The 121,896-nt window shown below is 41.7% G+C and overlaps 2 protein-coding genes across 4 annotated transcripts; one reads left to right on the forward strand and one right to left on the reverse strand.

Annotated features, from left to right (window-relative positions):
• The first annotated feature begins 38,001 nt into the window (after positions 1-38,001).
• LOC117593740 lies at positions 38,002-40,925 on the forward strand. The gene is made up of 2 exons (XM_034289840.1): positions 38,002-38,301; positions 38,920-40,925. The coding sequence occupies exon 2, from the start codon at positions 38,971-38,973 to the stop codon at positions 40,012-40,014; it is 1,044 nt and encodes a 347-aa protein (XP_034145731.1). The 5' UTR covers positions 38,002-38,301; positions 38,920-38,970; the 3' UTR covers positions 40,015-40,925.
• Positions 40,926-55,755: 14,830 nt separating this feature from the next.
• nlgn4xa (neuroligin 4 X-linked a) lies at positions 55,756-119,105 on the reverse strand. 3 transcript variants are annotated; one of them, XM_020042062.2, is made up of 7 exons: positions 118,748-119,105; positions 109,451-110,271; positions 103,443-103,502; positions 96,880-97,032; positions 65,037-65,222; positions 61,341-62,130; positions 55,756-58,171 (listed from the first exon to the last, which is right to left on the reverse strand). In XM_020042062.2, the coding sequence occupies exons 2-7, from the start codon at positions 109,965-109,967 to the stop codon at positions 57,283-57,285; spliced, it is 2,595 nt and encodes an 864-aa protein (XP_019897621.1). In that variant the 5' UTR covers positions 109,968-110,271; positions 118,748-119,105; the 3' UTR covers positions 55,756-57,282. The 3 variants fall into 3 exon arrangements, with proteins under 3 accessions (XP_019897621.1, XP_010889285.1, XP_010889288.1); XM_010890983.3 differs by lacking the exon at positions 103,443-103,502; XM_010890986.3 differs by lacking the exons at positions 103,443-103,502; positions 109,451-110,271; positions 118,748-119,105 and adding an exon at positions 98,786-99,046.
• Between the last annotated feature and the right edge of the window lie 2,791 nt (positions 119,106-121,896).

The following is a 121,896-nucleotide window of genomic DNA, read 5'->3' on the forward strand; positions in this document are numbered from 1 at the left end:
GTTACATGTCACGTTCATATTTTAGGTGTTTGCCTTGGGTAGTACATTTTAATAAAAAATATATGCCAAAAGAAGTCTACATACATACATATAAATATGTCTTATGACAGTATAATGACATATTATAACATGTTATGACAAGCTATGACAGCAGTAATTACAACACTTTGTATGGCGTATCCATCAGCAGGTCCTGAAGAAATTAGGCATTTGGCTGATGATATTATGGCCTTGCCTTCTCACCACATATCCACCGCAGGTGCCCACGTTTGAGACATGTGTCCTCCTTCAAATGGAAATGTGACCCAGCCACTCTGCTTCCTCAAACAGGGGTTTTCGGGGGCACACACATGCAGTCGCTGGAGCAAGACAAGCCGGCCATGTCTGACATCTACCCCCCAGGGTGCTGCCCTCTGCTGAAAAGTCTCTCTGGGCCCACAATCCCACATAGCACATATGTTGTGCATCTGAGACCCAAGCTGGGATGCACGGATTTAGTTGATCCAGTCAGTTATCTTAACTGCCTATCTAGACTTGCGGCAAGAAACTTCACAGACAGTTATGCTTCTGTATGAAAACTTGGTGGTTACTCAATTACACTCAATTATACTCACCTGGGATGGTAAAAACTGGTCAAGTTAGCATTTGATACTACTGCCTGGTGACGGATTTTTGCTGCGCCCGCTGAGAAGGAGAAGTCACCGGGAGCACCACAGCACGAAACACTGCACTCTTATTTCCCAGCCACTTGGCATTTTAAGTTAACTAATTGGCATACGTTAACTAATTGGCATACGTTAACTAATTGGCATGTCACTGATAGTGACATCCAGACGGTGACCTATGCTACAATATGAACTAAGCATTATTCCTCCCTCGGCTATTGAAATAAATACCACCTACTTTTACAAGTTTTAATTATCTGCTGATGCCAGCTAGACAACATGTGGAGGTTTTGGGAAGGGCTAATCCAGACGACTGAGCTGTGGTCATGATCTTTACTTATTCTCCCTGTGTTTCTTCTCCTGCATTACACCCAGCTTCATTGCTTTCTGTAAAGTACAATTATTATGTTATGTAATTCATACTAATCTATCTTTAAGATTGTTATATGTCTTCATTTAGTCAAATTCTCCCACTGAGGCCAGACTCAATTACATTTTAGTTCATCCTTCTAGCTAGCCAGCTAGCTGATTTACCCTGCATTCACGCAATGGGACTGAGGAACAATCTATTTCAGATGAATGACTAGGAGAGTTTAAGCAGAAATGTTACAACAGTATTGCTAGCTAATTTGCTTGCCCTCCTTGCAATACCATGTAGCTTTAGTTAACATTAGCCACCTTTCATTTTGCACCACTCTAACAAACACCAGCATGGGAAGACATGACCACAATCAAATTGTAGAGTTCCATAAAGTATATTTAGTCTGTTCTTTCATATATACTCTTTGAAAGGCCCCCTCGTCAAACAGTGGCTTCACAGCACAACTGAGTCACGGTAGACTGGGGTCAATAAATCAACCCAAGCTTTCCTAGTTGTAATTCTGTAACAAATGTTTAAAGTTAGGACATCTGATCTCTCTCAAAAACCTCATCAAGCAACAGAAATCACCAAAATATTTTCAGATGCTTTATTTTGGCTTCTCCTATCAGGTAACCTGTAAAACCTATTTCTTAGGCCTATGCTAAAAGACACAGCTAATTGATTCCAATTACACATTTATAACTTGGATTTGATCCAACACTTTTCCATCGAAGCATCCATAACAAAACCAAGGAGTCTGCAGGGATGCTGAGTTTCCATTGAGACGCTTTGAATGGTGTATTAATTTGTTCAGACAGTATAATCTCTGTTAAGTAGCTATTTCATTTGATTCTTGTTTTTTTTCCTAAAGCACTTCATTATGATAAGAAACAAAAAGGTTATTAACTTTCATTAGGCTTTTATAAGTCAAATACTAAAATTGTTGAATTAGACTACCTTAATTAATTAACTGCAGCCAACATGTTGATATTTAGGTTAAGATTGTTGCTCATTTTGTTTACTGCCCTGTGATACATTGAATTTACGTATGTAAAAACAGAATCCCACATTACTATATGTAATTGTCTGCTGGAGCCTGAGTTTCTGAAAGTATTATTTAAAAGTAAAAAAATATTTAATGGAGACTGCACTATTGGTCAATCCATTCCGAATGTTGGTTTGTTTGTCATATAGACAAGTAGGCTACAACATTTCACTCATTGGCGTATTTTAAACCTTTCCCTAAAAAATGTCTAAACCATAAAAAATCTCCCCCCCAAATAATCTCTCATTCTGTCAGTTCAGTGCTGTATACCACCTGGCTCTGATTGCAACATTGGCAAGCTGTTTCACAAGGTCATAAGGTTTGATAGGTTCTTATAGGTCAATCTCCGTTATACAGTAAAACCGTGCAGGTGTGTGTGTGTGTGTGTGTGTGTACAACAAGGCAAAAACTCCTTTCAGTCTGTGTCGTGGGTGGAGTTTGTGTTGTACAGAGCGGGTGATGAACGCGCTTCTAAGAAGGGAAATCTGAGGGGAACAGGGGAACATAATAAGCGTACCTGGATCACGATTCCGCTAGTTCAGAGAGGCAGGCGTGAAAAGAGCTCAGTGTTCTGAGCGTTGATCAATGCTGAGAATGAAATAATGAAGTGTGAGCAAACTATAATAAAAGGCGAGTAAACGCCAGGAAAAGGTGAGAAAGGCGAGATTGCTTGCATTGGCACACAGAGACACAGTTTAGCATTGTGTGGTGGTAGAAACTCCAATGGTCACAGGTAGGTGTGTGTGGTGTGTGTGTGTTTATGTGTGTGTGTGTGTGTGTCCTTGTGCACGTAATAAAGAGACCGATTTACAGGCAAAGATTTCGAGTCACTATTTGTGATTCTATTTTTGCAGTCAAAATGTACCATCTACAATATGGGCTAACAACAGGGGTCATAGGGGAATCAGAGGCTGTGGATGATAGCCATTTCCTGGGTCAAACTGCCCCTTCTTGCTCCTCCTTTGAAGGTTGCTTCACCACACAAACTGCCAGTGAACACCAGACCAGAAAGTGGCATGTGAATTCCGGCGCTTGTGTATATTTGTGCATGTGTGTATTTGTCTGTATGTCTGCCTCCCTGTGTGTTTGTGTTTGTGTATCAGGCTGTGTTGATGTTAAACAACACATAATAACAGGATCCATTACTGGGGCCATCGGCTGTTCTATCTGTGTCCAATGATCCGCAGCGCCTCTTTCGTCCTCAACACATTTGCAGTGAATTGTTTGGTGTGAACTGGTGCTCCCAGTCCAACGAACAGGTCTGGAATGATGAGAAAAGGGGAGAAAGGAGTTTCTGTGGTTTTTGCCATTTGAATATAATCGCAATTTCGACTCTAAAAATAAGTCTTAACTTCGGTTTTTATATGATGATTTGAATTGTAAATGTAATTATCTGAAATATTTTGTTAAAATAATTGATAATTATTATATATGTGTATAAACGCTGGTTTATGAATAGGTCTTCCCTGGACAAACATTTCATATGTATAATTAATGCTCCTGAAACTGAAGCCTAACGCAGATTGTTGACCACCACTTAATTTCAAATCAGCACAATCAGCCATGTAAATAAAAATACTTGATATTTTGCTTTTTCAAGCAAGTAGTGATGAATTTAGATGTGCACAGGCTACTCACAGGAACTCATCAGCTAGCCTAAGCCACATTTAACATACAAAAGGTCAGTGTCCACAGCATGTTATGACAATACCACAGAACAGATTAACCAGAATTGTATTTAGTCACACAGGTAAGTGTGACCAAAAGAATTGGTCTGCTAATCCACTCCTAATATTTACAATGTTATATTTTAGCCATTTAGCAGACCTGATATACATGATCAATTACAATTGCCAGATAGATAGGAACTATCTTGCTCAAAGACAGAACAATATATTTAACCCCTTACCAGCTCTGGGATGTAGTCAATGTGGTCAAAGGCTGGTCAGATCCTCTAGCCTAAGTCACATCATCGCATCTGACCCACTTTCGGTCAGATCTCAATAAACCCACCACATCAATAACCCAGACGTAAAAAGAAAAAAAGTATTTGAGTGTACCCCGCCATTTAATTTAACAGAGGTGACTTATATTGTACAGGCTATGCGCAAAAGAGATTGCTTTTATATTCAGGCAGTCAGCAATCAAATGGGCGTTCCCCACCGGATGATTGACAGGGAACGAGGATATGGGCAGCATTGCAACGATGACACGAACTCAGCCGTGCTTTGACTGACTTGTCTTCTGAAAACCTGATTTGTTTACCGAACAGGGGAATTGGATAAAGGGGCGCGTAATTATTTTCGATCCTATTAACGCTGTTCCACAGCTAACGTGTTGTCGGCCTATAAAGTTGTAGAGCTAATCTAACAATGCAATGAAAGGCAGGCTCCATGGTGTGCAATTATATAAATACACGTCTCACAGTCATTCACTTTGGATCGCAAGCTGACATGGGTTCAGATATATACAAAGTAGGTTTTTCTGCTTCTATTTTCTATCGTGGCTTTGATCGCATGTGGATGCTGAATATAAAAACCTGCCTCATCGTGATGTGAAGCTAAAGTAAAGCCAGGTCTCTAACGGGGAGCAACACAAGGGCCTGGCAACCTTGGACCACCTTGTCCATGGACCAACTCTTCCCCTGCCAGCAATAAATGGAAACAGGAGCTGTTCCTGCAGTCCAAATGGTGCCTCCCCCCCCCTCCCCCGCCACACACACTTTTGATAAGCTCCTGGTGAAAAGTAGGGCTCTGTGTGGGGAACAGGACGCAGTTTGGGACGCAGCCCCGAGCATTGCTGTCAGAAACCAAATGCACTGCAGTTTGTGAAGATAATAACCGGCTAACATAATGAATCTTGTTGCAGAACATCCCATGGGTTTGATCAGCAGGAACACTCTGCCTGCATCCAAAATACCTGTTACTGATTTAGTGCCCTTCCCTTGAGCAGGACCCATCCTGAGGAGGAAGAGCTAAAGTCAGATCGGTATTTCTATATGAGTGAGGTGTGAGTATTATTGCGCACTGCTGCTTTGTGCATGCCTCTGGCTAGAAGAAATTTCTACAATCCAATCTTCATTTGGTGTTGGTTTGGACTGTTTCGCCCAATCATTAATCTCCATTTTGGCAGTTGGAATTTCTGGTGATGGTCCTTTCTGTTTTGTCCTCTCTTTTTTTCCTCACTTTTATTCTCTTTCTAAAAGACAGCAACAACACGGAGCAAGCCGGCTGTAAACTAAATACTACATCAAAAACTCGGAGCCGAGAGCTAGTCGTATTAAAGGCATGAAACATCAGAGGCCAAGAACTCCAAAGGGTTTGGCTCTCTAAATAAAAAAAAAATGGATGAGGCACATATTCCCCATACTTGGTGAGGTTACTGCTCCTCACAGATATTATCCTGCGTTCCCCTGTAGATTTATAGATAATTGCAGGCCCAGTGGACACTCAGAGAACGTAAATGAGAGTGTGGTTGCTTGAGAAAATAGACCAAAACGGAAGCAGCCTTGAAAGAGAATACTTAAAGTCTCACCTACAAAATGGGAAATGGAGACAGATAGTCTATAACAAAAACTGGTTATTAGCTATTACATTATTTTCTTTTTTTTACCACCACTTAAGGAATTCTCTCTTCAACCCCCGTATGTTTTTCTTTCTCTTTAGCTGTTAAATATGCAATTGCCAGCCTTCTGTACAGAATATTAGCCGCAATTAAATGTGCGTTGTTTAAATAACTGTGTTCAGGTGTGTGTTCTAAGGCTGCCCATCAATTCATATGATGACGTTTCAGAGTCAAGCCTGTCTCCTGTCCGACAGCATCGAGCTGGGTTGACCTGGGCTGGGACGCCAAATTGAGTCATCATTACTTTAAAGTGTCTGAGAGGCCTTTTGAACGATGCTGCTCCTCGCGGGCATCAATAATTCAAGTGTCTGACACAATGAGGCATAAACAACTACTGTATTGATGGACATGTCTCGTGGGGTTACGCCAAATGCCAAACGAATAGTCCTTGCAATGCGAGCGGGCTGAAGACTCCGGTGACGCGCCTCGTGACTCGAGGGCTATGAAGCTCTTCAGTATATATAACTACTGTGTACAACAAGCTTTATAATCTCGCCGTCTGACGCGAAGCAACCAGAGGATGACGGGCCGCGGGGGGGAGCGAGCGACTCCCCCTGCGCCCTGCTCACTCCGTCTGTCCTCTCTGTTCTCGCCAGACCCGTTTTCCGTTTTGTCTTCTCCTTCTCTCTTCTTGGGTGTCTCTTCACTCACTCTCTCTCTCTCTCTCTCTCTCTCTCTCTCTCTCTCTCTCTCTCTCCTTCTCTCCGCTTGCTCTCTGTCAGGCCAACCACACGTTCACAACACAGGTGCCAGACGCCACAGCTGTCATGTACTGTCCCACAGCATCTCGTCCCCCCACCGTACCCCCCCCCTCCCCCCCGCCCTGCTCTAGATACAATAGCCCCGTGAGCCCAGTGCAAAGAGAAGCGTGGCGGAGGCTACACCCTCTCTGTGATGCGTTTTAATTTGGCCCCACTTCAACATCACCTAACCCAAAAGAGCTGCCAGTGATACCGAGCCAGCGTCATGCAGAATCACAATGTAAGAGCTTAATATTGATGCAGACATGGTGAATGGGATGGCGGAGGGAGGAGGTTGTATGGAGGTGGAGGGGTGTGAGGGATTTGCCCAATGGAGGCTGAAGGTAGGGCAACCGTGGTACCAAAATTAACAAAGACAACAGCAAAGCTGGAGCACAAAGAGACAGTGGGAGAACACACGGAAAGCTTTGTCAGTGATGTAATTTAGCTAGTAACCCCAATGCAATATTTCTAGTGAAATTACAGCCCGGACTGGGTGATATGATGGCCTACCGCCCACCCCCTTACCCAGATGAACAGTCATTAGTATGTTACAATCAGATCAAAATTGTGGCATCAGAATGTAGGTCAAAGTTCCTAGTCAGGTGACCAGACTGAAAATCCAGAAATTTCATTTCAAACAGCTCTTACGCAGAATTATGTCCCCAAGTTCATTGTTATTTTGTCCCAATTTTTTACTGGACTTGGCTTTTTACTGTGGTGTCTTGGCCATATTCCGCAACCCCCTGATGTCCCTAATTGCTATTATAAAGTAAACAAGTCAGTTTGGGCCGTACCATTGAATGGGGCCCAAGGAGGTACACAGCCAGGACTGTACACCACTGCTAAAGGTTCTCTGGCACAATGCAACGCAAACCCCTGAGGCGACTTATTGCTATTATAACTTACTTACCAATGGAAAGACTGGTATACTGCTGCTTTTGGACAATCAGCAATCACGGCTACAAACATTCGCTTCATACGGTCTGATTCTTTTTAACAGTCATCCAATCAGCATCCAGGACCCAAGCCACATAGTTAAATTAAGTATTAAGGCACAAGGGGGTGTGGTATAGGGCCAAGACGGCTAAGAGCTTTGGCACAATAATTTGGGGAGTGCCTGGACACAGTATCTAGATCTGGTGTGTTGGCAATATACGACAGATCCCAGAGTTGCCATATAACTATTTTAAACCTGTTAACAATGCAATTGGAGAAAATATATGTCTTGCAAATACAAACCCGATTCCAAAAAAGTTGGGACACTGTACAAATTGTGAGTAAAAAAGGAATGGAATAATTTATAAAATCTCATAAAATATTTAATTCACAGTAGAATAAAGATAACATATATGTTGAAAGTGAGACATTTTGTAATGTCATGCCAAATATTGGCTCATTTTGGATTTCACGAGAGCTACACATTCCAAAAAAGTTGGGACAGGTAGCAATAAGAAGCCAGAAAATTTAAATGTACAGATAAGGAACAGCTGGAGGACCAATTTGCAACTTATTATGTCAATTGGCAACATGATTTGGTATAAAAAGAGCCTCTCAGAGTGGCAGTGTCTCTCAGAAGTCAAGATGGGCAGAGGATCACAAATTCCCCCAATGCTGCGGCGAAAAATAGTGGAGCAATATCAGAAAGGAGTTTCTCAGAGAAATATTGCAAAGAGTTTGAAGTTATCATCATCCACAATGCATAATATCATCCAAAGATTCAGAGAATCTGGAACAATCTCTGTGCGTAAGGGTCAAGGCCGGAAAACCATACTGGATGCCCGTGATCTACAGGCCCTCAGACGGCACAGCATCACATACAGGAATGATACTGTACGCCATGTCATCCGGACTAAAGAGGACAAGGACAACTCAAGTTGTTATCAGCGCTCAGATCAGAAGCCTGCATCTCTGATGGTATGGGGTTGCATGAATGCGTGTGGCATGGGCAGCCTACACATCTGGAAAGGCACCATCAATGCTGACAGTTATATCCAAGTTCTAGTAACACATATGCTCCCATCCAGACGTCGTCTCTTTCAAGGAAGACCTTGCATTTTCCAACATGACAATGCCAGACCACATACTGCATCAATTACAATGTCATGGCTGCATAGAAGAAGGATCCGGGTACTGAAATGGCCAGCCTGCAGTCCAGATCTTTCACCCATAGAAAACATTTGGCGCATCATAAAGAGGAAGGTACGACAAAGAAGACCTAAGACAGTTGAGCAACTAGAAGCCTGTATTAGACAAGAATGGGATAACATTCCTATTCATAAACTTGAGCAACTTGTGTCCTCAGTCCCCAGATGTTTGCAGTCTGTTATAAAAAGAAGAGGGGATGCCACACAGTGGTAAACATGGCCTTGTCCCGACTTTTTTGAGATTTGTTGATGCAATGAAATTTAAACTTCAACTTATTTTCCCCTTAAAGTGATACATTCTCTCAGTTTAAACATTTGATATGTCATCTATGTTGTATTCTGAATAAAATATTGAAATTTGAAACATCCACATCATTGCATTCTGTTTTTATTCACAATTGTACAGTGTCCCAACTTTTTTGAAATCGAAATGTTGTACTTTATCAGCATTATGTATTCAATCCAGCCATAATATAATTAGGTATGTGCACATCAGTTTGAGGAAACGTGTCAAAGAGACATAATCAACAATAAAAAAAAGCTGTACAGGGATTTATTAACTTTATTTTTTGTTCAGGTGTGTGTGTTCAATATGTTGTGATTAACATAGTATTTTCTGATTTGTAGTTTACCAGCATGCATTTGATTAAAACTGTGATAAAACCATGAGTAGAACTTGCCCCAAATGGCACCCAGGTAATGGATAAGGCATTCATTTTTCTATTGAAGTCACAAGTTACTTAGTTACTTTTCAGATAAGTAAAGTTTTAGGCTTCTGTTACTTTTAAAACTGATTCTTTTTTTCAACAAAATTTACTAGACTACATTGTTGTGGTTCTCGCACTATATACCAACGCTCCAGAGGCCCGCTGCATGGTGGCTGGAGCAAAAAGCTAGGGAGATGGCATTGGAAAGACAAAGGCTTTTATTGTGGATGTGTTTACATTACACTAAATGTTTTTTTAGAAAAACAGCTGTTACCCTGCGAATCTTGACTGCCTGGATACCTGCAGACATCAAATGCTGACTCAGTATGGTTTAGGCAAATAGCCCATCTGGTAAGCAAACAAAGCCTTTAGATGCGTTCCAAAGCTACTGTGCTTCGTTCAGAAAATCCACAAACAATAGCATGTTTCAGACTGTGCATAGTCTAAGGGATGTATTTATTCATTTGTATCTCCAACTGTTCATTGTATTCTGTGATGAGACCATTTTTGGAAAGAAAAGATGTGGGCAGTTTTGGAGTTAATGGACAGGTATTTGTGCACAGCCTGGGTGCTAACCTGAACTTAAGCCCAATCCTAAACCTAAACCATATTGACAACACTAAAGCATGTAACTGCCAGCGCCTTGACTCCCATTGGTCACAATCACAACACAGAGTACACGAAAAGCCTGAGCAAGAAGGAGCAACAATTTTGCCAAATGTTTGGCCGAGCTATTAGCACATGCAACAAGTAGAACCACTGCAGCTGAAAATCATTTTGAAGGACAGATCGCTGACAAAATACCTGCCTAAATCACCATGATGCAAAAGGTTTGACTTGTCTGTTTCAGTTGACGACACAAACCCATCAATGAGGAGGAGTGTTAATGCACATTTTGACAAGGAAAGCTGAGGTGACTCATGTAGCCATCTGGTATCTTGATAAAAGAGTGTTTCGGCAAAACTGCTAGATTAAATATTTAATACAGTTTGCCTCTGTGATACCCTCTGGAAGAAGTCCTAAAAATAAACAAAAACATATTGTATAATAATAATAACCTATAATAGGGGTTTGGCAGTATTTAGCTTTTGTTGTGCTCTGCTGCACAGAGCTAATCAATCAACTATACCTACCGCTTATGTTTGGTCCAAATTTGCAGCATTTATTCAATATTTTGTGCTCAGTTGTTTAGTTCAGGTAATTCACAGCACAAAATCTCCAGACGACCGTGGCGGATAAGAAAAGCAATCCCCTTATTCCCTGTACATAATATAATAATGTGTTAGGGTTTTGTTTATTATACAGTTCTGTGTTCACACTATAATTAACTTGATCTGATTTCAGTTTAATCTGTTGACCCCTTCAGTAGTGAGTATGCTTTATTTCCCATGTCATTACTACACTTTACATACAAAAACGATGTTCCTACACAGCATGTTCACTCTTTATTGTGGCCTGTAGTTTCATGTATCTTCGGTTTGTTTGTTTGTATGTTTGCTTGCGTGAACATACTTATTGGTTATTTGAGTCTGAATTAGTTAATTACCACCTGTTTATGTGCAATCATCCAATATGCCCTTGAGATACATGCTAATGTGCTCCTGTGAATAACCCTCTTGGTTATAATGCATAAACAACGCTTCATAATATTCATATTTGTTCTCAGGGCCTTTAGTCTTTCATGTTTCATCTCCCCCAAAATTAAACTGGAGAGACATGTGCATCCCGAGTCACACACTTGTGTCCATTGTAGTGCTTCACTTTTGATGAGAGCCATTTGGGCCCAATTTTAAGGCACTATGTGGAAAAAAAGGGTGCCATTTGGACCGTCACCCTGGACAGATAGCACTGCGGAAAGATTTTGCTTGTTTATACTTCTAACTACTTTTCCCTTTCCACTATAGAGTAAACATTTATAAAACCTCAGACCGCTGGATCAGTCCACTTGGCTGTCCCTCGCTGTATTTCTCTGAAGCAAATACCCTAGGACCGGGCTGAGAGAGCGAGTGAGAGAGAACCTATTACAAAATGACCTCAAGGGGGTTTCTTCTCTATCTGACATCTTTGTCCATTAGGTCACAAGGGGCCTCATCGTAATGTGAAGCATTGGCTCTTCTGAGCATGAGCCTGATTTCTCTCTGATCTCTACTTGTTATTTCACTATAACACTGGCATGCTCTCTCTTTGCACCCTTTGAAGTAGCTTTGTCTTGTTCTTCAGAAAAATTGCGCAATAAAGCATAAATATCTCAAGTGAAAAATCTTCAAAGTTGAAATTCATGTGCCTATTCCCAAGGTTGCCCAGTGCCTCCCTTCCATAATGGAATAACCCTTAGTGGCTTAATGAAACGCCAGAGTGAGGATACACTGGCTTTTCTTGTTGAGGCTGAAGAAATGTTTTGGTCCTCTCAATAGTTACAAATTGCTCTTTCTCTCCCTCACTGCTGAGATATCTAAGTAATTATTCATCAGCAGAATTGCGGCCGACCTACGCTTCACCCTGCTCCACCTCTCCACTTGTACAGGACGATATTACATTTGGCCGTTACCAAGGTGAGTTCAGACTTTCATGCATTCTCTCTTTTGGAGGAAGAGAATGAGGAGGAAAAGACGATACTAGTTTGGAATACTCATCGACAGAGTCGAATCGATATCTAATTACCAGACCGAACATTATGGTACTTCAGCATCAAGCCTTTCTTTACCTCCCAGTCCCAGTCCCCGCACCCCAACCCCACTTTGCTTTCTAAACCCAGGACTCAATAACACCTTGTAGATTATTTCTTCACCCGTCATTTGCATGCTGTCCCCGTAGCGGCCCTCTGCTTTGAGAATCTATTACCATTTTTCGCCTTAAAGTCAGCACTTTTCAGGGGGGATAGAGATCCGTCTTGCTCTGCTCCATCACTCTGCTTTAAGCTGCCTTCGATTTACACTGGGAAAGGGATAACAACAACAAATAAGCTGCAAGGCATGTTTGTCTTGAAGAAATTAAAACTGTACTGTTTTAGGGGAAGCTCTTTAAAAAGGAGAGGTTCCTATAAATGTTCTATCTAACTTAGAAACACAGGTCTTACCTTCCTAATACCTTTTATTCCCTACGGTATTTTATCCTTATTTCATAAGTCCTATCTGACAGTATGATAATTGTGTATCTTACCATGTGCATCCGGCAAAAAATAGGGAAAAGTGGAGTGAAGAAGTGCTAGGTTTAAGGCTATAGAAAAAGATGGATTTCCTCAAGATTCGTCAGGCTAAAGAAAATGAACATGTCAAAAAACTGGAATAAATCATATTCATCTTGGCTGGGCGAATCCATCTGGTAAATGGTGCCTTTTAATTGGGTAAAAGCTGATGTCAATGCTTTTGGGATGGCCACATCTGTCCTCTCATTGGGCGGTAGCTGGTGTCATTCAGGGGATAGGTTTATCACATCTGGTGCCTTAATTAAAGTGATGCTCCAGAGCTTTTGTATAATTTCAGATAGTAGTATTCCCAAGTTAAAATGGGTCCCAGTTTTTAATGTACTACATAATCCATTTCAAATGATATATTTCTTCCTGAAAATTATTTATATTTTGTATATTGTATACGTTTTTATATATATATATATTTGGCCACAAGGGTCTTATGGGTCACCACAAAGATAGAGCATTGGGGACTCGGGCATCCTAAAAAAAAGCCATAGCAGAAGATGAGATATACAGTACAGTATGCATGACAACTGACCAAGCCAGACGGAAACCTGGGTTGGTGGAATACACACTACCCAATCAAATGTATTATATCAAGCCATTTCACATCAGCAGTTGTCACAAAGTGCTTTAACACTTCCCACTCCTCCCTCTACAGAGTGTGTATTGTTTGAATAGTATAATTCAATCACGTCTCATTTCAACATTAATTATAATTATGACAGTGGCGATAACAGTGAGTGACTATCATTAACAATCCAGATTGTAGCTACATTCTAATGTTCCTGTTTTTGAAGAGTGTGTGTGTGTGTGTTTATGTGTGTGTGTGTGTGCGCACAAGCGAGCGAGTGTGCGCGCGCGTGTGTGCATGAGCGTGTGTGCACGTGTATGTGAAAGCCATATGCCTCTTTATCGTCTACACAGTCACAGGGACACAGCTATACATGTGGAAGGTGGGCGGACAAAGGCAGAGCTTTTAGCCTCTGGTATCTAATTAAGGGAATGACAGCACAGCAAGAATGACAAGAAATCCCATTTAAACCCACTGACTGTCGGCACCACATACACAAACACACACTAATAAAATATCCTCCATTTCCCTGATGAGCAGGAATCATGGCTACAAAAAAACAGCATTTCAAATCATTTTTACTTCCGAGACATCAGTTAAGTAATAAACTGTCACTCAAGGGATCTCATTCCATGCTCTGGAGATACACGTGAAGTAGAGTAAAGCTATTTCCAACAAGCATTAGTATCCAATCAGATGATTTGACAGATTTGCAGTGGTTCATTGCCAAATTAGTGGACACTTAATTAGCAATTTACTGCAATTTTTCTACAATGACATAACCTGATTTAACTTATTTTGACAGTATACAAAAAAAAACTATGCAATCATTTATCAGTTTCTAAGTTTGTTCTCTTCAGTGGAATGTAACAAGATAGTGCCCATTTTAAAGAATGTCCTGACGGTTGCTCAAAACCATTATAAACATGACAAAATAATGACAAAATCATGACAAAATAATTGTAGTCGCACAGGCATTTGAACTGGTGTTTAAGCCGCACATCTAGAAATCCGTTACACTCGAAAGAAGCCCAGGAACGCCCCCGCAAAACCCATTCTGTTTAGCACAGGGAGAAGAGGCAGCCAACAGGACACAAATACATTGAGACATTTTCAATAAGTCACCCTCGTCAATTGAAAGGCACATAAAGTTCATATACACTCTTCGCACAGGATAAAGAAGGGTACCATCATATTTGGAAGGGTCTATCTATCAAGCAGTAAAAATGGACCAAATATGCATTGGGTTATCCCTCTACTTGTCACACAATAAGAGTAGTGAACCTCGTGTATAAATCTTCACCCCTTTTTGCCACTGGGAATTAGCTTAGATCTTGAGATGATTCTGAGGTAATACGCCCCCCCCCCAACAACTGTCATCTTCTTTTCCCCCAGAGTTTATAAATAAATAATTGTATGCATTATCATCTGTTTATAGAATGTCAATAGTGGGTTCGCCTAAGCTCAACTTTGCCTCAACGCCAAACATTTAGACGATGATGTTGCATGTATTCTGAGCTATGCTGCCAGTTTCTTTGCGTTCAGTGGTGTGCTTGTAGATGGTACACACAGAGTATAAATACCATGTAAATCTGTTGGATGGGTACAGTACAACCACACCTATGCAAACATGTTTGCCTGCATCTGAAATAAAAAAAAAGAGACTAGCCCCGTCGCAAGGGGAACGTGGAGAGGGCAAGCCGGATGATTACATGGGAATGATGGCGAGTTGTGCCTGTCTTGACATATTCCGATTAGTTTCTCCTCATCAGACGTGGATTTCATTTCACATTTAATCTACACTATAATGGCAGCCCCGGTAACAGGGATTAGTAATTCCCCTTTATTAATGGCATGTAGCAGCGGCCAGTGGCAGATACTTTTCAGTTGTGGCTGACACTCTTAAAAACATATCGTGTATCTGCAAAATGCATTTACATTTTCATCCTTTTCTGGGTGGTGAAACATTTTCATTGTAGACTTAAAGGACTGAAACCATAACAAAATAATGGAGCTGTTTTTAACGGCTAACTGTTTAGACAGACAACTACGGTGCTAGCAGGAGTCCTCAGGTGAGCACATTTTTTCCATTAGTGTCTTGGAGGAAGCTCAGCCGCTGGATGTGTGAAGACGTCTTTGTGTGGATTGAATGTTGCCTGTGAGGCAGCCTGGGTGCCAAAAGCACTCGACAAATCGACACAATACTGCTTGTTGCGAAAGCAAGAAGTAGCATGGACAATACAATGAATGGTGACCGTCTTCACACTCTTTGAACATCACTTTGTGTTATGGTAACCACTTGATGGCAAATGTTAACCCTGCTGCTTCTTTAATAAATAATGTGTGTTAAATATGTATGTCTTTACACCCCCATGTCCATTGTCCATTTTATTTTTGTATTTTTTATTTGCTCACGCTCATGAAATATTTCCTGAGCAGCGTTGGGGGTTCCTAAGGGACTGGATTCCTCAGGGAAAACGAATATTTCGCATGTTGTCTGATCACCAGGCCAATCTCAAATTACTCAGATTATATGGATCACAACCAATACACGTCTACCGGGCTATTTGGCATGACATCGTTCGAGATGAAAAATCGTAATAGAGACCAACCAATTCTTCCCCAGTTTCCAACACCCTCCACCCTATTACTAGGTAGCACTCCAGTGCCCATTATACTGGTAGTTATTTTACAGAGAGGGTGGCACCTAAACAGGGCCCTGCCAAATTGTTTTGCCTGCTTTGTTAATAGACAGAACCCAGGTTTCAGGAGAAACCAGGAAAATACATCCTTTTCAACATCAATATCTTTGCTTTATTTGAGAACTCATTAAGGTTCTAAACTGCAAGGAAGGCCGTCTATTGGTGAATACTATGATTACTGTGTACAGTAGAAATCTCAAATTGTATTGTGTGTTTACCACTGTGAACAGTACTCTCTTTCAATGAGAACATGTAGGAAATATAATAACCTGAACAATAACCAATTTTCCTGGTTATGCAATGGATTTCACCATCAGTAATGGAACAGTGTTCAATTTCCCAAGGAAAGGGAACCTTACTGAGATGCTGGTGAGACCAAGGTGAGACCAAGGAATGTTTCAGCCAGTCGGAACGAAACTCAGAACATATCCCAGCTTTCACCTTTCATTTAGAATTAAACAAATGTATGAATGCTGAGTGCGAAAACTGTGCCCTCACCAACCAATAATCTTCTGTTTCTCAGATGTGAACATAGAAAGTGACTTCAGAGCGACATTGCCCTTGATCTCAAGGATTAGGAACTTGGTGACTTACAGAATACAATTAACATTTAATCAGTGCCTTGCTGATCTCGCTTCTATCTCAGTTTGGGATGAAGATATTAGCTATAAAAAAGAATTTAAACAAACTGCACCAAACACCAAACCAAAAACAAGCTACTATAGATTTCACATTGAAACAAGCATTGTTTGTTTTTTTCTACTCCTAATTCTATTTGGTGTGAGCCTGTTAAATTGTTCCCTTTCATAGTCCATAAGTGCAGATCATGGTGTTGTAGTAGCTTCAACAGAAACTGGAGTGAGCGGTGAAATAGGGAGACATGGTAGAACTTTGGAAGATTGAATACCAGGGTGTTGTCTAGGGTCAAGCCAAGGCTTTTTGCACTCAAAGAAATGGGCACAGCAGAGTTGTGAACCCACGATGGACAGGTCTTGGAGCGGACAGGGCCTCTTATCGAGAAAGAGCAGCTATGTCTTGTCAAGGTTAAGCTTGACAAGGTGGGCCGACATCCAAGCAACAGAGGTGTAAGAAGAACAGAGTAAATGTACTTGGCTGTGTTCACCAGCTGAAGGAAGTTCAAATGGTACATAGGGGGACCAATTGCTAAAAATATTTTTACAAAGGGACAGACCAGAACAAAAACTTTTGTCCTTGTTTCTTGTTCATATCAGGTTTTCTTTTCTTTCTTTTGTTACAGTATGTTGAGCACAGTTGAGGAATGTATGTACAACAATGAAGAAAGTATTCAAAAAAGCATGAAGTCTGCTATAGAATGTACTGGGGTTTTCACTGTAATGGGGAGTAACACCCCATTAACTTTAGTTTTAGCACAAAAAGTTCCACAAAAAAAAAAACTGAAAAATGGGTAACTGAAAATAATATGCTTTAAATAGGCGCTTCCGTAACTGGCAGTCAGGGGGGCCTGCTGTAAACAACTGTCCACAACAAATGTGTAATGCATGACATTAACTCAATAAACACAATAACACCCAGTGTAGGATAAAGCAGCCACAAATGTCTTCTGGAGGTAAAAAGTTTCCGTCTCCTCCTGCTCGCCTAGGTAACTTCAACCAGTTGAGGTTTCTGTCTTCTTATTACCTAAAGGCCTCTTTGACTGAACCCACCACTTAGCCTGGCCTGGTTTTCAGGGTGCAAAAACAAGCTAAATTAACAATAGCAGGTATTTGCAATTATTCTTCGAGGTTTATCACAGCCAAGCATGTGTTGTCCAAAAAATCTTAAAGGCACCAAGCAGCCCATATGTTCCCAGACCAAAATTACTTGTTGAAGGGAGTTCATAACTAACTAGTGACCTTAACTGATCAATTAAATAAAACAGAAAGTGTTTCAGAGTACTTTTTCTTACACCGCACATACATTTAAGTGCACTTTTCGTTTTTATGTTATAGATCAACAGCTGATTTCCCACATGGTTTTATCTCCCCGCTCCACTGGACAGGGGAACATTCAATTTCCAGCTTAGTGGTTAGGTTTAGGAACTAACATACAACTGGCCATAGTGTTAGAAGTTGGCTTACTTTTAGATTTAGGCATTACTATTAAGGTTCAGGTTTAGGCAGTAAGGCTTGGTTACATTTAGTTCATGTTTGGTTCAGGTTAGGGTAAGGGTTAGCATATTACATGGCGTATCGCTGCCATGAAAAACATAAACAACAAAAATAGGCAAAATATGGTATTTGTATGAATGGTGTAATTGATGGGCTCTTACAAATGGTTATTTGGCTCCACTCTTATACTACGAGTAGCAATCCAAAAGTAAAAGCTGGTTACATACTCCGATTGCTACTGGTAGAAAAAGCGGAGAGACAAATAAAAAAAAATCATAACCCATCAATTCCACTATTGATACAAATGCCAAATGGCTTCTTTCATTATATCATTCAATTTGCAAGAACAAAATTACCTGGATTACTTGAAAAATTTTGTTGAAGGCGATTCCTTTGTCTCTGTGGCTCTCCATGGGGGCCTTGAATTTGAAGATAATTCCTGGTTGTTATTTGATTAACCACGTATCCTGCTTGGATGCATTTAAGGTGCATTATTTTGTACCCAAGAAGCATAGCTGAGTAAATCGCAAAGGATTAATGCTGTGTCAAAGAGATCTCAAAATATTTTTGAAGAACTATGAAGAAATATCTATATTGTACAGCTGCACATCCACTGAATGAACGGCCTTGTTGATTTTATTTTTTTCATGGCAGCAATACACCACCATACATTTTGTCTATCAGCTCCATAAAGAAATGTGAAGAATACCGGGCATTAAAACACAAATAAATATCAGAGACCTCAAAACCCTCTTTGTTAACGTTGTCACTGCTAAAAGAAACCCTTGGGGAAACATTGTGGATATACTTATAATGTGATAGTCACTGTAAAATAAATTTAGTTTCTCACAAGTACAGTAAATCAAGTACAGACACAGAAAAACACACACACAAAACATAAAAACAAGCAATGCAGTAGAGACAGAAAATAGTCAATTGATTGATTGCATCTGCTACAAATACATACATTCACTAAAGTTAAAAAATACGAGCGGAATAAAAAAGCGACAACGACATGTATATTACTACAGGACATTATTTCCTGTATGTGCGTATATTGATTTACTCAAGGGTTTGAGGGGACTCACTTAAAATCGAGCCTATTAAGTTGATGAGCAGCCATACAGTAGTATTTACTTCATGAGCACCCTTACAGTAATTCACAGCTGAAGGGCAGTCATACACTAATATTGAATTAATCAGCACCTTTACAGTAATATTGATGTAATAAACACCCTTAGAGAAATATTAACTTAATAAGTGCCCTTTGCAGTAATTCAGCTGATATGCAGTCATACACTAATATACAGTAGTATTTACTTCATGAGCACCCTTACAGTAATTTACTGCTGATGTGCAGTCATACAGTAGTATTGACTTGATAAGCACCCTTACAGTAGTATTCAGCTGATGGGCAGTCATCAATTAATATTGACTTAATATAGCACCCTTACAGTAATACACTGCTGAGGGGCAGTCATTCAGGTATATTGACTTAATAAGCACCTTTACAGTAATATTCAGCTGATGGGCAGTCACACAGTAATATTGACTTAATAAGCACCCATACAGTAACATTCTGCTGATGGGCAGTCATATAGTAATACTGAATAAGCACCCTTACAGTAATATTCTGCTGTTGGGCAGTCACACAGTAATATAGACTTAATAAGGACCTTTACAGAAATATTAGCTGAGGGGCATTCGTACAGTAGTATTACGTTATTTAGCAGTTAATGAGCTGACTTACAGTAATGTGCTGTCAATTAGCAGCCTTACAGTAGTTTTCTCTTCATGAGCAGCCGTACAGTAAACACTGACCTTAACAGAATGGAAAAACATCCATCACCGCCACCTTTACTGAAACGCCGGCCCTTTTCACTGATATGTTTAGCTCCACTGAGTAGCTTGGTCGCAAATGGCAGCCTAATCCCTACAAAGTGCACCACTTTTGACCAGAGCCCTATTGGCTCCCTCGTCAAAAGTAGTACACACTGGGGAATAGGTGTTAATTTCAGGACGCACACATGTAATGAGCCCAGCATCCAGTGACTTGACTCCACGGTCAGAAAGGTGCACAGGCCCTAGCATGATTGACCTTGTTAGGATCTGCCTGTAAGCAGCGCCCATAGAGAGACCCGGGGAGACCAGGCTTGTTGTTCTGGTCAGCACTTTACATCCCCTGTAATCCATCCACATCTCCCTAAAGAGGCTACGTGTCACAACCAATAATCAGCACACACAAGATGAATGTGAAAAGAGGTTTTGGTATTTCTTATTTATTTATTTTCTTTAGATTTGTTTCATTATTTTTTCCCTTCCCTTCTCTCTTCCCCTCACTGGTTTCCTTTGAGCTTTGCAACACAGCTTCAGGACTCAGGCGAAGAGGAAAGAATGTGGGCTGGATAAGAAGTTAAAAAAGGGAATAAAAAGAAAAGAATAAACAAAGCATTCTGGCAATCTTCACTGGAGGAATTCATCACAAAAGCCTTGGGCATGAATTTTCTCATTTGCAGCAATTAAATGCACATCTTTTAAACATGGCAAGATCTTTAAAGAGTGCAATAACAGTAATAATTCTATCTAAAGGACCATGGAGAATTGTGTTCCTTAAGATGGCCTGCAATATTGTTCCAGCCTTATGAATGTGTTGTTCTTGTAATTGACTGATTGTGATGGCTTAGTTTGCTATATTGGTTATTTGTTGCTTGTTGTATGATCTGAGAGTTTCTCTTAATATATTGTTTGCACATTGCTTTTTTGAATTCACATTTGAAGGGTCTTTAATTAGATTACGTATGTAAAGCAGTGTTTTTCAAAGTTCCTGTCCAGACCAACAGGTGAGTCGCGGGCAGTGTTGGGGAACGTTACTTTTCAAAGGAACTAATTACAGCTACAGATTCCACAAGGTAAGTAGTTACGTTACTTGGTTGCTTGCTGTAGAAAGTAAGGTGTTAAGTTACTTAGTTACTTTAAGATAAGTGCTTTGATTCTATATTCATGTGTTGGTCACTTATGCCCAGAAGGCAGAAATTGAATGGGACTTTTTATAATAATGTAGTCAGGTATTGTGTAGTCAGTGTCACTCAACAGCATATCCTATTAATCATTATACAACAAGAGTGACCAATCCTATTATGTCATGTAATCAAATTCCATTATGCCAAATAATATTTGCCTTTAGTCTTTTAATCAAGAATCTCTTAAATCAATCAATTATTTTGTATTGCAAGTGGATCCACATTTTCAGGCCAGGCTTATTATACGTATACATATATGTTCAGACTTCAATAATAGATATATCTATTGTTGTGAACAAAAATAACAGCTGTAGCATTGTACACTGATAAACATAACTTCTCAAGAAGAAAACGGTAATTTGAAATCTCTTTTCAATAATTTGCATTATCCATTAATGTTCCATGACTATTCAGAGGGCAATAATTACTAAATCTGTTTTAGAAATGATTCCGAAAAATCGCGTTTAGAAACAGAACATGTATTTAGATGTTAATTTACTCTACATTATAGTTGACAAAAGAAAATGTCTCTCTGCTTGTATAAACGACCACTATAAACCACTATTAACACCTCCCATATACAAATACAATGTTTGCTACATAACGTTTACTAACGGAATGAAAGCGTACTCTTGTGAATCCCAAACAAGTATCCCTGCCCTATTACTTTTAATAGGTGCTTTAATAAGTGCTCTCCTTAATAATTTGTTGTTATATAGCTCTGAAGTGGCAGCTACTTGTTCATTCGGATTAAACAAACGTTTGACTGGAAATAATGGAGGACGATTTGGGAACAACTTTGGTTGTCCAACAGAGGATGATTTCAGATCGAACTTTGGTTGTCAAACAGGTAAGTTCCCATCACAACATAACAGCAACCGCGGCGATTGGTTAAATGCGAGGATAATAATGATGGAGTCGACATCGTTAACTGTTTTCCAAGCCAGAATCATGAAGCTAACCCGAGCTCAGCCTTCCGCTGCACAAATCGTTAGTAGACTGATCATGACCTGTATCTGGGAGAGCTGGTGCTGCCATTTTGCTACGTAAAGCTACGTATGTTGCACTGAGGGGAAATAATGCCGCCACCCAATCCCTAAACCAGTCATTACCCTTCCATAGAATTCATGCCCCGCCGATTTGATTTCATAAAGTGCTACGTTGTTAACCTATTCTCCACATTTGGGCGGACGTTTCTGGAAATGTGCTTGCTGCATAATTATTGTACTTGAAGTAAAGTTATAGCCTACACAATTTTGCGCGCCACAAAAACAAGTGCATTGGTTGTCCGTGCTTGAGCTCAGCGGTGAATGCTAGCTAGAAACACTGGAAAATAATAAATACGTAGGACTTAAGTAGCCATTTATTGATAAATGTTCTAACTAAATGTGTATATTATGATATGTAAAAAATTCTAAGAAAATAATAGGCCATAATGAAAAAAGCATGAAAGGAAACTTGTTTCACAAAGTCATGGGCCGCGCAGCTACGGTTGCAACCTGGTCTCATTGGAATATGTAAACTATTTTACGAAAATCTTTGACAGCTGAATTCGTAAGATATATTATGTTAGGTGAAGTAACCTTAGAGTAATAATCCAGAAAAAATATAGTAATTGGCAGACAGGATTTCAAACGTGCATCCTTCAGCTCCGCAGACAGATGCACCACTGCTCCAAATAATCATAACCCAAACCATAACCCTAACCTTAACTCCAGTGCTGTGATACCTAACCTTAACCCAAACCTTAACCCAGGTGCTGTCATACCTAACCTCAATCTAAACCTTAACCCCAGTGCTGTCATACTTAACCTCAATCCAAACCTTAACCCCAGTGCTGTCATACCTAACCTTAATCCAAACCTTAACCCAAATGTAACATATCATATAAAATTGATAGCCATAGATTTATGTATAATAGTTGACGTATTCCAAAGAAAGGTTTACTCATCCGATGCAGGTTACTTGATGTGCGTTCCCCTCTTTGTAAAGACAGCTTTGGGAAAAAAACATGCAAGCTCATCTGTATGTATTTTAAGAAAACAAAGGTGTAATGTAACAGATTATAATAAATACTATGAATTAGTTCTGTTAATACTGTGACTAATACTAATCATTTTATTAGTGTAATTTGGGTCGTGATGGTTTGTCATTTTGAAAAAGTTTTAAAACCCCATGCTAGACAGCACCTTAACTTTGAGCCTGAAAGGAAAATCAATATCTGGTAATATAGGTTTAAATTAAGAATATGCATGGCTGTTAAAATGGCATATTACAAGAATGCCGATCAGTGTTAATAAAAATCAGCATCAGAGTGCAATGGCGTAGGAATTACTCTGATATTGGGGGGACACATTTGACTACCGTGTGAATGTTAATGTATTCACCAAAATGTCCATTTAAGCTCTGTGTTTTTCCACTTCTAGTTTTGATTCTCTTTGTCCATGACTACATTAGAAATAGACATGCTCTGATTAAAAACAGGCGATGGCATTACTGACCAACGAAGTGCGAATGGGGGGGGTACACCTCAAAGGCCACGCCCTGCATTGCAAAAATTTAGCTAGGCCTATAAAAAAATAAAAAAGCAAAACACTTTGAGGTTGTGAAATCTCCACTCGTTGGGAGTCCCTGACTTTCGACTGCCAGGTGAAGGAAGCCTGTGAAGTGTAGGCTACATAAACAGATCTTGCTCCCCCTTCCAGACGAAATTTGTCAAAAAATCCCTGAATCTGGCAACAATGGCCTTTGTGTATCTTACATGCATCACGCCATTACGCCACTTTCAAAACTGCTAATAATTACGTTTTGACAGACGATGATAGACATGAGTAAATAAAAATGCAAACGGCGCTCAAAGGTGCAGCAAAGTGGTTGTCTGAGCAATCTGGCATAAAACACCCAAAGATGACGTGCTTATTGAGACAAGCCAGAGAGGAAGCCATCATCAGCAGCTCCACAGACGAAACACTGGCTCCCATGTACCTGTCTGAGTGGCAACATCTGCAGAACAATTCCAAAATGGACTCACTAACATGCGGCTCTTGGTTTCCTGGCTGAACACAATTCCATACATATGCCTAGTTGTTGTTTCATTCAGGTCATCCGGTTATCACGCCCATCAGACTAAACCTCTGTCCGTGCGTTTGGTAGGATTCCCAATCACACTGACTGACTCTCAGACTTAACAGTGTTTCACATTGGACAGGAGACCAGAGCTGGAAGCGTCCTTCCTCCACATGCAGTGGTCAGGCACAATCCTGGAAAAAAAAGCACTGTTCAATCTCTCCCACTAAATTACCTTGGCAGATATCAAACAGAGCCCTTCACTCCTGCTGAATGATAATTGTAGCAGGCTGCCAGGACCAATACACTAGGGGTCATCTGTGGCTGGCGGAGAAAGAGAGAGAGACAGAGGGAGAGAGAGAGAGAGAAGGGCCTGACTGATGCTGCAAAGAAGTGAAGGAATTACACTCTCTTTATCTACACACTCTTTCTCTCTTTCTGTCCGGCTATCTTCTCCCTCTCTTAAATTCTCTTCTCTCTCTATCTCCCCCTCTATCAAACTCTCTCTCTCTCTCTCTGCAATTTTTCTTTATCTACCTTTCTCTCTCTTCTCGCTCATTGTTTAGTAGTTTGCAGTGAAGGAAGAGGACAAATATTCCATTGCGTCAGGATGCTGAAGTGATGCAGTGATTTGAAGGACCAATTTTGCAAATGAGGTAACTTTGCATAATGAACTAAAATAACTTACTGCCTGATAGGTTGCCTAATACGTTGTAATTCTAACAATTGAGGACTTAATCGAAGCATATCATATTCAACATCAAATTAAGCCATTGGATTTTACACACTCAAAGCTATTCCAGGGAGTTGGCGGTCATATAAAGAACAGCACGTTGAAGTCTATTCAGAATGTACAGTACTTGGTGATATTGGTGATATTCAGCAAAAGGTTTTCCAACTGAAAAATATGGCATTACCTCAGATTACACCTTCCATCCTTGCAATCTGTCTTTATTTGTATTCTACTCTTGAGGAATCAGTTTTTAGATTTCACTTTCACCATATTTAGCTAACTTTAAACCATCCTGACAGAATGAAAAGGCACTCTCATTTCAACAATATAATACGAAGAGACCCTGGCTAAATGGCAAAATGAATCTGCGATCGACCGGCGCCACATTAGCGCTCACAAATTCACTCCTGTAACCAAGCCTGAAACCAAATGTCCATAGCTGTTACAGATCCAATTTATACACATCAGTTGTTTGCCCGAGTAGGTCAATAGAAAGCTTTGGATCACCTTGCGACATGCAAATGAGCCTTTCTTTCTCTCTTTGCTCCAAAAGGCACACAGCCGGCCTGGGTGAGGTACATAATTACTTTTTAGTATCCACCAACACCTTATCCTCCCTTATAAACAAACATTAGGGTCTGGCCCTATTGAGAACTCATTTCAGGTGTTTCTAACCTTCCACTGATGCCTTATTGAATGGATTGATGCTGGGAAACATGTCCAGATCCTGTCTGTCTTTCACTCTTCCTGTCTGTCTGTTTTCCTGTCTGCATGTGCCCACTTGCTCAGTTTGTTAGCTTGCAATCCACCTGTCTGCCTTTCTGTCACTCAATCCAGAACGCCTCACGCTTTATCTAGAAACAGGCAATTGCAGAGAATGATCATCGGCCATTTTTTTTTTTTACCACCTTGCAGTCTGTCAGGGCTGTATCATTTTCCAATATTATTTGCAATTCAAAAATCTCCCATGGTGCAACTGTGTGATGACTCCTACCAGCATGGGGTTATCTCGCGATGTGTGGTAAATAATGGAAACCCTTTTTTTTTTTTTTATAGACAGGGAAGCATACACTATTGCTTAGGGAAATGTCGCCTTGTGGACCATGTGCAGTGGACAAAAAAATACCCACTGAAATATTGAGAAATATAGCCTGATTACTGCCTCCGGGTTTACCTCCTAATACTGCTGGTCTAACATATTTTACATTCAGTGAGTGTCTGTCTCTGCCAGTCTGTACCATCACCATGGGTTCCACCTGTTTGGCTGTGGTCTTGTCTAAGGGAACAGATAATACTGTACATCAAGCTCATTGTGGGTAGGTTTTTCATAATCCTAATGACTGCTGCTTGCTAATAACGCCAAATCCTTATATAATGCATTTACATTTATTTTCTAATTATTATTTGAATACATTGAAGTGACATTTTCTGTCAGAACAGATTTTTTTTAAATGAACAATGGATGGGATTCTTAACCTACCATAGGGACAGCATATTTTGGAGCGCAGCGTTTTTCTCAGCTTGCCTGTGGAATTATGAGCATAGTGAAACGGGTCACTTGGAAAGTTTTTTCCGAAGCTAACAGACAGCGCTCATTAAGTGACCGATCAATGAAATGCTGTCAAGAGGAAAGAGGAAGAGAGATGGAGAAAGATAGACAGAGAGAATGAAAAGTCCCATTCCTCTGATGTTATGCTCATGTGTTTAATGCAGCCGGTGGGTTCTAAAAGCCTGGTTAAAAGCACTTGTGGCTTGATTTTGTAGCTCTCCAAAGATCTAAAATGGCTAATACATCAAATCAATGCAGTTCAGTGCATCTGACATTTGGAAACATTGGAGATGAAAAGCAAAAAGCCGATGGAAAACATAATATTCTATATTATGCCTCACTACTAGGTCTGGTGTTCGGTTTAATAATAGTAGTTACTGTTTAGTTTGTAGTTATATCTAGTAATTGTTTAGTTTGTGTGACAGAATTTATTCTCCAAGGCACCATAAGATCCTATGTTCAGCTGAGATAGATATATATGAAAATAAATTGACAGTTTTTTGGTAATCTGTTATTCCCCAACTCTGTATATATATATATATATATATATATATATATATATATATATATATATATATATATATATATATATATATATATATATATGTACACTGCGTAGTACACAGTTTAAGCAGAAAAACCTTCATGTTTCACTGGAGTTGTGCCAAATGTGTTTTACCTCATTTGTCCATCCTGAGGATGGACCGGGCCTTATTGAAGGGTATGCTGTAAGGCGCACTCCACAAAGGGTTGGCACGAGGTAACATCCATTATGTCCAATGGACTAAGTGATGGAAATTGGAATGATAACTCAATTGAACTGGTCCATAAATAACCAGGGTCTAAGTGAAGCAAACACAGATACTCAGTAGGTGACAGCAACTATGATTACAGCACAAATGGCACCTTATGAACTCTATTGCGCACTGCTTTCCCCTTGCCCCCGGCTGCTGTGGAAAAAGAGGCTCCAGGATGAGTAGGAGGATTAGGTCATATTCATTTTAATTTATACTCCTGGATCAATACTTTGATGGTGGCTCCGTGTCAGCCAGCTGCTACATTTAAATCTGCAACAGCAAAATGTCGTCAGAAGCAATATTTCCAGTAATTGTTTTTTTTTAAATATTTTACGGTTCACAAAGATAACAAAAGGATGCTAACCACAGATATAACACCACAATAGACAAACAGGTGTGGAGTCATTTTTCCCCCACATAATCTTGTGACCCATATTAGACTATGCAAATGTATTCACAAGGTCCAATAATTGGTATCTACCTCCACAATGGATCTGGAGGAGTGTCGGACACAAGCAACATGAATCATGATAATGAGAAAATGGAATGGATTTACTTTTACATTGTACATGCATGCTCACATTACAGATCTCACAGCTTAAATGACAATATATTAATATATTACCAATATATTAAATATATTGGTATTAACATTAACGAGCATCATTCTAAACATGAAAGGAGGGGGGAGATAGGTGGACATTATGGCCAAAATAATAAAGAGGAATGTCATACCACCTCAGGGAGGAACTAGGAGCACAATTAAGAATGAACCCAAGCCCTGCTATGCAGTTATATATATATATTAATTGACCTGTTTATTTAGAATGGATCATTGACCAATCCACAGACCAGAACAGAAGACAAATATCCAATCCAAGAACTCACTCGTGCGGCGTGAACGTGCCTAGCCTGCAATCAACTTTGCATCAATGCCCCCAAGAGAAGGGCCTGGCAGGTTCCAGAAACTTGTGGAGGCAGCCAGCAGGACCAACCAATCCGCTGGCCAGCTTGCTCACCTAGAGACCTTGTCAGGCAGGTAAGCCTTCAGGGTTGATTCTCGGGGCCGAGGTCACGACAGCACGAGATGCTGAAGAAGATGCAGAGGACGCCAAGATAACAAGAGTTAGGTCATACTTCTTTGCCCCTTACTGCTGGCCGGGGCCAGTGACGTGGGGGCCAAGCGGGGACAAAGACAGCCAAGACACCAGGGATGTAGAGGCCATCCAGGTTTTGACCACAGCATCCATACCTCCGAAACCACCACAGAGATATTGTCACCCAAATGCACCTCCTCACATTGCCCCCTTTTCTGTTTTTGTTTGTAAAATGGCCTCCAGGGCTCCGAACACTTGTGTCTGTTCCCCACGTCTTTCCCCATTGAACCAGCTACTCACATCAACCTGTGAGGAGGACTCAGAGCGCTCGTTTACATTACGATTGAGAGATTTAAAACAAATAGGTGTATTTTGATTTGCATAATAATTTCTGTAACTTTCGAATATACAGCATGTGTATACAACATGTTCGACATGCACCATGCAGGATTGTGGCTGTCAGTCAAGGAAATATGGAGGGATATATGTTTGCCCCCTTGCTAGAAACTTTATACAGTTCCGACACAATTGTCTTCACGCGTACAAAACTCCAGTGGGGGGGGGGCTCTGTCGAAAAATGCGGTGCATGTTACCTCTGAAGGTGGCATCTTGAGCTATTGACACCTGTAAGTTTGCACAAAAAAATGACCAAGCTTTTCGAGTCGGCGTCGATATATCTTGGAAAATGTAGTGTAAGGTAAACAAGATCTAAAGCTGATGAAACCTTTCCATATAGTTTAACCTGAAGAAATACAAATGACCATAGAGATTATACAAATGTTGTACGTACATTTGAAGCAAAATGAGAGAAAACATTTGGCACTGAGACCCAGGTACACATTCCTATTTTCCTGATGGCTTTAAGTAGTTAAGTGGTCTGGTACTGTATGCCAGAGAGATATCCTATCCTTCAAAACTGAAAATGTCCTCTTCTTGCCACGTGGCTGCTGAGGAGCCCACATAACTTCTACAGATAGGTCTTCAGATACACAATGTAAACTGTGAACATGGGACATTGATCTAGCATACAGCCTTGACAGATGCTTGAAAGAAGTAAAAAATGCAAAAGACATTGATGATTGAACATGGAAACAGGGCAAACTCTAAATTAACAAACACCCAACCAGGCAAGTCTGTTTACATAAAATAACAGGGAAAGAACCTGGTCTTTATTCCAATCGAAGTATTTACCATCAAGTTTTAAAGCATACGTTTCAATCTCTACATAATTACTCTTTATATTTACACGTTTTGATTTTGTCATATTTTTGATATTGCATGTATTTAAAACCAAATCTTATATAAAGGTAACCTGAGGAAACAAATAACGCAACATATGATACTAATTTCTTGAATGAACAAAGCTATGCTACAGTATCAAACGCTTCATGAGGTTGTTGATGATTCTCTTGCATCGCTCTGGAAGTTTGGCAGCCTCTTTAATAGAGAACAGATTTAAATCAGTAACATTTTTATGTTTTGTACATGAACTACTAAACCCAATTGGGTTCAGGTCGGGATATTAACAAGGCCATTCTAAAACTTAAAATGTTAAAATGTCAAGCCATACTTCCCTAATTCGAATCCCTGGGTCGTGAAGCATAAGATAAAGATCACACAAGCAAGGCTATATTAAAATGTATTAAAAGCAGCCCATTTAACATTTTCAGAATTTCTTTAACCCAATAAACATGTTTTGGCATTGGCAGGACCTGAATGATACAGTCGCTGCTTAGAAGCCGGCATTTGAATTAAAGCAGTTCTGCGTGTAAGAGTTAGACAAAATTCTTCCAAAAGGTAAATAAGAGACTGATTATGAAGTTCTTGCTAGTAGTTGTTACAGCTCAACATCAGATGACCAGTTACCGAGTGAAAGGGGGCAATTACTTTTGCACATATGGGCAGTGGATTATTTGTTTCATCAAATTATATTTATTCCAATTATATTTCTTTATTACTTGGTTTGATAAAATTGAGTGTTAGCAATATGCAAAACATATTCAATACCTTCACAGCACTGAAAAAGCTGATTCTTCAGTGAGCAAATTATTTAAAAATATTTGTTAGAGTTGATGCTCTACCCCATCTGGTCATTAAATTTCAGCTCATTTTGTCTGTGAAAACATGCTGCAACAGAGACTCAAATGAATAGTAAAGGCCATTGTACAGATGCCGTTAGTGTTAGTGTATTTGGAATAATTCCAAAGCTCTGGTCAAAAGTACTATTCCTCCTTCCTACTGAACTAGAAAGAGTGAAGTGGCTGGAGAAGATCCCAAAAAAAAAGCTTAGATTAGTCATTCAAAGTTATGGATTTTCAATGTATTTTTCTGAAGAAACTTGCTGAAAAGATTGCCTAATTTGTGGGGGAAAATTGCCCTACCTGTCCTTCAAAATCAGAGTATTTGCCTTTCATCCATACTTTCACACCATTTCCCCAAGGGTTCCACTTTCCTCCCTTTCCCCACCTGCATGCACCTAAAATATTGATCTTTAAATATTTACCTCACAAACGTCCACAACACATGGCCGTTACTCCCCCTATATGTGAAAGAATCCCGTCCTAAATAATTGATGGTGGCATCCTTGTTTCATCCTTGTTTTCTGCAGATGAGGGAGCCTCCGCCGGGCTTGGAGAAAGAGAGAGAGACGCAGGGAAAGAGGGTGTGGGAGAGAGAGTGTGTTTGTTCTGCATTTTTTACGGGAGAATCAAGCTTTCTGAGAATCGGCTGTTTCTCGTCAGCCAAAAAGCAGCGGCTTTGTTTTAATTGGGCCCTGAACTGAGGGGCTGAAAAGTGAGGGAGAGGAAGAAAGAAAGAACGAGGAGCATGGTGTCGGAGATACTAGCAATTCCAGGCACTCACACAGACGGGCAATACTGTGAACATCAGAGGTTACGTTTCTGACCTCTGAGACATTGATGGGTTTTCGGTTGGTAGAGTGTTTTGGTAATGACCACGGAGCGGAACAACAAAGGGGCGATCGAGGAAAAGAACAAGGGCCGCCATTATGCGATGCCTTGTGACCTGTGTGTTTCTGGGCTCCCAGGTGAAGGAGTATTGATCTGTTAGCTGCATCCCACACATGGTAACGCTGTACAGACACAGGATTCAGCAGTTATTGTTGAGACAAATCCTTACTAAGCCCTCAGACTTATTGGAGCCGTGTTGCTACCTTGGCATAAGATTAAAGTAATTTGCTCACAGAAGACCACTGAAAAGTTACCTTAGGTTTCAATTAGTGCCACATTACACTGAAAGAGGAAATGTGTAATTCACACGAGGACCACAAATGCACGTTTCACTCAAGGTTTCCGAGCACACAGCGTTTGGCCTACAACAGTTATGTGTTGATCTATTGCTCTTCAAGGCATGTAGGTGTGAAACCTTCTCAAATAACACAAGTAATTCAATCGAGAGCTCCTACACAAAATAATGTGATGTGTTGTACTGCATACTTCCTGTGGGTCAGAGTGAAACATGCGTTAAGAGGGGCACGTGAATGTGCCATGATGACATTGGGGGGCATCGTCAGAAGAGGTCCTGTTGGGACAGCTCTCTAATAAATCCGGCGAGTGACTGTTTCCCCGTTCTGACTGTGCTTTGTTTTTGTTTTAACTGGGTCCTCAAAGCAGATTTCACAACAACCCCCACATTTTCTCCACTTGCATGACTACACAGTGGATATATTTATAATAAAATTGAGGTGATCAGTGCTTTTTTGTTTTGTAGTAAAACATTTGAGAAAGGTTTTCCCCTTCATAATAACACAAAAATACTTCTGGAAAGCACCTAGAGAATGTATCAATAAATGTTATCGTATCGAATAGCAGATCAGGGAATCAAAACCGTGTTTCTAACCTAAAATACAAACACCCTATGCTTTGTGTTAATGGGATTTACTAAGTTGGTAGCATGGGATAAGACTGCATAATGGTTTTCATAGCACAGAAAACGCGGTTTGGTTCCAAGTTAGGGCACCCTCCTAATCCATCATATTTCTGTCCAGTGTTGGATAGCTCCATTGTAACAGTATATTTTTCAGAGGCACATACAGTAAGTAATGTTTATGACTCCTGTCAGTCTTCAAAAGTATTCAGACCTATTGATAGTACATTGCCTGCTTCAGCCTCTATTCACTAGAATTTTGAATTTGCCAGTATAGTTTTAGTTGGTGATCTCAAATCACTGTGAGTAAACCAAATACTAACTGCAAAACAACATGTTTTTAAATGTCAATAACTATTGTTTAGGCAAAGACTTTCAAATATACCTATCATTCAGAACAGCAAGAAATTATATTTGAAATTATAAAGACACAGTTAATGTAACTGTTTTACAAATATAGCTATGCATCAAGCTGAAGAACAGCCTCTTCCCCCTCTAAGCACAGGTGGTTGTCTCTTCTGGAAATTAGTGTAGTAACATGGATTTCTAGTTGTGTGGATAACCTAATCCTTCCTTCCAGATCTGTATTAATTAAGTTGTTCAATATATATATATATATATATATATATATATATATATATATATATATATATATATATATATAAAGAGAAGTAAAGAAAGTATTGAGGTTTAAAGAAAGTATTGAGGTTTAAAGAAAGTATTGAGGTTTATTTTAAGGGAGCCCAGAGTGTGTGATACCTCGATTTGGTCGGAAAGTGCATTTCAGAGGCTGAAATGTGACCCCCCAAGGAGCAGAGCTTGGGCCTAGGGGTGTAGTGGAGCAGGCTATCACTTCACCTGAAGGTGTTTGTGAGGTTATGAAGAGAGATCTGCTCTTTGAGATCTGGACGGCTGTTGCCACAGACACATTGGAAAGTCAGCAGAAGGGCTTTTGAATTCACTTCACGATGAGAGCGTAGAGAGGCCAGGATGGGGGGTTGATGTGTTGGCATTTTCTGCACTCTCATCAGGATCCTGGCAGCGCTGTTCTGGATGTATCAGAGCTTCTGGAGAATCCTGCCGGGGATCCCGAGGAAGAATGTGCTGCAGCGGTCCAGCCTGGAGGAGATAAAGTCACGGGCAAGCTTCTCTGCGCCAGACTGAGTCAGAGTGGAATGGAGTTGGGCAATGTTCTTGAGGTGATAGAATTATGCTTTACAGAGACATTTGATGTCACTGTCAAAGGTCAGGGAGGAATCAAGCTGTACACCCAGATTGGAAACTGAGGGGGAGAGGGTGACTTTGCTGTCCTTCAATACTGAGGTGTGTTATTTGGGAGTGCTGGAACTGGTATGGGTTCAGCTTTGTTCAGTTAAAGGACATTTTGCTTTCTCCCTGCCCTTATCTCTTCAAGCCAGGCGTTCCGATGTTAGCATTGTCCAAATGCTACCAAATGTAGCAGCAAATCTGTTGAAATGATATCCTTTTACGACAAATGTGGAATGTGAAAGAGATAAATTAGGAACTTAATAAGCCGTGCACCGACAATAGTGTTAAAGGCATCTAATCTACATTTCTGTTAATGGACACTGCAGTCACGTACAGTACGAGGAGGCAGAAGATACTCTGAATGTTTTGGGGCAAAACAAATTGGTATGTGGTCCTCCGCGACGGATCATGAAGAGAGGCGGATAATGTCATGTAGCATCATGTAGCTTCAAGTTGATTTGCATATATTCATAGACACCGCTGTTTTGGTGGTTTAGAAATGTTAATATTTTGCATCAACCTCAATCCTTTGGTATATTTAATAAATGTAACATACCCTTGCATCCAGAGCAACATACAGGAGCAACTGAAGTGCCTTGGTAATGTGCACAACTGGTTCATATTTTTGGCTCTCAGATTCAAACCATCTGCCTTTTGGTTACTGGCCCAGTACTATCACACCATCTGTAGCTGACCGTCCTGACCGAAACTGTGTAGTCCTCACAGAGGTACGGTATGGATGTCAAATGACGGCTTATCCATACATACTTACAGCCCAGCGTTTGAGTAATGTACCGGCAAAGCAGTAAAAGCGGTATAACACAATCATTTCAAACTCAAGTCTTCTCGACGATCAGGATTACGCCACACTGTTTACACAGGCGACGCAGTTAAGACGTAGGGACAACTGTGACAAACTAGCATGCTGTGACCTGGTTCCCTCTCGACCTCACTGCCCATGCACTGATAATTGGAAGTGGGCATAAATAAGAGCACGCTACTCCGGTGTTATCCGCACAGCTGATAGAGGCGGCAACATGTATGTAACGCCCTCCCAATCCATGACAGCTGTTTATCTTTCTCCTCTCCCTCCGGTGTCATTTTTGTCTATCATCTTTTACTCAGCGAGTCCCAGGGGACGAGGAGAAGGCGAGGAGGGAGGGGGAGGGAAATGGATGAGACCCGCAAACAATTAAACAACAATGCATCCGAAAAACCACATTGGAAAATATGCAGTGAAACGATGACTTCCCCCAGTGGTCTCCTGCTGGGTTCATATCTCTACAGTATGTGACCCTCTGTGTTCCAGGCATATTCCCATTAGTTCCAATAGCATACCCACTAACCGGTCATATTTCTCTCCTGAAGACCCTGCTCTGTATAGCAGAAGGGTGTTATTGATCCCATGGTCTGGTGAGTCTCTCTCTCCCCTAATACATTAACCTCAATGGGATTTGAATCCTTAAAATGACACAATGCTTTGCAAATATTTACCCTAGCTGACACAATGACTCATCCCCCCGTAAAAAGGGTAAAGTTTTTAGTTTTAGGTGTATAGTTTATTATGTTGGCTAAGGGGTTTGTGTCACCCTCAAGTTCACCAAACCCATCTTAAAAAATGCTTTTACTATTAATATTAACAACAACAAAAATATTTCACTTTTGTGATTTGTTTGGTGCACATGTCACCTAAACCAATGGGGTCCAGAGTAAGGTCCCTATCCAACTTTGGTTTTCTTTTTGGCGTTACCTTGGTAACAAGGCTATTCTTCTTCCTGGGCTGCAAGACATGGCTTCAAGCAAGGGCCGGTCAGGTGTGGAGGACAGGGGGCGGTGCTAACTGAGTTGATTGATTAGTAGACCAGACCGATTCAGCCAATCGCCATGCGTTGGGAGATTCTCACGTACTTCTCACGTATTTTAGTCCAACAGACTATCCCACACACTTGGGCAGATGTGTCTAGGAGCAAGATTACCTCTCTTATTTTTCATTCCCTTGACTCTATTTCGGCTCTTGTTCATTTAAAGTTCATTAGTTCTCACCTTACAGATCTTTTCTCCTTCATGTGATAAATCATTTCCAGGCTCCTTCTCTTTCTTTCTCTCTTTCTTTCTGTCTTTCCTCACTCTCTTATCTCTTATTCTCTCTACCTCTACTCTTTCTGCCTCTCTCACTCGCTCACTTCCTTCTCTTCCTAATCTCTCAACCTTTACTCCCTCCCTTTCTCTCTCTCTCTCTCTCACTCTCACTCTCTCCATCTTCTTTTTTCAAACACATCTTTATGAGTTTATCCACAGAAGCTGCAACATCCCACACACTCTCATCAGCATCTTGTGATGAGATGAATTCCGAGGCTATCACTACTGGGAATAGGAGATGAAGATGCTCAGTGAGTGATCACTGCCTGACTCAACAGTTGTTCCAATCTATCAAATGGCTTTATATCTATCTATAAACCTATGACCAGTTTTTCATAGTGTCCGTAATTGTTTTGTTTCTCCAAAATGAAAAATATTGCAGATTATATTTTGCCCAATTAAAATGTCCCAGGCTAATTTTGAAATGTTGAAATGCATCTGAAATGACCTTTTGGGATCATATGAATATAGAATGCTCAGATCCCTGTGATGCAAAGTGCCCGTCACTGGAATTAAAATGTCAAGACACAAATGGGCTCCTAACGCCCATATTTTATAATCAAACAGTGCACTGGGGATCATTTCAATGCCAGAAATAGTACCAAATCAAATGCTTCAGTGGAACAAGACGAGAAGGGCCTCCAACACACCCCCCACCCCCTCCCAAAACCGCCCCAAATTACTGCTACACTGTGCACGCAGAGGCATCAAGGCCAGATTATTTTGCATATGAATTTCCTGGCAAATATTGCCACTTCATAGCACCCATCTAAGAAATTCATTTACAGCCACTTACAACAAATGGATATTTCGAGGGACGGCGCAAGCGATTACTGTACATCGGCTGGTTCATGAATAATTTCCCCCTGAAATGAGACTCGTCAAAGAGTGGGTGAGAGAGACAGAGAGGGAGAGACAGAGAGGGAGATTTACAGGTGAAAAAAATGGAGGAGAGAGGGAAAGAAATAGCGTGAGATGAGAGTAGAAGAGGTAGAGAGCGGGGGTGCCTCTTCACTGTGCTACTCAGCCCCTGGTGTTTGAGTTTCACACACTGAAGAGCCATCTCCAGGGCTGCATCCCTGAGACAGACATGGCATCCCATCCTGGTGGAGAGTGGCGGAGTGGGGAGCCGAGGCCTGCGCCTGCAGTGGTAGTCTCCTTTGCATGGTAATTTCTGTAGGAAACAAGGGCCCCGTCATTAGTGCATGTCATCTCACCCACTCAGAGACAGGGGAGAGAGCAAGAAGCCAGGAGGGAGCCCAGTGCCTAATGAGATCACAGGATGAAGGGTGGGGGGGGGGGGGTGTGTGTTTGTGTGTGTGTGTGTGTGTGTGTGGGTGGGTGTGTGTGTGCGTGTGTGTTGGGGGGGACGCAGAAGACGGAGTAGGTCAAGGAACTCGTCTGGGGTAGGATTAGGACAACAATGCAAATCATATTGTAAATAGATGACAGATCGACAGACACAGTTAAGCACAGACAGGCACAGTTAAGCACAAACATGCCATAACTCATGTTCAGGTAGTAGGTGGCAAAACAATGTAAGAATAATTTTTCTTTGTGTGACTGTGGGGGGACAAATCATTAAGATGTCGTATTCATTGCTGAGGTATGGTAGACATTGGCAGCACTGCGTGATAATGTTGAGAGCTTACGATAATGCCAAGAGGTTAGGATAGTGCTGGGATGTTATGATAATGTTGAGAGGTTATGATAATGTCGAGAGATTATGCCAGTGGCGAAGTCAAGGGCAGGATATCCAGTCACCCGGTTACCTAGCCGACTCCATCCAAACTAATGAGGGTGTGAGTCACTTACGACACCCACATACGCACACACACACACACAGACAGACACATACTCACGACATGTCCCACAGAAAAGGTCAGGGTAGATGATGAGAAAAGCTTTGGAATCAAGAAGGGTTCTCTCCTGTCGCTGACAAGAGACTCACCTACGCTCCCTTTCATCAATGGCCAATTATCAGATATGCTGACTGGGCCCTCTCCAAAACCTGTCAATCACAGTGCCACAGCTAACTAGCCCATTCCACCCCCCATTACATTCTCGCTCGCCCGGAAGCTAAGAGAAAGAGAGAGAAAATCTTTATGGGTTGTTTGAGCCAGTGCTGTGTACAGTTGTTATACGTATACTTCAGAGTGGAGAGCAGGTAATTAACAATATCAATGCCTACCTACAAACACGTGTTAATACTGTGACCTAAAATACATCACAAGATCAAGTAAACTCAAGTATCCCCTACTACTTTTCCTAATGACCTCCTGTTGCCATGTTATCATTAATATACCTGTCCCTGAACATCTGAAGTGGCTTTAGAGTCCTATGAGGGGAAAAAAAAAACACTTAATAAAGGGATGTGTCCTCTGAGTAAAGCAGGCAGTTATTTTAAAGGGATAGAAAGAGAGCGAAAGAGAGACAGGAAGAGAGAGAGGAGTGAGAATGTCACATCTACATTTATGATCTGGCATGCTCAGCCTGAAACACCTCACTGTTGTCAAGGCAACACAAGACGAATTTGCCCACAAGAGGGACGAGGATCGAGAAGAAAGATCCGTCTCAGGGCTTGTTTACATTACAAGAGTGAGAATAAAACGCTAGATAGAATTATCTTGGTTTGCATAATAATTTCCACAGCGTTTGAATTTATACTGGCATATTCGAGACGTACCATGCAGGATTGTGTGCGTCGATCGCGGTAAAGGCGAGCGATATGTATGCGCCCTGTACAGAAACACTGTACACTTCCGACATAATTGTATTCACTCTTGCAAATGTCCAGAAAGCCTCTACAGAAAACGTGGCGCACGCTATCTCTGAAGTTGGCATCTCGAGCTACTGATATCTGTAAGTTTACATAACAAAATAATCTAGCGTCGAGTCTTGTTTGATATGTCTCAGAAAATGTAATGTAAACAAGCCCTAGCCTTTTTTTGGCAATGAAAATCTGGATTGTAAAGGTGTTGTAAATGTGTGCCCAGTCAAGAAAAGCAGCTTTGGTAAAACCCTAGATACCTGCCCTACCCCAGTTCAAATGTTGTCAGTGTAATTCTGTTTTAATTGACACCGTGTTATTGTACACAACAAGACGGATGAAAACACTTGTGCACACACACACACACAAACGCGCACACAAACAGAGGAACAAAAGCATTATGCACATACACACACGCACACACACATGGTTTCACAAATGTGTTGAGTAGATTATATTAGCCACCTGTTGGTGTCTGGCATTTTGACAGGCACAGACAGTGAAATTGCTTCTCATAAAGAGGCCTAGTCAGGTACTCATGTCAGATGCTGCAGTCTGGCCCAGTTGGAGAAATGAGAAAGACAAAGATTATTTCTAAACATTAATCATGCAATCTGCTTCTGTTTTTCTGGTAAACCTTTTAGATAAATCTGTGATTTATTCTATTACATTCCAAATGGCTAAGTGCACCAGTTTTCTCATCATTTTAGATTTTTGATCAACTGCTGACCCTCGTCAACAGCGTCTGGCCTGGGCAGGACATGTCCATCCTTCAAAATGTTTTGAGGCCACCCACCATACATGTCTACCCCCAGATGGAGACAGTACCAGGATGGAGACAATACCAAGATGGAGACAGTATCAAGATGGAGACAGCACCAAGATGGAGACAGTACCAAGATGGAGACAATACCAAGATGGAGACAGTATCAGGATGGAGACAGTACCAAGATGGAGACAATACCAAGATGGAGACAGTATCAGGATGGAGACAGTACCAAGATGGAGACAGTATCAGGATGGAGACAGTACCAAGATGGAGAAAGTATCAAGATGGAGACAGTACCAAGATGGAGACAGCACCAAGATGGAGACAGCACCAAGATGAAGACAGCACCAAGATGGAGACAATACTAAGATGGAGACAGCACAAAGATGGAGACAGCACCGAGATGGAGACAATACCAAGATGGAGACAATACCAAGATGGAGACAGCACAAAGATGGAGACAATACCAAGATGGAGACAGCATCAAGATGGAGTCAGTACCAAGATGGAGACAATACCAAGATGGAGACATTATCAGGATGGAGACAGTATCAGGATGGAGACAGCACCAAGATGCAGGCAATTCCAAGATGGAGACAGTATCAAGATGGAGACAGTATCAGGATGGAGACAGCACCAAGATGCAGGCAATTCCAAGATGGAGACAGTATCAAGATGGAGACAGTATCAAGATGGAGAAAGTATCAAGATGGAGACAGTACCAAGATGGAGACAGCACCAAGATGAAGACAGCACCAAGATGGAGACAATACTAAGATGGAGACAGTATCAGGATGGAGACAGCACCAAGATGGAGAAAGTATCAAGATGGAGACAGTATCAGGATGGAGACAGCACCAAGATGCAGGCAATTCCAAGATGGAGACAGTATCAAGATGGAGACAGTATCAGGATGGAGACAGCACCAAGATGCAGGCAATTCCAAGATGGAGACAGTATCAAGATGGAGACAGTATCAAGATGGAGAAAGTATCAAGATGGAGACAGTACCAAGATGGAGACAGCACCAAGATGAAGACAGCACCAAGATGGAGACAATACTAAGATGGAGACAGCACAAAGATGGAGACAGCACCGAGATGGAGACAATACCAAGATGGAGACAGCACAAAGATGGAGACAATACCAAGATGGAGACAGCATCAAGATGGAGTCAGTACCAAGATGGAGACAATACCAAGATGGAGACATTATCAAGATGGAGACAGCATCAAGACGGAAACAACATTAAGATGCAGACAGCCTTAATTTCTGCAGGGGCAGGTACCTTCTTAAGATGGTTGACCACATGGAGGATGCTTCCTGTCTAATCTTCTCCCTCTTTACAGGAGACTACTGATGGCTGCAAAATAGTTGATGATGGCCCCAAAATAGCAGATGGCCACAGTGAGTTACAAAGGTGCTGAACTCAAACTGCCTTTAGAAAATAGCTTCATATTACTGGAGAACCCTTTCACCTTGCTACAAAAGAGAAAGGATAACCTGTGACTAAAAATAAAGGTGAGTCTTTCAAAACCCTTAAAACACAAATGACAAATCATTGTGTACTGAGGTCACCCTTTAATTGGTTTTGTGTAAAGATTCATGATATTTCGTAACAGTTCAAGTTATGACCATGTTTGGGGTACAAGGAAGGCCATTATAGAAAGGTTCTGTGACGCCACCTAGACAGATGAAGACAGTTTGGGACAGAATCCATACGCAGCCACCTCCTTGTGACAACATCTGGAGCTCACTTGTCTTGGGGCTAAGGTGTTCCCGAGACCCTTGAACATGGGACACAGAGTTCCTGCTGTTCATGTATTAAAAATCAGCAGAAAAACATGAAGATACTCCAAAGCCCCAGAGAGGATCTCAGACTTTAAACAGAGTCACGATTACACCAAATGCCTTAACTCTCCTTGAATGCAAAGGGCATTAAGCTGTAGGTCTTTATCTTATGATGTGTATATTGATTAAAGAATAATGGACTTTCAAATATTGCATTGTGCTTTCATCCTGTGAATTGTGCACTGGAAATAGGTTAGACACAATCCCCTGTACTCGTTTTCCCTTTAGTTTAATGCCTTCTTTGTTACATATTGTCTCAGAGAATGTGATGCTTTGTCATTTTAGGAACTAAACTACCTTCACATGTAGGCATGTGATAGATTGATATATCCCAGGTTGGTAATCCTGCCTCTTTACATGTGAATACATGGGAATTCTCTTTTAAATATATACATAGTTCATAGCCCCATGTTGCTCAGTTTGGCAAAGCATTGTTCTGGCAATGCCAGGTCCCATTTGGGGCCTGGATGAAAATGCTACTACTTTAAGTCATTCTGAATGAACCATCTGCCAAACGATGTAATGACAAAGGATAACAAAATTTAGTATAATTGTAACATTAGCCCACTGAAGCCCTTATATGTACATTATGGCATGCAGCTATTTACGCCGGGATAACCGTCATAAAAAGCGGAACCAAAAGCTGTGGCCCTAAAATGAACAATGCGACAACCACATAACAGTATATTGAACATAATATTTGAAGAAAGTCAACCGACATTTAGACGGAACTGACGCCTTGACTTCTATTAATTTCCAATACCCTTCACTCCAGCTACACGCAGCGATTTCCTGAAGAGAACATCAAAAATCTATCCACGGCCCAGTTAGACACAAGTCTATCACGCAGGATGACAGCGTGAGTAATGGCTAGGGAGAGGAATGAGATGCACTCTTAGCTTTCTCTCTCCGTGCCCCGGAACAGATAGCTAGTGCTCCCTCGCTCCATCTCTCCCTCCCTTGGCGTGTTGAAGGATGGCTGAATTAGGTGTCTGACTGTAGGCTTGTTATGCCTGCTGGGTAAATACACGGCATGCTCCGATGGCTGCCCATAGGGACTAATTTACCACTGCGCCGTTTACAGACACGACTCCCCCAGATTACAAACACCCAACCCACCGCCGCCCTAAACAGCGGAGCTCGGAGACGCGCGGCGGCGCCATCTGTGTTCTGTTCCGCAAGCCTGGGGCAGGGAGACGTAACTCGGAATCGATGATTGATCTGAGGATTGATTGATTATGATTTATTAGTCCATCGGCAACGTTCACGCGGACTGTCTCTCCTGACGCTGTCAGCTCATTTGTTTTTATTAGAGGGATGTCAGGATTTTGGTGTATTAAGTGCATATGAGTCTTTAGTCCCAACACTCTCTGGGCGAGTCGCATACAGATTTAATGAAGACTGGTATGTCAATGGCCAGTGTTTGACAGTGTTCTGTAGCAAACAACATTCATACATATTATGCATATAAATATGCTCCTCGTGGCTGGATGCTTGTCTGTGCACTTTTGGTCCAAAATACATGTAAATCATGCAACTACTTAAAATGTAGTTATTTTTGGTGAAAGCCTTCCCTTCTAACGACCATCATACACCAGGGCAATGGTTTCTCACTCGTAGTCTGCTGAAACCAGGCTCTGGTTTATCTGACCATCCAGGCTGATAGTATTGGAAATTAAAGGTGGATATGATCAGTCAAAGAGTACGTGTTGATAATGTCAGACAGACTTCGTACTGTCCAGATATCTGACCTTTTACCTAATCTACCCAGACACATCTTTAATTGTCAGTGTGAACTTTATCTGAAATAGATTCATTATTCTACCCTCTCTCTGCTCAAGCCATACCTTTACTCTGGTGGTGATGTATGTTGATATTTCATTTTTTAATCAAATTCTTGAGATGGTACCATTGTCCCAAGAGCTTTTTAAAGTTTTCTCTCATAGTTTGTGAAACTGTAAAAAAAAAAATTAAAAAAAAAAAACTGTCAGACAGCATTGGACTATATATTTGTTTTTCTGTATTTAATTACATTTCAGTCCTGAAATTGTGCTGAAATTGATTGTGTTGATTAAACGGAAAGGAGTTGAGCGTTTCAGTCGTCGAAGAGTTGCTACACTTGTTATTTAGCATCAACTACTTAAGGAATGATTATTATAACGGGGACTAATGCATTTTGATAGTGTTCACCAGGGTGAAAATCTCAGAAAAGCACACACAATCGCTTACACACAAACACGGCACTTCATGCATCCCTGCACACTCCAAGCACATGTTCATTCACACCGACACACTCATGTTCCCGAGTCAACGCACCTGGAGGGACAGCTGTACACATACACACTGTCAGCTGTCGGTCTAAACCCCATTTTGTCTGGCTTACCTGCTCCCTCTTGAGCTTCCTTGTGTAAAGCCTGCAGACATTTGCTTTGTTAACACCTGATGAGAAGTTTGATTGATTCTGGCTCGTTCGTTTCGTCGTCCTGCCTTTTGTCTCATGGTTCCTTGGTATGCATTTCCAAAATGTGACTGCTTGATTTCACACCCCCGCAGGACATTATAAATAAGCACATCAGCCAGTTAAAGGGAGTATCAAGGTCATCGATAAATGAAGGAATCCTGAAGGAAGGAACTGTACAATCTCGAATCCATAACCAGATTGGCTGTAAATGTTCTGCACGCTTATCATTACAGCTCGTTTTTTTTGTCATCCAGCTGACCATTGCATACAATCTCGTACTGGCCCCATGTGGGAATGGAACCCATAACCATGTTTTATGCAAGTGCAATGCTGTACTGAGCTGGGCTACACAGGTCCATTCATGACCCATCCAAAACCCAACTAATTTAGCAATTTGCATCAATAATTGGAATATGTGTAGTTTGTCTCGCTTGTCCATAAAAAACGTTTTCTAGTAAAAAGTGTTGTCTTGATCTTGTCTTCCTAATAGAACGCTACAATGCAACAATCACATTTCTGACAGTTACAACAACTAGTGACCAAGAAACCTGGAGTGGGTTTACGATTGTTCTCGATTGTGTTGCTGCACCAGTCGGATCAGTCAAGGAGCATTTACATTTCTACGGGAGACGCAGACTTGCGCTCCTCCATAACCAGCCATTCAGGCGCCGTAGCTCCTCGGGCCGAGCCAACATGGCGCTCAGTTTCTACTCAGAGCTTCAGAGCTTCCACAGAAGAGAGACAGGCTGTGTGACTGTCTGGTCCTTCTGCAGCATTATATCAATGTGAATCCCAGGGGCTTTTTTACTCACTGTAAGTCTTGCTAAGTGTTATTGTGACCATGGAGAGAGACCTCACCAGCAGCACTTTCTTGATTTTATCTAAGGATGTCTTGAGAGGTTAACGCTTATCAATATATTTATTGTATTTCTGATTTGAGCTAATTGTTTAACAAAACCATACTATGGTTCATTTAGCAATTAGCATTTTTATATCAAAACCCCTTGTAGGTATTAAAGTATATTTAAAACTTATTTGACATGAAACATTTTATATTTAAAAACTAAATGTGAATTCCAATACAACTGGATCTTTTAAAAGTTTAAAGGATTTAGGTGATGAAAGGGTATTACTATATCTGAGAGGTATAACCGTAACCATATTTGACCATATTTATTGTTTCCATGCTTTATTTTGAAACTACATGACAGCATTAAATGTTATCCTTCAAAAGGGCTCCTCTGACGCTTGTGTGCATCAAAGATAATTTTTTTTACTGACTTTCACTAAGCTGGCAACATAATTGTAATAGATGGCAAAACGGTAGGTCAGTCAGTTTTGTAAGAAAACAAATTTGTGAGCATAGTGCCTCGATGATATCTGATCACAGGAAGTGAGTCACAGGCCACAGAAAGTCACAGGCCAAAACTGACAATGCAATCTTTTTGTTGGGGTTTTACAAAATGTTTAGTTCTGACACTCACAAATGATTTATGCTATTACGAGACACTGTGAAAGACAATTAATTTCTCTATTGTTAACACGGACAAAGTTATGAACATCACGAGTAATTCCATGACCGGAGTAACATCTCAAGCCATGATAGCTTCTGCTGCACCTGGACTGCAGAAAGCAGCCCACGGGTAACATTCATAACCAAAATGAAATCTAGTGCATCGTAAATGCAGGAAAGGCTATTCGTCACGGAATTCATGTATGTTCACGACAATAGCTGTCAATTTTCCACTCGTCTGTAATTTGCGACACGGAGGCTCTCGTAATTTCACAGGTAGTTGACGTGACGTAAAGGAAGACTGAATCAATGAGCGTAACCGCATCACCTCAGCCGTATCAGTGTGAACCTCTTTCGACCTGTTGCTTGGGTTTAGAAGGTAATCATGTGTGAGGGATTAATGAGACAGGGCCTGCAGCGCATATGGTACACTGCTCAATGACCCTAGCCCCATCAGCCGCGGTAAAAATAAGTGCACTTGGAAGGGATAAAAACGCCATTTGGGCCTTATCTACGGACAGAGGAATCACACCAATGAAGTGGATGAGAGCAAGGAAGTTGCTCATTATTATTCAAGACAAGACAAGACAATGACCTTTCCTCTGTCTGCAAGCTAAAACATGTTGTATTGTTAAATCACAAGTGGACCTTCATTATTCACAAGTCCTTGAATGGAGATAAAACCCTGGACTATATCCAGGATTTCAGGATTACACTTGCGAAGGCTTGACCCGTGTGATATAGGATAGTTATACAGGTATGTGCAGCTGCATGAGCTATAGGTTTTTAACTCATTCTTATTGGATGTCAGAACGTCATAGAGATGTCTCGTTCTCTCCTTCAGAAAACGGGCATGACTCGAGAGTAAGCGATACAGCCTTCTCGGTCACCTCGTCAGTCTCTTCGGTTGTCTTCTATTCAGCTCAGCCTTCCGAAATGGGGAACACAACGCCCCTTTGGATGGACTGGACCTCATCCCAGGGGACAACTTCACTACCAGGCGTAAGGAATCGGTTTGGATCTGCCTGCATTAAAACACACCACAGTATGGCTACTTAACCTTCCCCAGACTCACACCTCAGCTGTCAAGCTGGAGCTGATCTTCTGATTGACCTCAAATCCATCCTTTAATAGATTCTAGGTGCCTCTGCCAGAGGGGACCAGCAGGGTCTGACAGACACCAAATGATCTCCGTTCAGAAACTGGCTGGATAATTGCTGCGCAGTATGGGCACATCTTCCTGCATATTAGGTACATTCAACACAAATGTAACCAACTTGTCACTATGACATATTATTGTGACAGTGGACCATTAAAATAACATGCTGCAGTGTCGTATTACAATAACATGTTAAAGTGACAGTGGTGGGCTGCAATACCATGTTACAGTGACAGTGCCGTATTACAATAACATGTTACAGTGACAGTGGTGTATTACAATAACATGTTACAGTGACCGTGCCGTATGACAATACCATGTTACAGTGATAGTGGTGTGCTACAATACCATGTTACAGTGACAGTGCTGTATTACAATACCATGTTACAGTGACAGTGCCGTATGACAATACCATGTTACAGTGACAGTGCCGTATTACAATAACATGTTACAGTGACAGTGGTGGGCTACAATACTATGTTACAGTGACAGTGGTGGGCTACAATACCATGTTACACTGACAGTGGTGGGCTACAATACCATGTTACAGTGACAGTGCCGTATTACAATAACATGTTACAGTGACAGTGCCGTATTACAATAACATGTTACCGTGACAGTGGTGGGCTACAATACCATGTTACAGTGACAGTGCTGTATTACAATAACATGTTACAGTGACAGTACCATATTACAATACCATGTTACAGTGACAGTGGTGGGCTACAATACCATGTTACAGTGACAGTGCCATATTACAATAACATGTTACAGTGACAGTGCCGTATTACAATAACATGTTACAGTGACAGTGGTGGGCTACAATACCATGTTACAGTGACAGTGCCGTATTACAATACCATGTTACAGTGACAGTGCCGTATTACAATAACATGTTACAGTGACAGTGCCATATTACAATACCATGTTACAGTGGCGTGTTAAAATAACATGTTAAAGGGATAATGGTGTGTTACAATAACATGTTACAGTGACAGTGGTGTGTTACAATAGCCTGTTACAACAAAAGTTGCACATTACAATAACAGGTTACATAGACACACAACAATTTACGCCACTTAACCTCCACATCACTTGTGATAATATTACCAGACAGTACTGACAGACAGCAAACCCTCAGTCGGTATTGCGCCAATTGATTAGATGTGTGTGCTTTTGTGTGTGCACATGCTTGCTTGTGTGTTGATGTGTGTGAGAAAGGGTGTGTGATTAGAAACCAGCATCAGAACAAAGCCTTCATTTAAAAAATACAAACCCCTGTGATGCTGAAATACCCACGCAAGAAAGATGCTCTGTTCTACTTTGTGTGTGTGTGTGGGTGTGTGTATATTTGTGCGTGTGAGTATGTGTTCTTGCATGCACATAATGTAGCTACATGTTTTGGCTTGTTCATGTTTTGGCTGTATGTGTTTTGGCTTCAGTAGCTCTGGCAAGTAAAGTGTTGATTATAGAAGTCACACTGAGCACCTCTATAGCAATTAACACATACTCAAAAGTGTTAATTAGTCTGTTTTAGTTATGCTGTGCTCTCTCTCTCTCTCTCTCTCTCTCTTTTACTCTGTTTTCTGTCCTAACTAATGTGTTTATGGTAATGTGTTCATGGTGGTGATAGCTTGTTGTCGTCTTGAAAAGCCTGGCAAGGACATCCAAGGAAGGATGGCAAAAGATATTGTCCACAAAAGAACGAAAGTGTTCAGAATATATTTGTTTTGTTTTGTCTTCCTTTTACTTTTTGTTTTAAGGAACATTATGATATTATTTTGTTCTGAAGAATCCCTTACCGCAATATACTCTTATATCTACAGTATTCATTGCAATAGTTTATTTAAAACATTTTTTTATGATTATCCCTTGTGATAATGAGTTGGTGGTTATCTAAGAGTGACACATTCTCCTGTGCTTTGAATTATGAAGGAGATGTACAGCATTTACAGGCAAAAAAATAACAATATTTGTATATATGGCCCTTCATGGCATTCAGCTGTCTTTTCATTCCTCTTCATCATTGTGTGATAGCAATACAGAATGATGAATGACCCTGAGGTGCGTAATTGCGGGGATGAATGTTGATGAATAAAGTTATCACATTTAGCATATGTTGAGCACTTTGTAGTTCACAGAATGATTTCGATTGTAGAAAACCGAAGACAACACATTTTCTATGGGTGAAAAGGGTGACTTTTTCAATGAGTGCTACGGCAAATTGGCGGGCCATGTGAATTCTTTGTAGTGTGCGGGTCGCGCCTGAACTGCTTTCCTTACACGTTTCTATACTCTGTACTGATATTCAGGGTGAATTGGCATGAGCTTCAATAAGGGGATTTACACACCTGCCCCTCAATCAATAACAACGTTCTACTTAAATCTTCTGAAAAGAAAGTTGGCAAATTGTATCTTCAACAACACCTACTTTATTGAATAAAAATGTGCTGGCTACGACCAAGAAAGTTTTTTGGTCCAACCAAGCCATCATAAGATGAAGGCATTATCTGTTAGCCGAAAACAGCATCCGTTTGCTACTGTACATGACAAAAATCGATGTACGTGCATAACACTTCATAGCCTGTCGTGTTCACTTTTCACTTTGCCAGTCAACAGAATCTAAGTGGAACCGTATTGGGTAATCTTTCCTCTGAGCTCCAGAACCTGAACCGTGGCTGTGGAGCTGTACAGGCGGTAGGGGATCTTGGAATGTCTTGATTCCAGCTGACAGGTCTCCGCTTTGCCCACCAAACCAGGAGAGCTGTAAAGTCTATAATCACGCTTTAGTGTACAATGGTTGTATAATTACACAATATGTTGCAAACACTGTAGCAACCTATAATTTTACTTTGCTGTACTGTGCAAGAGTACTTGACTAACAAACAGTTGTTGAACAGTAAAAGACAATACCTAATAAATCAAAAAATGAGATAGAAGTGATCATGTCAATGGTGCATCTCCTGTGTACTTTATTACCCAGGCAGGCTAATATCATGGAGAAAAAAGACATGAATATTCACTAAATATTCAGTAAATGTCCTGGCGTTGTAATTTCCGTTCGTCGGACACACCAGAGAGGTGCATCTAACATGAGGTAGATAAATGAAAACACTGTGATATTTAGTTCCGCTTTGATGACTCCAGTGGAGATGGTGAAGTGGGTTGATTTGTGTTCCACATGCATTCCTACGTACATCCATCTACTCGCAATTCCTGTTGGGTTGGCACTTTTTCGGTCCTTGGGAATACCTGTGGGAAAGCGACGTCTCTTGCCTCCTTGCGCCACGTTGCTGCCATTTGTCTCCTAATGCATAATACAGTAGCCTAGTGTACATTAAACACGTAGCGAGAAGTGGTGAACTGAAAATCAATGCAATCTTCCCCGGCTGTCACTAGCGCCTCGTCGTCCCCCCGCTCTGACAGACGAGCAGCACTCTCATTTAAGGTCTTTACCTGGCCCTGATTAGATCCCCTGGCATCCTAAGGGGATGCTCTCTTGCATGATAATGTTGTCCATTTAGAATAAAGAACAGGGGCCCCCAGGTGAAGAGAAAGAGAGAGAGGCCGAGTTAGAGAGTGAACAATTTTTTTCTTCCTTTAAGAATCTTTCAAATCGTTTGGTCAGACTGCTGCCTGCTTCCCTGTTCTCCCTTGATCTGGTGTCACCGGGAGGAACGCGGCGGTACGTAGTAGGCATGATAATTACGGATGACCCCATTAACCACAGGCTAGTACTGTGAGAAAGGAGGCGAGCTCCAGGTGATTATGTCATTGCTGGGGGTTTTCAATGCTCGTGTGAACCCGTCCTGCAGCTCCTAAAGTTCTAATGGCAATGAAAAGGAGGGGAGAGGAACGTTTTTCGGGGGATTTGTTAATGCATGTCTTCCTCCACCTCAGACAAAGCAACACCAAGATTTCATCAATCATAATCTTTGGGCAGCATGGCTTTTTAAACCCACATGATGTCCGCTGTATTGGTGCCCACAGAGGGCAACTCCCGCAGTTGGAATCCTCAATTATCATAAAGGAAAGTAAACAGAAAGAGAGCGTTAATATACAGTAAGCAAATTACCTGTTTTGATCATGTATATCCTTTCCCGTTGCTGAGCTATGCACCTTATTACTTGTTACAAGTGACCATGCCATCGATCTATCGACACAGTCAGAACCCGCTTGCTCAGCAGCCTACGACTAGAATGCCAATTGTATTTTAAATGGACTATCCATTAACCAAATAACTGCGGTGACCACATAGATCCCGAAAATTGCATAATAAAATATCACAGAGTTCTAATATGTAATTACTTTTTTACTCTAATTTGCAACCATGTTGACATGTAGCATTTAACAACAGCAATGTAATTTAGAATTTAGAGTATAGAACTGTTATACTGCTATACTGTTGAGCGGAAAACCCCTAGGGCCTAGAAGATAATATAATCCTTGAAGTGCAATGAAGTAGAATGGAGAAACAGTAGCCAATGTGTTACTTGCATGATACAGCCTCTGATCCACAAAAGCCTATTTTCCAGGAATAGAATTGGCCCTTTAAAATGAGAGGAAGTTATTCTAATCTCACAAAAACACTAGTCGCTCTATGGAGATAGAGGGAGGAAAAGAGTGGGAGAGGGGGAGGGATGGAAAAAGAGAGAGAAGATGAAAAGAGAAGAATGACAGAACAATATTATCTACCTCCCAACCCGAGGCTGCATTGTGTAGTATAAGTTGATCCTGAGAGCACAGTGAGATTTTGATTTTCTTTAAAAGAAGTGTATTGCTCAAAACAGTAAAACATATTCACATCCAAGCCTCACACACAGAGACATTTGTTAGCCTGTATTAGAACTCACAAAACAAGACCTTCCTCGGATCAACTAGGTAGTATTTCAGGTTCCTTTCAGTGTTACTTGAGGTAATCCACAGCTGGAATTTGTACCACAGTAGCAGCTCAGGGTATATGTGGAGCTGTCCCTTTGTGAAGAATGTCTGCATTAGGCAAATGTTGAAGAGGTCAGGATTCTCCAGCACCAGAGAAGAATTTATCTCTGGAGGCTAAAGATAGTTCAGGTTTCAAATGCATGTGTTCATTAAAACAATCATTAAGAGCAGTAACATGGGCTGCTTTGAATCCCTGTAGCATTTCAATATTTAATCTGTGAGGCTAGCTGCTAACTTAAACACTGTCTGCCTTGAATTTGCTCAGTTCCCGGCCCCTTTTTCACTGCACATTTCAGCAAAAAATGAACCGTAATATTGACTTCTGCATGGAAATAATAGTACAAGAACAGTTGGCGTTGGTCTCAGATCATTCTGCATGTAGAATTATTGAATCATGTAGACCACCAGTTGCCCTTCAGTCTTAAAAGATGAAAATAAATGTATTAATAGGGATTCTACATGCTGAATATGTAATGTAGGCAATGTGAAACTGCACATGTGGATATAGTTTAATAATAATGAGAGTGATGATGTACTGGTTGAGTATATGTTGAAGACAAATCTTCATTTTTTCCCTTCTAGACTTTAAATATGTAGAATATACACTTAAAGGAGATTGTTTAAAAGGATGGTTCAGTGACACACTTCAATATTAGGAATGTGATGTAAAAAAGAAAACGTGTTCATGTAACACAAATTTCCCACCAACAAGCATCATACACACAGACTGTAAAAATGAGCCTGTTTTTTGAGTTCCCCAAAAAAGGCAGCGGAAAGATTACATTTTGTTTGGCCAGAGAGATTCCTGTCATCCTGCGATATTAAAATGACCTAGAGGGAAGGAATGACTGATTGAATTTGTTAGCCTGAGACAGAACCCTTTGCATTTTATGAGTAACCCAATTTTCTGTTGCATCTGCTAGGCCACTGAAAAGTTGCTGGCCGTGCTCTTGTCATCCTGAGGTGCACCATAAATCATAGCCGCCATTTTATCTCACCGTAGAATGTGATAAGGCAAATATAATCCCCGACGACCCCTTTGTCATGCTGGCCATGTTGTTAGTTGTATGCATTTTAAACGAGTAACTGATTTTGATCACTTTAATATTTATTTGAATTAAACATGAATATGTTTGACAAATGTGAAATGTCCTGTATCTACAAATAATAACCTTTACCGGGGCATAAATCAGAATACCATAGAACAGCCGCAACAACAAGAACGTACAGCATTTAAAGACTGTCTGTATATGTTCATGGACAGATGGTTTGTGCAATTCTGGCAACTTTCCCCAAATTCCCAGGTTTTCCGGAAATCTCATTTGCATGAATGGAATTCCCCAGACAACTGCAGAAATTAAAGATATGGAATTCTTCAGACAACTATAGAAATGAGATCACTGAATGTAATAATACAGTCTTATCTCCGCAACAGCGCACACACGTCTGCCATTGGCTAAGACGTAAAGTTGGATCAAATCATGACAGAACAGCTTAGCATACAAGATGGCATTGCATCTGTGCTGTGTACTCGCACACTTTAGGCGACATAATTACACCCCCCGAAATAAGCGTTTTTCATTCATATTTTCTCTCTTTCTCTCTCCGTCCGTACTCTGCCTCTGTCTATCTGTATTAAGCTCCCTCTCTCAGCATTTCCTATGCAATCTTTTCATTATTTAATCGTCTGGTATCAGTGAAATGTTGTGCTGCCATGGCGTGGAAGCACAACATAGAGAGGAGCGCCTTACATTGAAGGCAGACTCAGCGGAAAAAGACATTGCCACGGGCAGCAATGCCGATATTCAGATGAGCGACGGGCGATACTTTTTTCGATTTCACACCGTGTCTGCACGTGTGCACGCTTCCTCCGCGTGCTGTTACAGCCTGGCAACAGCGGGACTTCAACATGAGTGAGGTTTCGCACGGCGGTTTAACGGTCCTAGTTGCTGCGGAAATTGAGCCACTAAGCTGTTTGCATCTAGATTATTTTGCTGAGGCCACCTTGAAGGAGGCACTGCTCGCTATCCTGAAGGCCAGAGATTTGAGTCCGTACCTCGTCCCAAATGGAAACCTATTCCATATTAAAGGGCACAGCTTTAAAACACCCAAAAGGCTTTGGTCAAAAAATATGGCTCTATTTAAAGGGAATTGGGTGCCATTTGGAATTCATCGTCCGCTTCCTAGTAGTCAGTGTGATTATTTCCTCAATATCACTACTTCCTACCACGCGAATCAATACACCTGGAAACAAAAAGCTGCTCTGCTGCCATGATTGTATCCTTTCATTGCTCTGAATCACGGGAGAAAGGCTTGAGTCGAGGCTAAAATATATTGTTTATGAAGGGAAATAACTGGGCGTGAGATCTTTCATCAACTTCTATGGGTTACTCTGCTGTAAACGTAGGCCACGGTGTGTGCAGGCCGTCCAAGCAGAGAACATAAAGAACTTAAGGTCTGACATCACTTAGAACGACACCGCATCCGTTAGCGTTACGGTCTACATCAGTGTTGTCAACTGCTTTGCTGTGTATTCCGTCTCCCCTCAGAGGCCTGTCAGGCAGGAAGACAACAACGGAAACATCCCAAGGAGACAGCTAGAGCTATTACGGAGTGATTCGTTTACAATGCTCCAGACGTCAAAATTGTGATTGGGTACATTCGGGTTGCGTAGGGTGGCGTCTTTGGAAAGGGACATTAAACAGATGTCCTCACTCTATGTGGCCAGTAAAGAGCCCATAGCACTTAGACTAGGGGAGTTAACCCGGTTTCCTGGCTACATTTCTACTCCAGTCGTCATACCAACCAGGCAACAGAGGGAAAAACACACCATACACACGTGTGTACACACGAGGTTTGCACTGGCGTAAGCACACATCCACACACAAACACGCATGCATGCACATGCATATACACACGCTTATTGTGTGGGAGTGAGTGTTTATGGGGGGGTTTTTATGACAGAAGAAGCACTGATAGAATACAGGAATATTCTATTTGCATAGGCAAAAATAAATGCTGCAAAATCCTCTCACTCTCCGTCTAAGTCCCCATCCTTCTCTTCCTCATTCCCTCTCTGTCACTCCTCTGTCTGTCTCTCGCTCCCTCCAATTTGCCGTCTCCCTCCACAACTGATTTGGCATCTATTGACAAGTACTGAGAAGGTGAAAAGAGGACAATATTTTCTCAAAATAAAAAGCATGAAAAAAAAGCGCATTTTCTCTAGGCCATTATCATTACCTTGGCAGCCAGTCTGCCCTGCACCCTACACTGACGAGCGTTCCCCTCCACTTAACTGTTCAGCATATATATTGCCTCAGAATATTTTATATTCATCTATTAGGGTCTTGCCACCTAGGGAGGGAATGCAATCAACTGACTTCGATGCAAGAGGTATTTACCTGCATCTTAATTCTTGGTTTAAAGAAGGAGAGGAAAAACACCCAGCGGTGATGTAAAGAGTGGGTGTACAGGGGGGCGGTGACCGTGTACTAGCCAGGAACGGACTGAGCACACTGGGCTCACCTTCATGTACCTCCCCCCAACGGCAGAAAGTCTGAATCCCGCCCCCTCCGGCCCTCCCTCCTCCCTGCCCACTCCTGTTTGGTCCGTTACCTTGTCACAGTTGCGATCGATACCACTCAGTAATAGCGGCTCGGAGAGTCAAGACACGTGAATGACAGACGGCGGGGGGGGGGGGGGGGGGGGGGGGATGGAGCTGAACGTGTCCCGGGCTGAGTGAGCCGCCTGACTCAGAGCTGAGCGATGGAACTCCGTAGCCGGCTTAATTAACTTCCAGTCGAGTCTGGAGTATTCATGCTCAGTCAACCCCACCCCATTACCCTAGCATAAACAACACGCCAATTAAAAAGAAGAGTGGGTTGCGCTTCCCAAATAGCACCTTATTCGCTCTATAGCGCCATAGGGTTCTTCTCAGAAACAGTGTACTACAAAGGGAATGGGGTTCATTTTGGGACTGACTTTGGAGTCCCGGTCTACTAAAGAAACATCCCATGCAGTGTTGGGTTTTCGCTAGTATTCTGAAGATACATATTTTAAGATGCAGTTGGAAACACAACCATGCCAAACAGGGGGCGTAGATAATGAGGATAAAATTATCCTGGCACTTTTGCAAAGTTTTCTTTTCTGCCTTGTAATGACAACAATTCCTTCACCTTCATTCCCCTGCGTCTGGGGCTTTAAAGGTCTACGAATGACAAAAGGATTGCAAAGAGACATCCACCTCGCCCCAGTAACTGCAAATAACTATTAAAGATTTACATTTTCCATCTGTCAGTTTAGTTTTAAGTGAAAAGCGAATTTGCTTGGTTTGTTTGAAGAGATCAATACATTGACCCATGTGGAGAGGGGGAGGGACGGCGTTGGTAAAGCAATTTTACGCTGTACAGGATGCAAACCCTTGAATGCAAATACCACTGAGACCCTGCAAACACACTACGCTTACACACTTGGCTATTCTGCTCATAAGTGTGTCCATTTTCTTTTCCCTACCGAGCCGAAGTGCAATTCATCAAGCCTTTGCAAGTCAGTGGATTTGGCTAAGATAAACTCATTTAACATTTTAAAAGTTTCAGGTGTTAAATTGCCAGTGTTGATAAACACTAAATCGATAACATCATGCAGTTCATTGTGATAAGAGGGGATCCGCACAAAGCGTGGGAGTAGATGATGCAAGATATATCCATTTATATGGAAATGCATTCTTCTCTTGTGTTTGAAAGCAAAGTATCACACAATACCCCGTGTGCCAAACTCTGCATATCAGATCCATAACATTTGTCACGGAACACAGAGACTGCCGTGACACTTTTCTTTAGAAAATACTGTGATATTTTATTAAAAATGCTGCAGAAAATTTTTATACAGGTGTCCAGCCAGAAATATCATCTATCAACTTAAGGCAAAACCGTAAACAATATTAGACAAACTAAATAATTTCAAATCCTACATCAAAACCCTTGGTATCTTGACAGTTGAGGAACCATTGACAAGGATATATCTTTAGTTGAATTTACAAATGTAGCATTGTTATAAACCTTTTTTCATTTACTTGCGTTTTTTCTGTAATAGGATGCAGAACTGAAATAATTTGGGTTATTGTATACTTTTTATTGTACTTACTTATAATTTTTATTATTAATAATATCCATATCATTTATCTTTATTAGTATTTACACTCATTCACTTGTGTTGTAGTAACCCAAAATATCACAAGCCTGGCACAATACGTTACATATTGCTAGCATATGACAATTTGAAATATCTAACATATACTGCTTTACAAACATATCCAACTAATATTGATACCAAAATCCACTGCCTTTTTTTTCTAAATAATACATTGCTGGTCACATTTGAAGCTCAGGCAGTAGTGAGATTGCTGCTAAACATACAAAAAGCCTACAAATAAAACAATTAAAAACAGAAAAGGATGAAATCAGGTGAAAAAATGGGGCCCGAGCCATCAAACCCCATTTTGAGACAGGATTAGAATGCTGTCTGAAAATGTGGATTACCAAGCAGTTTTCAGCCCTGCAATGTGTCAGCAAACGAAACAAAGGAATACACAGGACTTGATAATGGTTGTCAAGACGATGCTCAGTATGGACCCAAAATGGAGTGTTTGCACTTTTTTATTTGCTGCTTTGAAAAACAATGAAACAGATTTTAAATGAAAAAAGGAGAATGACTGATTCTTTTTATTTACACGCAACCTCAACAGAAAGCACAAGCTTGTAAAAGCCATAGTTCAACTGAAAACAACAATATAAGCTCTTTAAAGTTATCTTTTTTGTTTATTTTTTACTCACAACTATATACTGTTTTTATAATTTTTTTAACAAAGTATTCATAAATACATTTCAGGCTGGGGGGGAGTTTTAAATTCAGTGCCCATAACTAGCCTGTAAAATGTGTGGATCTTCAATCTTAACCAATGCAGTGGAGTGGTATTTCACTGTACAACTGTGAGTTGTCTTATGGTTCACTTTTTATGGCACAAACATCTTCTGAGGAACCCTCATCGTCATTGTTACCCTTTGTGTTTTGTATTGCCTATTCAAGCATACTAAAGCCAACGACTCCACTCCTCTCCGGGTCCCTCTCTTTTGGTAAAGCTCTCTCCGATCCATTCGAGAAGCTTCGCCCCGAATGCAGTATTACTATAGTAACATTCACTTTTTTAACACAGTCATTAGAAGTTCATATTTGACTTGGATATACTCTTCAAGAAGGCATCGTAGCAAAATAACGTCTCATCCGCCGAGACGAGTCTGTCACACCTTATATTCTTTGTGTTTGTCACGCACACTGTGGACCGGGCCACAGGGACTCCCGGCTAGGTCTTGGCCCCGTAGAGCTATACCCTGGTTGTGGAGTGCCCATGGGGCAGGTTGGTACTGTTCTGACTGCCGCCAAACGTGTTGAAGTTGTGCAGAGGCTGCAGGGCTGCCAGAGAGGTGGGGATCACGGTAATGGTGCTCGGGGTCATCAGGGGGATGTCGTCCGGCGACCGGCGCAGCGTCAGTGTGTAGTCGGGCGGGCAGGTGAGGCGCAGCGTGTCGTGGGCCTGGAGGGACTCGCACTCATGGTGGTGATCATGCTCCAGCTGCTGCTTCATCTGCAGGGACATGAGCTCCTCGCTCTGCAGGTGGGCAATGTCGTTGGCGTTCGCCGCCGCGTTCGCCGGCCCGGCGGAGTTACGCTGCGGGCTCGGCCCGCGCCGGTTCGACTCGTGCCGCCGCTTGTCCTTCTTGTAGTAGAGCGCCGCGAACGCAAGGATGTTCAGGAAGAGCAGCGAGGCCCCCACGGCGATGGTGACACTCAGCTCCGTGGAGTAGTCCCGCTTGGTCTCGATGACCACGGCCGATTCGTCCGCGAGGTCGCCGCCTTTCCGTTGGTCGGTGGTCTGCTTGGTGTTGGCGGGCGGAACGCCGGGGTGGCGAGTGGTGGACGGACGGTTCCCCGGGAAACGCTTGGTGTAAGGGAACGGGGTGGTGTCCTGCGGCGGTATCTTGGTCGTCGTGGAAACGTATTGGAACAACTCGTTTATGTTGTGGAGGTGTGGCACCAACTCCAGCCAGAAGGCCACCTTGGTGGCGCGGTAGTGGTCCCTGACCCTGGGCTTCAGGCCGATGTGCAAGTAGAGCTGATCCTTGGGGTTGTACTTTGACCAGGCGACCTCTTCAAAGCGATTGGGTTTGGTATGGATGAACTTGGTGTCCTGAGGAACGGGCTGGTTTGGATCTCTGAAATAGAGGAGATAGAAAAAACACATCAATTGTATAATTAAGAAATTATCATATAATCGTAGCTTTTCAGGAATGTATTTTGCAAAATGAGAAAATGGTGTAGCAAGATTAAAATATACTAAAAATAAATGTTATGTTTAATTGCTCCCAAGTTTCCCTGTTATGGAGTTTCCCCCCCATAGAAGCTCACTCATGGGAATCTACATTAAAGCTAAAAGATGAAATCACAATTGGACAATAAAACTGTAGATTAGATTCACTTTGGAGCTGAGTCATTTTAATTTAGTTTCTTGACTCACATAATTGATTAATACAAAGCATAGCATGCGTCACTATTAAGGTTCATAACAAACAAATCTGGACTGATTCACAGAGAGAATGTGCAATACGACATTTCCCAGTGTACACTGTGTTAGTGTTTCACTGTAATGCAGGCTTTTTCCTTCTCATTCTGGAAGTAAACATAACAGTGGACAGACACAGCGGTGGAATCAAGCTGCTCCCCTGTGACACTGGGACTGTGTTTTCATTAACTTTCGAAGGTAGAGGGAGACGATGAGTACAGTCGAGACAACAACCTTGGAGTCTGACACTGTCGACAGTGGTAGAAAGACAGAGGAATAGAAAAGAGAGATGGGGCATCTCTGGCTGAATGCTGAACAGAAAGGGAGGCCTCGTCCTCAGTCATCAGCTCAGGACACAACAGAACATTCAAGACAAGCTCAGCTGCAAACCTGGTTGAAATGCTGTTTGAAATCATTTCAAACGCTTTGGCTAGGCTTGATGGAACCTGCCTGATGCAACGCAACACGTCGGCTGGTTTAAAAAAAAAGAAAAAAAAAGAAAAGGAAAACCCCGCCCTTCTGGCACTCCAGGCAGACTAGATCGAACGCTGAAACATATTTCAAAGATTACAAATATTATTTGTACCCAAGTCTGCACTCTGCTTCCATAACAATCTCTGTCTGCAGTGTAGTGAGTCTCAGAGGCAGTGGGAATCATAACAGCCCTGTCTGTCCGTCAGGGGGCCTGCCAGATAACAGCCATCTCAGGGGAGATAGGTTACCGGTTAATCCAGCATCAAGGTATCGCCTGCTGATGGCGCGCAGTTTAATACTGTCATTATGAATTCCAGCTGGATCCAAGTATGTCAGTTCACTTGGAAATGAAAGGAGAGACACATGACATTTTCACAAAATGTCTATACCTTGCAATTTATTTTCTTTTAATTATATATAAATACATATTATTATATTATTCGCATTTGCAATGTTTTCCCTTGACAACATGTCGCCTCTTGGTAATGTATGCTATTGAAATGGTTTCATCTGCCATATGTGCATATGTTCTGGCTAACATGTGGAACCCGTCCTAAAATGGCCTAAAGCCGGTGAACCTGATTGAAGCGTGTGGGGGCACCTGGTGTAACGATGAGCCCTTTCCCCCGTAACACAGGCTAACCCGCAGGCGTCCCGGGCTCGCCGGACTGATAGACACTTAGCAAACTCTTCACATATCTCCGAACAGGAGGATAACACCGTGGTAGGAAGCGTCTGCCCATAAAACATATGCTCTCCACCAGGCTCTCAATCTGTTTTGCATGATAACAGGTTGAGATGGAGGAGCACTGCACCTACTAAAAGCCTTGTCATCACAGGTTCATGGAAATAGAAAAGCCACCGATGTAAATAAAATGCACATCAGTCTATACATTTTCTTTTTTTACTAGGTTTTGGGTAGTGGTGGGGGGGGGGGGGGGGGTGTCTTGAACATTCTTAAACGTATCTGCTCAGATTGTCACGAAAGCATTCAACAGAGTCTTACTCCGACACAAATCCTCTCTTTGCAGACGACCGTGGAAACATCTCCCTTTTTCAGCCTCCCGTGTGTTCTAGCTGTCCTCATTGTTGGATTAGATGGCGGCCTACATGTTCCATCTGTACAAAGGAACCCTGCGCACTGGCGGATACCTGCACACGCTGAGCCTTTCACCAGCACGCGCTCACGCGCTCACGCACACACAAGCACACCTGAGTGAACACACACACGTACGATGGCACGCACAGACACACACACACACACACACACACCGGTGCAGTTCGGACATTCTTACATGTCTCTTTCAAAATGTGACTGTATTTTTTCGGGTTTTACGTTTGTTTTGTATTTTATGTTTTGTGTTTTATGTGGACCACAAAGAATTCTTGAGAAGCTAAACGGGATCGGGATAAAATAAAAAAACACACACAGGCCTTAGTTCTTTATCACTATGAATGACAATAACGATCTCCTGTGCATTGTACCTTTCTTTTTTGTAATTTACCCCCACTTCAAAGCAACAACATAAGCAGTTAACGATGTGCTTCTCATCCCTACGAATCCCCTCTCAGTTGTCGGGTCCTTATTTTCTGGAAAATCCTCAATGTAGAAAAGGATGGTGAGGATCACAATGGGAGCGTTTGCCGGCAGCTGGAGAGACTCTTGTGGAAAAACAGGCACTCTGAAAGCGTTGAATTTGCTTTGGGTTCCTGCTTAGTGTGAAGCATCACTACGGGAAAGCAAAGAGCACTTGGAGCAAAAGAGCATGTCAATAACTTTGCCAATCTATCCCCTGCTGAAATGGCATCAGTTGGGCGCTTGCCAGACCGGAGAGCTGGAAAAGTGAACGCACCAGCCTATGAAGCTGATCAAGACTTTATTTATTCACCTTAAAATAAATTTTCAGTGTGACTGGGTTGCAAACATTCTGCTACCTGGCTAATCCTAGTGTGCAGGAATCAAAGACATTATCTAAATATCAAGTGATATTTTGGAGACTGCAAAGACTTAATGAAAGACAAAGGTGGTGCACAACTTTTAAGAGCGTTAATATTTTTTAGGCTGGTAAAGTTAACTCCCATAACTGACAAAACATATTCATGATCCATGGTGAATATTTTGATTATACCTACTATATACTGTATATATTTTCCGAGTTATATTTTTTAACATGTTTTATTTTTACGAGAGCCGTGATCCAGAGCCGAACCCACACTGCAGTGGTGAATGCTCCCCAGAGGCAGTAGCTTAGACTGGACCCCCCCCTACCCCCCCCCCCCCCAATTTTCTAAACTTAAAAAGGACAAACACATTGCGTGCAGTGGAAACAGGACAAGAAAAACCCTACCCCGTCTTGGCGAAGTTGGTCCAGTACGTCATCACCACAGCACTTAGCATCACGTCGTTCTTGGAGAAGTTGCAGTTGAACAGGTCCGTGGGTCCAATCATGGGGATCCCGAACACGTAAGGCACCTCGTCCCCATGCGCTGAGTCAGCCCAGCTGGGCTTCATGTCACTCTGGCAGTGGTGGTAGAAGGCGTAGAAATACGTTGGTGACCCATACTGCGCGTGGAGATCTGCCGTAGCGACGGCCGGCGCCACCCACTGGTGGTCGGTGAAGAGTGCGACCAGCGTCTTTCGCCGCGTCTCCGGGTTCTCCTTGTCGGCCCAGTCAGTGTACATGAACTTGATAGTCTCCCTCAGCGTGTCCTTGCCCTCGGGGTAGCCATAGAGGTGATCGACGAAGTCCGAGACAGCGAAGTCGAAGTCATTGGCGGAGACACCGTCCTCGCTGTCCACCATGCCATCGACAAATTTAAAACCCTCGCCTTGGTTGACCCCCAGCATGATATCGTAGTTGAGGAACTCACCCTGCTCCATGAGGATTTGGGGGTCATCCGGGATCACGTCGCCGTCGATGACGGGGCCAAAAGCGATGTGGTACTTTGCAGGTAAGATGTTCTGTTCAATGAGCTCCTTGTAGTTCTTGCTCTGGAGGCACTCCACCAGGTCAATAGTGTCCAGCATGTTGCAGCCCACCTTCTCGGCCAGCATCCGTGTGTACTTGGCTGGCTGGTAGTTGACCGCCCAGCTGGACAGAGCTGTACCACTCTGGATGATGGCTTTCTGGAAGAGATCTGAGATGGAGGAAAAATAATATTAGACTCTCAGACTCACACCTCTCAGGAGACAAACGCACACATCTCAAAACCCACAAACCCACATCTCAAGCGCACAAACACACATCTCAGACACACAAACACACATCTCAGACACACAAACACACATCTCAGACACACAAACACACATCTCAGACACACAAACATGCATCTCAAAACCCACAAAGCCACATCTCAAGCACACAAACACACATCTCAGACACACAAACACCCATCTCAAGCACACAAGCACACATCTCAAAACCCACATCTCAAGCGCACAAACACACATCTCAGACACACAAACACACATCTCAGACACACAAACATGCATCACAAAACCCACAAAGCCACATCTCAGACACACAAACACACATCTCAGACACACAAACACACATCTCAGACACACAAACACACATCTCAAGCACACAAACACACATCTCAAGCACACAAACACACATCTCAAACACACATCTCAGACATACAGACACACAGACACACCACTCAGACACACACATCTTAGACAAACAAACACAAATCTCAGACAAGCACATCTCAGACATACATACACACACCTTGGACATTGTTTTTGAAGTTTTCCACAAATTGTTAACTCAATAAAACAAAAAAAAGTATGGAAACAAAGTATCAACCACAAAGTCATTTTCTTGTATTATTCTAAGTAATTCTGATTTAACGTCTTAGGTAAGTGCTACTGTGTAAACAAATAATGCATGATTCAGGGTAGGGAATTGCACGTGCCAAAGCTGGTCATAATAAATGAATGGGACAGAAAATGAAAGACAGATTTGTTTATTCTACAATGAGGCTTTGGGCCATCTATTCCTTTTGAATAATGTTGGAGACTCATGCAGCTCCACAATCTGCCTGCCACTGTCACTCTGCAAATAGGACAAAATGCGCAAGGAACACGTCTTGCAGGTTTTTTTCCTCTCCTCTTCTGTCGTTGTATTTTCTAAGTTCTATTTATATCATTTTGGTGGTGACTCATTGAGGACGACTTGAAAAGTATCTTTCAGAGCCGCAGTAGACAATCTCCAGCAAAGCCTAGTTAGCAACAGAAGTTTATTTTGCTTCGTTTATTTATTCATTTATTTTTAAATTTCCTCTGTTATTTTGATGACAAATATCAGTTAACGCCTGACTCAGAAGTAAATTTAAATATTTAGCGTATGTCCCATTCTGTATGTTTTACCTCGGCCTGCTCGATGAGGCGTGCCTGTGGAGCTGAGACATAGATTCAGATAATGTCCGACTAAGGGGCTAGTGATGAGTGGACACGGCTACATTACCGAATGGAACAAACCAATGTAGGCAGCTAACAAAACGTGCGGCAGCAACCGAGTGAATGAGGCAACAAGCAGACACAATTCTCTTCCTCTTATAATCTCCCAGGACATATATTACCTGACTTTTTAAAGACAAGCTGAAGGACCATGAACGGCAAATGTTTTACTTGGACTTCTGAGGGAACGAGGATGAAAGAGAAATCCTATGTTTCACATTGGACATCATTCAGAAGTAGATGTTATTCCCCGAGGCGGCGCTCATTTCTGTCAATCAGTAGCAGCAACGGACATGGACAGAAATTAAAGTCCACCGACGGTTGCCAAGACATGTCCATTTCCTGCCGTAAGTGATATTGATTTGTATTGATGGAAATAACGTCTGAAGTTGCGAGATGCGGCGTTTAAGGTCTATCTGGGGATTTGTCCTAAGGAGACTGATTAGGTGATGTTGTTTTCACAGTCATTTAATCAAATGGCTCCTGACGAGGTTTGGCTGCGCACAGAGAGAAAGTAAGAGATAAAGAGAAAGTGAGAAAGCAAACAGTTTAGTCTATGTGCCAATAACGTCCTATTCCCTTTGAAGTGCGCTACTTTTAACCCAAATAAAAAGCTGTGCAATATATATGGGAATCAATCTATAAAATGTATTTTTTATATCAAGAGTCACAAAGCGCTTACACAGATACACAGCCCAAAACCCAGACGACCAACCAATAATATCTTGAAGCACAGTAGCTAGAAATGTAAAGAGGATCCAGACTCAGTCACGTCTTGTTGTTTTGGGTGAAGACTAAAAAAGTTCATTGAGATTATTACACAATCAATATGATGACGTTTGGGTCACAAACTCTTGTCACACTGGAATGATGCCGGCTTTGGGTGCAAGATCTGTACACAACGCGAAAACAACAACAAATGTTTTGCGCTAATAATCTGTATCATAGAATGTATGCATTATGTTAATAAAAATGTAATATTAAAGTTTCAGTTTCCCACCACTCAGTTGTCAGGAAGTCTTGGCATCCAGCCTGGTGCACCGTGATTGGATCGCCGTTATCGGGGGGAGGGTTCACCAATTACTGAGGCAAGACATTATCCACCATGTTTTGTGTTTTTGTCAGGCGTTGTCAGCGCATTGACACTTTGACACGGCACACTTCAGTGATACTTCACATTGATTAGGCTCAGACAGGGCGGCTAACTGGGAATTTCCAATGGATGATTGTCGGATGGGAAACAACACATTCTCAGCTAATCAGGAGTACTCTGAACTACGTAGGGAATGGGTTGTCATTTAGACCACGACCGTATCATCCCGGTGAGACATGACATATGAAATTAAACACTTAACGGAACAATACAAATAAAAAGTCCCCTTTACTTCACTTCATGGGAGCTGAACTTCATCAACAAACAAATTCAATTTGAATATGTGTTGATTGCAGCGCACACACGCCACTGTCGGGAATGGTTCATAATACAAAAGGCATTGACCCCTGACAATATAATATCATTCCAAGGGGACAAGGCAATATTTTGGGATGGTTGAGCTGAAAGGAAATCTCTGACACTAACCTTCCGAGTAGTGGGAGAGCGTGAGCAGGCTGACACAGGATGCCCCTGCACCAGAGCCAAATATTGTCACTCTCTTTGGATCTCCTTTGAAGGCCTGGATGTTCTCTTTGATCCACCTCAGGGCTTGGATCTGGTCCAGGAGTCCATAGTTGCCCTTGGCTGCCTGGTCCCCTGTGCTTAGGAAGCCTGTTTGAACAACAGGAGACAGAGCAGACCCATTGATCACCTGCCTCTTGATCTCTGTCTAAAAACAGCTTGTCATTGAAACAGAGAGGGAGATGGAGGGGAATTCTCATTGGATAAAAGTATGTACATGGCTGACAGTGCTTTTTTAGAAGTGTCATAAATCTGCCCATATATAAACCGCAAAAGATAATGTAGCATTTCCGCTAACCTGTGTCCTCTTCTGTTTATTTTTATTTCTTATTATTTATTTTTTTTATCTTATTTTCTTTGAAAGCATTGGACCCAAGAAACTACGGAATGGTTACAGTCACACACAGAGACACACATACAGAAACACGGGCAAAGAACATTACTCACATCCCTGGGGGTGTCTCAAGCACACAGTAATTGCCTGTCCTATAGTTATTTCATTTTATTTACCTTTGTTTATACAGAGAAAATGAGAACTAGGTCTCTTTTTACGTCTCTGTGTTACAACATAGAAAACAAATTGAAGTACAAAAAATATACATGTTAGCAAAAAAACTATCCAGATTAACAAATAAAAAGTTTATTTAAAACATAACAAATTAAAGTTGTATTAAATGTTGATTTATGCAACATTTAAAATAAGTTATAGGTGCCAAAACATCAAGCTTAAAGTTTCTTGAAAGCAATTCCATGAGTGTGGGGGCATAGTAGGATTCGAAAGCAGGTTTTTACGACTCAAAATGAACTTGTGGTATCTCTAGTGAGTTCGCTGACCATCGTTTTTCCAACAGATTTTTCAGGTAAAACATTTAAAGGAATTTTCTGAAAGACCCTTATACAAATATCCACCAGTGTCTGTCCCTTCTAGAGGTCAATGAGTCCCCAGCCAAATGGAAGTATAGAAAAGACAAGGATGTGGGAAAAAATTGTGCACCAGGGATGATAAAACGATAGACTGCATCCAGAGGTTTTACAGTACAATCCATATGGTCCATAAAGCCCTTTTATGAAAGCATATTGATCAAGGACTACCTCATAATCAGAAACCAACTCCAGAGGGATAAAATGCAGTAACAGCATACAAGGGTTTTCCTTCAACTACACTGTGCATGGTTGAACTAAGCAAGTCTTGGGCCCTCTTGGAGTTTTCAAGTTGATTTCCTGGCATTGTACACAAGAGAGCTTTTTGCATTAGAAAAATAAACAAATGGGAAAAATAAGCGGGTGCAGAACCGATGCAAATAATGACAGTATTCACCATGGATTTGATTGACATAAATGACTGGTCTGCACAAAAAGAAATGTGGGAGGATCACCAGGGGGGCGGGCTTTGCACCCCAGTAGGAGCCCCGCCCAGCATCTGGAACAGGTACCAGCGCGGAAGAGCAAAGGAGGGAACAGGCCACCTCTCGTTTGGGGACGCTCTGAGACACGCATCACTGTCGCAAGGGAGCTCTGGTTACCGCGTGGTTAAGACGGCGCCACACCCGTGACTTCTGTTACAGTTTTGTTCACTTTCTTCCCGACAAGTGTTTTATGTTATCCTATCGAGAACATCCCTGGTTGTGTGTGCGCGCTTAAGAAGGAAATCTCAATAGAGAACTCCGCTCACATCATAAATGAACTCAATCAGATATATATATGGCCTGTAAAGTGACGCAGGGACAGGAAGCCTACACCTACACCAGCAGACCCCCGGTTGGATCCAAGCTGCCTTTCTATTCAAAAGTGGGGAACCCAGCAAGTCAGCAATGGCACTCAGCCAGTCAACAACACCTGCACGCGTTTAGATGGGTTATACTTACCATGTAGTCAAAAAGCAACACTTCCATTATGCCTCAAGTTACACTCAGTGTGGTAGTGACCTGGAGATCACCTGTTGTGTTTACCTCAAGAGGATAATGCAGGACGTTTAGGATTGTACTCCTTCAGTCCTTCAATCTGGGCTGCCTGTAGTGCTTCTAAATAAATGACCATTAAACTGAGCAGAACGGAAGGGTAAACAGACAGAAAGATACAAAAGCTCCTCAAGTCTATTTCTTAGTCTGAATTTGATCTCCACCTGGTTTGTCTCTGACTCCACAAAGTATAATGTGTAGCGAGACAGACAGAGGCAAGCTTCTTGTCCGCATTCAACCATTTGGCTTCAGCACTCAATGGCCAGGTATCAGACAGAGTCAGAGTCAAGCTAGGCTATGTGTTTGTCAGAATCAGAAATGGGTTGACCAATTAGCTGATTTATCCCAAAATAATTGTTGGTGGGCCTTTCAAGTCTTAGAAAGACTGCCACCTGGGAGACGACGGTTCTTATATTCGCCAGTTTGCGGATCTCAATGCCCAGTCCCTGGCTAGAACCAGTGTCCATAAGGGCTCCCTATTCCCTATAAGGTTTTCTATTCGGGAGAAGGCCTCAGCTCCAAGCCTCCATCAATGAGGAGAGAATCCAGATAGAGTCCACAGGCTACACAACCGTTCGGGTGACAGGAAGAGGTGGATGTGAGAGTAGAGGACAAGTGTCCTGTGGCTCTGTGATCGGTAGAGGATCCAGTTGGTTGTGGCTGTGAGGTGGAGAGGGAGGAGAGGATGGAGGGATGGAGGAGAGGATGGAGGGATGGAGGAGAGGATGGAGGAGAGGTGGAGGGATGGAGGAGAGGATGGAGGGATGGAGGAGAGGATGGAGGGATGGAGGGATGGAGGAGAGGATGGAGGGATGGAGGAGAGGATGGAGGGATGGAAGAGAGGATGGAGGAGAGGATGGAGGGATGGAGGAGAGGATGGAGGGATGGAGGAGAGGATGGAGGAGAGGATGGAGGAGAGGATGGAGGAGAGGATGGAGGAGAGGTGGAGGGATAGTACCAGAGTGGGTTGTGGGGTTACGATGCTCCTGGCAGCAAGACCTACTGGCTTCGGTTGGCTCTTTTTTTGCTCTCCCTGTGTTTCTCACTCTCCATCTCCCTTTCAAACACTTCGTCTCTCACTCTCTCCTCAGTTTACAGTCCCCACATCTTTCTGAGAAGAGAAGGGAAGCGATGCAGAGAAGGAGAGCCCAACTCCTCAGGGGGTATGAAGTGATTAATCAAAGCTTCCATTTAGAAAAAAAGATGCTGTGGATATTACCAAAGACCACATTGCAAAGACATATTCTGGATATGAAGCAATTTGTCCATTTGGAACTGATACTAATGTGTTCTAAAAAAAAAATGAAAAAAATAACTAATAGCCTGTAAAACAGAAAATAAAGAAAAACAAAAGCACACACTGCACAACTCGTATGAGAATGGTAAGCACGCGCTGTGGTCACATCAGTAGTGCTTAACATGTAAAAGACTATTCTCAACAACAACAAAATAAAACACAGCCCTCAACTTGAGGCTAATCAAACACAATCTTTGATTGTCTTAAAGTACATCTTCAGCGATGCCAGTGACATGGTCTTAGTACTGCAGGTAAATCCCTGAACCTCTCATCCTCTCTCTCAACCCTCTCACTCTCTTGCCATATCACTCTTTTGCCCTCTCACCCCTCTTTTGCCCTCTCACCCCTCTCTTGCCCTCTCACTCTCCATTCGTGTCTCTCTCTGCCGGGCCTTGTATTCACGCCTCACAGGGCAGGGTCGGCTAGCTTAGCGTAGGTTTCGGACAGCCATCAAACCACCTCTGAGCGGCACGGCCTGGACAGTTATATGGCTTGTGTGGCTGTGGTTTGAGTGGCAGCTGTATCATAAGTGGTCTGTTTAGCCACACTGCCACTAAAAGCCCCTGTGAACCACCAGACAGTGAGGCCATCCGTGTCAGCGTCACGCACCACATGTCATTCAGTCATTCAACACTGCAGATAAAAATAGCCACAGTAACACTGTGGTGTCCCCATGTATGCATTAATAACATGTGTATTACAGCTGCATGACACAGAATAACGTTGTCAATAAGCTGTCATAAGTCGATTGAAATAGTTCTGAGTAAATGCATAGGACGTTATGAAGCTAGGTGTTAGGGATGATTTTCTTCCTGTTATTATCAACCGCCACCCCAGGGCTACATAAGTATCCACACGCATGATTTTGAAACATGTTATAACCTCTGTGTCACATTATTACGTCACACGGAAAACGGGTATCACAACAGCGTTCACGCTGTTATTGGGTGTAAACAGGCACCTTCAGTAAAGTGAGGAAATTTAAGTGAGGAAATTTTAAATAGTAACAAAAGGTACAAATTCATCCGCATGACTGACAGTATAAACATTCAACAGAGTAAAGGAAACACAGCCAAATCGGACCACAGGTGTACATATATTCATTTATTTTCACAACAAGGCAATGACCATGTCCGGCACCTATTCACTTTATATTTACTTTATATAGCAGTTGTAAAAAAAGCTAGATGTTGAGGTGACAGTTTCAACATGTTAGTATGGATAGACAATATATTCATTGTATCCTTCAATGTAAAAGTGCTGAGTTTTCTTTACAGGAAAGTATGTAGTTTCCACAGTCACATTGCATCGATTCCTTGTGTTGAGTTCTTTGGTGAGGAGAATACTTCCCACTGTGTTTATGTAGATGGAGCAGCAATAAAAACAAATAGGGGACTTAGAGGGCTAAATATAAAATGGCTTCCAGATTTAGTGCCACACTTACAAACATTGCGGTGTGTGATCATCAATCTTACCCTGAAAAATAGTATACTGTTAATACAGGCACCACACACACACACACACACACAGGTTGTTTGGTTCCAGTATATTTCATTTCCCACACACTTCAGCTGCATCCATTGTAGCGGGTCTGATAGCTGTATGCAAATAATATACTGAATGCTCAACATAAAAGTTTAGGAATTGGGAATTGGGAATAGCTATTTGTGGTATTTTTGTAGCTTTCTCAACATGTAGGTTATCAAGAATACAGACAAGTGTTGGAAAATATGGAGAATATGGAGAATGTTCTAATCCAACAACTTGATCTCGTTTGTGATGTATCAACAAATATTATTTATTTGTATGCCTATCAATCACAAAAGTAGATTTGTTTACAGCACACTTTTTCAAGTGTCAGTCAAAGTGACAACAATAAGCCCCATATCCCAAACAGGATTTGAACAAAAGGTTTGTAGAAACATGACTCTTTCCAGTTTACATGTCATCGTTTGCCGGCTGGGAGTACTGCAAGCTCTGGGCGTTGTTGACTGAAATGAACAAAATTATAAAAATGGTTGGTTCTTTTCACCAAATGACTCGAGAATAACTGAACTGCCCTTTTTAGTGGTAGCAACAACTCGCCATCCTTCCTCCAACTTCCTCTACAGTACAGGTGAAGTTGGAGATCCTAAAAAGTTAACCACATTAAAGCTGTGGATGCGTTCAATGAAAATGTCCACGGACATTTTACTATCTGTTCATATTTGGAAATATTCCAAAAGAGAGTGAATTAATATGAAGAGGTCAACTATCAGGAAGGATGGCTGGATGGGATTGTAACAGAGAACACATTGTTAAAAATGTAAATAGTATGTTATGCCACCCACAGATCTGCCCAATAAGTTGAAATGTTTAAGCACATTTCTTCTCTGTAAACTTAATATGGGTAACAAAGGTATAATGCTTACCTTTTTCTCACACACCCACGCGTTTCAATCCAATTTCATTCTTAAATGAATGAGAAACAAAAAACTGAATGTTCACATGAACTTCCATTTGAATAGTTTGGAAAATGCCTTTTTCTCTGTAATATGATAATCTGAGGCAGAGACTCTGAAGCCAGGTTGACGTGCTGGAAGACCGGAGTTCCAATGACAAAGCTTAGCTGATTGTATGGTGGTGTAAGGATGTTGATATTGCTGTCACACAGCAGATAGAGAACACTGATAAGAATAGCATAAATACACGCCGAAATAAGTCGTTTTTATTTCCCTCACTTGAGTCCCAAAATGTATTCCTGCTCACTTAAAGTGACCAGACGTACCCCGCCAAGACGGCCTTTCCCCGGAAATGTCCCTGCTTAGAGAAAGAAATATCCCTGAATTTAAATCAGAGCTGAAATTCTAATAATCAGAGGCTTTAGTTGCATGTAAAAATGTAGTTTATCCCCGTGCTAAACCCTCCTGCGCCCATAGGGCTTTTATTAACAAGTTTGATCAGTGATGCATTGTGGGCACTAAATAAATAAATGTCCATGGCCTGGAAATGGCTTACAGTAACAGCATTGGCTACCAAACAGTTGGTAATTCTGACATTAACAAAAGTAGTCTTACTGGGCGTGTAGTTCTTGACCAGCAGGTACTAATACGATGGTAATTTATTTTATGCTACTTTGAAATCATGCCCAAGGAAGAGTCCATGCAAGTTAAATATTGGAACATGATAATTGTTAGTTCATCACTAACTCTCACGATCTCTATCTCCCACACACATACACACATTTGTAGGGACCAGAAAATGTAATCTCCTAATCTCTCCTAACTCTAATCCCAACCCTAAAGTTATCCTTAACCAAACCCTAAATGTAATGTCAGTAAGCTCACCTTTATGCTGTAATATTTACTGTACGTTATACTATCTGAAACAGGGGACTGCACGTTACACCATCAAATTATACTGGGGACTGCACGTTACACCATCGGTTATACTGGGGACTGCACGTTACACCATCGGTTATACTGGGGACTGCACGTTACACCATCAAATTATACTGGGGACTGTACGTTACACCATCGGTTATACTGGGGACTGTACGTTACACCATCGGTTATACTGGGGACTGCATGTTACACCATCAAATTATACTGGGGACTGTTCGTTACACCATCGGTTATACTGGGGACTGCATGTTACACCATCAAATTATACTGGGGACTGCACGTTACACCATCGGTTATACTGGGGATTGTACGTTACACCATCGGTTATACTGGGGATTGTACATTACACCATCGGTTATACTGGGGACTGCACGTTACACCATCGGTTATACTGGGGACTGCACGTTACACCATCGGTTATACTGGGGACTGCACGTTACAACATCGGTTATACTGGGGACTGCACGTTAAACCATCGGTTATACTGGGGACTGCACATCTTACCTTCTACACAGCTGTCACTACGTCTATTGTTCAATGAATCATCAATTGGTTTAAAAAATTTGTATTCAATTTTACTTAATCTTTATGTTTTTTGTTTTTGCCCGTTGTTCTATGGTATATATTTTTTGTGTGTCTGGATGAGATCCATTCTAACTCAGAGCAGTTCATTGTAAAATAAATAAAAAAGGTACATCTGTGCTCCCATTTGATCAAGTTTCTTGGAAATCCTTTGAATGGTTAACTTGTGATAACGTGATACTTTCAAGTCACTGTGCAAAATAAGCACGTTCATTGTTATTTTATAACACCTTAAATAATAATGCCAATATGCACACTAAATAACAGTTTATACAATTATTAGATGTCCGTTTCCAGTCAAGGTACTAATGAGGCACAGAGTCTCTTAATTAGATAACACCCTGTTACAATGTCTGGTACGTAGAATGGTATGTGGTGTCTTTCAGTGGCATTTGTTAATAACAGTTGACATTAATTAGAGTACATGACAACAGGATGAAAAGCCATACATAACACCCAGTAAAGTGCTATAACTGATAGCATAAATAACATAATAAATAACTAATATTTAAAGCCACTTATTAGAAAAGTGACAATGCGTTGTTTAGGTCTGATAAATAATTTATAAAAGAATGTATACATGAAGAAACTTACTGTATTATTTTTTAAGAAGGTATTGATTTCAGGATGCATTTTATGACCTTTTTATGTGCCTAAAAAGCCTGTGAACAGGTGAGTGCATTAAAAGATATGTTGCATAGGCCTGTAGTGCAACGTTAAAAGGAATGTGTTATCATTGTAATGACGCGAGGCCAGCCCACTTGCTATGGTCTATTGGATTTGTGTGGACACCTAAATGGTATTGATCCTGTGGAACCATGCTGCGAATAGACAGGATGACGGCACCAATTACACATCATGGGTCTGCGAGGAGTTTTCCACATACAAGCCTATTGGCGAGAAGCCAAGAATCTAAAAATACACACATTCTGTGGTACACATCGCCTTATCACGTCTGTAGACAGACATCAATGTGATGATCAAGCCGCTGCATCTCTGGAGCGGTACATTTTGATTTGACAGCAAACATTACAGAATTTCTCTGAGCTTGTTGACATCAGTCGGAGCCGACTTTATCTACTACTTGATCAGACCAATTAATAATACAGGCTTTTCCTATTGTACGACTCTGTGTATTGATAAACAAGTCTTTTCATATTTGGAAGTATTGTCTTTTCGCCAAGACAAAAACAAACTATGTTCATATCCACACATCAGCTGGCGCTCAACTGAAAACATCTTTCTATCAATGGAACACTTGGAGCTGGGAAGAAAAAAGCTGAGTGGCATTTATAAATCCATCTTGACAAGCATTGTGATGGTAGTGGTTTCTGATTGTGTTTCGTGTCTGGAGGAAAACCCACCTGGTGTCTAGATGAAATGGTAATTATTAAAGGGGGAGATGTGAAGGGAAGTGCTTGGGATTAGCTTCTCATCAAGGTCAGGACGCAGCTACAGTACAACTAGTTCAGAGGAAGCCAGGTCAGGACAAAGCTACAGCTAGCTCAGAGGTAGCCAGGTCAGTACAAAGCTACAGCTAGTTCAGAGGTAGCCAAGTCAGTACAAAGCTACAGCTAGTTCATAGGTAGCCAGCTTATATCACAGAGGGCTTAATACAAAAGTACTGCATTATATAAAGAATTAGATACTATTTGAGAAGCAGGCAGTGAATTCCATCAAATCAATCTCTGACTGTCTGTCAAAGCCATATCTTTCTGTGGAGTCCAGGAGAGCTGGAAAGGCTTTGCTGATCAGTCATATATACTTTCAATGGGTTAATGCAAATGTATCTTTAGTGGTTGAGAATCAGTTGCAAACCTTGCCAATTGTCATGAACCAGAAGTCACAATCTACAGCTTCAGAGCCCCTTGCAACTTATTAACCACTATCCTTTGGCTTCCGGACATTTTAATAGATTTTCCAATTATTATTTATCATTTATGTTATTCTTATTTTGAAATGTTGTCGATCAGATTGATATAATAGCAGCAGATATTGTAGTAGTAGTAGATATACTGTAGACACTGTTGGAGCTGTAGTTATCCTGTAGATAGTACTAGTATTAGTAGTAGTAGTAGATATACCATAGATAGTATTATTAGTTGATATACTGTAGATAGTAGTAGCTGTAGTTATGCTGTAGATAGTAGTAGTAGTAGTAGTAATAGTAGTAGTAGTAGTAGTAGTAGTAGATATACCAGTAGATATACCATATATAGTAGTAGTATTGGATATAATGTAAATAGTAGTAGTAGTGGATATACCATAGATAGTAGTAGTAGTGGATATACTGTAGATAATAGTAGTAGTGGCTATCCTGTAGATAGTAGTAGTAGATATACTGTAGATAGTAGTAGTATTGGATATAATGTAAATAGTGGTAGTAGTTGATATACTGTAGATAGTAGTAGTAGTAGTGGATATACCATATGTAGTAGTAGTAGTAGTTGATATATCATAGATAGTAGTAGTAGTGGATATACTGTAAATAGTAGTAGCTGTAGTTATCCTGTAGATAGTAGTAGTAGTAGATATACCATAGATAGTAGTAGTAGTGGATATAATGTAAATAGTGGTAGTAGTTGATATACTGTAGATAGTAGTAGTATTGGATATACCATAGATAGCAGTAGTAGTGGATATAATGTAGATCCTAGTAGTAGTTGTATACTGTAGATAGTAGTAGTAGTAGTTGTTGCAGCTGTATTGCTGTTGAATAACAGCATCTTTACAAATACAGTCATAAATAGAATTGTGTGGTTAAGAAAATGCTTCACTTGAGATGGAAGCCTCAACACACTTATGGCTGCAATGGGTCTGACAGGGTCTATCATCAGTGTGTCTAGGCTGACACATTGAACATCTGTTCAGTTCAGAGGTGGAAAATGGCGTTGGAAGAGGTACAGTAACGGCTGTGTGACTTCCCAAGAACTCAGCTATGGTTTTTAATTCAGGTGCCAAACTAGTAAGCACACCAGTTATTTTCTGTATGACGCGTTTGAACAATGTTTGGTCCCCTATCGACTGAGGTTAATTAAGCTACAGGCAGCAGCCAAGATTATAACGGGAGTCATTATTAATAGCACTTAAGATTTTTTGTAATTATCAAATTAAATTAAAAACAACACTTTTTAGTTAAAGCAAAATAATACATAATGATTACAATCAAGCCATCTGTTTGCATTTCAAAACATCTGTATCTTTTTCATTATTGCATTTTCTTGATGGGTTTATTTGAGTTTACAGTAGATGACCTATTCAATTTATCTCTGGACAACAAATCTGAAATTCATTGGAAGTTATTTTAATAACAAAATTGGCTAACTTCACTTATGAAGCATATTTAATGTATTTTCATGATATCTGACTGCTCCCTGTAACTTCTCCATACAGCCGTTGTGTTCAGTCCAGTGCCTGTGACCCTAAATGTCAGATTTCATGTTTCATGTTCATTTGACTTCTGTGTTGGTGAATATCAGATCAGTGCCATTATTGCACTGGAAAACACATTAATTCTTCAGCTCACTCTACACCATATTTAAGGTTGTCAACTCCTGGACTAGAAATAGAGTATGTTGCCTGTATCTGTTCAGTTTAAAATAGCAAATGAGTAGTGTGTGTGAAAGACGTGAAAGACATAGATCACCCATACTAAAGAAACACACTTTCTCCTGCTATCTTCTTCGGTCAGAGTCTATAATTACGGTACAGCATAGAAGCACATCAAAGGCAGGTGGGCTGGTCATATTTGCCTATAATACCCTGTGATCGACAGACAGTGACCCATGCGAAGCAAAACACAGGGCATTCACTGTCGCTGGCAAATTTAGCCATATTAGTGGTGGCGGATTTAAAATGACAGCAGAGCGATTACTTCCACTCCAAATGGCATTATAATTACCAGTGAAAAAGACAAATGTGGACATTTCCCTCCCAGTTCTGTTTTTTGTCTCCACAGCCGTCAACGTTTACACATTCAGCAGACTCTGCCTTAATGTGATTGCTGCTGCACTCTGTGTGTGTGTTTGTGTGTGTGGGGGTACTTTAATGCGCATGCTATGCTGTGTATGTATATAAGTGTGTTTGTGTGTCTGTGTGTGTACACATGTGTGTACTGTTGGCACAGGAAGGCAAGCCAGAGGCTTTAAAGAATAATTTGGATTAAAGCCGTCATATTGGAGGTCTGTGACCAGGGGAAAGATTACAGGTCACTCTGGGTCAGTGAATTTAAAATCTTAGTAAAACAAGTAACACTAGTGGAAATAAATTGAAAAAATGAATAAAATAAAAAGTAAAGCCTGTTGTCATGTTCTGCTTTGATCGAAATTTTGGATTGATGTTTGATTCGTCAACCTTGAAAACTCTTCCTAAGAGTTACATAAAAAGGAGCGTAGACTTAGATGTACATAGACGCCTTTGTTTCCTGGAAGCTAGGCCATTTGATGTTGCTGAACGACGTGCACCTGATCTGGGTTTCTGAGTTATATTTTCTCAAGAATTTAATTCTCTCACATTAAGAAGTCAAATGTCTCACTCTACAAAAAAGCAGAATTTTTTTATCTCAATAAGATGATTGGGATTCATCAACATCAAAGGTTGATAAGGAAATGTACAGCCTGTCTCCCTTTTGATAGAAGGAAATAAATTGTCCTGGCCACTGTTTTAGGTTAAGGGAATAAAATTAATATGCAGACAGTAGCTTCTTCTCATAAATCATTTGATGCTGTTTACCAAGGGTGATGTAACCCTACTGACAGCTTTAGGATTCATCTTTGTAACTTGTATGGAAAAGTAGGATGGGACTCCTTGTAAGAAGAGATCCGCATTTTACACTGTTTATTTAATAGTGGTCATGCTGAAATTACCAATATATCGGACACGTATCATGGTTAAATACATAATACAACATAGAACACAGGATTGGATAGTACTAAATATTCCAAATGTAGCTTTTGAACTTGCTAAAAACCCCTTTAATTTGTATGCCTCAAATTAGAATGACATTTTAAATTAGACATTTTTAGAGTTTTCAAGAACCCTGCTGGAAGTTTTATTTGATGACAACTGCCTGAATTTGACTTTGTAAGATAGTTTTTTTGCTTGTTAAAATGTCTTTATTGCTATATGCATTTAAATAAACAGGGCACACTTGCAAAACAGAACCTGATCAAATAAATTTAAAACTATATAAGCTTATTGATTAAATTAATAATAGGAAGTTACATTGATAGTGCTTTTTCACAAATAATATTAATTTAAATAATGTGACAGTAAGTCTCAGGGCGAGGTCTTGTTCTCTTCCTTATTAGGAATTTATCATTAGGACACGTTAAATACCTCAAAATATTCATCAGACTGTATCAGCTTTCTGCCCTCTTTCAGTCAATGAAACTTGGTTATCTGAAAAATAATAGAGGGAGAAGGATTATTGGGTAATATGGAAATATAAATGGAAATGGAAGGACAGAAAGAAAGGAAAGAGGAACACAAATAAGGAGAAAGAGAGTGATTCGTTCATACGCTGAGAGTCCTCTTCCCTTTTCACACCAGTACAGTATGTTTCTTCCAACCGTGAAGAGTGCAATTGGTTACACAACCCCCATGATCCACCAGCGTATGTTCATTAAATCCAGCGGAGGTAATTAGAATCCATCTGACATAAGACCAGAGACTTTTGCACTGCTTGCAGATTCAGAACGACACAAACAGGCCCCTTGGCCCACAGCTCTTCACCCCATTACAGTGTCGCTTTTCAGAGAAACGCTGCAATTTGAGGAACAGGTATAGTGTGTTGTACAGCTTAAAGACCTGTAGGCGTTATGGGTGTATCCCGACTGAATTTATATGATGGGCTGAGAAATATGGGCCAGTAACTAAGCCAGTAATTAAGCCTAATTTCTGTACTTACCAACAAATGCATAAAGAAATAGCTAAAGGAATAGCTAAAAGAATGGCTAAAGCCAAATAAATATACTTAAAGTTACCAAATACAAAATGCAACCTTGACCAGTAGACAGATGTGTATGTTTCTTGTGTGTTGCCCAAATAAATAAATAAAATCACAGCATAGATGACACTGATGCTGCATGGAGTAAAGGCACTTCCTACTTCTTCCTTATCATTCTGCCTTTTTCTCCCTTTTACTTTCCTCTAACCCATGACACCAAGATCATACCAATCAAGAAATAATGAGTCTTAGTACCGCACTCCATAGCACTCTGTGTGACATCATTCTGAAGTCATCAGTCAAATCATTCTGTGTGACGTAAGCTTATTGCACTCATATGTATCTAATATTTCAATAACTCATATCAATTGCTGCTAGGTCACACTGTTATGTATATTACTGCCATACTTGCCATATAACATTTTCAATAATACTACCCAGATTGCTGCTAGTTTACAGTACTCTTTTTTTATTGCTGCTAGTGTACAGTGTTATGTATAATGTGCTTTATTTTATTATTATTTTCTGTCTAAATATACATTGGTTTATATACTCTTCTTCTTAACTCTAACTACATAGTTTGTCGGTGTGCCATGTCATAAGAATTTCATTGTACAAGATGACGCTGTGTTGTTCGGTGCATTTGACAAATAAACCTTGAAACATATTTCTGAAGTCATCAGTGAAATAATTCCGTGTGACATCATTCTGAAGTCATCAGTCAAATCACTCTGTATGACAATATTCTGGAGTCATCAGCAGTATGTATCAGCACTCCCAGGTAATACTGAAATGACCAGTCACATAACTCCACATGACATCGTTCTGAAATGACCAGTCACATAACTCCACATGACATCGTTCTGAAATAATCAGTCACATCACTCCATGTGACATCATTCTGAAATCATAGGTAAAAAAAAAAACTCTCCTTATGACTGACCACCTTCTGCTGAGAGATAGAGAGCAAGACATATGTAGCGTCCCTGACCAACCACAACACATCCCAAAACAGCCTGTAAAATGGAAAGCCTCCCTCACAGACCCACCTATCCACCCAACTAACAGACTACCCCACCACAGAAGCCCTGACCTCAACCTGTGCTAATGCGAATCATTGCCTCTTTTCCATATCAGTGGGTTATGATGGGAACTGGTTAGTCAGAGACAGATAGAAAGACCTTCAGGTTATCCTTTTTTTTTTTTTACCACAGCCTTCCAAAGACATGGAGATGATTATGATGATTGGATGGTGTCATGCAAATCTGGGCTATGATGAGTTTTTCACAAGTAATGGACCCGAAGTCCTATAAAATGACAAACGGGTATGAAATTCAGATCTAGTTATTACTAATGCGTTAGTAAAAAAAAATAAAAAAACAACGTATATCAATACCAAGTGCCACTCTAAATTTAGTATACATGACGGACAGAACATAGATAATGATACGGAGAATAAATAGATGGGTCCTTGTCGGATTGGAGGCGGGGCTCAAAATACATTTGCGGCTGTCTTGTTCATTCCATTGTGCTTGTTACCATGACACGATTAAGACGGGTTACCAACCCTCCAACCCTTCCCCGTGAGCTAGCACAGCCTCTCCACATTACACTTCACATAGCCTGAGCCGTTAGCTACAGATGCCATGCACTTCATGACAAAACAGTATGACAGATGTGACAGATGCACGGGAGAGATAGGCAGGGGGAGAGAGGGAGAGTGATAGAAACAGAATATGAGAGGAGGAGGCGAGAGAGTGAGAGAAAGAGGGAGCCTGACAAACTCCCGCTGGAGTGACGGGTTGTCCAGGTAGGGGACTGAAGCGTGACAGTGATGGAGGAGAAGGAGCGTGGAGCAGAGGAGAACTGGCTGTGGAGCAGAGGAGAATTGGGTGTGGAGCAGAGGAGAATTGGTGTGGAGCAGAGGAGAATTGGTGTGGAGCAGAGGAGAATTGGGTGTGGAGCAGAGGAGAATTGGGTGTGGAGCAGAGGAGAAGGGCTGTGGAGCAGAGGAGAAGGGCTGTGGAGCAGAGGAGAATTGGGTGTGGAGCAGAGGAGAATTGGGTGTGGAGCAGAGGAGAATTGGTGTGGAGCAGAGGAGAAGGGGTGTGGAGCAGAGGAGAATTGGTGTGGAGCAGAGGAGAAGGGGTGTGGAGCAGAGGAGAAGGGCTGTGGAGCAGAGGAGAATTGGTGTGGAGCAGAGGAGAAGGGGTGTGGAGCAGAGGAGAATTGGTGTGGAGCAGAGGAGAAGGGCTGTGGAGCGATTTAGGTACACTGGAATGAGTCGTAGGATCCAAAAACATTGCCAAATTATGTATTTTTCAATACGTGACATGTATTTGTAAATGTATTTGGAACACATTACGAGTCTGCAGGAAATACATTTGACGTGTATTTGACATTTCTACTTAACATATTTCAAATGATTTCGGTGTGCCGTGGAACCATCATCCTGTAGTGCAGATCTGGGTCAGGAAGCATTTAATCCCCTTGTTCATCAACTACAGCCTTTCCGACACACACACACACACACACACACACACACACACACACACACAAACACACACACACAGCTACTCATAACCTTAATACAACCCATCTGTCCTCCAAAAGCTGGGCTATCAAATCCATCAGGACCCCACAGCCAGGTCTCTCACTTCCCCTCTGTGGGAAGGGATGAATCCACCATCTGACAGACGCTCTGAGCACTATATTAGTTGGTCTACAGATAAAACTGCCCTGGGCTCAATCCCAGTAAACCATGCGACAGTATACAACACCAAAATGGTTGACTTGCCCTTTAATCCATGCTATCTGCAATACGTAAAGCGGTTCAGCAGTCGTTGTAATTGCACGCGTGGTATCCATCCATTGAGCGTTGGAATGAATAAATAAATGAAATAACGCGTCTCGTGAGAAAGGGCATCCTGGGGAAATCTCACAGCCGTGAGCCCTGCCAGTGCTTTGCATTAATAGTGGGGGGGTCAAAAATAGATCAATGACTAGACTGTGGAAATCGTCAGGCTCTTGCCCAACTTTGTAGAAGAAAAAGTATTCTTTTACTTGGTAATGCCTTTTCTTCCCGCATCGTCGGGAGAACCACCACAGCCTGAAGATCTGAAGGATCATGCTGCGCGGTATAGGGGTTCAGCGTCTCTTTCACCCTTCAAAGCTAGCAGGTTTGCCAGCCGGCCGACCAGTGAGATGCTAAATGATTTAGAGGCACATAAAAGTGTCTGAGGAGCTCCTATGGACTGTCACCTCACCACAGCTGAGAGAGAGATAAGGAACTCCAAATGTCCCTTCTGTGGAATTGAAAATGGAGTGTTCGGGGGACGGCAGTTAAAAATCAATTTGTCTGAGTCAAGATGAGGTGAAGGAGTACAACAACGATGATTGCTATTTTTGTCCATACAGACAAGATTCTTAGACCACCCAGGATGGTTTTGGGCCAAACTGCATTTACGGCACATAGCATTCGGTTTGACAACGGCGTACCGTCGGATTGCCAGGACGCGTCTATTCATCGGACCTCTCAACACAGTAATAAGTCTCATACCAAGCCCTCAAACCAGGACTTGATCACTACACTACGAATGACCCAAGACACATGCTGTTAGCTAATGAAGTCAGGACCGAAATCATGGACACCTTGATAAAGACGAATGTAATCGTGTGAGATTGGAGATGAAATAACCTCTGTGCAGACACGTTTTCAACGGGAATTAAGTATGAAGACTGAGTTGTCCGTTCCAATCAAGTGTTGATTCTGTAGTCAATTAAAAATTGTCTTGGTAGACTTTAATGTGGGCTTGCTGTATGATCTTCTTTGACCACGTTTTAGCCTCCTGGCGCTGGCAACATAGATTAGACATGTTTCCTCAGGTTTCATGGAAGTATAACAGCCCAATAATGTCAAGTTCCACCACCATATTTCAAAGTAGATATGAGGATGTTTCTTCATTTGATGTCTATCGTTCAATGAGAAACCATTGTTGGCGTGCTTGTTTGAACTCTACTTTCGTCTCATCTGACCACAGACGCAGTTCCAATTATAATGCCATTGTCCTTTTGGAAAATTCAGCCGCTTACGTTTGTTGTTTGCTCCAGATATATATATACTGACGTGGAGGGGGCTTTTCACTGTAGACTTGAGGACTCTGTGAAGATGCAAACACTTTGTCAAAATATAACCCAAGGTGCCTTCTGAACCATCTTTCTCACACCTAAGAATTACTTTCATATCGTCACATTCAGTTTTGTAGCAACCTTTGGTTTTACCCACTTCTTGATTTATGTAGGTCCACAAGCATTTGTTTGTTTTACATTGTCTGTTCATAGCCAATGGTGACTGATGACTAAAGGATTTGACATTGTTACTTAATTGTGAACCCCTTGCAGTCAGGCTAAGCCACAGTACAGTTCATTAAACTGAGAAACATTGTTTTAATGTTGTCTGAGCAATTGTAAAACTATAGAAATATAAAGTCCCAATGTTTTTGCATATACTCTTACTCAGTACTGAGATGATGCATTTGTACAGTACATTTTTGTCAACTTTGCCAATCATTTCGGGACCTGACTCAAGTGTTTTTTATTGCGATTTGAAAGCTCCACTAAACGACACCTGTAACCCTGTATATTGTGGCAAATTCCAATGAAACAGCAAGACACCAATGCGGAAACAATGACAAAACCACAACAAAAAACATGAAGTGAAACAATCAAACAGTCATTGAATCACTGACTGTAATTATGTCAAAGGTCTGGACATGGTGTTTATTTGGGCTTGCCTTGCAGCAGTGAGGGATAGTCCTCCCCACACACTTTAGTCAACAGAAGTAGCGGTGTTGAATAGCGGCAGAGAACATTACACAGGGAATCGATACCAAACAAATACATAACCGTGTCAAGACAAGGATAATCCTCTTTGTCTACAAAGAGACTCAATTCCACAACAGCACTGTCTGACTGATGGCTTCATCCCAAATGGCATCCTATTTGCCATACAAAGTGAAGCACTTTTCCCTTAACCCCTTTCTCTTCTCAAAAGTAGTTTGACATAACAGGGTGCCATTTTGGAAAATAATGAGCACTGTGCATACATGAAGTAAAGAAAAGGCTTCCAAGAGTCAGAAACGATGTCTGTAAAATCAGTGTGCTACAGTGTATATATATTTTTTGCCTTCAAAACGCGGGAGTGCCCCTCACTAACCATACAGATTAAAATTCCTTCTCTTCCTGTGTATAATTAGATGTTGTCATGGTGAGATTGGAAGAATAAAACTAATATGGCACATCCATCTGATCAGCTGCAGGGAGAGGAAAAAAAAAACATTTCAAAGTAAGGTGTTTTTATCGGCAACTCCGGTCTGCTCCCATGGTGATTTCATTAAAACGCACAACAGCAAATGCATGACATACTTCAGATCCACATAAAAAATGACTGTCATGGTAACAGTGACATTCAATGGTATAACGTGAGCTTTGAGTTTTCATGGACACTCTTATTTTTGCCTCTATGCAAACTTTACACTGTTTTGATGTTTGAGACTATTGCTTTTTACAAACGTTACAGTTTTGAGATATGGGACTGTTGCTTTTTACAGATTTTACACAGTTTTGATGCGTGGGACTGTTGCCTCTTACAAGATTTAAACTGTTTTTATGCTTGGGACTGTTGCTTTTTACAGCTATTGCCTTGATCATAAAATACAACAACTAATTAACGCTTGGCTCACCTTTCCATATTCTAGAACACTACATTTCTGGACATGACAGAACCTCGTTCCTTCCTTGTGTGATGATATTTTTTGTCACTTGGCATTAACTGATACATTCACACAGAATGTATGCCAAATATACTGCAGATCATGCTTTCTTTGTCGAGTCACAGGCAGAAATGTGTAGCCTTTGCAATGATCAGATTCAAAAGTAATCCCGTTCAGATCGGAAAAACAATCTGGTGAAAACGTATTGCATGTTTGCATACATGCACATTCATTTGGATTCAGTTGGGTTAATTAGAGACAGTATAAACAATCTCTGAACATCAAAGATTGTTTGGTGTTTGGCTATTTCACTTTCTTTCTCTCTCTCTGTATCACTTTGCTTATTGCTCCCCCTATCGCTCTCTCTCTCTCTCTCTCTATCTCCCTCTAGTTATCTCTCCATCTTTCCCCTCATCGTCCCTGCAGTTGTTGAGAAACATTATACTTTAATAATCTTTTCATCTGCGGAGGAGAATTCTACCCTACAGAAACGTGATGCAAATGAAACCAGCCCAAACTTTTGGCTCTGTTGATTTCTTAATTTAAGAGACACAGTGGCTCTACAGACAGTAGACGGTCGCTACCTGAAGTTTCAGACTAGCATCTTTGTCATAACCAAAACGTTGTAATATAATGACACATGTCCTGCCTATATCCACCTGCCTATATCCATTCCTATTCCATTTGAAAAGCCATACAGGAAAGCCACCAGCCAACTCACAGTGTGCCGGGCTCATGTGCACTTCCAGCTGAATGGAGCGAAAGTCACACGACGCTCCGCGACGTGGAAGGGTTTGGTCGGGTCGATTCACATGCACACAATGTGGGCGGACACCCGGATGAGCACTCCGGCACTTCACGGCTGTAACTCCTCCTCTCCTTCCCTCCAGACTCAGTGGTCTCCGAGACCCGTCACAGACAGAGACTGCAGTGTGCAGACTGATGCTGCAGGCAGAACGGAGACGTGACCTCCTTACCAGATCCCCAGAGGAAGGGTCTGAAGAAATATAACCCTGGTCTTTCTGAAACTATTACAGGACCTAATGTTACCCGTACACCTGAAGGGGAGACAGGAAGCTTTGGTAAAACAAGCCTCTTTGTTTGCACTGGAACTTTCACTACCGTTCAGAAGTCTGCGGTCACTTAGAAATGTCACATCAAATTGATCCGAAATGCAATGTAGACATTGTTAATTATTGTTAATTACTGGAAACGTCAGATTTTTTTATGATATATCTACATAGGCATACTGAAGCCCAATATCAGCAACCATCCCTCTTGTGTTCCAATGTCCCATTGTTTGCTAATCCAAGTTTATCATTTTAAAAGATTAATTGTGCTGATTAAAAAAAGTAATAAAACTGGCCTTCTTTAGACTGTGTCCAGGTCATTATTAGTACTAGTACTGTCTGTGTCCAGGTCATTATTAGTACTAGTACTGTCTGTGTCCAGATCATTATTAGTACTAGTACTGTCTGTGTTCAGGTCATTATTAGTACTAGTACTGTCTGTGTCCAGGTCATTATTAGTACTAGTACTGTCTGTGTCCAGGTCATTATTAGTACTAGTACTGTCTGTGTCCAGGTCATTATTAGTACTAGTACTGTCTGTGTCCAGGTCATTATTAGTACTAGTACTGTCTGTGTCCAGGTCATTATTAGTACTAGTACTGTCTGTGTCCAGGTCATTATTAGTACTAGTACTGTCTGTGTTCAGGTCATTATTAGTACTAGTACTGTCTGTGTCCAGGTCATTATTAGTACTAGTACTGTCTGTGTCCAGGTCATTATTAGTACTAGTACTGTCTGTGTCCAGGTCATTATTAGTACTAGTACTGTCTGTGTCCAGGTCATTATTAGTACTAGTACTGTCTGTGTCCAGGTCATTATTAGTACTAGTATTGTCTGTGTCCAGGTCATTATTAGTACTAGTACTGTCTGTGTCCAGGTCATTATTAGTACTAGTACTGTCTGTGTTCAGGTCATTATTAGTACTAGTACGGTCTGTGTTCAGGTCATAATTAGTACTAGTACTGTCTGTGTCCAGGTCATTATTAGTACAAGTACTGTCTGTGTTCAGGTCATTATTAGTACTAGTACTGTCTGTGTCCAGGTCATTATTAGTACTAGTACTGTCTGTGTTCAGGTCATTATTAGTACTAGTACTGTCTGTGTCCAGGTCATTATTAGTACTAGTACTGTCTGTGTCCAGGTCATTATTAGTACTAGTACTGTCTGTGTCCAGGTCATTATTAGTACTAGTACTGTCTGTGTCCAGGTCATTATTGATGATTACAGTGGTAAGGTAGCAAACATACAGTACTAGACTAGCAGAGGTTGCATTTTACCAAAGAAAAGAGCTAATACATTTTTTAATGGTGATTTAAACTAGGATCTATGCTAAGCTGTCAGAAACATTTAGTAGGTTCCTTACGGAAGTTAAATTGCTGTTGCTTTATATTTCCATGAGAGTAAATGTAATAATTCAGGAGCAATATTTTTCATGCTGAGAAGTTAAAAGAACAAAATAGCACTGTAGATAGAGCTTAAATATCTGCAGTATATCACTGATTTAGTACCCAAATCCTTTGATACAGTCTATCATCTAAAATTAACAACATATAGCCAGGGCTTCCAACCAAAGTTTCACTAAGGGGATTTTGAAAGCGTGCAAAAAGAATATCTTAATTTTGAATTAAATTAGCAATTTAATGCAAATCAAAACCTATTCTTCTAACAACCAGTTAACTTTTTCTTACATCATCTTTCTATTATGTTCTTGATCAATAACACACTCTAAAATGCTTTGAAAGTTACCCCCCCCATAAAAATAAATCTAATCTAAGGTTTTCTCCCTCCATATCAACAAGTAGTTTCTTTGAACAATACTTAAAGCTTGCAGGATCAATAATTTCCATGCACGCATCCAAGAAATGTGCTAATCGGATTCAAGCTGCTGTAATTATAATATGACTCAGCAGGGGTCAGGCTGTAATTAGTGTCAAGCTATTAACTTTCTTTCTTATGTCTGTTAACTGAATACTTCAACAGTGACTCAGTTTGAATCAAAGCTTCATACATACAGTGCATACATAAAGAATACACATTGGGCAGAAGTTAACATCCTCTGACATAGCTCACCTTTATCAACATATCAAACACATCCCGTAAATGTCAGATCACCATAAATGTACTGTATCCGCATGTGGCTATCAGCCAATCAGCATTCAGGATTCCAACCCCCCCCCCCCCCCCCCCCCCCCCCCGTTTATATGTACGACCAACGTCACAGTGCAAAACAGAGTTCCTGGATAGAGTCCTTAACAATGGTATATTGGCAATATAAACAACGCTGAGGAGCTCCACTGCCATTGGGAACTGGCTACCAGCACGGTTAGAGCCGGCACTGGAATGGGTTCACTGTTCAGGATTAAATGTGTGTTGCCATGGAGAAAAGATCACAAGAGAGCACTGTCTGCTAATAGTGCTGATCCTTGTTTGATTGAAACCAAAAAAAATGCTAAACCAAAATGGCCACGAAAGGAAGAATGCGTTCTCTCGTTTCTCTCTCTCTCTCTCTCTCTCTCACTCTCTAACCAATTCTGTCATGCTATCTTTCCTCAAATTTCCATATACGCATTCAACCAAAAGCGTGGGAATAAGAGTGAACAGATAAGAGCGTTTTCGTAATCTCCAAGCGAGGCTTAAGAGGACCACACTGGAAGTGATGTCTTTCATGTCGTAGACTAAGGCTTTTTGAAGGAATATCCAACCAAGTATATTATAGGATGTCATACACTGTCCAGTCTTCAAATGTCCAGGGGTGGAAAGAGGATAAAATATTAAGATGTTTGGTTCTGTCAAAAGCTAAATGTAGCTGAAATAATGCACCGACAGTACATACAAAATATACAGTGTAATCATCTGTAGTTTTTGCGTAACATTACACAATCTTGCCAATCCTAAGTACAGTAGATGCACAGTGTGTTACTGTAAAGGAGATTCTTTATTCATCCACCTCAGGAGCTATGGAATTTTAACACACCGAGGTTTGTGGAAAAAAAGATTCTGAAAACGAATGTTACACAGGTTTAGAAGCTCCCACAAAAACACTTTATACCTGAACGTCAGAGTCTTGGTTCTCTCTGGGGATAGATTTTATTATAATAAGACTACTGCACAGCTGATTAGAAAGTATATAATATAATAATAGCAATAAAAAACAGTAATCATCATCATGAGAATTTGAAACAGCAATAATATGAAAACCTATCTTTCCAATTCCTCGACACAAGTGCATGGCCATATTTCATTAAACTGCAACAGGAAATCATATCCGAGTTGCAACAAATGTGGCTTAATATGGCTATAACATCACGGAAGACTATTCACAGGTACGAGCCACTCCAATAAAGCAAGTTAGCCTTCAAGTCCAACAGCCCGACTCTACAGTGAAGTCGCGCTGCGCCAACCTAACGTTGAGCGATGAACAGTAGGTTTATTGTTGCTCGGTTGGGTGGTTTTGATTAAATTCTTCTCCTAAACTGAGCCGACTCACTGTAATCTCAGAATAATATAGTGATCACGGACCGATGTCAGATCACACGTGTCTGTCCAGCACTATAATAGTCTGCTGTAGGGCTCACATTACCCATACAGTAGTAACTCACATCCTTGAGGTTACAGACTTCAACGACATTAATGGACAATTCGTTTATGTAAATATACTACGCATAGACTATATCTATTCTTTTCAGCACCTAAAGCAAACAGTGTCGTCGATCCCAGAGAACCCCATCCCGGGCCTCCACTACATCACATTACAGCTGATATGGTAGCAGTTGAACCCGAAATGTGCGGGTTGTAAAATGTGCGACCTCCAAACGCAGGGAGAAATAAACTGCGATGACCCCGGCTGATCCGCCGGCTGTAACAGTTAACCCCGAGGTGAAACCCTTGACACCAGCCTAACCGTTTCAATAGACCCCAACAGGGCCAAATCAACTGCTACGGTGTGTAGCCGCTGTCAAAACCACCAAAAAAAAAAACTATTACAGCCACCGTAATACTTAGCCAATTGCAAGTGGGTCTTTTTCAGGAATCGGGGTCTCATTTAAACGTTTACCCTGGCATTTTTCATCTCGTCTCATTATCCACGGGACTGAGTAGCGGAGGCTAAGGCTTTTTTTTTCACCGCGGAAGCTGGATAAGTGGGAGACGCTTGGTCTTCTCAACCGATTGTAATTGCTAGAATTCAATGCAGCGTGCAATCACATACCCTACACTCTTTGTACCGGACCACTTGTACCGGACCACGCCGGACCAGAGGAAAAAACGAAGTGTACTGTATAAACATTACCTCAGAGAAGCAAAGGGAAGATGGGGAGAAATTAAAGAGTAAGAGAGGAGGGCACTGGCCACGCAGTCATCATCTGGTGTTTCCAAATTGTTGGTGACTTTCAGAGGACACAGAGATTTACTGATCCACTGTACAAATCCATTTAAAAGTCCACCCACACACCCACTCATCTGTTTTTTTCTTTCTTCAGGGGCTACAGTGTGTATAGAATGTGGGGGAGTTGGTATGTCCACTGATGGGCACAGTACAGAATGTGATTGGTGTGTGTGCTTACGTGTGTCTCTCCGTATATGTGTGTGTAAGCGTATGTGTGTGTGTTTGTGTGTGTGTGTGTGCTCGTTTGTGTGTTTAATCCGCACACTGATGTCCACTCGTCTGTTTCTCTCCATCTGGGCCGGTTTCTACCTAAATCTCTCCAGGGCATCTGGTGTGTACGGAGCTCTGCGTAAGCCAACCGTGTCAGGTGTGAATGCAGCCTAAATAGCTTGAACAGTAATATAACACTTAAAGGCAACTGAATGAATTTGATAAGTAAACTGTTATTTCTACTGGCTTGTGTATTTGTCCCAGTTAGCCGTATTAACATGAATAAACTGACTTTACATTTACTGGATAAGTCACATCATGCATTACAATTCTTTTTAAAATGTAATATGTTTATAATGTTGTATATTTCTGGAATGTACCGGGATGCAGAGTTCATGTTCAAAGAAAAAATATTCGGCAAGGTATATTCACTCCGAAGCATGTTCCATGTAGCTAAGATTGAGGTTTAAGGGACACAAACGAACATTTGCATTGATTTTGTTTGGAAATCTGTTAATGAAATGTATTCATCATATGCTAAACACAACAGATGTAGGACTTACTGTCAAAAGCCCAACTACAAGCCCTATCTTAATCAGTACAAACATTAGTCAAAATAGAAAATGAACCCAATGATGCTCATCATACCACAGTTTTGTTGAATGCTTTTTCTGATTGGGTAGACGTGAGTTCTAGAATGCACGTTCATTCCTGATATATGGGACAGTTAGATGTCTTTGGGATAGAAGGACGGGACAATTTATGAGGTAAAAGGCGTCATAAGCGTTATCGCTTCTAATACCGTTTCCAATGAACAACATAAGCCAATGTTAATAGCAGGAATTACATGTTTTTTGTTCATACATACAGTTTAAATCATGATTATGCTTCATCATGTTTTGGTTGCTACAGACAAGACCCAGTCATTTGTCTGACCTATCTATATTTACTAAACAGGTGTTAGAACTAATGTAACAAAACTAGACTAAGACTAGGTTGCGTCTGTAGCAAGCTAAAAATGAGAAAGCATGAATTTATTCATAAAACAAATAAGTATAAACAAAAACACATAATAAATGGTAAATGTTTGCTGGTGTTGTCGTTTGTTGACTGTGGTTGGTATAAGCTAAATAAACATCTCTGTTCGGTACATTACCTTGGAAAAATGAACTCTGTGAAGGTACTCCGCTACAATAAGAACGTTCGTATTTGTCCCTTACTTACATATACAGTACATGAACACAGCTTTTCAGGGTCTCCTTAAGCATTCCATTTTCTGCTGATTTCTTATGTAAGGAACACTTCTAATTAAAAGTTAAAATTACAATGGCTGCTCTTCTGCCTAAACGTCAGGCCAACAGGGACCTTGGCTTTAAAAGTTAAACAAAAATTTTAAATATGTTACAATCCCAAGGATTTGAAAAGCTCCCTCCTCCAAAGGTAATCCAGCCAAACAGCAGGAGAGACATTCATGTACATGATTAAAGCCAATGTTGATTCACACTTATCCCACACGTAACCAATACACTTATGTTATTTCAATTGGAAATGGCAGACTGAACATTTAATGTTACAATGCCATAGGCTTTTTGATTTCAAAATTATCTGAAGGCAAACAGTTCCCAGAAAAGATTGATAATCAGTTGTTACACATTGATCTACATCAATCGTTTAAAAAAGTAAACACGACATCAATTACAATCACCTGGGTTTACATCCAAATCAACAAGTGTGGAACAAAATGCTAAACTAGGCTAGTGCCATTAAATGGCTTTATTTGGTCTAAAACATACCGCCATTTTCCCCCTGATAAATCAGAGTTGAATGTGATACGCAGGAAAGGCTTTGTATGGGATAATGAGCAGCTAACAGTGGAGTGGCTGCTGTTTATTTGCCGAAGCAGGCATAAGACTGGCGCACATTGTCAAAAGGAGCGTAGTCAGAGAGGACCATTTGTCATGCTAATGAGTGCTATTTCCAAAGCGACAGATGACTCTATTCACTCTCCTCTTCCTGCCTAGCCAGTACGCTGCGTGAGCAGGCCAGGAGGAAATGCATGTTAGTCTGTTAGTTTGTTTCCTCCTTACAAAATCTTCTAGGGCTGCTGTGAGCTGACCAGGAATCAACGCTGTGTGCTGCGTTCTCCCCTTTATCGCGTCATGAGAACTCCTCCCATGACTCAGGAACTGTGTTTTTTGGCGTCATGAACAGCCTCCCAGCCCCTCAGCCTTCCATGGCCCATGCAGGTTACACACATTCAGACAACTAGCACATCTCCATCCTTTCCACATTGGGGGGAACTAGATGGGCTGTTCAGATCTGACCCCCTCCTGGCTATGGATCAGATCATTTAAACACCACCACCCCAAATGACTCCAGTGTGTTTACAGAAAGTAGTCTATGAAATGAGTCCCAAACAAGTTGGACATAAATGACAGAATCTTAGGACAGAACGTCAGTGGTAGAATATCAGGATATAATGTCTGTGGTAGAATCTCAGGATAGAATGTCTGTGGTAGAATCTCAGAATAGAATGTCAATGACAACCTCAGGGCAGAATTTCAATGACAAAATCTAATGTTATTCTGCTTGGTCAATATTGATATTGACACGAGAAACCACAATGTAACCAGTACGTATCATGTATCTGTCGCATATAGTCATATTTTTGACAATAAGGCCATGCTGATCATCATTAGAAACATATTTACATAATCTATCTTCACATGTATCAAAGGTGAATCTAATTGGACAGAACCTCCTATTCCAGATAATTTAATTTAATGAGTTGAATAAATGTAGAGATTTGTTGGGTACACATCATAATTGGTTATCCCTGACATGGACATTTGGCACCCAGCATTTACATTTAACCAGTTCAGATGTTAATATATGCTAGTTATATACTGATATTTTATTGGCATTATTCCTAATATAATTTCATATTAGACATAATACTACACACTACACTTACCAACATTGGCATGTCAGCCAATTATCCAGCTGAAATCTCTTCAGGTTTGAAGTCCTATTATGCAAACTACTCATTGGTTTAGAAGACAAAATAAGATGGATTCCAGCTGATTGAAAAGGACAGAGCAGGGCATCTCCCACGCAGAGAAGACCCACTGTATTCCAGAACCTAATTTAGACTGGGACATCTGGTGATATGACTCAGACAGGGTAAGGTCACTTGTAGACAAGGTGCGATCACTTTCCAATAACACTTTTTTTTTGGAGGAACTTGCCAATTTCAATGTGACTGGATAGCATCTTTAAACCTAACTGACAACCAACACATAGTTTTGGCCAAATTAGCATTGTTTCTTCACTATAACAGGACCCCCCCCCCACCCCCCACCCCCCCGACATTTCCTAGAATGCCAACATAAATCTGACTTTTCTGATTAGCACCAGAAACCGATGTGTTGGGCCAGAGGCGGCATAAATGATTGGTTAGAGACGATCCAATCGCTGAGGTATTTGTATGGTACAATGGCACCTCAATTTTGAGGTCAGCAGAAACGACTTCTAGGATTGCGGTTTCAGACTGAATGTACGGCACGATCAATAGGGAAACGGAATTAATGTCAGGCAAAAGTTAAATATGTGTCAGCTGACCTTAAGAAGAACCCTTCATATACTTTACACAGAACACTCTTGCCTTCTCTTATCTGGGAGCTGGCAGGAATAGAGGCTTCAAACGGTTTTAGATCCACAGAGACAGATACAACTCCTGCTGAGACTAAGGCTGTCCTAATATGGACACAGTATGGATCAATCAGCTAAAATAATATTATTCTTAAACTGCTCCTTCCTCTAACCATACCTACAATCCAGGACATGTACGGTTCCCATAATATTAATTCTGTTGCATTACAGATTCACCAGTAGAACAAAGTGTTGGTAATCCCTGGTGTTTTTCCAGGCCATGTGGTGGACTGAACTCACTCATCTGTACCGACTGTATATGTAGGCTGAATTATGTCGTTGCTTTATTGTATTTTAAGACATCGATGCCACACCATACAGCCTAAAATATGGGCCATAGTCTTTGTGGGGGGGGGGGGTTTAGGGACAGAGAGAGATACAAAGCTATAGACACAGTGGAAAACAGAGGCAAATAGACAGAGAGAAAGAGAGAGTCAAGAGTGAAACAGAAAGAGAGAGAGAGGAAAACAGAGAGAAAGGAGAGGATGGAGGGACAGAGAAGGAGAGAAACAGAGACAGTGAAAAAGGAAAGTGAGAGAGACAGAAAGGAAGAGGAAAATTTGGGACAGGGAGAGTTGAGACGAGGTGAGACGAGGTGAGACGAGACTCACGCATCTGTATCAGGAAGCCATTAGCAGTCCCCTCAGGTATCACCATAACAGTCAGAGGAGAGTGGATGGAGAGGGGAGGAGAGGGGAGGAGAGGGGATAGGGAGGAGAGTGGAGGGGGGAGTGGATGGAGAGAGGAGGAGAGGGGAGTGGATGGACAGAAGAGGAGAGGGGAACGGATGGAGGGAGGACAGGAGAGGGGAGTGGATGGAGAGAGGAGGAGAGGGGAGTGGATGGAGGGAGGAGGGGGAGTAGATGGGGAGTGGAGGAGAGGGGAGTGGATGGAGGGAGTAGGGGGAGTGGATGGAGAGAGGAGTGGATGGAGAGAGGAGGGGAGGGGAGTGGATGGAGAGAGGAGGAGAGGGGAGTAGATGGAGGGAGGAGGAGAGGGGAGTAGATGGAGGGAGGAGGAGAGGGGAGTAGATGGAGGGAGGACAGGAGAGGGGAGTGGGTGGAGGGAGGACAGTTCCGCACACAAATAACTCAGTACATTTGTTGATTTAGGTCGTACTCATTAGCGCAGGTGATTGTGATGTTAAAGGTTACTTTGCGGTTTACTTTTGTGTAACTTGAGGTAATGTTAGCCTTCTGGCTGGCTAGCCTTAACATTACTTAACTGACACAACGTAGCCAGTTTGTTGTTATCATGTGAATGCTCCCAACAAAAACGTCTGAAATGAAACAAATTCCAGAATCTATACAACTTTTGAGGGAGGGGTTTATGTAATTCCAAGGATTAGGTTTTTATGTCATATGTGTTTTTTTCTTATCAGCATTCAAGTTGTTTGTTTGTAAGCTCCAAATCCTCCTATTTCACTCAATGGCCTTTGTGATGTTTTTGTGACACCGAAGGCCAAATGGCCTTGCCCATAAAATTATGAAATTCCAAGCCTGAACACACCATGACCTAAATATACCATATCTACACACCATGACCAAAATATACCATATCTACACACCATGACCAAAATATACCATATCTACATACCAAGTCTATCAGAACACTTCTATTTAACAGACATTTCGAATCAAACATTTCCAGTAACCTGCTATTCAAGAACACAACCTATCGAACGACACCAGCCTATCTGAACTCGCCATATTCAGACACCAGCCTATCTTAACTCGCCATATTCAGACACCAGCCTATCTTTCAGACAGAAGGTGTTGAGTGTCTGATGAACATTGACATCCTGGTACCTGTCTTTATCTGGGATGAATACAGTTCCATTTCTATAACGGGACGGGGACCATGAAGCAGAGGCTCTACACCTCTACTCTGAGACACACAAACACTCACAGACCTAATGTCTTATGATGTCTCCCTCACAGTGTGTGAACGAGGCAGAGGCACATTCACCTAATGAGGGCCTCCTTCCCCTGTACGTTTTTTTTTCTTTGTTTCCGCAGTGCACACTTTTCCAGAGCACCTTTTTCCCCCTGGCTCTCGATCGCGCGACTAAATATAGCGAGTGGTGTAGACAGCTCCATGTAACAAACGGTAAGCAGAGCAGTGGTGGATACCACAGTGTGAATAGAAACTGAACAGCCTTCGTTGCCTTCATAGGTCTCTTTAAAGTTCAACAACACGCCGGGCTCCTTTGGCCAGAAAATAAATAAATAAATAAAGCCGCTACAGTCTCATCTCACGTCCAGGCTCAACTGTCAGCGTATAATGTATATATAGAGATTTGATGGAGACAGAGCTGGGTGGCGGGTGAGATTAGGAGGCACTGAACACTGCAGAATGACAGCACTGTACTGTAGATTTAGGGGGGAAAAGACATGGATGAATCAGACAGAGGCTTATGACTAGTAAAGATGTTGGTAACATGACTTATGGGGAGACGAAGCAGGGTGTAGCCAGTGGTTTTCAAACCTGTCCCAGAAGTCCGACAACATTCCTGTAGCTCAGAACAGGCTTATCTGATTCATCTGTTAAAGATGCTGCCGGTGAATTCTTGATTATCAGAATCGTTTTTCAAAGCATCCATTTTGGCCCGGATTTTGGGCTCGGTGAGCCACGAAACCTCAAGCTTGAAGTCCAGTGGCTTTACTGACACTGTGCACAAAGCATAGCACACGACTTTCAGGGAACCTTTATGTCTCGACAGCACCACTTTTACCTCCAGTGGCCAACAATCCCAGAGTGCATCTTTAAAAAGTTTGGTGATTAGTGGACATGTCCAATCAGCTTTGTCAGCTCTGGAATAGATGCATTTTACACGGCAGCAGGGGGTGTCTAGTGGAGTGGTTGCAGAAGCGCTGCATTAAGCAACACGGTTCATCTTCAGTGTTACGTCTTCCCTTTCTTAAGTCTACTAGAATCTATTAAAACATACACAGGATCAGCATAGACGGGAATGACAAAGCATAGCACGTTGATAACTTCCTTGACCCCATTATATCCATAATTCATGCTGGACTGGTTAAAACAGAGAGTTATTATCCTAATTCATTTTGAAGTGGCAGGACTGGGTATCACAGTATTACTTCCATACTTCATACTGTAGTTACAGGACTGGCAAATGCAGTACTGTGTATCATATACATTCTTAATACTGGTACTTACAGGACTGGCTATCACAGTATAGCATTCCCACTCTACGTATCCACACATGTTAAATGTCTCCCAACCAAAGACACATGCTGAATCGACTGCATTCACAGCAAAACACGACGGCAACATGCATAACAAAACAAGGAAACGTGAGCGGATCCATGGATCGATGACAGACACAACCGGCTTCGGGGAGACCCGGGAGGCTTCGGGGAGACCCGGGAGGCTTCGGGGAGACCCGGGAGGCTGTCCGGCACGTGACTTACCCAACACTCCGAGTCGGTAGTTTATGGTGATCACGATGACATTTCCATAGCTGGCCAGGATGCTGCCGTCGACCATGTTGCCCGTTCCCTCCATGTAGGATCCGCCATGAATATACACCATGACTGGCTTTAGCCCGTTCTCATCGTGGATGTCTGGAAAGAAGAGCAACAAGCATGAGCGCTGGTAGGTAACGCGGTGAGGGACGCGTCCCAATTGGCACACTACGTCCTAGTGCATTGCCTTTGACCAGAGCCTCATGAGCCCACGCAAAGAGTAGTGTACTACGTAATGAATAGGGTGCCATTTGTTTGGTTAGGAAGGCGCCAGCCGCGTCCTCTTCTTTTGATGCATGCTTTCTCCACAATTGAATAATCTGCAGGCAAATGGAATAAAAGGTAGTAATCAATATCTGGTCTACACACTGCAGGGAAATCAGATTGACCTTTTTGGTTGTCTCACAAAAAAACAAAAAAAAATCAATTTGTTAGTAATCACCTGAGTCCCATTTTTTTTCATTGATTAGAGAATGATATTGCAATGTTGGTGTGTGTCGGGATCACATAAAGTATCATAAGCCTTTGGAAATGGATGTAAAGCTAGCCAGGGGCAGGAGAACAGAGGAGAGTGGGGGAGAGGCGCTTCCTTAACTTTTCCAATTTGAGAATACACAGAGCTGGTATAACAAAAAAAGGTACTGTACCACATCCATCAATACGCATGTTCTGAGGCCAGAGCAAACCGAAATGCGTGGTTTGCTGTCTCGCATATTGATTACATAGACCTTATGAGAAACAGAAAGACACTCTAAAATACTACGAACGTGCTGCACTTTGGAGGTAGCCTATCACAGCTGGAACGTGAAGAATGACCTTCCCCCTGCCTGTGATAATGGCCCACGTTGTTGTTCGAGGGGTACAAATAAATGCACACTTCTTGAGGCAGTCGGCTGTGTGTGGGAGAAGGCAGACCTTGCAGTCGTGATATTATTATAGCATCACATCCGACTGTACTCACAAACTTAGACAGAAATTATGATGTCATTTTCTTTGCACCCGCGACCTCAGACTGCCGAGTACCAGGCCCGGAAGAGTAGTTGACATTCAGAGCGCATGTCCTATGAAAATGGCACTGGAGAAGATAGGCCCATTCTAACTACAAGCGCTGTAGGGGGACAGGGAGATTTCGAAACCTCTCCCTTTGAAAATCGAAAGCGTCATCGTTATTCTGCAGAGATATATAATGAGACGATGTGCTTGGAACCACACCAGCACACAAGGACAAAGATGGTACAGGATGAAGAAGATAAAGCGAAACTGCTTCTGCAACGGAAAGCCCTGATCACACTTGTGGCCGATATCACGGTTAAGTCAGCTAGCTGTAAGATACGTTTGTGTTAGATTTGTTTTGCGCCCCAAGTGCACGAGCTGACCGTCAAATCAAAAGGCACATTGTTGCGAACATTTTCAAGTTGGCTATTTAAGACATTGGGCTTACATTTTTGCATTTAGATTGAGAAAATGAATGACTAAGGACACATCGAATTTGCTTGTCAAAAATAAATAAATGCTTGGTTGGCAAGCATTCCCGGAAGTGTAGCGATGTTTCAAAACTCTGTGTTTCTATTCCAAAGAGTGCCCTGTTTCCACACTATTTGACTGGTAGGGCACAATGATAGCAGTAGGGTGTAATTTGAGACATGTACAAACATGGCTGCTAGAGTACGGTTAGGCACGATGAATAACTTATTTGTGCGCTTCTCTGAGCCTCTGGTTCTGATTAAAGCCCATGATTAGAACATGCGTAGGTGGTGATTTCAAATTAAAAGGGGAGAGCCTTAGTATGAGAGAAGATTGGAGTGGGATGTAAACTGCCACAAACACCCCGCCTGATACAAGGATAAATCACCTCATGGATCAGCCAGCAGCCACCCGATACCAGATCATTTCTTTCCTGAAAAAAAACAAACATACCAAATCGGGCCTTTTCCAAAATACGTTTGTGTTACAAATATGTTATTTGACCAAATCTCTCAGATTTCAAATGCATCTTATATGTATCCTGAAAATATGAATGTAATATAAAATTTCCCGGGTGGGACGTGTTTCATCAGTATGTTGACTCAGTTGACTGCTGTGTTCGTAGGGGCAGGCGTAATCTGTGACCGTATCTAACATTATGACTCTGTCATCAAGTCTCTGTGGAACCCTGTAAAATATCCCCACAGATAACAGCACAACCTAGGGAGAACTGGAGTACATGTGTGAGAGGGCGGATCTTTGGGCACGTGTTAAATGCATTGCGGGCAGCAAATCTACGCAATTTCAAACGAAGGAACCAAGTTGCCCACTCAGAGCAGAAGGGGCCCCGAGCCTTTGCCCAGACGGGACCGCCGACCACGCAAATGTTATTCAACCCAGGCCCTCTCGGTTCACTCCCATCCGCTGTTGGCCGCGGCAGCCAGGGGGCGGTTCGGCTGGCCGGGCGCCCTCCGGGTTACACGGCTTCAGCCATCCGCGGGGAAGACAGACGGTCCCCGTCGGAGTTCAGGTCGCTTCCTGTTGCTCCCCCGTGGAGGGGGGAGGGGGGAGGGGGGGCGGGGGTAGGTGGGAGAACAGCCGTCTGGGACGGGGATAATCGCTGCAGTGTCCCGAGTGCGCGTCTAGAGGCGGGCTAACGTGAACGCGTCTCATTTCGCGGCTCTTGGACGGGCAGCGGCGGCCTAGCCTGTAGCTACGGTCTGCTGCTGTGGCCTGGTTGAGGCAGACTCTCCTCGTCTCTGCCACGCTCCTCTCTGGCAGGCAGCCAAACCCAGTGCATTTCACAGAGGCTGGGTTGAAGACAAGATGGAGGGTAACTATAACTCACGTCCTCTAACTTATTTAATGGACCACTCTCTCCATTCCATGCTGAGTTTTATTTTTATTTTTTTTTACTTGAATTTATTAGTGCCGTAGGATAGAATCTGCTGAAACCAAGTGGAAAATTCCAGATGCACATTAAACAGAAGGGCGACACACTTCCACCAAGTTGTCAGTGACTCTAGTCTTAAACAGATCCTCATCTGACGCAGACTGATTTTTTTAAAGCTAGGATCTGAGTTCTAAGTTCTAAGATGGCATTTGGCTGGCCCTCTATCAAATGGAGAAGGTAAATTCGCTGTCACTCCGCACGTTTGGGTGAATTGCTCCGGGAGGTTTAACTGAAAACGGTTAAGCAACTTTGATCCATTCTAAAAGATCCTCATTTTTAGGAGCATGCCCTCCCCCCGCCCACTTCTTTGTAATCTCTTGGGTAGGTGCAGGTCGTTCTCAGGTCTCCTACTTGTCCCAGCAAACTGTCACTGCGGAACACTTAAAACAGAGAAATAAGCGTTATCTTCACTCCATTCAACCATCAATACATTCCCTCTCTATTCACTCTTATCTGTTCTCTCTCTCCCTCCTCATCCTTCCTTCGCTCCTCTCTCTTTGTTCTGTCTCTGTAGAGGAGCTGCCTATAGCTGAGAGCTTCCTGGCTGCCAGGCTGGGTGACTCTGCAGTGAGTACACACTGGACATTCATCACTGCCACACCGGGCCAGGGGGATAATATATTCCTCCACGAACACAGCAGCAGCGCACACATTACTCATCTTTATTTGGAGGGGGAGAGGTGGGAGAGAGGAAGAGCAGACGAGAGGTGGGAGAGAGGAAGAGGAGGAGCAGGAGGAGAGAGGGAGAGGAAATTGATTTGCCGTTGGTTTCAACGTGTTCCAAGTGAAAGGGTACAGAGGGATGAAAGGATGGGTGGAGGGATGAAAGGATGGGTGGAGGGATGGAAGGATGGGTAGAGGGATGGATGGGAGGGTGGAAGGATGAAAGGATGGGTGGAGGGATGGAAGGGAGGGTGGAGGGATGAAAGTGAAGGTGGAGGGATGGATGGGAGGGTGGAGGGATGGATGGGAAGGTGGAGGGATAAAAGGGAGGGTGGAGGGATGGATGGAAGGGATGGTTGAGGGATGAAAGTGAAGGTGGAGGGATGAAAGTGAAGGTGGAGGGATGAAAGTGAAGGTGGAGGGATGGATGGGAGGGTGGAGGGATGGATGGGAAGGTGGAGGGATAAAAGGGAGGGTGGAGGGATGGATGGGAGGGATGGTTGAGGGATGAAAGTGAAGGTGGAGGGATGGAATGATGTAATGGCGGGTGGAAGAATGTTTTGCAAACGAAAACAGGTGTTTCCTATTTGAAACGGAGCCATACAGAGAAGTGTCAAGGAAACTGACAAAAACCAAGAAGAAACGTTTGCAGAGTTTACGATCAGATTGTCAGTTGTTGCTGGAGCTGCCTCGGGCTAATATATTCAGCCATGGTCTCAGTTTGGACAAAACATGTCATCGCAAGGACATTTTTAAGAGCAACTCAAATAATGCCCTTGTGAACCTTAATAGTTCTAGATTCTAAACAGAAATTAAATAAGAAACATTTGATTGCTCATTTTAAAGAGTGGCACTGAGGACAAAGGGAATGGTTTTTAAAATGCTCCCATTTTAATATTCCATGGGGAGAAAAAAAGCCTGAGGTGAGAGGGTTATACCGAGAGACAGTTGAATGCATCACAAAAAGTGGGAGTCGGAGAAGGGAAGGACCCATTGAACTGCATTGCTCTTCTGGGAGCTGGTGTGCGTGTGTGCGTGCGTGCACGACGATCCATGTGTGTGGATGTGTGTCTGTGTGTGTGAGAGTGTGTGTATATGTGCGCATGAGATGTCTCTGCTTTGCATCAATGTACTCTATGTCAGCATTGATAGAACCTTGTTAGGGCCACAGGGAGTGATTCATCATCAGGGCGGATGTTTAAACAGTCAGAGAGCTTCGATCCTTCGCCTGTACTGGCCGTAGGACTCCTGAAAACACAGGTAGGGCTTCAAATTAAGGGTCTGTCCAGGCTTTTCGAAATCTACTGGTTGTTTCAATTCCAGAATCGTACTGTGATCATTAGATCCATGGTCAGTGGTGGCAAACCAGTGGTGGCAAATTTATCAGAGACCACTCCATAATCAAAATCTAAACCTGGCTGAATGGGCCAAGTAGGTCCCTGGGAAGGAAATATCAAATACATGTAGTTGACTACATGATTAATATATACATATTAATACATTTTACTGAGTATTTAACATATTGATTAATAATATAAAATTGTATTACACCTTCTTAAATGGGCTCCACATGTCCTGTAGCCAAAACCAGCTAAATCTGTTGTGTACCTATGTTGGTTCCCCTGTTGGAGATCCAGTGGATTAGCACTGAGCGTCTTTCCACGTTTATACACAAAGACAAACTGTAGATACTGTAGTGTTTCTTAAACAGCTTAATCAGACAAGATACACTGGGAAAATCTTAAGCTCATGGAGATAATCACTACATTGTAAAGGTTACGAACGATGTGTGTCTGAAAGTGACAACTTTGGTGGTCCCTCGACAAGAGAAAAATGAAGGTTATAAATAAAGGTTGTAAAGAATACATTGCACACAACGTTGCCTTCCGTAATATCCACTATAAATGATTAAAGCTGAACCTTCCTCGCAGTGTTCACAATGATACCTTATCACTTCATCAAAGCTGCAATAAGAAGGCAATTTGGATTTCCATGTCATTTGGATGGTAGGAAATGCCTGGATAAAGCCTGGTATGTGCAGAGGATATCAAAATGTCACTTTCTAGTGTTGCAGCTTTGGAGCAAGAGAATGCCAACCGTCGTACCACTGTGATCTGAAAATGTCAGAGCTTGTTCTGCCCTTTGATTCCTTAAAACCAGAACTGAAACAATCACTGAAAAATGTGAACCCAACGGTTCCTCGACTCTCCTGGCCGTCACCAGATCTCTACTGGAACCCACCCATAATCAAACCGCCATTTTGGGTTAATAGTACCATGCACAAGAAAGCGAGCTGTTAATATTATAGAAAACACATGACACGGATTTTGACAGAGTTACAAATGAAGAAAGGATTCCAACTGTCAAAACGTAACAAACGTCGGTTAGTGTGGTGCCCATGCTTCACCGAGCAATGACAAAAAAGAAGTTAAAAAAAGGAAGGGAAAACATGACTGTTTAATGGCTTCACCTCGGAGGAGGCCAGAGAAAACACATGCAGAGTTTCAATTTAACGTCTTTCACTTTGCAGAAAATAGGGAGTGCGTGTGAGTGTGTGTGTGTTTGTGTGTGTGTGTGTGTGGGGGGGGGGGGGGTCGGAAGTGGTTACTGTTGGAGCATACACCTCGTTCCCGTTTAGAAGTGACCTTTCACCCTTTGTACACAACCTTCTGATTCGTTGTAAAGTGTGATCTCCAAAGAGGAAAGAGGTTGTTTAAAAAAAAAAAAAGAAGAAAAATAAAGAAAAAAGATGATCCCAGAGGTGCCCGTTGATAGTATGCACTTCAAGGGGTAAAAAAGGAAGAAAAGAAAAAAACCAAATCATTTTACAAAATGTTTAATCTACATAGGTTGTTGTTTTTTGGAACATGCACGAGTAACAGGCTTTTATTTTTGGGAGGGTCAAAAATGGAAAAAGACTGAAAAATACCTTTGTCTTCGTCACCATCATTATTGGTGAAGTCACCGGCGTGACGGTTTGAGTTGGCTCCTACGGTCAACAGGAGGAAGAAAAATAGAAGGGATGATGAAAGGAGACAGGTTTGTTTAAAAAATTAAAAAAACAGGCTTTTAAAAAAAGGTTAAAAATGCATTGAAAGCTTTCCAAATCTTTGGGTTTGTGTTCAGAAAAAACATAATTCATAACTGCAACAGTGAGCTGTAGACCAATTGCATAGCATGATACACAAAGAAGCACCAAAGCATTCTGAAACGTTTTAACTGTGAAAACATCTGTGAAGCAGGGGCGCGTAAATCTAATAACTCCATCCCACTGTAGAATAAATACGGTGGCCCTGAAGGGCAAAGTGACTTTCAAATGTCCCCATTGAACTATCCCTGTAAATACAACAACCAAACAATGGCTGACATTATAACAGCACCCGGATACATCTCATGAAGGACACTGACCAGCAGGGCAGCATGAGAATGCTCTGACCTCCACCAGATCAATGCTCAAATATAATCAGCCTCCCTCATAATTAACACGTCAAACATACGTAGAAACTCGGAGAAACCGTGGGAATCACCCTATGCAGTGAGAGCGTGTCGCTACTGACTTCGTGACGCGTTCAACACTGAAGTGGTAAGCCCTCGAGGCGAAAGGGAAACACAGAGGGTAAATACCTCTGGCCAGACCAGTAACAGTTTGTGATTTATGACTTGGGGGCGGCATGGGTTATAATGTCCAGTTATTGATCAAACACTTCAACAAATAGGTCGGAGTGAGGTCTTGCACCATTTAAGAGGACATGATTGTATTAACGTAGTACAACGACACCAGCTCTGTACAGGTAACAGTTCAACTCGTTCTCAGAATTATCGTCTCCCTGACGGAGCGATTGATCAATTAATAATAATGACAATCGTAAGACTCACTAGTCTTTTTGACTAGGAAAGGCAAGGTACAAAGACAGTAGCGGGTCCAATTGCCCCACATCTTAAATAATTAACCACCATTCTGGTCTGGGACTTCTGAATGCCACTCTATACTTTAAAGTGGAGAAAAGCAGTTAATTGTCCTGTACAGGGAATAGGGGGAGATTTGAAATGCTTCCTGTGTCAGACAGGAATTAAAATCCAGTATTATGACACATTCATTTAGTCATTATATTGGTCTGGGGGTTCTGTGGCACCAGATCAATGACCGGTTGGTACATAATGAGGACTATGCCTTGGCACACACGCACGCACGCACGCACACACACACACACGTGAATAGTTCTGGTAGGGACCTCAAGCTGTACAAACAAAAGCAAGTGGCATGTCAGTTTAATGCAGCAAAGCATGAACTCCCACATCTGGCCAGTCAAGTCTCACACACAAACACACACACGGATCGCCACAACATACTGCATCCAGTTCTCTTTTGACGTAGGCTCATGCTCTCCGTTCGAACAGAGAGCGCGTGGGGTTTGTCCAAGGACACACTTCGCAAGGGGGCAGGCTGTATGCCACCCTATACGGTGCCCTTCATTACACCAGGACCCAACGGGCCCGGTCCAAAGTAGTGCACTACGAGAGAACGAGGGAGCCATTCCTGGCCTGGAGACATTCTGCCTGGCTGTGCCGATGACTGGCGGTTGGAGACATACTCACCGCTGACAGACTGGCAGCTAATAGCTCAGGCTGAACCCAACTGCCATCGGCAGGCTCCTAATGCCCAGGGAAAGCAGCGTCACAAACGGCGCCCCTCTTCACTGTCTACTCTCTCCCAGTGACCATAGGGCTGGGGTCAAAAGGAGCACACGTTGCTGGGAAGGAGGTGCCATTTGGGATGGACGCAATGACCTCTAGACAATGGGTCTCCCTTTAAATAAGCCACTCGCGCCACAACAATGAATAGCATGAGGGCGGGGTAACCTCACTGCGCCGTACTTAGCCGCCATTCGGACCATGCCGACGGACGTTAGTTTTTCATCTCTTCAGTGTCACGGCCGGGCCGGCCCGGATCAGAGGACTGGCCCGCAGAGTATGGCCGGTTTTACGGTGCCCTATTATAAATCAAATTTCCCTTTTATGGCGTTGTTAACCGAAGAAGACACACGGAGGAGAACAGACATGGTGCACCGAAACGTGGAGGCCGGTGGGGGGGGACGGGGGGGGGGGACGACACACGGCGCACGGCTGCAATGAATGAAATCTGTCTCTATTCTTTCCATAGACGCTGCCCACCGCTGTCTGGCGCCTTCACACCGAGTAACACTTCAGGAATGTGTCAAGGTACTGAATAACGGGCGATTCTGACTCTGTCAGGAGACGTCCTCCCCTTGCCAGCCTCCACTGTCCATTGGGCGGTTGCCTCCGGCGTGTGTGAAAATGTCACCGGCTTCCCCACGCGGGGCCCAGTCAAATGACGGGTGCTTTAATTCGTGACTAAGGGGACTTGTCGCACCCACCAAGCCGTGGTCTGGGACACAGCTGGCAGTGCCACGCCCCTGTATAACCAACGAAGACCCGATAAATCACAGCTGGCTTTGCCACGCCCCTGTATTACCAACGAAGACCTGATAAATCACAGCTCGCCACCGGAATTCTGAGGGGCCATTATCTCCGGGAAAGCACATGAAGGAATAAAGCGGTAGATTTATGGTCTTCGCTGCTGTATTCTGTTTCAGTTCTGGTGTTGGAATAGTATAACTTAACTAATGCAGGACAGTGTTCCCAATTAGAGGACAGAGAAGGAGAAACAGAAGGGACCTGGGATGTGTCCTAAATGGCATCCTATTACCACACAGTGCATCTCTTTCTGACTAGAGCGTGTGGCAGAAGTTAGTCCGCACCAGACTACATTTAGAGTACACTGAAATCAAAACGGGGGAGCTTTCATTACCTACGACGCAACGGTCTAAAGCGATCTCTTTGGGAGTCGAGTCGAATGTTCAGTGAAGAGCGGTAGCAATCGGAGCCCGGCCTTCTCTCCCCAACCTCCCTTGTGACACTGATAAGCAGAGCACCACACCTTAATGAGCCGGCCGTGTCTGTGTTCTGTTCAGGCCAGTGGGCCCGTTCCAGGCTGGCTAGTCGGTGCGCGGTGCTGTTGAGGACGCGGACATGAAGTGGCTGCTACGGAGCCCTATGGTCAAACACAGGGCTCTTCATTCTGAACGGGGGTGTTATCTGCCCTGGTTTAGTCTCCACGGTGAGAAGACCCTCAAGAGTCTCCATATTCACTGCGATTAATTCACAATGAAACCAAATCTTCTCCCAGGTCTCCTCAGGACGAAGCCACAACACAGGAAGACAAAGACAGTCTCAGTGAGCACGCGCACGTTCACACTCACAGATACACACACATATACACACTCGCAGACACACACACACACACACACACATATACACACTCGCAGACACACTCACGCACAGGCACTCACGCTCACAGACACGCTCACAGACACGCTCACAGACACGCTCACAGACACATAGTCTCACATGCCCTAATGGGCGCACACACACATACTGCAGCTCTTGGTATTCACACACATACACACACACATACTGCAGCTCTTGGTATTCACACACATACACACACACACACATACTGCAGCTCCTGGTATTCACACACATACACACACACACACACACACACACTGCAGCTCCTGGTATTCACACACATACACACACAAACTGCAGCTCTTGGTATTCACACACATACACACACACACACATACACACTGCAGCTCTTCGTATTCACACACACACACACACATACTGCAGCTCTTGGTATTCACAAACACACATACACACACACACTGCAGCTCTTGGTATCCACAGATGGACACAGCGGCCATAACTAAAGAGCTCTGGCATCAAAGCACAAACCCACATGTGCCCCTCCTCAAGCCAACCTCGTCTGTATCCCCCCTCCTGGCTAAAACCCTTTCACCGGTCCCATGGCACAATCCAAAAGCATCCGAAATAACAGAACCTGTGTGGCTCATAAGAACTTTTTCTATATTATACTGCATATGGCGGTCGTCTGTTCCTAAAGCAGACGGACCAATGAACAGCCCTCTCAAGCCATCAGTCCACCACATGGGATCCATCTCCTCAGTGCCCCACAAACGTAGTGCACTAAATGGGGAATAGGGTACAGTTTAGGAGGTAGCCTATAAAACCATGAATCCTCTCTTCTGATCCTTGCCTGGCAGGATGTCTCCACATTACACAGGATTTTGAAAAAGGCCAACTCTGAGGGCATTTGTGAGGATGATGGGCAGCCAACAGCATGAAGGACAAGAACAACAGAACATGGAAAGGGTTGTCTTTCTCAGATGAACCCCTGACTGACTCCTTAATAGGACAAAGACTTGGTCCAAAATCCAACCCTATTTCCTTACTTCTGTAGTTCCCTAGCTATGTACGGTACATAGTGCCATTTGGGACACGGAGAAACTGGGTGAGAGAGAGAGGGAGAGAAAGAGAGAGGGAGAGAGGGAGAGAGGGAGAGAGGGATGTCTTTCAAATGGATCCTGACTGAATGCCGAAAATGAGACAGAATTTCCTCCTCATTCCTGCAGGTTGCTTCGTTTGGAAAGTTCATCAGTCAAGCCAATTACCTTTATCTAAGAACTGCAGCTTTAGTAGAGTTAATTATTATTAAATCAACATCCATAGTGTTTAGTTCTTTAGCCAAAAGGACACTGGGTCAAATCCCAGAGGTAAAAAAAAAAAGGTTAAAAACAATCTGCTGGTTAAAAAAGGTTAAAAAAAAAAAACACTCTCCCAGGGTGTCTCAGGGAAAGTGGCCCATGCAGAAAAAACACATTTCGAATTCACACATGACTATAATGCACCTTGTAGATGTGTGAAGATAAAAGCGCCCACCCAATTTCAATATAAATATACATAAATATACTAAATTAATGACGCCTTAGGGTACTGTAGTTCTGTTAGCAAGACACAAACCAAGAGGCCTCTCTGCTAAACCAATTGATTCACAGTAGGACTGTCTGCATATCCACTCAATCTTTTTTTCCATAATACGATTTTTGGCAACGCCACATTACGACAACAATGACTGGATATTATGGAAAACCATGGACATCCCACAGATTTGAGTTCAATTGATACGGTAAGCCTGCGTCTAAATGGAAACAGTAAACACAGAATAGAGATTTCAGTTAATGTCTGTGAGTACGAGAACTTATATTGTCTGGAGATTTTGGAATACCATGCCAGAGTAACTACCCGGGCTGTTCATCCGGGCCAGAATTGTCAGATTATCCTCCTGCGGTATTTAATCTAGCATTTACTCAAGAGCTCAGACTAAATTTAGCGTAGAGAGCTCAAGAGTTCAGCGGAGAATTCTCCCTTTCCTGCTGACCTTCAAAGACCGGAAAAGAGTCTCCGGGGACGAGGCGGCAAACTGCCCGGGCAGCCACAGTGAGTGTTTGGGTTTAAACATCTACACTGTGTTTCAGTTAACCAAGGCTTTTACCCAACACTCTGTGTCTCTTCCTCCCGTCTCCGTGCAGGAGTCTGATAGTTGGGGCCTGAAGGGGGTGAAGTGCGATGCATCGGTGGTCGATCTGTCAAGACCACTCTGAGTCAGGAGGGCCCAGTCGAACGGGCCTCTACACTGCACCATATCAACAGGAAACCAACTTAATGGAGAGAAGGGGGGAAGAAAATGGTTTTATGTCTTCATTGGAGCACATAGTCCTCATTCCCTATAAGACACTTGACCTCCAGTCAATGGGGAAAAAAAGCGCTGGGGGCCCTTTGGCAAAGGTGTTGCGCTTTGATTAAAGGGGCACGGCCGTGTATTGTTGTTAGAAGGAGCCGTCGCTGCCAGTTCGGAGAGATTTGGAACAAGCGGAGCTTAAAAGGGAGGGAATGCCCATACAACCACGACACCCAGGCGGAGAGAGAGGGAAGGAGGCAGGGGGGGGGAGAGAAAAAACCAGGGGTGTTAAATAAAGGTGTAGCATCACATACCATCCTCAGTGGGCACGTAGATGTTCAGGTACAGGCAGTCCTCGTTCTGATCCTGCATATAGGTCACCACGGTATCCAAGTTGGCGGTGAACCAAACAGGCAGCATGTCGTTGAGTAACTTCTCCTCCAGGTACTGAGGACACACAGGGGCGAACTGGGTAGCATTCCTGATGCCGGGCCAGGACATGGGCGGCTCAGGGGGCTGGAAACGTCTCTCCCCTGTCGGGGCCAGCGCGTACGGGATCCCCAGGTACTGCTCCACGGGCCCCAGGATCTCATTGGGCAGCGTCGTCTTCAACCCCCGCAGTTTCCCGTAATTCGTGGTGACAAGGGGGTGGGCGGGGGTGGTCTGAGCCACCACGGCGAACGGCAGACCCAAAGACGCTAACAGAACGCCCATCCATAAAAGAAGGTACACATTGGATAGGTAGACCATCCCCATTCCATGGGCTACAGTGGCTCCTCCAGGCTTCAATGGAGCGCTGCTGGTTTCCCCAGGCCTGGTTCCCTTAAACATGCTCCTGCTGCAGACAGCCAAGCAGAATGTGGTCCTGGAAGTACTGTAACTCCCCACCCCCCGTAGCTCCAGACCAATCACCTGCTCCTCAGGCTGTGATTGACAGCTGACAGACAGAGCCCCAGCCAATCAGAGCAGCCTTGTGCAACTCAGTGCCCCCCATCCCATTAGATTGGGACTACTCGTAGATTGCTGGTGGGTTGGGTGGAACTTGATTCTGACCCCACTGCCGGACAGGTTCACTGTCTGTGTTTTTCTCCAGTTGCCGCGGCCTGTCGACCTAATTCCAGCACAGTTGGTTATCCTGCAGGGAAGACAGAATTGGATATCTAAGTTAATCACATCAAAGACTACACAGAGTTTGATGTTCCAATAGATTTCTGCCTGTTGAGCAAACAGCAAATATATGACAGCAAATCCGCTCTGTGTTTAATCAAAATGTGCATGAGATGCAAGGCATAAAATTATACCAACAAATCAACAGCATGGATTTGACAGCAACATAAAAGTGTGGTATTAAGTGGAATTAATCTTGTTCCCAAACACTTCCTCCCGAAAGCACAAAAGGTTTGATAAAACAATCCATAGAAATTGGCCTTTAAGAAATGTGTGCGAAATTCCCGCCGCAATGGTTATTGTCTTAAAGATGCATTCTGGGATTTTGGGCCCCTGATTGTAAAAGTGGAATTGTCAAGCCAAAACGTGTCCCTGGGAATTGTAAACGGTGTCATGTGTGTGTCTGTATACATCTCCAGTCATCAAAACCACTCTCTTTCAAACATGGAATTTCATGAATAACTGAGGCGTGAAAGTAATTCTGCACATAGATTATACACACATGAAAACAGTATTAGACATCCAGCCCAAAATGGGAGATTAAATAACATAATTTGTTATTTGGAAAAGTCCCAGGCTGCATCTTAAATGGTCTCAGTCAACCAACCAAATATCCCCAACAACACTTTCCGCCAGTGTCTTGTGAACTTAAACACCAATCACTACATTGTAACATTTGTCAATTTTAAATTATTTTATCTCTTTGCTTTTTGTTTTTATAGTTTTTTGGGGGTTTTGATTTCTGCCCCATTTTACCAGGCAGGTTTATGAGAACACATAATTTACACAAACAATCTGTCAACATTACAGTTAACTTTCTCGCTCAATTGGGGACAGAACAATGGATTTTCACCTTGCTGTCTCAGGGATTCGATCTAGCAACCTTTCAGTTACTAATAAGTTGCTTTAAAAGCTAGGGTATCTGCCATAGCTGTGCCTGGGAAAGACAAACAAGACAATATTTCACACTGACTGGGAAGAACAAAGAAAGTTATTGCTTTAGTATAGCTAGTTTATTGTGATAAATTAATGTAAATATAGAACATTATGGCAGTAGGTTACTAGCTGCTAAGTGGTTTGTTTCTCTGTTGTAGTATAAATAGGCTGGCTCAGTCTAGACTAGATTCAATAGACATGTTTACTGTCATTATCAACCATCAGAAACTGCTCAGTTTGGGTACATTTCACAAAAAAATATATATTTTCAAAATATATATATAAAAAGAAAAATTTACTCAATAAGATCCCACACAACAATGAGAAGGTCTTTCCCACTAGGTGACTACAAATCGTTTTTGTGTCCGGCTTCTACGCATTGGGCCGAAACAGCCTGGGGGCGAGGTCAGGGTTAGCCTAGCAACATTCGAAATGCAAAATTAGCAAACCGCCGGAGTGACACAACTGTTATGATTTATTGAAAGTTTTGTGCAACCCCAAGGCTGCATTCACATTTCCGGCTGCGCGCTTAACGGACTTAACAACACCGATGGAATGATTATAAATCCATTACAGGTATACAATTCTGGTAAAGAACAGGAATCGTTCAAACCCAAGGGGCTTCATTTTTTTCACAAGTTAGTTGGTTGTGAAACCGTGTACGACGCAGTGGTCAGTGAAACATCACAGCCTTCCATTGATTAAAATAGCCTACCCAGGGCCTCTTAAACTTAAATACAACCCATCCCATCAGCATTCCCAGTATCACAGCCCACCCAGAGGCGAATACAGTACAGTCTACTGAGTAGATAATTTCTCTGGGGTACTTTACCAAGGAGCTTAAGCGTGAAGTCTCATGAATAGGAGAGCTGGCCTGTTAGGATGCCTCTCACAGACATTTGTGTCAGAAGTAGATGGCTTATGTATGCAGCAGGTAATCTAATTTCTGAGGAGGAAGAGCCTCTCTCGCCTCATTTCGCTGCTACGCCCTCGGAGGGTGTTGAGACTGAGACGGTGGTAGTGGAGTGGGCAGAGGTGCGTGCGTGTGTGTGCGTGTGTGTGTGTTCAATGTCGAATAATTACTTTTCCACTCTTGTAACGCAGCATCATGATGATGATACTTCAAGTGCCGGAGTGATTTAATACGATGCCTAACTGCAGCCGCGGACTTCATCTACTCTGTGTGACAAAACTGAATGATTCGATAAATAAGTAATAGGTTAAAGGGAGCTGACAGAATAGGCTTGTTGCCATCCCATCTGAAGCCCGTGTGACTTGAACACTGGGTGTCTAAAATATATCCGTATGTTGCCACCTAAGTGTTATTTTAAAAATGTAAAAATGTAAAAATTTTATTGGATTTATTTTCATGCTGATGGAAAAAAATTATAATAATAAGTGAAAGAACAATTATATGTATTTATTATATTGTATGACTTCACCCCTACTAAGTTGAAGCCAATTTGGCTGCCACTACAGGTGATTCTAAAAAACTTAACCATACTCAAAATGGACTTCTGTTTTCAAGATGACAAGCTCAAGGAACTTTGTTTGGGACTCATTGATCAATAGCAACCCACTCATCAGTATCTGGAAAGCCTTTCTCGTATGTCTCCAGCATCAGACGTTCAGTACAGGCCTCAAGTCGTCCAGTGGTCAAGGCTGCAGTCTCCAGGACACATATACTGTTTTGAATCCATCCCACCCCTCTTTAACGAACAAATGTCCTCTCTCCCCCACTGTCTCTATCCAATAAAGCATAAAATGTCTTAATACACATCTGGGGTGGGTTGGGTGTACACTGATCACCTGGTTAGGTTTTCAAAAGTCTACAGCAGGTTTTACTCAAACTTCTTATCTACCCAGTTTCTGCCCTTGACAACCATAGCCATGGCAACCAGAATATCTGATGAGAAAAAAGAAGACAAACAAATACTACCATTTACAAAAGGGCGGACGACTGTTTTAAAAATAAGTTGAAATGACTTTCAGCTATGCTGTTAAGTAACACTTTAGGAAACACAGAAAATAAATTAATTTCGATTCAAGTCAATTCTGAACACAACACTCTTTTGTAGAATCTTGTGGATGTCACTGGTAAATTGTACACCAGAGTACATACATATTACTATATTTATTTATTTATTTGTATTATATATTATATATATATACACTTCTGGAAAAACTTAAGAGACCACTGCACCTCTTTCTTTCCTTTCCAAAAAAGTTGAAAAGGAATGTTTTGAGTGAGGAACAGAAGCGTTCAATTTGCAGTGGTTTCTTAATTTCTTAATTTTAACCCTTCTGTTTTAACACACTGTATATATACATAACACATAACACACTGTATATATACATATACATATTGTATTCTTTGAAGGAATTTGCAACCAATATTGCTTATAAAATGCACATTGTGTGATCTGTCATGGGCAGCTTAAACAGCATGTTTTAACATTGTTTATACTACTGTCACATGTTAATATGTTTCAGCATGTTTTAACATTGTTTATACTACTGTCACATGTTAATATGTTTCAGCATGTTTTAACATTGTTTATACTACTGTCACATGTTAATATGTTTCAGCATGTTTTAACATTGTTTATACTACTGTCACATGTTAATATGTTTCAGCATGTTTTAACATTGTTTATACTACTGTCACATGTTAATATGTTTCAGCATGTTTTAACATTGTTTATAATACTGTCACATGTTAATATGTTTCAGCATGTTTTAACATTGTTTATACTACTGTCACATGTTAATATGTTTCAGCATGTTTTAACATTGTTTATACTACTGTCACATGTTAATATGTTTCAGCATGTTTTAACATTGTTTATACTACTGTCACATGTTAATATGTTTCAGCATGTTTTAACATTGTTTATACTACTGTCACATGTTAATATGTTTCAGCATGTTTTAACATTGTTTATACTACTGTCACATGTTAATATGTTTCAGCATGTTTTAACATTGTTTATAATACTGTCACATGTTAATATGTTTCAGCATGTTTTAACATTGTTTATACTACTGTCACATGTTAATATGTTTCAGCATGTTTTAACATTGTTTATACTACTGTCACATGTTAATATGTTTCAGCATGTTTTAACATTATTTATACTACTGTCACATGTTAATATGTTTCAGGATGTTTTAACATTGTTTATAATACTGTCACATGTTAATATGTTTCAGCAGTTCCAGTGTAGATGCTCTACACGCTGACAGCAACACACAGGAGAGACCGACGAGAAAAGGAGATACTATGAAGGGATGGAGAAATGGGAGATACCATTCTCACTGTCTGTATGATTACAACAGATGAGTGTTTTGAATTTCAATGAAGGTCGAAATCCATCATTTGCATTTGAATTAGTATAAAAGACCTAGCTGAGGGAGCAGTGGTGGCCTGCCCAATATGGCATTTGGAGGAGTGCCCATGTGTGATTGGTCAAAAAACTATATATATTTTTTCTGACCAATCACAAATCACACATTTGACCAATCCCACAATAATATGTATATATATATATATATATATATATATATATATATATGTATATATATATATATATATATATATATATATTACTTTCAAACCAGTCGTGCAATTAAAATAACAATTTATGCAATTTCCTTATGCCAAAAAGGTTAGTTCACCCCCACCTTTACTATGACATAAAATGTGTAGATTTTGAATCAGGTACACCAAACAGATCAGTAGGAAATCCTAAGAGAGTAACTTGGGAGGATCCAGCCTTCCATAAAGATTAGAAACTTGTTCTAGTTTGGTCTCACCCATTTGGGTGTGTGGTAACACAATGTCAAGATTGAAAGACCTATCCAAGGCCCTCAATAGAAAGATTATTGATGGACATGAGTCTGGGAGGGGTTACAAAGCCATGTCCAAAAGTCTAGAAGTAAATCATTACCCTCTCAAATGGATCATCTACAAATGAAGCAAATTCCAGACCACTGGCAATCGATATAGGATAGGTAATCCCAAAAAATTCAGGCCAAGAGCCAAGACTCAACTGTCAGAAAGGGACAGCACAAACCTGGGCTACATGGGAGGTCAAGAAGGAAGAAGCCTCTACTCTCAAAAAATAAATTTAAAGACATGATGGACATTTGCCACACAGCAGTTCGGTATAGATCAAAACTACTCCAACAATATGGTTTGGACAGACGGGTCACATGTGGTGGTGTTATTTTGCAGTCACAGACAAAAGTTTGTCAAAAACAAAAGACTACCAACTGTAAAGAACAAGTTTTTGGTTTGGGGCTGCTTTGCTGCCACAGGGACAGGCCAACATGCAGTTACTGATGCAATCTTGAATTCCATACTGTACCAGATAATTCTTGAGGAGAATGTGAAGCAATCTGTCAAGAAGCTGAAGCTAAACCAAACATGGATCTTGCAAGTGGAAAATGATCCATAATACACAAGCAAAGCTACAACAGAGTGCCTCAAAAAGAATAAATGGAAGGTTATTGAATGGGTAAGTAAAAGCTCAGATCCAAATCGTACTGAAAAGCTGTGGGGGGATTTGAAGCAGGTAAACCCTTGAACATTACACAGTTCAATCAGTACTGCAAAAAAGAGTGGGCAAATATTCCTCCCAGTCAATGCAAAAGACTAATAGACAGTTAAAGGAACTGCAACATGAATTAATTTCCACCAAAGCGGGAAACACCAGCTTTTGAAGCTAAGGGTGTACTTAATTTTTCCTCACTTCTTTGATGAATATTTCATAGCAAATTATAATCTTTCAATGCCATTTGTTACATTTGGTTCCCATTATCTGTCAATAGTATTGAAGCGTAGATTACATATCCCTATGACCAGGTGGTGTGCTTCCTTTCGCACTGTGTATTTGTGTGTGTGGGTAAGTGAATTACATAAATATAGTATATACTACCTTGCATTCAAAGTATTCAAAGCGCAGTTCTCTAATTTTATTTATTTCCAAATGGTACATTGACATTTTGTTCTGTTTGATCATTTATATTAAAACACTGAAACTCAAAACAATTATTGTGTGATAAATATATTGGTAAGGTTTAAGGAACTATGTGTAAGAAAAAAAACTGAAATGTAGCTTGTATATGTGTTCAACCCCTGTGTTGTGGAAGCTCCCAGTTTACACAGATGAAAGAAACTGCCTTAATGAGGACACAATTACCTTCCCAATGGCCTCCACCTGTGAACCATTAAAGTTGTTTTCACGTTTTCTGTATAAAAACCCCAGTGCTGTAGGTGCGTCAGACAAGCTGTGAATCTGAAGGTTAATTCAGACTAACAAGCATTTTACAGAAGTTGGAGATACAGCAATATAAATGTGTGTTTTAGGGAAAATATATATATTTTTTAAATCATATCAAATGAGCCCAGTTAGACCAAAAAACTGGAAGGGGAAGCTGCCGCACACCACCAAAGGGATTGCCAGGAAAAGGCTGTCCCTCAAAAATCCACAGTCACAGAAAGGCCAACAGTCACTTACAATGAGCTATAGAGTTCAGTGGCTAGGAGTGCAGTAATGGTGCACTAATCAAACATCAGAAGCTCTGCATAAAACTGTCCTGTTTTGGAGAGTGGCAAGAAAGAAGCTGTAACTTAAAAAGCACCATCTGAAAGCATAAGAGTGAACCAGCTGCAATGTGGGAAAATTGTTTTTGGTGAGATTAAACTAAGATAAAACGTTTTAGTAAAAACTCAAAGCGCCAAACTAACACTGCCCATAAATCAATACACACCAATCCTCCAGTGAAATATGTTGGTGGCAGCGTCACGCTGTGGGGATGCTTCTCAGCAGCATGAATTTAGGCATTTTGTAAAAAATCTAAGAATAGATGGGACAAAATGCAGGGAAATACTGCACAAGAACCACCAAACCACTAGAAAAACCAAAAGCAGGACAATAATCACATGGCCAAAGCAACACTGAAGTGGCTTAAGAACAAAAATGTAAATGTGTGACAGTGGCCCAGTCAAAGTTCTGGTGTCAATGCCATTCAGTCTGCCACAATATGTGAAAATGAACTCCACAAATATCGTCCAACCAACCCGAACAACCTGGAGCAAATCTGCCAGGAAGAAAGGGCCAAAATCACTCTATATCTGTGTGCAAAGCTGGTACATACAAGGATTAAAAGCTGTTATTGCAGCTACAAAAGGTGGCTCTACCAAAAAGGAATGTGTGGGTGTTGAATACTTAGACACGCAATACATTTAAAAAACCCTGCTTAAAACGTTTTTAAAAGATTACAAATATACACCCAGAGCAAAAGGGTTACAATTGCAAAGAATTGTGTATACAATTGCTTAATCTTCCTCCCTCCCCATAGCAACATTTGTAAAATGTACTTCGATTTTTTTTTTCTCTTTGTCGTTTAAGGAGGCCATGACGATGTTTTGCCATGGGGTGCTCCCAAAACAAATATCAAATTTAGAGGGCAAGAGCCGGCCCTGTGGGTGCGAAAAGGTGAACATAACAACATTTGTTAGGGTGAATTTTCAAGAAAGAAGCACTTCATCCAATTCGTCTCATCCCCATATATCCACTGGATATCCACAGTACCATCTTGTGGCTCTCCGCTGAACTCGCTGTGGTACAACTAGATTCAGCCTTGATGGGGATCTGCAGTCCACAATGCACCTCACACCTTTCAATAGGTAGATGGAGGTGTTCAAATGATACTCCGTGGTGACAAACACACTCAAAGGCTCCACTTCTTTTCTAAAAGCCTGCTCATGTGTGGAATCTCGATAATCGACAGTGGACCTGACTCATATTGCCCTTCAGCACTAATGATTAAGTTAGGTTACAGTTTCACTTAAAGACAGCAAATGCTTTCAACTGGAATTCATTATTATCTTAACAACCCCGTAAATGCTAACCGTCAGTATGTCGTCTGCAGTAATTAAGAACGGGGCATTTGGGGTGTTGTTTTCTGGTTATAAATACAAATAGACCTAAATGACTTATCTTCAATAATTTGACCACAGAATACGGTTCTAAATGGCATGACCCTTTGGCTATAATGTGTTTTACCCGTTTGTTACACAACTGATCATTTAATATTTGTTTCCATTTGTTATATGCAATTATTTTTCGGTAATTTGCATTAGACGCGAATAAACCCCAATTGGATAATTCTGCCTATGGGCAAAGAAACCCCCAAACATGTTTTGGTGCATACAGCAAAGGTACTTCAATGCCAGGCGATTTCATAATTAAACTGAATAATGATGATGTACACATTTCTGGAAAACAGGTTGCGCAACACGCACTTTCATCAAATTACCGAATGATTTCCCCGTGGTAGTCAAGCTCTCCTCAAAATGTCTGCAGCGCGCGTCCGGTCAAGCCATAACCGGAAAGCCGACACAAAACAGACGCATTTTAACAGTGTTCTAAAATCCCAAACTGAGTAAAAGAAACAAACAAAAAAAATGTATGACAATTACGGCTGACAGCAAGGCTTACCTTCGCGGTATTCCCACAGTATATCTCGTAGTCCAGACTTCAAGGGATCTGTGAAAATATACACCACCACATAGGGAAAAATAAAACTCCAGTGTGCGCTCCTCTGAAAATCCCAATGTAATAGTGCGGTCCAGAAAAAGACCTGTCAAACTCCGCTTCAGGTCCTACGTAAAAAATAGAGCTTTCCTGCTTAAGGACAGACATATAGCCTATAGGTAATATAAATGTGTCATGGTAGCTGGACGGTAAATTGTGCTGAATGTAATTGCCGTCATAGAACGCGTGGAGAGAGCGGACAGCAAAGAGGAGAGATTAAAAAGACCAGCGTCGTACCAGTCTCTCCCACTCTCTCTCCCACTCTCTCCCCTTCTCTCACTCTCTCTCTCTCTCTCTCTAACTCTCCCCCCTCTAGCTCCAGTTGCTATTGGACTACACTGACGAAAATTTACAAAGCCTGCAGCCAATGGATTGCCGCATTCTCTCCATCACTGTTAACCAGCTGCCAGTGTGGACCAGTTTTGGCATCTGAGGAGATGACACCGAGGCAGCAGGTGTACTAAGGCAGAAGCTACTGTTTAGTTTCGCTGATCACATTCACTCAAGCTGGATGTTCGTCCCATCAAGCTAGCTATTTGTAATGAAACGTGTGCCACTTCATTAACTATTCAGCTAGGCTATTCAGTAAGACAATACACTACACCTAACATGCAACACGAATTAAGATGGGGCGGTTTTCTCATGATGTAACCTAATGGAGATAGTCTTGCCGTAAACATGCTAAAACAGTGCCATAAAACAGTGCCACAAGGCAGATATCAGCAATGACAGAATAATCTCCAAAAGGGAATTAATTATTTTGGAGGGAAGCCAAGAGTGCCAAAAAAGTTTCATGATATCGAAACACATTTTATCCTGCAAAGCATACAGATCGAAAACATGTCAATGTTAAATGTGGCAGTCCATACGGAAAATAATCCCGGTTAACCCAGTACTAAAGTATTTTTTAAGTGCTCAGACTGTCCACGGGAGATTACTTGGACATCATGAAATGGCTCTTCCTCTGAGTTCTGTCACCAGCACAAATGAATGTGCTGGCATCAGGCAGCCTAACGAATCCATTATGGGAACCGGCGCTGAAGAAAGAGCCAAGACGTGTGAACCGAGTGAATCTTGAGTCTGAAGCCGCAGTCTTAGCCTATATGATATAATAACGTTATTGTTACGGAAAACGCCTCATTCCTCCTGTAAAGTAATCCTATAACTTCTCTCCTCTTCTGTATACCTATATTTTATCCAAAGACTAAAACATAGCTTTACATTTCTGTGAATTATAGGGCCGGATTTGTAGACTAAGCCTAGTCTAACCTAAAAAATCAAGTTCAATAGAAAACTCTACTAAGTTTATTTTTTTTAGTCCCAGACTAGGCTTAATCTGTGTCTGGGAAACCGGACCTTATAGAGTTTTTTTGATGGCTAAACCAGTATTTAATTCATCATTGTGTCCAGTGCTTAATGTTTAATTATTAATATTTTTTTAAATATGTGTTTTTCTGTTTCTCTTCAGGGGATATATGGCAGGACTTTACACTCTTAGTAAAATGGGTTCCAAACAATTTCTTTGGTAGATTCAATAGGACAACCCTTCTTGGTTCCAGGTAATCTCTGAACCCAAATGTAAATATTTGGTCAACAGCATAGACTCTGCCCACGGGAAATTGTATTCTAAATAGAACCCTTATTGGTTCCATGTAGAATCATTATTGGTTCCACATAGAACCCTCTGGAAACAATTCGACTTGGAACTAAAGAGGGTTCTTCAAAATTGTCTCCTTGGGGGACTTAGCCAAAGAACCCTTTTCAGGGTTAAAGGAAAACCTTTTTTCTAGGGGTGATACTGTCGCTGTCTCATCCTTTAGTGCTGAACAATAGTTTGTGGCATCTAACTTGTACAGCTGTCCTTTGTACTGAAATAACCACTAAACAGTATTTGTTTGTTTCTTTAGGCTTTCAAACCACCACATTACTGACCTGCCTTAGAGTCGTCTTGACCATCTTGAAGTGTCATGCAAAACCATGTAACAGCACGAGTCAGAAATAGAAACATAATCATACTCATTTAGACAAGTTAATTAATTCTATTTTAGGGACACTGATTTTGATGTGTTCGTTTTATATGTTGGGAAAGATTTTGATGTGTTCTGATAATCCTTTCAGGCAATTAACTACTTCCAAACTCACAACTGTCTCTGACAAGCCTGAAGTTGTGTTCTTTAGCTAGAACCTTTCTGTGTCAATATCTAATGGGATGAAGATATCTGCAGTACAGAGGAGGTGACAACCAGTCTCTCTGTTTCCTTACATGCAATATTCTTTTCATTCAAACGTTGCCACCCAGCCGTTACTTTAACAAACCAGAATCTCTTAGGTGCCCTGTGTGTCTACACCACTATTCATAGACACTGCACTGTATTTGTGATTTTAAAATCGATTCAGAACTGCTTTGCCAGTCGTAAAGTGCAAAACAAAGATATCTTATAATATGTAAGTCTATATATCCACAGGAAATATTTACTAAACTTTCATCAGCTGTATCATTTGACTGGAGCAGTCAGTACCACATTGTACCCTAGTCGAACTGATATTCAAACAGAAATGACTCAGTCTTTGGTTTAAGTATCTACTGGGGTTGATAAATATATATGTTAATGCAGAGCTGCTGTATAAATATTAATAGCTTTGTTAAATATGAATGCATTCATGAATAAATAATGCCTTATTAACTTACTCTGCCCAGATAAATTAATGGGATTCTTTAAAGTTAGAAATTCCTCAACAGTTAACATTTACTTTCGTATTATAATGTTATGCAAATTGTAAATAAAAAAAAATAAAAAATACAGTGACTGCATCTAAAGCTGCTGAAATAATGCAACGCTCATGTAATTTTCCTTTTAAAATCAATAGGAAAACAACAGGTCAACGGACCCACTGGTAGAATCAAGTGGCTAAGTGGCATTAGAAACAGTTTCGAATTTGCTTCTACATGTCAGCGGTCGATTAACCTAACATAGCAGGCTTGAAGGAATCTCCTTGGCAGAGTTTCAGCATGTGGTTGTCAGTGGGATAGGGAATATACAGGTTAAAGTTGC

The sequence above is a fragment of the Esox lucius genome, chromosome 22 (genome assembly GCF_011004845.1).
Source record: "Esox lucius isolate fEsoLuc1 chromosome 22, fEsoLuc1.pri, whole genome shotgun sequence".
NCBI lineage: Eukaryota > Metazoa > Chordata > Actinopteri > Esociformes > Esocidae > Esox > Esox lucius.

Coding starts and splice junctions, on each gene's coding strand:
- LOC117593740 (XM_034289840.1), top strand. CDS start 38,971: ATGTCCATCCTTCAAAATGTTTTGAGGCCACCCACCATACATGTCTAC.
- nlgn4xa (XM_020042062.2), bottom strand. CDS start 109,967: ATGTTTAAGGGAACCAGGCCTGGGGAAACCAGCAGCGCTCCATTGAAG. Junction 103,503..109,450: donor CTACGTGCCCACTGAGGATG/GTATGTGATGCT, acceptor TGTTGACCGTAG/GAGCCAACTCAAACCGTCAC. Junction 97,033..103,442: donor TGATGGTGACGAAGACAAAG/GTATTTTTCAGT, acceptor TCTTCTTTCCAG/ACATCCACGATGAGAACGGG.